This window comes from Talpa europaea (genome assembly GCF_964194135.1).
Source record: "Talpa europaea genome assembly, chromosome: 9".
NCBI lineage: Eukaryota > Metazoa > Chordata > Mammalia > Eulipotyphla > Talpidae > Talpa > Talpa europaea.
In genome coordinates, this window is record NC_140076.1 from 85,242,115 (window position 1) to 85,386,293 (window position 144,179).

General features: G+C 44.4%; 3 protein-coding genes across 4 annotated transcripts in view; 2 read left to right on the plus strand and 1 right to left on the minus strand.

Annotated features, from left to right (window-relative positions):
• Positions 1-3,998: 3,998 nt before the first annotated feature.
• On the plus strand, positions 3,999-55,696 carry ADRA1B (adrenoceptor alpha 1B; the record flags this gene model as incomplete). Its single annotated transcript, XM_084241932.1, has 2 exons — positions 3,999-5,079; positions 55,089-55,696. Exons 1-2 carry the CDS (start codon positions 4,131-4,133, stop codon positions 55,694-55,696), a joined length of 1,557 nt encoding a protein of 518 aa, XP_084098058.1. The 5' UTR covers positions 3,999-4,130.
• A 22,379-nt stretch (positions 55,697-78,075) lies between these two features.
• On the plus strand, positions 78,076-119,016 carry TTC1 (tetratricopeptide repeat domain 1; the record flags this gene model as incomplete). Its single annotated transcript, XM_084243076.1, has 7 exons — positions 78,076-78,411; positions 97,758-97,818; positions 99,350-99,462; positions 103,564-103,600; positions 110,742-110,890; positions 113,184-113,238; positions 118,883-119,016. The coding sequence occupies 7 exons, from the start codon at positions 78,076-78,078 to the stop codon at positions 119,014-119,016; spliced, it is 885 nt and encodes a 294-aa protein (XP_084099202.1).
• A 19,828-nt stretch (positions 119,017-138,844) lies between these two features.
• Positions 138,845-144,179, minus strand: part of PWWP2A (PWWP domain containing 2A) — a gene marked incomplete at its 5' end in the record, with an annotated part of 24,048 nt that continues 18,713 nt past the window's right edge. The window contains one exon of one of the 2 annotated variants that reach the window (XM_084241799.1): positions 138,845-140,619. In XM_084241799.1, the coding sequence (XP_084097925.1) occupies positions 138,936-140,619 (1,684 nt within the window). In that variant the 3' untranslated portion in view covers positions 138,845-138,935. Of the gene's footprint in view, positions 140,663-144,179 lie in introns of both variants that reach the window. The other variant, XM_084241798.1, reaches the window with a different exon arrangement.

A 144,179-nucleotide genomic window follows, 5' to 3' on the forward strand; every position in this document is an offset into this window, starting at 1 on the left:
TTGCCGCTGTTTTCTGTGATTATGTAGACAGGGCCTCTGTAAATTCAATAGGGGTATTGCTGGCTGTTCAATAGCTGGTGAAATTAATGCCCAGGGAAGCAGGAAATAGGCCACCACAACCAAAATGTAGACTAAGAATTTGCTCTTCATCCTGTCCCACCTCTTCATTCCCCACATCTCTGCCTTTGTGCTAATTGCCAGCTTTCTGCCAGCTTACTAGCATTCCCTTGCTAGTATTCTCTCCATTTCTCCTTGGAATACAGCAGTGAAGAAGCCCCATCATCCTAGACTTGAAGATACGTGGGGATGGTGGGGACCGAGTCTCCAGCACCCTACTCCCACCACCCCTGTACATGGTATGTGGGAAAGGGAGTAAGGAGTTACCCTCAGACAATTCCTTATCCAATAAGGGAGGTTGACCACCTGGAACTAGAAGGCCTCAAAAGACCATCAGGCCCAGACCCTATTTCCAGGGATTAAGGGGGGACCCAGAACCAAGGACAGTCTCTTTTCTCCATAAGGACTTTGGCAGAGGGCTTCCCAGGCCAGCCCAGCCTCCCCCCACTGTGTAAGTCCTGAGTGGCTGTCAAGCTGGCTTCCCTCTGGGGCAGGAGAAGAAGCACAGCTCTGTAAGGCAGGGAAGTGGGGTTTGGTGACCATCATCCCCTCTGCCCTGACACTGCCTCCCATGTGGGAAGATGTACAAGTGAGGGTTCTCATAGTTCATGAATAGCTGAATCTCTACAAAAACGTGAGTCTTTGATTTTAAAACTTTCAAAACAACATAAGCCAGTTTAATTGAAGCAGAAAAAAATCTGTTTTCAGGGCTGCCTCTTCTACAGGTTTCTTAATCCCAGAGAACACACTGAAAATGTGGATTTTGTGCATTTGGAAATTGTGTACTCTGGTGGGATAAGATTAAAGCCTTAGATAGGTGTATGATAATTACCTGCACCCTCCAAAAATATGCAAAAATAGAAAGAGGTTAAGAACCTACCTGTATGAGGAACCCAATTGCAAATCACACTAAGTGACTTCCTGGTCCCCACGCTGAATAACAGTGGGCTGAGGGTTTTGCTTTCCAACCTCCAGCTATCTCTGCACACTGCTCTGCCACGTGTCTACTAACCATCTGACCTCAGGAATGTACTAACTGTCTCCATCACAGTTTTCTCATCATCAAAGGAAAATGCTTATGGCTCTCTTAAAGGACTGTTGTAAAGCATAAAAGAAAAAGAATAAGCGTCTGGCTATCAGTAGAAGCTCAATAAATGTGAGTTTCCTCCCAGGACTTAATAGCTCAGGTCCCAACATTTACTGCTTAGAAGACAGCTCCACCTCTAACAGTCAACCCACCCCCCTACCTCGAATATAAATTGATACCATCACTATGAAAATAGTACAGAGGTTGCTCAAAAAATTAAGAATAGAATGACCATCTGGTCCAACAATCCCACTCCTTGGTATCTATCCAAAATAGGATCTCAAAGAGATACCTACCATTCCACATTCATTGCGACATTATCATTCACCATAGCCAAACATGAAAACAACCTAAGTGTCCATCAATGAAAGAGTAAATAAAGATACATTATATATGTTATATATACACATGAAATATTATTCAGTCATGAGAAAGGGTATCGTGCCATTTGCAGCAATTAAACTCATGAAGCTAATTGAAATAAGTCAGACAGAGAAAGACAAAAACTATATAGTATCACTTATATGTGGGCTCTAAAAGAGCCATACTCATAGAAACGTATTTGAGGGGCCTCCGTGGTGGCACAGGGATTAAGGACAGCGCTATTAAGCTATCCACAGTCACTGCAGCACAAGTTCCATCCCCAGCCAGGGAGGTGACCCACATGGCACAGCACACCTCTCCTGTCTCACCCGCTGCTCCCCTCAGCAGTGTATTTCAATAGATCTGCCTGTTCTGCTCTCTACTCTGTCTCAATGAATCCATTCACCCCCGCACTTCCACCCCAGTTCTTATATGCATAAATAAATAAATCTTTAAAAAAAGAAACATATTTGAGCGGTGGTGACCAGGCCCTGGGCTGCAGGCAGCAGGGGTCAGATGTGGGCCAAAGGGGACAAATTTCCAGTTACAAGATGAATACGTTCTGGGGTATTAATGTACAGCATGGTGACTGTAGTTAATAATATAGAATACATACTCGAAGGTTGCTGCTGGTAGATCGTAAATGCAATCACCACGAAAGAAAAGGTAATTGTGTGACATGACAGAGGCATTAGCTAAGGCTGTGGTAATCATTCTGCAATATAGAAAAGTGATTAGTTAATACACTGCATACCTTCAACTTCTGCAATGTTATATGTCAATTGTATCTCAATAAATCTGGAAAAAAAAATCCAGCCCCAACTTTGTTCCCAGGGGGGAAATGTGCCACAAGAGCTAAGTGTCCAACTTTAGCTCAGAGTTGGACCCAGAGTTGGGCTCAGTTCCCAGCTTCCTCTCCTTGATGACTGTGAGGACTTGGGCAAAGAGTTCACTTCACTCTACCTCGGTGTCCCATGCACAAAATGGGAATGATGATAACAGTCTTTCTCTCATAGGGTGATGAGATAATGCAAAAAGTGCTCAGCACACTGTCTGGGACATACCCATGTTGGCCATCTGTTAACTAGCATAAGGACTTCTCTCTGCTTCCTCTAGCCCCATTATACTGTGCTTCCTAAGTCCCATTCACCCACCACTGGGAGTGTGTCCCTACAGCTGAATGTCCAACATGGATATCAGGCAAAAGGGAGAAGAATCAACAGATAATCCAGATTCCCCAAGCCCCTTCCCCAGCTGCTTAAAGGTCTCGTTCCCCAGCCCCAGATGGCCCCAGACCTGTCCCTCATCTCTTTCATGACTTGACTCACCTTACCCACTCCCCAAGCACCCATTTAAAACGTCCAAACCACCCACCCCACCCCCATGCGCACACATACACACCCCCCCATTCATTCTACTTCTCCTCTTTGCTTTATTTTCTCCGTAGCACCAGTTTCCACAGGACACACCTCATAATTTGCTTACTTCTCTGTTTATTGTCTGTCTCCTCCATAGAAGTTAGGCTCTGAAGGGCAGCGGTTCTTGTCCATATTTCCCTTAATCTCGATGCCCTCAGCACTTAGAACCGAGGCTGGGGGAGGCAGGGGTACTCAGTGAACAAGTGAGTGAGTGAATGAATGAGTGAGTGTCTGAATCTGTAAATGACTGAGTGAATGAGTAAATGACGCCTCCGAGTTTTCTTATGAAACCAGAGGTTCACAGGGAGGTAAAGGATGTGTGTTGCTCTCAGATCTCACCTGCCTCAACTTGGACTTCTTCCTCTTGTAGGTGCCAGGCAAGTTGCCTCTCCCCCTAAATCTGGGGGCTCACTCCAGCAGTCCCTGCGCATCAGAGGTAAGTACCTCCAGACCCCACTTTTGAAACTGGAGAGCAAATAGGAGGGAAATTCCTCCCAGCGGGACACCTGGGCTGGGGGGCCGGGTGATCTCCATGCCCAGTTCGCTCTGCTCCCTCCCACCCGAGCTTCCAGGCTTGCCCACGGGGTCGCGCGGTGGGGGGATGCGCGGCGGGCCAGGGTGGCGGCGTCGGGGCTGCGGGTGCCTTGGCTGGACCCGCATTGCCCCCTAGTGCCGCGCGGAGTCAGGGCGCCGGGCTCCCCCGCCTGATGTCACCGCCGAGCAGTCAGCCCAGAGGCGGCTCATTGAAAGCAGACCCTCCTCGGCGCTGCTGGGCGGAGGCGCCTTTGGCCGCAGACCCGCTGCGGGGCCGGGCGAGCTGGGCGCCCCTGCCCTGCGCCCCTGCGCCCCGGCGCCCGGCGCCCTCGCCAGCCCGGCCAGCGCGCCTGACGTGGACCATTAAACTTGGAGCTGCCGCCTCGTCCCCTCTCTCCTCCTCCTCCCTCTGACAGGCGAGCCGGCAAGCGGCTCGGTGGAGACAGGAGACGTGCTGCCGGGCTGGGCGGCCCGCGGAGATGACTTCTGGCCCGGAAGGCGCTTCGGGAAAGCCGACCACGGGGGCAGCAAAGTTTCGGGGCAGCTGAGGAGCCTTGGCCGCAGCCCTTCCAGCCCAATCACCCCCCTGGCTATGGAGGGCGGACTCTAAGATGAATCCCGACCTGGACCCCGGCCACAACACATCAGCACCTGCCCACTGGGGAGAATTGAAAGATGCCAACTTCACTGGCCCCAACCAGACCTCGAGCAACTCGTCGCTGCCCCAACTGGACATCACCAGGGCCATCTCCGTGGGCCTGGTGCTGGGCGCCTTCATCCTCTTTGCCATCGTGGGCAACATCCTAGTCATCCTGTCTGTGGCCTGCAACCGGCACCTGCGGACGCCCACCAACTACTTCATCGTCAACCTGGCCATCGCCGACCTGCTGCTGAGCTTCACTGTGCTGCCTTTCTCCGCTACCCTGGAGGTGCTGGGCTACTGGGTGCTGGGGCGGATCTTCTGTGACATCTGGGCTGCCGTGGACGTCCTCTGCTGCACAGCCTCCATCCTGAGCCTGTGCGCCATCTCCATCGATCGCTACATTGGGGTGCGCTACTCCCTGCAGTATCCCACGCTGGTAACCCGCAGGAAGGCCATCTTAGCGCTCCTCAGTGTCTGGGTCTTGTCCACGGTCATCTCCATCGGGCCCCTTCTGGGGTGGAAGGAGCCAGCACCCAATGATGACAAGGAATGCGGGGTCACCGAAGAACCCTTCTACGCCCTCTTCTCTTCCCTGGGCTCCTTCTACATCCCGCTGGCCGTCATTCTGGTCATGTACTGCCGCGTCTACGTCGTGGCCAAGAGGACCACCAAGAACCTGGAGGCCGGAGTCATGAAGGAGATGTCCAACTCCAAGGAGCTGACCCTGAGGATCCACTCCAAGAACTTTCATGAGGACACGCTCAGCAGTACCAAGGCCAAGGGCCACAACCCCAGGAGTTCCATAGCTGTCAAACTTTTTAAGTTCTCCAGGGAGAAGAAAGCAGCCAAGACATTGGGCATTGTGGTTGGTATGTTCATCTTATGCTGGCTACCCTTCTTCATCGCGCTGCCACTGGGTAAGTCGGGGAACCGTGGCGGGGGGAGACAACCGGGCATTTTTGGATCTCGGGTTTCCTGATGAGCTTGCTGTAAAGTTGTTTTGTTTGGGTTTTGGTTTTTTGGTTTTGGTTTGTTTTTTTTTTTTTTTTTAATCAGTCGTGTGTGTTTGGAGATTGGAGAATATTGTTTGCTCTGCAAAGGCTTTGCAGATTGAGCAGCTGGCTAAGCACCAACTCAGGTGTTAGTGGAACATGCTAAGATACTAGTCCCTGGAAATAGAACCACTGGAGGAAAATCTGGGATGTGGAATGACTCACTCAACAGCCTGGGTTTAATAATTAAAAAGGACACTGGACTTGAACATCACACGGCGTAATTTCAGTAGTAACGATGTGCTGGCTGAGGCAGCGTCACTAATGCAGCATACAAAATAGTTTGTAGTTACCGCAGACGCGGCATTTGGGCAGCAGGCAGGCAGCTTTCATTCAGCATTTCCAGGGCGCTTGCAGAGAGCCGCGCTTCTCAAGGGCTTTGCAGAGGCGGCCTCCTCCCGCTCCCCTCTCCTTCCTCCTCCTGCTCCTCCACCCTCCACACACACCTCTCTCATCCCCAGTCACCATCTCAACACACTCCCTCAGGATCAGCTAACAGGAGCATTTTCCAGCCGCCTAGCCTGACCAGTCTTTAACTTAGCTGAAGCTTGGAATTGGAAAGCAAAGGAAGATGACCAGAGGGTCACACCTCAGCTTTCACCCCTAAATGTTCCTGACTTGTGATTTCTTGGATGCCCAGGTTTAAATTATAATTGTCCCTCACTTCAGCTGCCAGACACGGGTCCTGCTAAGATGGAATTGAGCCCTTCCTCGCCTATAAAAATGTGTTACTCTTCTTTTGTCTGGGGGGCCAGCTGAGTTGTTCAAAAGGCTAGCCGATTTCTTCTAAAGACGGAGCCGAGGTCTGGTTAAGAGGTTGCCCTAGGAGAGGGGACAGTGACACGTTGTCCACATGGCTTGGGAGCCCCAGGACCCTCTGAAAGTCACTGTCCTGATTGGATTTCTTTTCCTCCCCCTGGGGACACTACAGAAGATGAATGGAGGGAGGCCCTCCTGATGCCGCCGTGTGCCATGATGTCAGAGGGTACCAGATGTACATGCCGGGGAACACATCCTCCTGCAGCCATACCAGCGGCTCCGTTAGAGCCGACCAGAGCCCAGACCCTCAAATAGCAAGCATTCAGAGAACACGTTGCTGCCAAGAGAAAGGAGCAAGTGGAAAGAAAGCAAGTCCTGATGCCAGGACTTTTCCTTCTAAAGAGATAAAGCCTACTCGCCGTGGTCTTCTCTAAGTCAGGCTTTCGAGCTAATCTCTTTTAGAAATTTTGGCAGCATATTCAGTGGGAAGGGTTTGAAGTTCTGCCTCTAGAAGGGACCAATGCCACTGCAGAGAAGCCTTCTCTTCTTTCTCAAAGTCTCAGGGTCCCTTGTCAAGCTTGTTGTACTAAAGAGGGTGGCAGGTCACCCTCATGCAAAAATCATGGTCATCCATGGAAGGGATTTGACCACTTAGCCAAGTGATCTTGGGCAAGTGACCATTCCTCTGGGAGCCTCAGTGTCTTCATTTGCAAAATAGAGCTAAGTACTATGTGGCCTGTGGGATTTGCTCTAATGCATGAAAGCGACTTGATACAGTACCTGGTGCACAGTGGCATGAAAGTCAGTTCTTACTACTATAAACCAAACCCCAATAACCCTCGCTATAACTGGGCATTTTCTCCTTCTCTGCCAGCCCCACACCTGTTACCCAAGCTCTCAGGAGAACTAGATCTTTCTCCTTGCGTCTGCATCTGTCCCTGAGCCCATGGAGGCTATGACCAGAGCCTGCATCCTCAGGGAGAGGTGCCCAGTAGGGTGCCAGAGGGTTCAAAGAAAGGTGGGAAGGTGCAGGCTTTCACCCCAGGGGGTGCAAGAAACAGTTCCAGATAGGTGAGGGGGCCATGCCATGTGGCGATGGAGAGAGCAGGGCTCTGGGGTATGTTAGGGTTAGGATTAAGGTGAGGGGCCACAGGGATCTTATTTGAGCTTCACCTTCAATTGCTGTTGCCCTTGACTTGTTGCTTTCCCTGTGTGGGCTTCAGATCTCACTTCCAGAGAACAGGGTTGGACTAGATCAAGGGCTCTCAACCTATAACAAAGAACAGGACCAATCAGAAACATGCAACTTCTTAGGCCTGACAGGGAATCTGCTGAGTCTCTGGCATCCACATACTTAACCAGCCCACCAGGCATTTCCAAAGGGGTTTTCCACAGACTAGACTTTGGGAGCACTGGCCAGAGGATCTCTGAGTGACCTATAAGCTCCAGCCTCCTGGATGCCAAGGTTTTAAATGCACCAAACCTTTTAGCCATTCCCCAGCCACACAGCAAAATGACCTTGCCCCTCTAACATCTCAGGTCCCTAACTTCCACCCCATAGAAAGTGACACTCCTGTCACCCCGCTGTTCTCCATGCTTGTGAAAACTTTCTGACCATCTATGCTGATCTCCCAGGGTGCTTTTCCGGGCTGACTCCACCACTCCCTCTCCACTGGGAACCTGGGCTTGGTAGCTAAGGAACACAGCCTCTGGGCCTGGGGGTTTAGGATGGACTCAAAGGCCTCAAACTGTGAGGGTACTTCATTAACATGTCCCTAAAAATTTAGGAAGAGCATCCAAGCAAAACAGTTGTGAGTTTCTACTTCCTCTGAGTTCAAATAACACCCAATAAAAGTGACTGGGTGTAGGACTCCTTTGGCATCTGAAGAAGATTCCAACTGGTACATTTTCTATGAAAGCTTTTTCACTCATAGGAGCAAAAGCAGATCTGCAGGTAGAAGTGTTTTCCAACTGGCAATAGGCGTCAGGTGCCTGGATGGCAGGACACTTCCAGAGCTGTGTTTGTCTTCTCCGTGGAAGAGAAGGGTTGGAGTCCTCCTGGGAAGGAAGGAAAATAGCCTTGCCCCCTACGGGATCCATATCAGGGGCCTATCTGTTTTCCTCCCTCCCTTATTTTTATTTTTGGGAGCAGGGTTGGGCTGCCTGCAGAGCTGCCTGCTGCGTCCTTCCCACCTGTGACCCCTCCTTCCTCCTCCCTACCCTTGCCCTGTGGCCTCAGACCAAGTTGGGCCAGGGAGCAGATGGAGCTAGATGGACTCCACTAAACAAAGACCTCTTTATTGGACCCCTGGAATCCAGCTATGGAGGGACAGGAAGTAAGTGGGATATGGTATTGCTGCGGGTCTACTCAATGGGCCACGTGCAAGATGGCCAAGCAGGCTCCAGCTGCCAAGGGTTATAATGAAGGCCAGCTCCTGCCCGCCTGGGGAAGGCCTGCTCAGGGTCTCCAGAAGTGTCTGGGCTGTTGAGGGATATGCATTGCCTAGGGGGGACAATGCGAGGACAGGAAGTAAGTGCTGGGCAGCTAACTGGTGGCTGGGCTCAGGGAGTTATTTAGAAAACACTGGAACCTTGCCTTGCTCCAAATCTTTCTTCTGTCTTTTTAAATGCTGAAAGGACCAGGAAGCCATTATTGAACTAACTGCTTTCCCCTCCAAGTAAGTGAAGGTCGATTTTCAAGAATAATCGGGCTCTCCTTAGTACAGGCACCAAAGAGGAGCCCCTCTCTCTTCCCATTTGCTCCTCCCATCCCCTCATTCAAATTGGGGCTGATGCATCCCCACTGCCCACCAGAGCAGAGGGAAAGCAGGGGTCTCATAGAGGACACAGGACAGAACGGCCCCCACAAACACGCACACTTACTCACCCTCCAGCTATGAGGATCCCAGACAGAGGGTTGAGGTGCTCACAGGGAAAGCAATTGACAGAAGGGGAAAATTTTACACAGAGAATCAGGGCATCCTTCCTGGAAGTGGGGAGTCCTACTGAAGGAACATATATCCAACCATGTATGGAATCATTAATAAAGGCTTCCTAAAGCACCTACTATGTGCTGGGCACTGTACTACTCACTGGACTATTGAGCTAGAAATAAACACAGCCCCTGCCACAGAAGGCTGACAGCCTCATCGTCGTGAGATCGTGTTATTATACAGTACAAACTAAGAGCCCACATTCAATAGGCCCCCTGCAGACATTGCCTCCTATTCCTCACAGCTACCCTGACAGGAAAGAACCATGGTCCATCTCTGCAGACTGTACTGAAGCTCAGAGAGGTTAGACTTCTTGTTGTAGGTCACACAGCAGTGATAGAGCCAAGAGTTGAAACCACCTCTGTCAGAACAAGCACATGCCTGCTCCATGGCACACACAGGATGTCTGGCCTTCCGCTCTCTTGTCCCAACTTGCTTTCATAGCCAGTGTTCTCCAGGAACCCCAGATTATTGTTCTTCTGCCATAAAACCCTGCCTTTTTTCTACCCACACCCCCATGTAAACCCTGAAAAATGACTCACTCAGAAAATGTCAGAGGAAGGTAATATACTCTCTCTAGCTTGGAGCTAGATTTTCTCCATGCCCTGCGCACTGGAGGCTGGGAGTTTCTCAAGGTGGGGCATCAGGTTGTCCATCAAAGGAAAAAGTGGGGTCTGGCCCTTCATGGAGGGCCCTGGCTCCACATCTTTAATCATTTAATTAAGCATGCATTCATTCACTAGTTGATATTTCATTTATTAGATGTTACTATGTCAAGGCATTGTGCTAAAGATACATTGGCCAAAAAAACGGTGATGTTATGTGTTCTCAGAGAACTTATTTCTAGTGGGAAACACAATCATTTGAAAAGCAGGTGCATATATAAATAAATATGAATGCAAATTGTGATAAGTGACTTGGAAAAAATAGGATGAGATGCTATTAGAAGAATATAACAGGAATCAATATAGCTGGGGGTCCCTGCAAACCAGGTTCCCCTTGTTTGAAGCTATTTCAGTAAAGGGGGCAGGTGGAAGAAGAGGTTTGGAAAGAAGAGAGGACACCCTTGACAGTCCCGAGGCAACAGCTGGTGGGGTGCAAATGAAGGCTGGAGAATTGAGGGGAGACAGGTGCCATTCGAGGCTGGTGGTGTGGGCAGATGCCAAGCCATGTAGGGACTTTTAAGCCACATGCAGGACTTGAGATTTTATCTTACGTAGCATTGGCCCCCACTGAAGCAGAAGAGAGATACTATCTGAATTATGTTTAAAATTTGACTCAGGCCACCACATGGAGCATAGACAGGGGCAGGGCAGGCTGCAATCCCTGTGGGAACCACTGGTGACTTAGATCAGGCCATGAAGGTGGTGGGATGTGGACAGACTCAAGGACACGGGCATGGGTTGGTTATGATGTAAGAGAGTTCGTCAGAAGTAGAGATGTATCTAGAAAAATGCTGAGGGTTCTGGGTAATGCAGGTACCATTTGCTGAGATGGGGACAGTGGGGGTGAGGGTCAAAACATATGACCTGTCATGGTCCAAAGTACTCCTCAAACCCCTTCATCAGGCTCCTAAGAAACCATGTAGAAATGATCTGCCAGACACTCTTATGAGTTGAATATATAAAATGTTCCAAAGCCAGGAGCCACCACCAATAGCAAACCTAGCTGCTCATCAGAAACATCTGGAAGGGGTAGGGAAAGATTGTTACCCCACCCCCAACTAATCAGAATCTGAGAATCTCAATTTTTAACAAGTTCTCTAAGAGATTCCTAGGCAGTGAACACAGTACCACCACTGCCATGCCCAGGAGCCCCTGCAGCAAACACCCCTGGAGAGCCAAGGAAAGAGGTATTCCCAATCCTGCCCAGGCTCTTGGCTAATCCACGTGGAGTTGAATTCTTTTGACTAGTGCTTCCCTGGAGAAAGGGGGAGAATGAGGTCTGGGAGGGCAATTTCCTCACATAACAAGACCACTCAACATTGAGCATTATATTGTTCCTAATTCTCGCAGTCTCTCTGCAGAGCAAGTGTTTGTAGAGTTCAGAGAGGGTAGGTAACTTACACAAAGTCACCCAGCTAGTAAATGGTAGCATCTACCAGACTCAATTTGCACTCAATGAGCATTCAATATATGACTCCTCTTGTTACTACAGTGCTTCCGAGCATTTCCCTGGTTCTGGTGCCTGTGGGGGATAAAAATTTGTACTGGCTTTTGACAAAAAAAGAAAAAAAATTAGGAAAATTATGTGTTTTTCCAAATGTATTCAATATAAATGGATGTCATTTTATTCTAAAAACCATGTTCTTTCTATTTTGGGGCACTGAGAGAGTGTTTCTTTTATGGAACAATGATAATAAGCGATGGTGATAGCATGTTTGTGTGTGTGTATGTGCGTGTGCGCGCGCGCGTGTGTGTGTGTGTGTGTGTGTGAGAGAGAGATATCCTACTTGGTAAAATAAGTACTTAGCAACCCTATGTTTGTCCTTCCCCCAGATATGTTTTTTTAATTTTATTGTGAGTCCCCTAAAGTCTTGGAATAATGGCAGACACTGTGGTGGTCACACCCAGTAAATATCTGTGGCAGAAAGCAAAGAGGGAAGGGGGATGAAGACAGAAGGGGAAAGAGGGAGGGTCATGCTTGTCAGGTATAAGGGATGGAGATAACATGTCCTGCTGGATGAAACAGGCCCCGAACTTCCTTGGGTGCATGTTTGCTGCACAGCCTCCAGACAGGCCTGTTAGATCTGTAACGCAGAGATGCCTTTACATGAGTGTGTATGTGGCTCATAAAAATAACTGATGGCACTGGCTGCCCTGGGAAATTGCTTCCTCCCACATCTGCAGGATGTTTCTGCAGGCCTGGCGCTCCTGACCAAGTCTGATAATCATAATACTAATAGCTACCGTTTATGAGCAGGTGCCAGTTTCAGGGTGCTATGCCAGCCAGCGTGGGCTCTATGCCTTCTCTCAGCCACTCCTCTGTAAAGGGTTATGTCATCCCCACTTAACAGATGAGGAAACTGAAGTTCAGAAAGGTTGAGTGATTTGCCTTGGGTGGCTCAGCAGATTAGTGACAGACAAGAATTCATATCTGGACAGTCAGATAATGCTGAAGTGTTCATCACTGGGCCTCAAGGGTGTGGTACTCTGACCCCAATTTAAGGAAGCCCAGGAAGGAACTGGGGAGACCAGAGTCCATTCTGAAAAGGAGGGAAGGAAGGGTAATAGATCATGATCATTCAACAGCAGAGAGGTAAAACAGAAAGAATAGAAAAATAATTGCCTTTCCTGTGGCAAGCTAAGTCAGAATTTCTCTTTCATTACGGATACTTTAGTTTTCTTTTCAGAGTTCGAGAGACTTTTTTTACAGTCCATTCCCCATCTGCTTACATTTGTGTGAGTGGTCCATACCATACCGTCCTGTCTCGTCACCGATCAGCCTCATCCCACCTCTTGATGTCCCAGAGCTGGATGAATTGGCGTCAGAGAGTATGTCCTAGAAGCTGTTTTCCACCCTACATTAATTCTAACTAGTGATAATCAAGCTAACCAGAATAGAAAGACTACAGACCTCATCAGTATATTCAGCAGATCCCAAATAAAATGCATCTTAACTCAATTCTTAGCCCCAATCCCACCACCCACATCAGCGGAGATAAGACAGAGAGAAGTTGGAAGCAAAATAGACTGTCATCCTGACCAATTGCTGTTCACAGATCTCACTTGTGAACATTGTCCAGAGTTATCTGATCATGAGGAAACATGACCCAGAGTCTTGAGGGTCTGTGAAGTGAGGAGCCCAGAGGCTGAGTAAGCTTCCTCCACCCACAGCCAAACCATCTAATACAGCTCGCTAACATGCTTGTGATCACCCATGTCACTCTGTCCTCTCCAAACCTGGACCTTCTTGTAAGCAAGTAGGTCCTCTCTGCCCCCACAAAATTAAGCAAATGAGTTCAGGAGAAAATCAGGAGCCAACTCTAACTCAGATGGCATTAGTGCCCATTCCCCCAATACACCTTGAATTTTCCCTCCCTGGTGCCTTTGCTCCTACTGTTCCCTCTGGCAGGATGCTCTTCCTGTTCCCTCTAAATAAATTGCTGCATGCCGGTGAACCCAGTTTTGCTAACTTCTCTCTTGTGACATCGTTCCTAATTCCCACCCGCTTCCTGGCAGCGATGGCTCACTTTGTACCTCGTTTGTGATGCTGGTCACATTTGTCCACAGGCTTCAGGACTGATCTGCACACTGCCGGCTGTGCTCGACTCCCCTGAAGTCCTCCATGTCCAGAGTGTTCCTAGTCACCCCAGTAGGAATGGCAATTGCAACTGTAATGTGGGCAGTGTGAGCCAGACTCCACTACCATGGCTGCCTCCCAATAGCCCTCACAGAGGGAGCAGCCTCTGCCTGCTTTATACATGAGGGAATGAGACCGGGACAACCACAAGCACCGTGAGAGGAGATTGTCCCGACTTCTCTTGTAAAACCATAATTCCAGCCTGGGCCTGGTCTTGGGGCCCAGGTCAATAGGTGAGGGCCTGGAAACACCAGGGAGGAGACTTCTTCATTCTTTTTTTTTTTTAAGATTTATTTATTTATGCACACAAGAACTGGGGTACAGGCCAAATGTGCACGAGGGTGAAAAGATTCACCAGAGACAGAGTGGGGAGCAGAACAGGCAGATCTACTAAAATACACTGCTGAGGGGAGCAGCAGGCGAGATAGGAGAGGTCTGCTGCGCCATGTGGGTTGCTCTCCGGACAGCTGGGGATCAAATTCATGCTGCAGAGGCTGTGGACAGCTTCACAGTGCTGTGCTCAACCCCTTGCACCACCAGGAAAGCCCCATTCTTTATTTAAAAGTTGCCATTCCACCCGCCCCTGGGGGAAGCCTGTCTGTTGTCAGTCAGCCCTCATTTTCCCTCACCTTACCAGCCCTCCTGACCTTCCTCTCACCTCTGAGAAGGATATGGTCGGGGCTGGTCCCCACAGACAGCACCTGATTTAGACCTTTTGAAAGGGCCAAGGTATTAAGAGAGAACCCTCCTCCACCTCAAAGTGTAATTCTAAATTAAAATTCACATGCAGGACCCTAAAATATGTGGAAGATCACTCCCTTTCTGATTCATCTCATGGAATCGACTTTGATTTATTAAATATCAAATTATTTACAAAAAATGTGGAGGTGCCTTGTTAATGCTTTAGAGGCAGGCTGGTCAGCTTGTTGGGTGACACAGTGCTGATGTGCATGATGTACACAATGTTTGGGGACATTGTGTGGTACTGCCTGTGGGGACCACTGCCGTCTGTGAGGTTTTCACTGACTGGAACGTCATACTGTGTTGCATCTTATTCTCAAGAGTGTCCTTCTGAATGGCAGTGTGCCTCCTCATTTTAACCCCCCAAATAGGAGTGCCCCTAGGGAAGCACCCAACTTGCGTCCTGTTGCCAAGGAGCCAGAGGCAGGGTGGGGGGTAGAGAATCAGACCCCCACCACCTCAGCAGTCCAGAGGAAGTTAAGAAGGAGAGATTGAAGTAGGCGTCAGCCTAGGGAGGAAAGATGCATCTCCACCTGTGTGTTTCGGTGAGAAGCAGGAGTTACTGTAAATGTTGACTTTGATTGCTTAATTCTTCGTTGAGTTGATGTACCCTGGTGACACAGCAAGTGACTGAGCTGGGGTCTGGCCCTATGGCTTGTTGATAGTACATGCTTAGGAAATAAGGGAGTGACAGAACAGATCGACTTCAGCGTAGGACAAATGGTGACACCCTCAGTGGTAAGTGTCTCCAGAATGGAGAGGACACCAAAAGCAGGGTGGACTGAAATAGGATCCTGAAGTGCAGAAAAAAGTCTTAAGGACTTGTGAGATCAGAATAACTGTAGAGGAGGAGGCCTTTACCCAGCCCTCACCTCTCCTGGCATGACATAGCCTGAGCCAGCCCAGATACAGTCCTCACTGGTAGCCTTGTGTTCCTAAAACTGCTGACAGCACTCTCTTGCCCACACCCTTCAGCAGTACATCTGAGTTCCTTTGAACACCCAGGTACCCTTCTGATGTGAACCCCCAGAGAGTGCTATAAAAGTTGCACCAATGAACAGTTCAGGCCAAAATGTTCAGAAACAGAATGTTCTAGCACTCGCAAGCAGACCATTCCTCACTGAACCCCTTTTAGCTTTTTCCAGGGGTATCTGCCCGCAGCGTCTTATTCCCCCCAAGCTTTTTCTTTCTCCCGCTGGGATGCATTTGGGGTTTGGCTTTGCACACTTTGTGAAATTCTTTAAAATAGAGTTTCCTGCCAGGCTAGCATGCGTCGCTTAGAGGCTGAGCTCAGCACCCTGGCAGTGCCCCAGAAGGAGGTTAAAACCGGACCAAGGGCAACCAGGGCTCGCTGTCATTTGCAGGCCTAGGCCTCAGGGCTCACACACCAGCATAGGGCCGGGCAGGGATCCAGGGAGGCAGCTGGTGGGGGAGGAGGTTCCACCAACTGGAACAACAACCAAAAAAAATGACATCTTCGATTCATATATTCAGGCCATAAATCGCCCCGTGGCATCAAGAGAAAGGGCCCCTTTCCTGCTTCCTGGTACACCCTCACAGCATCCATTTGTGACTTTTTTCTCCCTTACCCTTCAGAATTTACCTTAACACTGGGTTCTCAGGCTCTCCTGTTCTGTGTACCCCTTCGTGACTCCTCTTCTCACAATAGACACACAAGAGACAGAGGATTTCAAAGAAAACCAATTATTCTGAAATGGTTATTCTTGTGTTGAAAAAACAAATTTATCACAGACTTAAAAAATGTTCTTTATTAACATATTAAATAAACAAGGTCTAGCAGCAAGTCAAATAAATAACTACTATGGTTTTGAAATAATGACAAGTAGAAATATTTCAAGATATCTGCAACAAATGTAATATGATACCATAAATCTAATTTCCCTCGTTGACAAATCCTGCTAATATGACTGGCTTGCTGCCTACCTTCCCGTTCAAGGAAATGCTAACTTTCAGCTAAGGGCTAGTCTTTTTATTTTTTTTAAAGATTTATTTATTTATGCATACAGGTGCTGGGGTACAGGCCAGAGATGGGGGGTGGTGAGAGGATCCACCAGAGACAGTGCGGGGAACAGAACAGGCAGACTGACTGAAATACACTGCTGAGGGGAGCAGCGGGGGAGTCAGGAGAGATCTGCTGCGCCATATGGGTAGCTCCCTGACCGGCTGGGGATCGAACTCGTGCTACAGAGGCTGTGGATTGCTTCATAGTGTGGTGTTTAATCCCTTGTGCCACCAGGGAGGCCCAAGAGCTAGTATTTTTAAACATTACTTTCTCTCATCCAAGTTCATGGACCCCATAACCCCAGAAAAAGAATCCAGCTTCACAACACCCTAAAGATGTACTGCAGGACGCGAGGTTCTCAACACTTGCTTCTGACAGCTCAGTTTTTTTAACACAGGGAACTCAGGAAATAACATTGAGCCTCATAACTATTTTACAAGGTGATTTAGAGCAATTTTAATCAACTGATTTCTTTTAAAACTGTAAATTTTTATTTAAATCAAAAAGAAGAGGAAAAGCCATAAAAAATTTCCTCTACCCTCACCAGACCCATGTCCACTTCCATCTCACATCCAGATGCTATCCACTTGAAAGCATAGACATATGCACGTGTGTGTGTGTGTGTGTGTGTGTGCTGTGTTGTTCCTACCCTGTTTATTTTTACAGATGTTATCATTTCATAAACACTGCAGTGACTGTTACATTTCACACTCAGCAGCCTTGGGCATCGGTCTGTGTCACTTGGATATAGTTCTACTGTCAAAATCTACAGAGTTACTACCTTCCTTTCCTTGACTCCATCGTAATCTATTTGATGGAGTAACCTGTTTTACTTACCAATTTCTCAGTTGATTGACATTTAGATTATTTTTGGTCTTTTACTACTATAAACTATCTGCAGTAAATTCTCTTGTGTGTACATCTGTGCCCACATATTCATGATAAAATTGGAATCATTGGGGCACAGAGTATTTGGTATTTTAGGTTTAACCTGATTATGTTTACTTTTACTAAATAAGGGATTAAAATTTAAGAAAATGTAAAGTGTTAAAACAAATGTGTTAGACCTGTATCTACTCACCTGTCCTTAGGAGGTTTGCTGGTAGTATTTAAGTTAAAAAAGGAAGTCATAGAATAATATGTAATCCTGTTTCTAAAAGCTATTAACTTAGTCACCTTAGGGGGTAAAAACAAGAGTGAAGAAGAGTAGATTATTAACTTTTTTCATATACCTCTATTATTGCACATGTTTCAATGAGCAAATGTTCTATTTGTTATTAAGAAAATGTGACAGAATAACATTGAGTTTCAATAGAATTTTAATAGGGACACATATTTTTAGATGATTTCAGAAGGGAAAAAATGGTCAAGCAAGAAAAGATTATTGTCCTTAAGTCATTTTTAGCTGATTTTGAAATAATATAAGTGTATAAGTGTATGACATACTTAATATACACTAAAAGGATGTGAAAATAAATTAAATAGGGGCCTCCTGGTGGCACAAGGGGTTAAGACGCAGCACTATAAAACTGGTTCCCCAGCCAGCCAGGGAGTTGACCCACATGGCGCAGCAGCAGACCTTACCTGTGTCGCCTGCTGCTCCCCTCAGCAGTGTATTTCAGTACATCTGCCTGTTCTGCTCCCCACTTTGTCTCTGGTGAATCCTCTTACCCCTTGCATCTCTGGCCTGTACCCCAGCTCTTGTATACATAAGTAAATAAATCATTTTTTAAAAAGAAAATAAATATGTATATGTATAATATAAATATTAATTGTATATCGTGTTTGTGTATATGATCTTATATAAGACATATTTACATTATGTCAAGTACATTAAGTAGATGTAAACAGAGATCCTGCTATGTGATCACCAGCTCTAGAAATTACTCAGGCCCCTTTTTCAAGCTGGGTGCAACCCAGTTCAAAACATGTTATCAGACTTTTTATTTTTTTTGTTTGTTTTTACATTTTTTTGTCAAAATGACAACAATTTTTTCTCTCTTGGTAGCAAAAGATAATTTTTTTCACTTTTTTTGTGTGTAGAAGAACTGGGGTGTAGGCCAGAGGTGCAGGGGGTGAGAGGATTCAGTAGAGACAGGATGGGGAGCAGAACAGGTGGATGCACTGAAATACACTGCTGTGGGGAGCAGAGGGCTGAGGGGAGCATCTGGCAAGACAGGGTTAGCTCCCTGGCTGGGAATTGAACTCAGGCTGTCACAGTGATAGTGCTGAGACTTAATCCCTAGGCCACAAAGGAAGCCTGCAAAAGATTATTTAAACAGTGAGATACAAAGAAGAAAAGAAAAATCAACCATAATCGTTTCCTTACATCATCATGTTTAATATTTTCCTATAGAACTTTCCAGAATATTTTGTATGTGACTGTGTGCTCATATGCCTGTATACCATGTTTGTATGTTTCTGTGTATGTACACAAGTTGAATTACTAAGTGCTTTTTATAATACGCATCAAGCATGAATTTCTTGTCATCTCAACCAATCTAACTTGTCTCATTTTTTAATTTTTCACGTCTTTTTAATGCATTCTGTTCAATACAGTGGCATGATGTGTTTCATCAGTCCACTTACAACAAGCCACATATGTAAACACACCCCAGGAATCACATTCACAAGACTCCAAAGTAAGGTGAAAACAATGTCCCTCTCACTTGGGGGCCCCCAACCATCCAATTCCCATCTGTGGAGGCAGCTACTATTACCAGTTTTTTGCACCTCCTTTCAGAGATGTTCTACACGTACAAAAATATGTCTATAGGTTCTTTTTCAAATGGAAATAACATCCTCTACATGCTAGTGTGTGCCTTGCTTTTTTCCAGTGAATAACGAATCCTAGAGATCTTTCTACTTCAGTATAAATACAGTCATGCTTCCCTTAGTGATATTTCAGTCAGAGAGGGACCACCTGGCCAGGGTGGCCCCAATAGTATACCATCTAGCGCAGGTGTCTAGTAGGTGACACCATCGAGGTTTGTGTAATGACACTCTATGGCATGCACACAACCCTACTGCCCAGTGACACATTTCTCAGAATGTTTCCCCTTGGTCAAACATCTCCTTGAGCGACCTCATTCTTTCCAGTATTAACATAGTACTGCACTGTGCTTCTTTCAGATAGACTTCTATAGAAGCATTTAGGGTGTTTCAGTGTTTCTGTTATTAGAAATAATTCTGTAGTGAATATTCTTATGCAGACTTCACTGTCTTCCACATTATCTGCAAGAAAAATCTGGAAAGCAAATACATTTTTTGATTTTGGTAAATATTGGCAAATCATAGCAGTTCACCCATTTTCATTTCCATAATTGGCATTTGAGAGTGCCTGGCAGTGTGTTTTCAAACTTTGTGATCTTGGCCAACTAGCTAGATGAATTTCGTGAATTAAGTTAAGCATCTTTTTTATCTATTTAAGACAATCCATGGTGGGGGGAGGGGAAGGGGAAACCCTGGTGGCCTAGTGATTAAGTCTCAGCACTACCAAGGCAAAGACCCACCACGACAGCCTGAGTTCCATCCTCTGCCAGGGAGCTAACTCACATGGTGCAGCAGACCTCACCTGTCTCACCCGCTGCTCCCCTCAGCAGTGTATTTCAATATATCTGCCTCTTCTGCTCTCCACTCTGTCTCTGGGGAATCCTCTCACTGCCCCCACCCGCCCCCCCGCACCTCTCGCTTGCACCCCAGCCCTTCTACTAAAAAATAAATAAAATCTTTTTTTAAAAAAATAAGATAATCCATCCCCTCTTGAAGTACATTTGTTTTGAATTTTCAGCTGTGTCAAATATTATTTTCCTTTAAGATCTTTTTGCCCTTGAGGGTTTCCTTAGGATAAGGCCCACACTGAATAACTAGCAGGAAAGGTAGATCCTGAGAAAGTCCTCTGAGAGGAGGGTAGCAATTTCACTTCCACTGTGTTTAAACATAGCTGAAGAATCCACTTTTTATACTGATAGTTTCTTATTGCCTGGAGGCCAGAAGTTCCGTGCATCTGCATGACAACCCAGCTTCCCCTCAGAGGTGATAAGATGGCTTGAAAGCTTCAAATCCTTCGAACTAATTTGGTGTCAGCTTCCCAGAGTTCAAGCCGCCCTCTTGGAATGCAACACCCCATCATCAGGGGAGCCAGAGCAAGCAGCAGTCTTGGAATGTGTGTATTTTACCCAGGATCTGAGAACAAAAAGCAGTCACCCACAGTGTGTAAACGGATTTGATCTTTCACATGGCTGCCCAACCCACCACAGTCCACATCAGTGGTTCGAGACTCCAGGGCTGACATCCAGATTTAAAATAATAACAAGATAAAAGAAAATGCTGCCTTCCCCACCACACCAAATCCCCCACCCACCCCACCCCATCCCCACACACACACTACAGCAGGAAATGATTTGGAGACTCTCAGAGGATGAGCTAGGGAGGAAAGATTCCTCTGGGCATCTGAATGTGCCCCACCCCCACTGATGTGGGCTCTGTGGATCTAGAAGGCTCTCTGAACAATCTATATATTTTTTAAGATTATGCATACAAGAACTGGGTTATGGCCAAAGGTATGGGGGGTGGGGTGAGAGGATTCACCAAAGACAGAGTGGGGAACAGAACAGGCGGATTGACTGAATATACTGCTGAGGGGAGCAGTAGGTGAGTTAGGAGAGGTCTGCTGTGCCATGTGGGTTTCTCCCTGGCCAGGGGATTGAACTCATGCTGCAGTGGCTGCAGTGAGCTTCATAGGTTGCGTCTTAACCCCTTGCGCCACCAGGGAGGCCCTGAACAATCTGTATTTAGACAAAAGCATGGCAAACGCACCACATTTTACTTGCAAAATTCAGACTGGCTCTGGAAGATGCCAGCCTCCCAAATTAAAAGTTGAATTGAGCACCTCTCAAGAAGCAAAGTTGGTCTGTTGAACAGATTCCACAGGGGATGAAGGCTGCTCGAGAGGCAATCTGTGGGCCCTGCTTGGTCAAGGGTGTAATTTAATCGTGACCTTGAATGACTGGTCTGAATGGAGAGGGTTATTTTGAGACCGTACTATATCTAGAGGTGTTGGAACCAGCGTTCTGGACATAGTAGGGACAGGGTGAACTTTGTCCCACTATCTCAGGAGTAAGAAATCAAGGAGATGCTTACTTAGCAAGGGGCTGGGGTCAGTCAGAGAGTCTTAGAACCTGACCAGGAAAGCCTTTCCTGCCACTTATCCCTGCCACTGCCTTCCTACACTCCCTCCCCATCAAGGAGGGCCACCCCCTCCCCCCCTCTACCACCAGACATCCTTGAATCCTCATGACTCCGGTTTGAGTGCAGCTTAGAGGACTAGAAAAAACACAGATATTGAAATCAGACAGCTCCAGGTCTGGAGTCCTGGCTCCACAATACATCTCTCTAAGCCTCAGTTAATTCATCTATAAAATGCAGCTGAAAGCATCCACCTCATAGGATTAAAGCTAGAAATAAATAAGAAAAGGGATAAGAACTTGGCTGGGTGCTGTACACCAGTAAACAGTGCCCACTTTGGAGAACATATGTAATAAGGACCTGTTGATATTATCAACTTGTATGACAAATTCTATGAATTGGCTGTGTCTTTGGGGAAACAGAATTGGGATCAGTTCCCTTTCATTAAAATTCTGGGGAATCCCTCTGTTAAAAAAGATGAAAAAAGTTAAAGACTAAATAATGGTGTTTGGTGTGATGGTCACGTACTCAGGAAATAGCAGAAACTTTTATAATTCTACTCATATTTCTTTTTAAAGTTGTTTTGATATTTAATTATGAGATGTCTCAGTCATTCCAAAAAGTACAACAAATAATTTGAGACACCCATGAGTCCTCCACCCAGATACAACAAATGTTGCTGAATCTGCTACACACTTTCTTTTCTCTAAGAAGTAAAACGTTACAAATACATCTGAAAGGCCCCACTCCACTACTCCCTTTGTTATAGAGCAACCCCGATATTAAACGGGTTCCTGGCTGTGGGTCCTCACCCGAGCGCTTTAAAGAGACTTATGAATACTCTACTACAGACACACACAAAAGGGTTAATAAAAGGTTTATTTACAAGAGAAAAAGAAAATAAGGAAAAGGTACAACTCAGGGAGAAAATAGGGAAATAAAGTCTTTAATGCGTCCTACCCGATCCGACGACCTGGAAACCCAAAGTCACTCTCAGAGCTGACCGGACGCTGCAAGCTGGCCGAGAGCCCAAAATGGAGAGCGAGAGAGAGCCCCCCAAAGCCCACGTGTCTGCCTTTTGTATCCACCTGGCTGCTTAACCCCACCCTCAGGTCCCAGCCACCTTCCCTTTGGTGGTGATGGGATTTGGAGTTCCCAGTGTCTTTGGCTTTGACCTGGGGTGGGAGTGGAGTCCACAAAGCCTACATGGAATTTGCTTTGGGACATCCTTTTCCCCCTAACACCTTCACTTCTCTCTTCCCAGGCTACCACCAGCATTTGGTGGTTGAGCAGCCTTGCTTTTCTCCACCTTCTTAAGAGTGTACACTTACTGGGCTCTCCCATGCATTCAAATTGAGGTGCCTGCCCCTTCCCAAGAATGTGAGGGGCAGAGAAAGGGGAGAGCTAGAGAAAAGAAACCCTGGGGTTTATACCAGGGCTCTGGGGATAACGTTTTCATTCACTAAAAAAAGGAATTGGGAACACAAAGGGTGTGGGGCAGGGAGTTTGGGGGACCTTGTTGGAGGGAAGGTGAAGTTCTTGATTTTAATCCCCACATCACTATCACTTTGTTCTTAAATAAAGAAGTCTGGGACACAGAAAAAAAAAAAAAAAAAGAGTGTACACTTACTTAATCAGGAAGAGGGAGGCCAAAACTGAGGTTCTGGGTTACATCAGTCCTGAATGTGATTTCTGCTCCCACTACTTAAGTAGCTGGGTGGCCTTTGGCAAAATGTTCAACTTCTCTGTTTCTTCTCTAGTCTTCCCTAAAATAAGGACAAATAATACCTGTATCACTGGGTTGTTGTGAGGAATAATAACATTGTTCATGAAAAGCAAGCATTCTCAAATAAGGCTGATTAGACCCCCCAAGAGACATTTAACAATGTCAGGAGTGATTTTATATTGTCACAGCAGAGGTGTCTAGTGAAGAGGCCCAGCATACAGTAAACAATCCTACATTGCACAGGACAACCCCCCACAATAGAGAATTATCTGGCACAGGACATCAATGGTACCAAAGTCAAGAAACTAGAATAAATAGCAGGCTCAGTAAGCATTTGTTCAATAAGCATAATAATAAATTATCATTATTACTATTATTATTTTGGTAAGATATTATCCAAGCCACTTTCACTTACATTATCTCACTAGTACCCAGTCATTTTCCTTCTTGGAAAAAAGAATGGTAGCCCTGTTCCTACTGCATGTCTTAGGATATCTACCCCCACTGGTGAAGTCAAGGTGATAAATTTATTTAAAATATAACATTTCATGCAAATGATTAATTGGAAGTTGTTACTCAGATTCCCAACTCTCCCTTGCTCTCTATGAAGAGCAAATTGCATCAGCAATTTCAGCCACAAAACTGGTTCATTTAAACCACAAATATCTCTACCAGGTCCAGGGACTGGCAAGGCAAAAATAAATGAGGTGCCCCAATTAAGCAAATGTTTTTGGCCCCTGTTTGCAACAACTGGCTCCCTAACGCTCAAGAAACCACGGAAGTGAGATAGAAAATGGGGGAGGGACAAGAGAGGTCGGAGCTCTGCTTCTCTTTTTTCTTTCAAAATAGTCACGGGAATTTTCTGCCCAGGGCAGGGAGCCACCAGTGTATTTGTGGGAGTGAAGCTACCATGAGTGACCACATCCAGCGGGTCTCCAAGGAGGTCCCAGCCAGGAGCATTCACATTGCCCAGGAACTTGTCAGCAATGACAAATTTTTGTTCCCACCCCAGAACTATACTATATCATAAGTGGGGTGCAATCAGGCAATCTGTGTTCTTCCAAGCTCTCTCCTGGTGGCTCTGGTGCACACTCACACATGAGAACCACCATCCTAATAAGACCAGCCCTCACTTCCCAGTGACTCTATTCTCTGTCGTATATGGGCCTTATGTGGCTCCCAACATCACTTCAAGCAGCAGACGGGCTGCTACTGACTCACTTCCTTGGGCTGCATGCTTGATACATATCCTTAACTTTCACAACAAGAAAGCAAGGAGATTCAGTCATGCATCCCTTAATGATGTTTCTGTCCATGGCAGACCACTTAGCTCCCCGTAGGCTGTACCATCCAGCCCAGGTGTGTCATGGGCTCTGCCATCCAGGCCTGTGTAATTACGACATTGCACAAGGAAACATTTCTCAGAACATGACTCTATCATTATGTGACACACCACTATACGCTTATCCCCTTTTTCCAAATGAGAAAATCACAGCTGAGAGAGCTTAAGCAGCTTGCCCAGGATCATACCTACAGGAAAGGTCTAGAACCAGGATCTGAATCTCCATCAGCCAGCCGCCAAATCCTATCCTCTTAATGATGACATCACACTGCCCATTGATGCAGAAGAGAGAACACAAACAGATCAGCCCTGACAGGGTCAAGCTGTGAACCCTGTCAGGTTCAGTGCCCCCTGCCACCTGTCCCGGGGTTCACCTGCCCATAGGTAATCCTGCCCCCTAGAGGCCAAGGCTCCCCCACTGCAGTGGTCTCCTGGCATTTGGATGTGCTGGTATTTCAAATTCCCTCTCCCTCTGGGAGCTGTATGACTTTGAAACTGATGCAGTCTCTCTGTACTACTATTTCTCCTGTTCAAATTAGTTACAGTGATACTTGTGTCAAGGTGGTTAATAGAATTAAGTGGGGTAATGTGAATATATCTAGCCCCCTGGCTGGCATGTAGTAGAAACTAATCAACTCTTGTTTTTTTCTCATCTTCCTCTACACACCTACTATCAAAACTGCTCAACTCAGGATTGATTCTTTTGTAGTCTCACTTATGGGCCAATTAGCTAATATGATGAGTTAATCCTCACTAAGGATTAATGACTCGCTGTGTTTGTCTCCAAATTGCTATTTGCATTTCATCAAGGGGCTCTTAGTCCTCAAAATTGTGCAGCTAGAAAATGGTTAGTGGTGGAAATATTAGGGAATAAGAAAGGCCAATGGGGAGTCTTTCCCCATCCTGCACGTCATTCCAGTCAAACCCCAATGGACAGGGAATCCCAGAGAAATGAAAAATGAGAGGAGAAAGGGAAATAGTCTTCAAGGTTGCACCTGGCTTTGAAGAGAACAAATAAACTATAGGCATCTGAATAGGAGGTAGAACGATGTAAAAAAGAAGTGAAATTAAAGACTAACAAGTCATTTGCTAACATTTAATACAATTGCTTGGGATCTGTGAGGTTATTGTAATAAAGCTTCATTAAAAAGTAGTTATAATGACTAATAAGACCCTAATTAAATTAGCTTTCACTGGGCAATGTGCTGGTGAGGTCCTAATTAGATTATCTGCTGCCATTGGCCTGGCCTGAAACAGAAGAAGATTCTGTGATGTTCCGTGATGCCTGGAAAGCCGGTTCTGGTCTCAGGCAGGAAATGCTAAGAGGCTGTGAAGTGGGGGTCAGCCCAACCTCGAGCATCTCAGCTCTGCAGAAATCCCGGAGTGTGGCTTGCGTGAAACCCTTCAAAGCTCCCTTGCCCGTAGGAGGCAGTTTTAAAGATGAAACAGTCATTTAAAAAGGGAAACTCTAAGAATTCCATTTTACAGAAGAGGAAATAGAAGTGCTTCCCATTCCTCTGCCCTTCCTCTACCCTGGCCTGGAATAAACCCAGAATTCCGCTGCTAGTGTGGGTTTTCATTTGGGAAGATAGAGGGAAACAAAAGTGCTGTTGTCCCAGAGGCTCCTGTCTTTGAACTGTGTGTGTGTGTGTGTGTATCTGTGTGCCTGTCTACCCATGTCTATCTGTGTGTATCTCTGTGTGTCTGTATGTGTTTTCTGTACGTGTATTACTGTGTGTGTGCATATATGTGCCCATGTCTGTGTGTCTCTCCATGTGTCTCTGTTCTGTGAGTGTGTGTGCATGTATGTGTGTGTGCATGCATGTGTGTTAAACATTATTCAGTCCCAGGTAATTTGCTGACCCTTCACTGTGTGGTCTCTCCCCAAAGCTGTCTGCATTTCAACCACAGTGGTGCCATGATCCTGCTCAATTGCCCATGGGGTGACTTCAGCATCCTGCACATGGTGTAAACTCTTTTCACAATTGAGCTCCAGCCTTTCTTGTCTTCAAGAATGAGCTTTGTGCTCAACAAACAGGAGCCCTAGCCCTGCCCTCATAGCTCTGCAAACTTGGACAGATTCCTTAATCTCTGTTTCCACTTTCTGCCTGTAAAGTAGAGATGACATTTTACTTATCTGGGTGGACTATTGGAGAATTAAATGCCAATAAAGCAGATAAGCCTCTTGTCAGTGGGCTATTACCCCTCCAGCCACACAGGAGTACTCTCTCCCAAAACACTGGCTCACACTTGTCCTGACCTTTGCACATGCTGTTCCCTCTGCCCCAGCCCCTCTTCTCTACTTCATGAATTCTTCCCTCTCAAATGTCACTTCCATCTGCATTCTTCCACAAGAGCCCAGGCTGTGCCACTCCTCTCCTGCGCTGTCTCTCCCCTCCCCACTGCTCACACCAGGCTGGAATGGGTTTCTGACGTCCACCTCCCCCAAAAGGCTGGGTCTCACCTGCACAGCCTGGCATACAGCAAAGCTGGAGAGTGAATAAAATCTTATCACAGCAACCATGAGGAGGAACAAGATTGGTTCCAGAGTCGCTTCTGTTCCTATCCCCAAAACTGAGTAGAAGTAAATTCTGTACAAACACACACACACACACACACACACACACACACACACACATGCCCCAAGATATTAGCAGTAATGACATGTAGAGGGGGCTTGTATTTTATGTCCTCCTCAGGCTTCTCTGGGGTGAACATGTATTGCTCTTACGGGGGGGAAAAGACAATGTTTAAAGCAAGCAAGCTGAAAGCAGAGAGGAGATTGATGAAGTGTCAGTTTTCCAAATTCATTCCTAGAAAAGTTGGGACTTACCTCAATTTCTATTTGATGCAAAACTCTGATTGGTGGCTTTAATGTCTGTGAATACTTCATGATGTTTGTGACAAGAAATCACTTGGAGCTGCCTCGTACAGACCAGAAGCCAGGGTACTTTCCTAGTGCGGTCATATGTCACCGATGGATGGGGACACCTGAGAAAGAAATGTGTTGTTCGGCGACTGCATGGTTGTGCAGCACCCTGGGGTGCAATCACACAGACCTGGGTGGTATAGACGACTTCACATCGAGGCTGGAGGGTGCCTATTGTAACCACCATGGTATGGGTGGTCCCTTCCTGACCCAAGTGCTACTAAGTGGTGTGTGACTACATCTTTGTAGGCTGTGAGTTTTTGTAAGCAGGAGAGAATGAGCTCCATGTTTCTCATGCAATAGTCACTGGCTCCATGAGGTGAATCAAATCTAGGCTCATTAAAATTAAATGAAATTCACTTCCTCTGTCACAGAAGTCACGTGACAAGTGTTCACTAGTCCTACCTGGCAACCCTGGACTAGTGTGGTGTGCACCCTGGACAGGGCAGATCTGGGACAGCATCACAGGAAGTTCAAGGGGACAGAGCTGTCTTTCAGCTTACTGCAAACATGGTTGATGATGTCTCAAGAGAATCAGCACCTCCATTTGCCACATGAATATGTTCTTTCTTGTTCAAAAATTTGTATTCATGGCCATATAAGATGAGGCAGTGCCCCTGGAAAACTGCTTGGCAAATCCTCAAAAATGTATACAGTGGGTTGCCTTTGATCCTCTTGTTCCCACTCCTGGTACCTGCAGAAGAGAAGTAAAGACATATTCTTACACAAAAACTTGTACACAAATGTCCACAAGGACATTCCTCACAATAGCCAAACAGTGGAAATAACCCAGAGGGCCCCTGGCTGAGAAAACAGATGAGCAAAATGTTATATATGTATGTACATATACATATATATATACATACATATATATGCATACATACAATGGAATATTATACAGCAAGATGAAATGGATGTGCTCATACATGTAACAGCATGGATGAATCTTAGAAAATATATGCAAATACTCTTGTAGGGTTCCATGTGTGAAATACCCAGAATAGGCAGATCCACAGAGAAAGGAAGTAAATTAGCAATTTCCAGAGATTGAGGATGATGAAAATGTTCTGGAATTAGATTGTGGTGATGGGTACCACTCTATATACAAAAGCCACTAACTATACACTTTAAAGGGGTGAATGTTTGTGACAAGTGATATCTCAATAAAGCTGTTGAGATGACCTAAATGTCCATTTATAGGCAGGTGAGAAAATACACCATGATAACATCCATACTGTAGACCTTGATGCAACAGTTCAAAAGGGTGAATTAACTCTCTGTGCTTATTAAGAGATATCTTCAAGACAAATTGTCAAAGGGATAAAATAAGCAATTTTCAGAGAATTGCATATAGTATGAAATGTGACATAGAAATATAGAAATATCAAATATTCCATTTTCCATGAAGGTATAACTAAAATACATAGAGAAAAAGAAATCGTAAAAGGCTGTCCACCCAAAAGATAGTCATCGCTACCTCTGAAGGAAGAGTATAGAATTAGGGTTGATATTTCAAAGGCATATTCTTCATTTTTTCAAAGAAAAGGTTACTACACCATGATTAACAATTAATTTTAAAGCTGTCTTTATTAAAAGCATTAACTGTAGGAAGTAAAATGACCTACAATAAAAAGCAAGTTTCAAAGAAATAAACTAAATATAATCAGATATTTTGTTTGTTATAATATTCTCCTAGGGAAACAAACTTACTACTAAACTTTGCCTACCCCACACTCTCTAGGGCTGAAAATACCCACACAGGGCAGCTTCCTCTGGCTTCCCTGCCAAAAGAGCTCCAGAACTAAAAGTCCTTAACTCCCAGGCTCCAACCTGATTAAAAGTATTAGTGGGATGACTTCCTCTCTGTGTCACCTGTCACCACCGCTCACAAGCCTGATCTCTCTAGGGAAGGTTTTGAAATGCCTTTATGCTTCCTATTCTAGCCTGCGCCTCTGCCCAGATCACTGAGGACATTGTGCAACCTACTTCGGGCCATTTTTTCCCCAGAGGTCAGGGAGAGGAAGAGATTTGCTTTTCATTTTATTTTTCCCCATTTTCCCCCAATCTTTCCATCCCCAGATCACAAGACCAAAAGGATAAAATTTTTTTTAAAAGACCATAATGAAGCACTTTCTCATTATGTAGCTAAAATTCAACAATGCTGTCCTTGCTATCAGCGTGTCATTGGCCGGTGGCTGCCTGGCTGCCCTCATTGACACTTACTCTGATTCTTTCTCTCTCGGAATCTCACTGCCCAATTTTATTTTTCTGGGTTCTCTCTTCCTTTCAAGTCAATAGCTCTTCATCATTGAATAAGTCTCTTTTCCCACATTTATTTACATGGGAATCTTGCAGAGACCACTATTACCTTTTAAAACTTCTTAAAAGCAAACAGATCTTATTCCCTTTGGAATGTCTCAGGAAGATTTTATTTTTTTTAAAGAACGCTTCAAAAGATGCCAATTCACTCTGAATGCCCCATTTGTATAATAGACTGCCCCGGCAGTCCACTTTCTCACAGGCCACCATCTCCTGGCCTGACTGCCATACTCCTCTCTTTCATTTCTTACATGTCTGACCATTGCAGTGTCCTGCAGGCTGCTCATTCTTCTAGATACAAATTCCATCTGCTGGGTCCTTTTAAGAATGATCGAAGCAGCACCAGGTCTCAGGTAACTAGTCAGTAATTGTAGCTAACACTTAGCCAAGGAAACATGAGAATCATGTTGGAAAACCTGGCCTCTACATGCCATGTTGCAGTTTTGTCCAAGGGCCCCTGTTGGAAGATGCTTGCTTGTTCCTAATAAATGAACCAGAGGCCTCCTTTGTGTGTGTGATGACAGCATCTTACCATTAGCCCCCAAGGAGCACAGCTGCTATTATTTTTTGTTTGTTTTTCTTTTTTTTAATTTTATATATTTTTTACATCATTTTTCATTTTTGCACAATGTATGCATTTTCATCTTGGTTATAATCCCCATACAATTCCCACCCCCCTTGTTTTGATCCTACTCCCTCCTCTCCCCCACCCTGTAGTGTGTCTCTGGTTTATAGTTGCTTGTTGATTTTGGTTTTTACTTTATTATAGTTAGTCTTTTTCCTGGTCCCTTATTTAGGTTTTCTAAATTCCTGCTATGAGTGAGACCATCTGGTATTTTTCTTTTTCTTTCTGTCTTATTTAGCTAAGCATGATCCCTTCCAGCTTCATCCATGTTGCTGCAAATTGCATGTGTTTATCTTTTTTGAATGCTGAGTAATATTCCATGGTGTATATGGACCACATCTTCTTGATCCAGTCATCTGTTTTTGGGCATCTGGGTTGTTTCCAAAGCTCAGCTATTGTAAATAGTGCTGCTATAAACATAGGGGGGCAGGTGCTCTTTGGAATTGATGTTTCTGTGTCCTTTGGGTAAATACCTAGGAGTGGAATTGCTGGATCATATGGAAGCTCCATCTGTAGCTGGTTAAGGAATCTTCACAGAGCTTTCCATAGTGGTTGGACCAGTTTGCACTCCCACCAGCAGTGCAAGAGAGTTCCTTTTTCTCCACACCCTCACCAATATTTGTTGTTGCTAGTTTTTTTTAATATGTGCCATTCTCACTGGTGTAAGCTGGTATCTCATTGTAGTTTTGATTTGCATTTCCCTGATGTTGAACATTTTTTCATATGCCTGTTGGCCATTTGCATTTCCTATTTGGAGAAGTTTCTTTGTAGCTCTTCTGCCCATTTTTTGAGTGGATTATTTACTTTGTTTTTGTTGAGTCTCATCAGCTCTTTGTAGATTTTTGACAAATACTGATGAAATTCATATGGACCCACCAAAAACGCTGAGTAGCCAAAGTTCTCCTGAAAAAAAAAAAAAAGAAAAGAATGGATGTATCACACTCCCAGACTTCAGACAATACTACAAAGCCATAATAATCAAAACTGCATGATATTGGAACAAGAACAGACACTCGGACCAATGGAACTAAATAGAAAATCCAGAAATAAACCCACAGATTTATGGTCAGCTAATCTTTGACAAAGGAGCAAAGAATATGCAATGGAACAAAGAAAGTTTGTTCAATAAATGGTGCTGGGAAAACTGAGTTGCTACATGCAAAAGAATGAAGCTTGACTACTACATCACACCTTGCAGAAAAACCAACTCAAAATGGATTAAAGAACTAAACATAAGATCTGAAACCATAAAATATATAGAAGGAAATATAGGCGAAACACTACATGACATACACCTCAGTAACATCTTTAAAGACACATCACCCAAAGCAGTGATAGTGAAGGCAAAGATAAACAGCTGGGGGCCTCCCTGGTAGCACAGTGGGTTGAGCACAGCACTGTGAAGCTGTCCACAGCCTCTGCAGCACTGGTTCGATTCCTGGCTGGCCAGGGAGATTCCCACATGGCAAGACAGACCTCTCCTGTCTTACCGGCTGTTCCCCTCAGCAGTGTACTTCAGTCCTCTGCCTGTTCTTCCTGTTCTGCTCCCTGCTCTGTCTCTGGTGAATTCTCTCACCCTGCCATGCCTCTGGACTGTACCCCAGTGCTTGTATAAATAAAAAAAAAAATTCTTACTTTAAAAAAAGATGAACAGCTGGGACTACATCAAATTAAAGAGCTTCTATACAGCAAAAGAGACAGTAACCAAAACAAAGAGACACCCCACTGATTGGTAGAAAATTTTTGCAAACAACGCTAATAATGAAGGACTGATCACAAAAATCTATTTGAACCATGCTCCAGGCATCACGCTAAGTGCAGCCTTTACAGGAGTCCTGACAGTGGCAGGAGAGGCTTGTGATTAGCCTAATTTTGTAGATATGGACATGGAAGTTCAGGGATTGAGAGGCTTAGAAACACCACCCAGATAGATACCTAGTAAGTGCCAACTATGTGTGGGAAACTCTTCTGGACACTGCAGACACAAGAGTGAATAAGATGGGCAAAGCCTCCACTTTCACAAAGGTTCTAGTCTCGGGGGGTAGACATGATCAAATAGTACATGCATAAATGGATAACATGACATCAGGCATTGTAAGGCTTCAGAGGAAGTAAAAAAAGTTGTTGTCCTGCAGAGGAGTGAGGAAGAGCAAGAAAGCACAAGAAGGTTGAGAGGGAATGGCCCTTTATGGTCAAGGGCTGAAAAGTGAGCAACTGGGAGGAGCCGCCATGCAGGGACTCGGGGAGAAGGCTTTCAGGCAGCCAGAAGAGCATGTTCAAGGGCCCTAGTGTAGGAATGTGTTTGGCATGGTCGGACAGGGAAATGGAGAAATGGCAGGCAGAACACTGGAGGGAAGAGAAAGACGGAAGAGAGATGACAGATGATGCCAGGTGGAAAGAGAGAGAGTAAGGAGTTTAGAGTTCTAAATACACTAGAAGGACACTGGCTGGAGGGAGGGCATGGAGAAGGAAATCTTACCACTGGCCTTGCATTTTTTAAAGAACTGTGTAGGAAAACAGAGGATGGCCCAGAGAATAGGAATCAGCTACATGCGCTTGTCATAGGAAGAATGGAGACAGGGAGGCCCCTCAGGAGGCTGTGAAGTGGTCCAGGAGGGAGGTGAGTGTGGCCTGGAATCACCCTCTGTTCTTACATGAAATAATCAAGGCCATTCATGGAAGATGTGAGCTAGAACTGACAAAGAATCACCCACCTTCCCACCCACCTTCCTTAAGAAGTTGACATGAGACCATCAGGTTTCATCCCAGCCCATACTGATGATGTACCAAGTATGCACTGCTAATTTCTCCTTAAACTGTTTCTTTTTTTTTAAGATTTATTTATTTTTATACAAGAGCTGGGGTACAGGCCAGAGGTGCGAGAGGGTGAGAGGATTCACCAGAGACAGAGCGGGGAACAGAACAGGCAGAAGACCGAAATACACTGCTGAGGGGAGCAGCGGGCACAACAGGAGAGGTCTGCTGGGCCATGTGGGAATCTCCCTGGCTGGCTGGGAATCAAACCCATGCTGCAGAGGCTGCAAACAGCTTCACAGTGCTGCGCTCAACCTGCTACACCACCAGGGAAGCCCCTTAAACTGTTTCTTAAAGGTTAACATGCATCCTAAAAAGTGCACAATCATAAATTCAGGTCCCTATCAATTTTCACATCCCTCTAAGTGCACCCAGAATTAGAAAGAAAAAATTGTCCACACCACCCTTACTGAAGTACCCCAGAGCCCTTCCGGTCAGTCTCTGCATTCCAAATGTGTTTTGCCAGAATAACACTCTGTAAATCAATGTTCTCCATCTTGCTTAACCCATGACCCTGTTTTCTAAACTGCAATTAGAGATTCTCTTCTACCACCAGCCAAGAAGTTCACATCTTATATTCTGTGATGTGGATTATGAAAATAGAGGGATTTGTTCATAAGAAATCATAATGTAACATGGAATATGCTGTTTTTAAACTTGACATAAATTTCCCACTCCCAGATTCTGTTACAACCCCTCTTAAGCCTCACATGGCACAAATTAGAAAGATGCAAGTTGCCTTCATCTACAAGAGCCTGGAAAGCGAATGGCCAGAGACTAGGAATAGGCTACATGAGTTTGTCACTTGGAATGAAGACATGATTTCAGGACTTCATTCAGGGCACAAGGCACTGGCAGAGGACTTCTGTTTTCTGAGCACTTACTATGTCCCCAGCACTCAGCTGGGTGTTTTATAGTTCGTTGTCTTATTTAATCTCTATAACCCTTTGGGGATGGTAGGATTCTCTCCTTGTACAAATAAGAAAGCCAGGACTCAGAAAGGTAAAATAATTGGTCCAAGTTCTCCAGGCTTATAAGTGACAAGAGCTGAGCTTTGAAGCAGTTCTGCCTGCCCCATAGCCCATGCCTATTTCATTCAATCAGAGCAGCCCCACTCATGCTTTACTACCTTTGATCTTTAGTAAATAAATTGAAAGTGTTGGTCTCAACACTCCATTGCTGCAGTAACTTCCGTTCCTTCTAATGGTTTTGTTTTTACCATCTTTCAAATTAATGGTGAAGCTATTCATAAATGAAATGGAGAACCTGGCTATAACTTTGTTTCTTTCCAGAAATCAGGGGCTCTTTAAGCCTAATGAAGTTTAGAGCGTGCTGTAAATCCAGGAAAGAAATGAATGAGAACAATTTACATTTCCCAACCCAGAGTCTGGCCAAGCAGGGGACACGGAAGCCACATGGCGTCAACATATCATGCATTATTGAGAAAGGAGCCAGCAATTAACAAAGCCATCTAGATTAGGCACGTTAACACCTCTGGGCAAGCAAATCATGTTGTCTGGTTTTCAAGAAGCTCTTCCCTGCTCACGCTATCCCTGGGTTTTTTGGCTTTGCGTCATGAAGGGAATTGATTTGATCAATTACATTGCTGCTACCTAATTAGTAAGCATGGCCACACTTGCCCATCAGTTTCACAGAGATTAAACTTGGGATCCTGACTGCAGACCAATTTTCATAGCTGAAAGTCGCTGTGCCTTTCATCCTCAATCCATACCAAGTCCCCCAGAGTTAATCATAACAAGACTTTGGGCCTGAGCCAGAGGCAGGTTTTCAGAGTCCAGAGAGCTGGGCCTCCAGTGTCCTCCTGCATTGCAACACTGGTTATTTTGTAAAGCCCCCAAGCTAAGAACCCCTGCTTTTCCGCATGTGCCAGGCACACCCTTCACATAGCAGTGCCTTTTTATTAAAGTAACATTGCATTTTAACAGGTGCGCCTCATTGAGCATCAACACGTGTCTTCATTTCACCCCTGAGAGTCCATTTTTGCCCTTCACCATACTGTTGTCTCCTTTGTTCTGATTTACCTCCCTCACCCCCACTTCCCTTGTGGTAACCACTAATTGATCTTACAGTCGAAAAGTTTATTTTATTTCATGTAGTTCATCTGTTTGTTTTCTCTATAGACCACATATGAGTGAAATCATCTGGTATTTGTTTTCTCTGTCTGGCTTATTTCACTAAGCATATTCCTTCTAGGTCCATCCATGTTGTAAATGGCAGGATTTCATCATTTTATAGCTGAATGATATTCCATTGGGTATATATACCATATCTTCTTTATCCAATCAGTAGTTGATGAGCACTTAGGTTGTTTCCAGCTCTTGGCTGTTGTGAACAGTGCTGTAATAATCATGGAGGTCCATGTACCTTTTTGAATTAGTGCTTTTGTATTTTCAAATAAATACTTAGAAATGGGATAACTGGATCATGTGGGATTTCTGTCTTTTAACTTGTTAAGAAGTCTGCCTACTGCTTTCCTTAATGGCTGCACCAACATATATTCCCAGCACGGTACAGCCTCCCTTCTCTCCATATCTTCTCCAACACTTGTTGTTTCTGATCTTTTGGATACTAGCCACTCTTGCATGTGCAAGGTCTTATCTTGGTGCTGTTTTGATTGGCATTTCTCTAATAACAAGAGATGATGAACATCTGTTCTTGTGCCTCTTGTCCATCTGTATGTCTTGACTTGTCCTCACTTCTCATTTGAGTTTCCCAGCATGTTGAGAAGGAAAAAATATATAAGTTTCATTTTACATGAGGGAAGGAACCTCACAGAAATGATTACCACAGTCAAAGTAGTTCTCAACTAAGATGAGTCATCCTTTTTTTAAAAAATAGTAACTTTTATTGGGTTGGTTTGTCTGTTGCAAGAAGTTATACTTGCTCCTTAGAGAAACTTAAAAGATATAAAAAAATATAAAGAAGATAATTAAAAACCATCCCTGAAACATTGGTTGGTACATATTTACTCAGCAGCTTATCAATGGGATGGTATCAGAATATTATTTTGTAAACTGGTGTTTGTCTTTTGGTGTATCATGAACATTTTCCCAGTCACATTTACTTTTATCTTTAATGGTTGAGTTGTAAAGGCCATTAAACCAATTACATGACATGCACTGTTTGGAGTTGTTTCCAATTTTTAGTTATGATAACTAATGTGCCAATAAAACCCTCGGGTATAAATAACAGCAGCCAACACTTATTGAGTATCTTTGTCACAGGCACTGTGCTGTTTTACCTAGTTTAGGTAATTTTTAACCCTTCCAGAAAACGCATGGATAAATGATATTGCCTCCATTTTACAGATGAGGAAACTAAGGCCACGACAGGATGTAGGTCCAGAGCAGCAGGTTTTACCACTACGGTAAACTCTTATAATGATAATTTCAGAATCGCTAAATACATAAAATTGTAAAGCCTGAGTCCTCTTGCCCAGTTGCCCTCCAGAAAGCAGATGACAATCTCTATTTCCACCACCAGGCCATGACTGCCCAATCACTTACCCCATGGCCAAATCTTATTGTTCATGAGAGAAATGAAGTCCAGACTTCTGTTGGCCAGTTTATGCTCTTGAGAGCTTGCAGCCCCAGATCCTTATCAAAACATTGATTTCCTTTAACTCAATGGTTCTTATCCTTCTTTTTGTCCCTTTGAGAGTCTGATGGAAGCTAGGAAGTAGTCACACAGAAAACACATGTGTGTACATCAAATAACTTTATTTTTCAGGGGCTCATCAATAGTATTAAGGATGCCTATGTTTGTAGAGGATTGATAGATCAACAATGCTAAAACAAAAAACCAAAGCAGAGCCAATAAACCCAGCCAGATGCCGGTTTGACCAGGTTATTCTTTTTAATAGTCATGTAGTATAAGGAACCAGAGAGGAAGGGGCTGGAATAAAATGTCCAGACACTATAATGATGAAGACCCATGTCCAGGGAGAGGGTATGTCCAGGTCAAGACTCTCTCCTGAGGTTGCATGGACCTTTGCCAAACCAGCAACACCTCAGCAGCCTGGGAAGAGCAAGACTATGCCCTCCTGCCAAATGTACCTCTACACATACTGGTATTTTTCATTATCTTCCCTCTAGTCTTGCACACTATAGGTTTTCAAAACCTCATTTTAAATCTGTTAGACCTCCACCAACTTTTCCCATCCCCCTGCTGTCACAAGCTGTGGATTGGAACAAGGTGGAAGGTAAATATGGGGTCCAGATCCTCACCTGTTCCTCTGTGGTGCACAGACATATTTTGGGGGGAGCCCTCCTTGGGATGTGCTTCTGGGAACAATGGGGCTGTTTTTCATAATGATCCATTGAGCTTTGGTCACATTTCCAGAATTGAGAGTGGAAAATCTGGTCCCAACCTGCAAGGAAGGAGGTGGACAGGGGAATTAGCATGCTGAAGTGATTGCTCTTTGGGGTGACCCAGCAGAGAAGTTAGCTCCATCTGGATGGACAGTCTTAGCTGCCAGACTGCCATAGAACACACACCAAGAATAGAGGCAACACCTGAGCTGGATCCTGGCCATGCTGCCATCCACAGTCACCTCTGGGGTCTCATTTTGCACCAGGCCACCACAGCCTTGCCAAAAATATGAGGAACAGAGGGGATGGGAAAAGAGGATATTTTGCCTTTTATTGCTTGTATTTGGGGCATTGTCCATCTGAGAATGATGGAAGAATTTGAGAGTTAAATATCCCTTCTCCCTCCACTTCCGTGGGGCCTCAAAACTGACTTTCATAATGTGGCAAGAAATGGCAGACAGGTGACTTTTCAATTCTAAATTCTTATAGTTCCTCCTGGATTGGTCTGGGAAGATGAGTTGCCTCAAAACTAGTAGAGTCACACCCACACATGACTCTTGTTTCCTCCTGTGCCCTGAGCTCCCTGTGGAAATGGGCCCACTTTCTGAAATGTCCTTTTCATCCGTGGCTTCTGGGGAACCTGCTCACAAGGTTAAAACAGCAGAGGCAGGGAAAGCAGGTTGTAGTGTGATGGACATGTCATAGTGCTGTGACTCAGAGTAAATGCCTTCTCTTCTAAACCTCAGTTTCAACATCTGTAAAATGGGAACATTGCTACATCGCCCCCATAGAACTGTTGTGGGTAGTGAGTGAGGCCCTGCATGTTCAGGACTGTGTATAGATAGCACTTGCCATCTGGAAGCTCTCAAGAGACAAAACTGCTCTTGTGGTGTGGCTGTTACTCTTGTTGAACCCCAGTCGCCACCAAGTTCCCTTTTCCCTTTGGAAGCATCGTGAACACTGAGCCCCTCTCTAAGGGTCATGAGTCACCACACTCACCCTGCTTCCTGGTTTCAGGACACCGTGAAGGAAGTGAGGGCTTCTCTCTCTAGCACTACACAATCTTCTAGGTTAGCTGCTTTCCAAAACATTGCTGTCCCCTGCCATGGCCCCTTTACCCACAGAGGGGACATAGTCCCCTGCCTTCTAGCTCCTTCCAGTTCTCAATATAGGTAACCATGGAACCATTTTTGCAGGGAAGTTCTCTGAAAGCAGCAAATTCAAATAATACCTTCTTTCTCAACCTGTCACCCACATGCATCTCTCCATCCCCATGTGTAACTACACCTCCTGGCTTAACTTCCTTCTGGGCACCTCCACACTGAATATTCCAGGGAAATAACAAGTCTCTGGCCTATGAGTCACAGGAAGGATAGCTGAAAGGCCAGTCACTCTGGATTAAGGCTTGGAATTGAATAATTGAATCCTGTCCTCACCTCTGTGTAATCCTGAGCAAGCTCCTCAATTGCTCTAAAATAGGCTTTTTTCATCCATAAAGTATGCGTAATCACTGATTCACCCCATAGGCTTGTGGGGATTGAATATAGTAACAGGCAGACTATCTCTGCTCCCCCAGTCAGGGTTAATCTCCTGGGTAAAATGTTCACACCTAATGTTCAAGAAACACTGCTATAAGGCAAACAGAGCTTGGGGACCTCCCACCACCAGAGATCATCCCAACTCCTACATCAACCCAGAAAGGAACCTTCATTACACAGACAGAGGCGCAGCAAAGTGTATTTAAAAAAAAAAGAGAGAGAGAGAGCGATTCTTTGAGGCAAGGAACTGTCTTTGGGAAAACGTCTGCATCAAAGCCTGGAGGTGAAGGGTGAAACCTATCTTCCCATCACCAGTCCTCACTCTTCCCTGCCCCCTCACAAGGCTGACATCAGAGATGCCAGAGACACTATAAAAAAGAATAGGGTGCTCTTGGAGTCAGCTGAAAAGAGAGGGCCTGAGACGGCGGTCAGGAGAGGAGGCAGTCCAGTGGTAAGTTGGTGCTCCTGAGGCATGGTGGGGGCAATTTTTCTCTCTTGGATTTGTTGCCTGGATCTGGTACAAGCAGAGCAGACTATCAAGGGGCAGGGAACCCAAGAAGCAGGAGAGATAGGAAGGAATTTAGCCCCCGCCCACTCCAGGAATCCAAAGACTCCAAGGGCAGGCTGTGGACTTCCCAGGGTTATGAAAAAGGGACACTCAAAATGACCTTATGTAGCTTTCATGGGGTAGGAAGTCCCCAGCTGACATCCAGGTTGCATATATGTAAACAGCTCAGGCAGTAATATTGAACACCTCTGGTCCTGTCTGGAATTCTCACATCACCATAGGTAGTCCAACCAGCTCTCTGTTCTGCGGGTTGTCTCTGAACTAAGCATCAAATTGTCGTTCAGGTACTTCCACCTAGAAAGTTTGCTAGCAATGAGAAAGGGCAGAGTTTCAGGGTATTTTATGTGTGGATCAAAACTGAGAGGTAGGAAAAAGCCCCACTTTGATAAAAATCCTGACTGTCATCTTCCACCTCAAAGACTCTGCATTTCCTGATATCGCAGCAGGATCCCAGCAGTGTGCAGACTTTTGGGATAGAAAAAAGCAGGAGAGGTGCTGGTGGGGAGACTAGATTCCCCAGGAGTCTCAGGCTGGTGTTACACATGGAAAACTCTGGGGCTACATGCGGCAAGGAAGGCTTGACCCTGGCTCTGCCCCTCAGGGAGGAGCAAGATGGGACCAGACAGTGGACACGAGATGTCCAGGGTCCCAGGCTCAAACTGAACCATATAAACTAGTTTGGATCTAGGGGAAGGCTTTGATTACCACCAAGAAAAGGAGAGAACAGAGGCATGAGTCAGACAGGGCAGGGATCAGCAAACGGTTGCTAAGAAAATGATGAAAGGGATTGCACGGAGCCTAATGGCCTAAGTGGCCCAATCTCAGCTTTTCACCCTCTGATTCTCCAAGGCCAGTAATTGTCCCTGTTCTCCCATGGAGCCTTTCATCCGAAGGCACCAGCCTCTCAGCCGACTGATTGTATCATCAGTTAGCACAGAAGGAAGAACCAAGTGTTGAGCAGTCTGTTTATTCTAGGCTCCGGCTGGAGGGGTATTGTACCTTCTCCCCTAATTTCCATTCCACCTCTATAATAGGGTAAACACAATGCTTAGAATCCAAGAGAGAGGGGGTGTAGTAGCTAATACAACACCCTCATTTCATCCTTGAAGAAATTGGGGCCCAGAAAAATGGTGTTCCAGTCTATGAACTACTAGTCCTCTTTTTCTCCTTCTCTCACTCTCTCGCTCTCTCGCTCTCACACACACACACTCTCTCTCTCTCTCTCTCATTACAAAGGCAATATTTGTTCTTTGCAAAAACCATTGAAAATCTTCCCTTAAACTGATCCTCCTGAGATAACTACTATAGTTTGATTTATATTCACCCAGATTTCTTTTTCTCTGAACAAACTAACACTTTTTTTTTTCCAAAATCAGATCACACTAAGCATCCATTCCTGAAATTTGATCTTTTTTCTGCTTTATTTTGTCCTGGCATCCTTCCATGCAGAGTTAGCTAAATCTGTTAGTTCCTATCTATTAAAATCCAGTTTTAATAGATGGAAGGGGTTTCATTGTGATACTGCTTCATGGTTTATTTCACAACCTCCTAAGGTTGGAAATGTAGGTTATTTCCCATTTTGGGACAACATTACTGTAGCTCCTTGTTCTTTTATCTTTTCTCTCTTAGAAGAGTACTTCTGTAGGATAACTTCCTGAATGTGGCAAACTTAGAACAAAGCACTTAGTACTTAGCAGAGTACTTCTTGAATGGGGAGTACATAGATCAGAAGCTAAGCTCATGTTGCCTTTATCAGTTAATGCCAATTTTCCACACAAAATTTACAGTCTCACCCAGAGTATAAGAAAATAATGTTTCCCCACACCTTTCCCAAATTGAGCCCCTTCCAAGGTCTTCAACCATCTTCTAGACTGATAGAATGAAAGTATTTTGCTGCCTTTTAGTTTGCATTTTTTCTTTTGTAAAGCAGTTTTGTTTTGCTTCATTAATTATTTGACTGTCTGTGTACTTAGTCTTATTATTTGCTAATCCAGATGATGTGCTCTGTTTTCCATGGAGTTGTTTTACTGGTTTGAAAGTGAGAATTATGTATTAGAAATGTTATTCCTCTTTTTTTTTTTCTTGTCCAGACCTTTGATTTTATTTTTTTTTTATAGAGGCATGTTTTATTTATTTATTTATTTGTTTGTTTGTTTATACATGCACTGCGTACAGTCAGAAGCGTGGGAGGGTGAGAGATTTCACCAGAGCCAGAGGGAGAGCAGAGCAGGCAGAAGGACCGAAGTACACAGCTGAGGGGAGCAGCGGGCGGCAGGAGAGGTCTGCGCACCATGTGGGACCCTCCTCCAGTGGCCGGGGAGCAGCCGGGGATCGAACTGGCGCCTCAGAAGCCATGGGCAGCTTCGCAACCCAGCGCTCAACCGCTGCGCCACCGGGGAGGCCCAGACCTTTGATTTTAATGCAAACTTAGATGCTTATGCTTAGCAACAGAAGATATATTTAGGCTTCGTCAAGTTTTCTTTTTTTTTTTAATTTATTTATTTATTTAAATTTTATTTTTATATTCCCCATACAATTACAACTCCCTTATTTTGACCCCAACCCCTCCTATCCCCGCCCCCCAGCCCACATAGAGTGTTTCTGGTTCATAGTTGTTTGTTGATTTTGATATTTTCTTTCTCATAGTTATTCTTTTTCCTGGTCCCTTATTTAAGTTTCTAGATTCCTGCTATGAGTGAGACCATCCGGTATTTTTCTTTTTCTTTTTGGCTTATTTCGCTGAGCATGATCCCTTCCAGCTTCATCCATGTTGCTGCAAATTGCATGTGTTTATCTTTTTTGAATGCTGAGTAATATTCCATGGTGTATATGTACCACATCTTCTTGATCCAGTCATCTGTTTTTGGGCATCTGGGTTGTTTCCAAAGCTCAGCTATTGTAAATAGTGCTGCTATAAACATAGGGGTGCAGGTGCTCTTTGGAATTGATGTTTCTGTGTCCTTTGGGTAAATACCTAGGAGTGGAATTGCTGGATCATATGGAATCTCTATGTTTAGTAGGTCAAGAAATCTCCACACAGCTCTCCATAGTGGTTGGACCAGTTTGCACTCCCACCAACAGTGCAGGAGAGTTCCTTTTTCTCCACGACCTCGCCAACATTTGTTGTTGCTAGTTTTTTTAATATGTGCCATTCTCACTGGTGTAAGATGGTATCTCATGGTAGTTTTGATTTACATTTCCCTGATTACAAGTGATGTTGAACAAAATGTTATTCCTCTTGATGCCGTTTGAATTAGAAATATTTTTCTAATTTCTTCTTTTAAAACATTGAAAAACATCAAAGTTTGCAACATTATTGAAGTGTCTAGGCAAACTTATCAGTTCTTGACGGATCCTGAACTCCTGTCACACTTAAAAAGATCTCTACTATTTCAAAATTATAAAATTCATAATAATAAAACTATTCACATCTATCCTCTTCTAATATTGTAATCATTTTTATACTTAAAATCTTGGATCGACCTGGTTTTATTTTGACATAAGAAATGAAGCAGGGATCCAGTTTTATCCGTTTCTACATAGTCAGCCTATTGTTCCAAAACTGCTTATAGAATAGTCTATTGTTTTCCCACATTGAAATGGTCTATAAAATTCTCATGGCTAAACAATTTAATCTCATTGATCTAGTTGCTTTTTCTTGTACTTCTTGCCCTGGGATATTTTTAAATTACTGTGAGTTTGTGGTAGGTTTTATGATAGGTTATCTGTGGGGATGGGTTTATCTGTTTTTCCCTATTCCCACCCCCAACCTTTCTCTTTATTTTAATTGGCCTGTCTAAATTTTCTCATGATTGTTCTTCCAGATTCCATATTCTTCCATATAATTAGTTTGGGATCATGTAGGTTCCCCCCTTCCAAAAATAAAAATCCCTCCAGTTGGTATTTTAATGGGGTCTTGGATTTACAGATGAATTTGGGGAGAGCTGAAGTTATGTTGGATAGACTTCCTGTAGTAAAACAAGCTATGCCTCTCCGTTTATACATGTCTTCTTTTTATGGCCCTTTATAGTTTTATGGCTTCCTGCACAGGGCCCCACCGATACAGTTTCTGAAAATTCTACAGGGAAATTGCTATTTCTGTGAGGTCAAAGCAAGGGACACACTCCTTTTGACATCAAAGATGGACCCATATGTGCTGTGGAAACCACCCATCCCATTTTCCCACCTTTGGGCTTATGCTGGGAAGTGGCACCCCTCCTGGGAGTGGGTACTTGATGGCCCAGCTGCATGCCCGGCCCGCACTGTGGATGCTCGCAGGCCCCACGGCCACAGAGCCTTGGTCCTGACCCCAAAGGCAGCAGCATGTCCCTCAGTGTGGTGCTGTTTTAACCCACCTGCTGTGGACTCTGTCTTATGGAAAATGAAGAAAAGCCCTGAGTGGTCAGGAAGGCGATGGGAACACAACTGGGTGTTGACAGGTAGCTAGCATTTAAATAAAGACGAAAGCAGCACAGTACAAGCAAGGGAGTCACTGGGTCGCTGTTTAATCAGCACCTACACTGACCTCACCGTGGGCCAGGCATGCGCAGAGGGGACTGCGTGTGGTCACACAGTCACTGCAAGCCTGGCTCTGGGTTAGATGCTACAGAAGCCAAGGCGGGTGAGATTAGCCTCAGGGAACTTGTAAATAAGGGACAGACTCTTAAATAAATAAGTCTAACAGCTGTTAGGCTAGAAATCTGTGGAGAGACTAGCAGGAGGTGACCTGACACCTCCTGGGAACCCATGATGGGATTCAGTGGGCCTGCCAGCCCCAAGATGATCTGGTGCTATTGTCAGACTAAGAACCACCAAGGCAGAGGGACCAAAATACTACCTAGATCCTTGTGTTCTGACATCAAGATCAACATTAAAATAAGTAAGCATACCTACCCTTCTCCATCCCCCCACTCCCTGGTCAGAAGTGTTCTGAGTTCAGAGGTGAAACTGCCAGGCTTGGGGCCATCAAATAGCTGTCTGGTTTCGGGACAGTTCCAGACACTCTCAGACTCGATTTCCACATCTGTCCATTGAGAATTACAGAGGCCAGCCCTCTTACCTGCCCCTCATTGGATGCAATTAGGTAAGGTGTGAGGATCTCAGCTCTGCTCTCAGTCCTTCGGTTCATTCTTCCTGCTTTCACATGTCAGAGGAAGCCACGCATGATGGGCTGTGCTTATGAGAAGCAGGAACTTGTGCCTGGCCTGGAAAGGAGGGGAGAGGATTGGGGATCTCAGGCCAACGGACAGCATGCATGCAGGGAAGGGAGCCAGCCATGGCCAGGCATGTTGGGAAGAATCAGACCATCACAGCCAAGTTGAGCAGGTCTTCAATTCCAGCACAAGCAGTTTGAACTTTATCCTATAAACTGTCGGAGCCTCTGGAGGTTTGGGGCAAGCAAGTCAATCCCATGGTGAGGTGGCTCTCAGCCCAGCCTTTGCTCATCTGTGAATCCCAAAATACCCAGAAAAACAATCTTAAAAATAAAATTGTACTGTGGGCTAAAAAAGGCTTCTTACCTCTGGATCTTGTTAAAAAGTAAATTCTGATTCTCTGGATCCCTGAGATTCTGCATTTCTAACACGTACTCCAATGACGTCATGCCATACATCTGGGAACCTCTGAGCAGCCAGTTGGGGGCTAGCAGATTTCGGTTGTGTTATTTCTATTAGTATTAGTTTTCATGTAACATACATGGACTGAGGGCAGGTCACGTGTCAGGTACTGTGCTAGGCCCTGGGGAAAGAAAGAGAAAAGAACAGACAACAACTGTCTTTTCTAGAAGTTCACTGCTAATCAGAGGAGATGAGGCATAGCCTTAAGCGGCTGTAATTCAAGGTAGAAAGTGATACATGCCATGTTTTAGGTTCAGATAAAGAGCTTTGACAATACAGCAGAGGGATTGTCCCCAGTTGAGAGAAAAGTGCCTGGTGCTCAAGGAAATTAATAGAAGCTTCTTTCTCTTATTATTTAACAATGAGGAAGAACCTGTGCTGCAGAGTTGAATGTTAATCCTAGCTCTGCCAATTTATTAGACTTGTGAGTTTGTTAATCTCCTAGACCTTGGTTTCCTCATCTGTAAAATGAGATACAGTAGTGGGAGGGCAGCTGGGGGCATGGCTTGAGCCAAGGTTTGTGAACTTATTCCCTAGTAATTCGTTCCTAGTTCTCGTTCCTAGTTCATTGGAAACAGTGGCTCTGCTGATTATCACTGTTTTGAGCATTTGCTTTGAAACTCAATATGGGACTGTTGGCCCCAAATATATTTGTGGGACAATTTTATGATTTCAATCCAGGGTTAAGTGGCAAAGGAAAATGGAAAAACCTCAAAGGGAATTTCCAAATTGAAAGGAAACCTCCTTTACAAAGCTGGTGCTGAAAGAATTAGCAACTATTTCAATTTTTCAAGTTCTTATTGTGCCAGGCTGTTTCAGCTGGGGAGACAGGGCTTGGCCCTAGGTGTAGGCAAATGTTCCTAACAAGACGCACACGGGAAAGGAGTCCCCTCTACTGACAAGCTGATCAAAACAGTTTTCCCACCTTCCAACTCCCTGCAGGTCATTGACTGATGTTTATGAAAAATGTTACATCATTTATATTCTGAGAGTCCCTGTCTGGGCCCAGGGAGATGTTGCCCTCTGACCCCTCAAGAACCCCAACCCAATCCCTGATGCTTTAAGTGTTGCTGCCTCCCTGCAATCTCCGAGCCCACTTACTGGTCTTTCCTTCAACCAGTTTAATGAAGGCCTATGGATATAGGAATTCATGAGGAATTAAACGAGCCCTTCTTTCTGTCCCACAGTTAGGGGTGAAGGGCAGGAGGGCACATCAGGAGCTAACAGTGGAGGCTACAAGGTTTAATAAGAGCTCTCATTTCAAAGCTCTCTCACTTTGCCCAAATCTGGGCCCTGCCACCTGCCGGTCAAACTTAACGTGTCCTAGTCTGAAAGTAGGGAGAACCCCACTCAGCTCAGAGAGCTGTTATGGGGGTTCAATGAAATAGATCATAAGAAAGTTGGCTGACATAACAATGACCTAATAAACAAGGTATCTTTGGGGGAGTTATTTTCTTAATAATATTCATTGGCTTTTGCCCAATTACTAAAGTCATTCATGTTTATGGAGAATATTCTGGAAAACACCGAAAAGCACAGACAAGGGAAATTCACCCCTCATTCTACCACCTGAGGATAAACACCATTGATGTTTCCTTATTTCCTTCCCTGGGCTACCTTCCAGCCCTCTGTGCACATCAGCAGAGGTGCCTTGTTCCCCAAGAGCTGTGTTATTGGAGAGATGAGAGCTTCTGCCAGAGGCTGCCTGGGTCTAATCCTAACACTGTCACCTCCAGCGATGCCCCTCTGCTCCCTTGAGTGTCTGTAACCCCCAGCAGGCTCAGGCAGGCTGGACCAGGGAGTGGGAATGGCGCGCCCTAGAGTTGTGCAGGAGGCTGTCCCAGGATGAGTGATGGCAGAGGAGTAACTGGATAAGGATGGTTCCATATTGGCCCTGTGGCTGGCCCAGAACAAGAGCTTCAACTTATGAAATAGTGGGGACTAGCACACAGACACCAGTGATTTTGGTTTTGTTTCTATATTTTTCTTTACTGAGGTAATATTGCTTGACAGTGCTATTTGTGAGCTAGGAGTGTAGTTTCACACTTCCCTAGATGAAAGTTTCTACACCATGCCCACCATCAAAGCACCCACATCCTTCACCCTAGGCCATTGGGCCCCATCCCCCTTTGCTCCTCTTCCCACCTTCCCTCCCACTCTAATAGCCTCAATTCTGCAGTCATATCTCTGGGGTTTGTTTTGGTTCAGTTTTGTCACTTTCTTTGTATGTTTGTTTCTCTGTATTCCAAATATGAGTGAAGTCATCAAGTATTTGTCTTTCTCCTTCTGGGTTATTTCACTTAGCACCATCCCCTCCATTTCCATCCATCGTGTCACAGTAGCAAGAGTTCACCTTTTTTATAACTGAGTAGTGTTCCATTGTGTATACAAAACACATTTTCTTTATCTGCTGCTCTGTCCATAGGCATGTAGGTTGTTTCCAAAGCTTGGCTATTGTCAACAGTGCTGCAGTGAACATAGGAGTGCATATATCCCTTAGAATTAGTGATTTTGGGGCCTCCCCGGTGGCACAGCGGTTGAGCCTTGGGCTGTGAAGCTGCCCACAGCCTCTGCAGCACCGGTTTGATCCCCAGCTGCCTGGTGAGGGTCCCACATGGCGCGCAGACCTCTCCTGCCGCCCGCTGCTCCCCTCAGCAGTGTACTTCGTCAGTCTGCCTGTTCTGTTCCCCACTCTGGCTCTGGTGAATCCTCTCACCCTCCTGCGCTTCTGACTGTACCCAGTGCTTGTATAAATAAATAAATCTTTTTTTAAAAATCACATTTGGAAAAAAAAATTAGTGATTTTGTATTCTTCGATGCCTGTGGTTTTGGAGGGGTAAGGGAGAGGGGTGGGTCCCAGAGGATCGAGACCTTGTTTCCACTGTCAGATTTGTCCACAGGCATCTTAAGAGTGATGTCCAGTCAAGAAATGGTTCTCCCTGGGTTGATCCTGCTCAACACTGGCATTCATCCTTGTGCATCATGATCCCTCTACCTGGCACTCCTTGAGGGACAGACAGGTACCAGAGACATGGGTAGAAACTGCTGCTCACCCTCCATCCCTCCTGGTCAAGCTCCATTGGCTACCAGGTGCCCAACCAAGCACACAGCTTCCAGCCCTTCCATACAGGCTGCCTTATTTGATCTGTTTCAACAGCCTCTTAAGAGGCTGCCAAGAGTATCCAAGAGATCCAGGGGTCTTAGGCCTGGATTCCACCCCCCGCCACCTGCTGAGCATATACCACCGACTAATGACTTTTGATCAAGAGCAGACTGCACCTTGGTTTACTGCTCTTTGCAGATCAGAGGTTGTGGCCGCCCCATGAGGAGCAAGTCTATCAGCACCGTCTTCCAACATCATGTGCTCCCTGGTATCTCCATATCATATTTTTTAGCAATTAAGTATTTTTTGACTAAGGTGCTTATCATGTTTTTCTAAACATAGTGTTATTGCACATTTAATAGACAACATTAGTGTGGAAACATAATTTTTACCTGCACTGGGAAACTAAAAAATTCCTATAAATAGCTCTGACATAGTAGCTGCCTGATTGTGGTGGCCTGGGCTCCACAACAATGGCTCCCAGTGTGCCCGTCCTATGAGGGCCTCTATAGAGAGTCTGGGTGTGGAGCAGGACCATCAGGTTTGGGTAAAGTACACTCTACAGAAAGGATCCCGGTCATTAAGTGACATGACTAAGTCTTCTTGCTGGAATTCACCACGGGGTTGGGTGAAGGCAGGTAGCCTGACATGACAACAACAGGCAACATCCGAGGCATGTACTCGGTCCATCGGACAGTCGCTGAACAAATACTTATGAGCACCTATACGGGTTAGGGCGTGCTCGTGAGAAAGGTGTTCCCTGTCCCTCGTCTTCTGACCCTTTAGATACCTCTCTATTCAGGACCAGCAAGCTTTCCACGCCCCTCACCCTGCTCATCTCCCCTTGGGCAAAGGAGAGAGCAGGCCTCAGGGCCCCACTGTCAGAGCCATCCAGAGGTACTCAGACCTTACTTTTCTCTATCAGGACGTTCTATTTATAGCCAATATGAGGTCTTAAAATAGAAAGCTTCCTTTTAAAAAAAATTTAGTTGAGATACCAAAAGTGAGTTGATTTCCAGAAAAGCACTAAGTTACTTTGTGGTCAGATGGTAAAATAATGGGGACGTAGGAAGCATTAGTCATGAGATGGAGGTGAAGGGGAGTGGCAGTCAACCCCTTGGGGACTGCAGACCCCTTCAGCCCATCATGGCTGTCAGGGATCCTCCCTGAGAAAACATGTGGCTGCCGCATACAATTTCAACAGGTTCAAGAAACACCTGGAGTCCATCGTTGGGCCCATGCTGGAAAGAGCAGTAAGCTGAGACTGGGAGCACCGGGGATCTCACCTTCTCCCTCTTCCCCATCTTTGTTGCAGCAAGACCTGCTGGAACAGCAGCGCTCCAGGAGCAACAGGAGAATCTGAGGAGTCAAAATAGCTGCGCTTGTGAGAGGGGTTGACATGCCAGGCACATACCTCACCTGAGCGCCTATCAACCAGAGAACTGCCACCATTCCCATTTTCCAGGAGCTCAGATGGCTTCTCCAAGCTCATGCAGCTGGGAAGGCACGATCAGGATTCGAACCAGGCCGCAGAGCAGGTCCCTAACTTCTAAACTCCCTGCCTAGATAAACATTTATGGAATCAAACAAATGACAATCTAACAGGGTCTGGCAGTCACTCTGTCCTTCACAAGCTGCGCAACCTTGAGCTTCTCCTAAGGAAGGTGGTTTCCCAGTCCTGGCAGAGCAGCCCTAGAGTGTGAGGTCACATCCTGAGCAAGAGCAGTGGAGCCAGGCAGGGGGACACGGACTGGGAGTTAGTGGCCTCTTCAGAAATCTCTGCTCAGCCGCAACTTCCTGCAGAAAGCGCATGCCTTCTAGGAACCACATTTTTTCTGGCAGCTCAGTCCTGCCCCCCAAGGTCTGTTTGGGTGCCTAGAGAAAGAGATCACAGTCCCCAATCTTCCTTCATTCCAAAGAGGCTCAGCACCTTCTCTAATTAACTGCCGTTTCTTGGCTCCCATCAGAGCAGGGAGTGTAGCAAACAGGGCCCTGCTGTGCTGCTGGACACTGGTGGGTAGAGAGAGTCCAAATATGTGAGGAATCCCAGCTGGCCCAGGTTGGGTCCCTGACCTACACTGCCCCCCGGTGGTGGGTCTGGAGAAGCAGGTATGCTCTTGAAGTCTGGACAAAGTTTCTAACCTCTGGCTTCAGGGAGACTGAATTTCAAGGCTCTAGAGGGCCCAGATCAAACCACTCAACTGAAGGGGAGAAACTAAGGCCCAGAAAAGGAAAGCAACTTGACCAAAACGATACAGCAGGCTTTCAAACATAGATCTGTGTTCAGAATTTCAACCCTATCAGTGATTTACAAGAATAATGATGATTATTTGGTTAATTGGTATTAATGCCAATTGGGACATGCACCTGGTATACAACGTGCCAAGAAGGTTTGTACAGATTTTATCTTGCTTGATTTCATGGTAATCCAGAGGTACACTACTCTTATTAGGTTGATGGGGAAACTGAGGCCAAGGCAGGGTGGTTTGCCCAAGGTCACATGGCTGCAAGTGAGATAGACAGGATTTATGTCCAAGAGACTGATTCTAACAGAAAGGGACTTTCTGCCACTAGTCACCGAGGGTCTGCACAGGGTGGATCAGCCTAGCTGGGGTCCTCAGGACAAAATAAAGTAGGATGCAAACTAGCAAGAGGGTAGCAGCACCAGCTTCCAGACACGCAAGGATTACACTGCACCAACCCAAAGCAGTGGAGGGGGGAAATATCACAGTTCAAAAGGGAGCTGAGCTGGTGTCCATGCTCCAGTGTGGAAATGAATCAGTGAGTCCTCCTGGGGGGCATGTATGCTCCGAGGCACCCAAACATGCATAAAGCAAAGTGCAGGAGGCTTTTCACTTCTGCAGCTCACAACAACCAAAAATTGGAAATCACCCATGTGGCTAGCACCAGGAAAGGATTAAATAGACCACTCTATGTCCAGATGGTAGGATACAGTGTCGCGAAGGGGTCAAGGTTTTATATACCCGCACCTCAGATATATCCCACCCTCTAGACCCCATAATAAAGTGAAACTGCCATAGGGAAAGTCACACGAATTGTTTGGTTTTCCAGTGCATATAAAGTTATGTCTACACTATACTGTGGTCTATTAAGTGTAGTAGAAGAGGCAGATTAAATGTGATGCGGAGCAGGAAAACAACACCAATAGAACTTGCAGGATGCAAGGATGCCACACATCTTCAATTTTTAAAAACACAGTATCTGAGAAGGACAACATATATATTCTAGGTGTATATACTGTATATTCTACATGAAAAATGCAATCTGGGGCACGGTTTGTGTATGACTCCATTAAAAAAAATCTAAAAGAAAAGGATTAAAAACAAAATTGTTAACTTTGGTCCCTCTTCTTGAAGAGGATTTTCACTATATTTTATGGATTATTTTGGTTCTGATGAGCATGAGCTATTAGCATCAGTGCTGCTGTATGTCCTTTCAGGGAGCCCATCTCGGGCTGCATCCAGGTGAGTGATGTGCTACCTCCTTTACAGTGGGCTTGGCCAGCACAATTACAAGTTTGTTTTCAGCAAGCATGCCCATGGGCTTCCCCATGGGGCCCTTCAGACTGAGTGGCCAAAACAAGGTCATCCCTGTGGACAGAGACAAGTCTCCAGGACATAGGCACCATTTGCATTTCAGCTGGACCTTCCTGGCATTTTCATCCAAAGGACTGCCCATAAGGGAAGCACAAACCTCAAATGCAGCCCTGTCACAAATCTGACCACCACGCGGCACACTCATGCTGCTCTCCTGTCACAAACCACAGTTGGTCACCCATTCCCACATGGCCCCAGAGTTGAGCAAAGGCCATGTACTTAGAGTTAGCACTTATTTCCTCTTTCCAAATTTAACTCCTCTCTGGCTAGTCCTACTCCTGAAGCCCAGCCACCAGCACTGGGTTGCCAAACAGAGAAGGAGGAAGCTCCCAGGACAACAGGGTTCTCCTCAAATAACCAAGAAGATGAAGTGTGCGGTCAAACCTAGGAATTCTTAAGGCAGCTGTGCCACCACATGTGGGATAGTCAGCCATTCTCTGGGTGTCAGTGTCTCCACCTGAAAATTAAGGAGGCTGGACTTTGTGATTGTGAAAATCCCTCCCATGCAGACAGCATCCTAGAAGCTCTTGTTCTTCCTTCAACTAGAGGACCCAAACAACCAGGTCCTTGGAAAGCTCACAGTCTAACAGAAGAGAGAAAACAGGAATAGCAAAATGACTGTACTGCAGAAGTGCCAGGGTTCAGGACATGATTTGAAGTCACAAAATGTTCTGTATCATATTATCCCATTTTTTTTAAACATTTATTTATTTATTTATACAAGCACTGGGTATAGTTAGAAGCGCGGGAGGGTGAGAGAATTCACCAGAGCCAGAGCAGGGAGCAGAAGAGGCAGACTGATGAAGTACACTGCTGAGGGGAGCAGCGGGCGGCAGGAAAGGTCTTTATGCCATGTGGGACCCTTGTCTGCGACCGGGGATCAAACCAGCAATGCAGAGGCTGCGGGCAGCTTTGCAGCCTGGTGCTCAACCGCTGCGCCACCAGGGGAGGCCCCATATTATCCCATTTTTAAAAGTGTAAAATGTGTAGATAAATCAGAAAAAAGGGGTCTGAAAGTATATGCATCCAATTGTGACTCCTCAGCATTGTGAATCTGTGTGCTTTTTAAATATATTTTTACTTTTTAATGTTTTCTCACTTTCCACAAAGGGAATTATTAATAGCATTTAAAAAAACATATTTTGTATTCAACCATATATTGTCTAACATGTTTTGTGACTTGGGCAGGTCACTGAGCCTCTCTAGGTCTCAGTTGCCTTACATTTAAAATAGAAAAAAATTTTTGAGGTAACATTGGTTTACAACACTCTAAATGATTCAGAGGTACAGGGTCAAACCTCTTCAGGTACACTTTACCATATCACACCCACTACTAAGGCCCCCATAATCCTCTACCATAGTTTATTGTGCCCCCTCCACACTTTGCTCTCTATCCTTCCTTTCCCCCTCCCACTCTGGTAGCCTCAATTCTATAGTCAGATTTCTAGGTTTTGCTGTTGATTAGTTTTATCTGACCCTTTGTTTTGTTTCTCTATATTTCACATATAAGTGAAACCATTTGCTATCTCTCTTTCTCCTTCCTATTTATTTTACTTAGCATTTTCTCACCCAGTTCCATCCATGTTGTCACATATGGCAAAAGTTTATCTTTTATAGTTGCATAGTATTCCATTGTGTATATAGCCCATATCTTTTTCATCCATCTGTCATTGGGTGCTTAGGTTTTTCCATTACTTGACTATTGTAAGTAGTGTTGCAGAGAACAAAGGAGTGCTTATTTCCCTTTGAATTAGTGTTTTTCCATTCTTTGGTAAATACCTAGAAGTGGGACTGCTGAATCATATGGCAAGTCTATTTTTAATATTTTGAGAAACCTCCATATAGCTTTCCAGATGGTCTAGACCAATCTACATTCCCCCAATAGTGTGCGAGGATTTTTTTTCTAAAACAAATAGTTTTTAACTTCATATTAGCTTAAAATGGTTTTGGACTGAAAATTCTGAGGGATGAGGCAATCAAGTTTCTTGATACATAACACCTCATGACCCATTGGTCTCTGCCAGGCCTCTCTCATATTATTGATGCACATCCTTTTATTCCCAGGCCCCACTCCCATTGCCATCTGTCTCCACCCTCAGACAACTCTTCTATATTTGACATGTATGTGAAAGTGTTTTGGAAAATGTACATACATGGTTGTTTGGTCTGCTGCTTAAATAGTGTTATGTTATAAATCTCATTCTCGTTCCTATTTTTTTTCATGATTTATTTAAGATCTTTTCACATTGCTATGAGGACATGTTGTCCAAGCCTCTAAATGCTACATAATCTCCATTCAGTGCCTGTAACCCACTCTGCCTCTCCATGATCCCCAGTAAGAGACACCTAGGTTTTCTCCAAATCCCTGACACTATAACACTGCCCTGAGCATGCTCACATATGTCTCCTTATAGACCTGGGTGAAAATTGTTTGACCTGTACCCTGAAGCAGAATCCCTGGGCCAGGCAAAGTGTGTAAGTTGAATTGGACCAAGGGATGCAATCTTCTCCAGAATGTCTGCCTACACTTGGCACTACCTAACCTTCTCTTTTTTGCCAGTGTAACAGAGATATTTCTCTGTGCCTTTCATTTCATCTATTTCACTGCCTAGTTAGTATTTTTGAGCATCTTGTCGTATGCTCATCATCCCTCCCACCCCACCCCCATTTCCTGTTTGGTAAATTGCCTTTTCCTTTTCTTTCCCCAGACTTCCAGTCTTTTTCTTGTTGATTTGCAGGAGCTCCACACATATTCTAAAAGCCAGTCTCCTGGCTATCTTAGACATTGAAAACATCTCTTCTGGCTCTTATCTCCTGGTTTATCTTTTTGAATTGTTGTCATTTTTCTTCACCTCTAGGTCAAGAAAAGTCCTTTACATTGTCTCCTTTTACTTTTCAAGTTTACCTTCCTCATGTCTTTAATAATCTCATATTTACCACAGAAATAATCGGCGTCTTCTTCCTGGCGTTTGGGGACGGATAAAATAATACAGACAAAGCGCCCAGCGCAGTGACTAACCCAAAAGAGGCGTGCACTCGTAGGTGACGACTGCTATCACTTGGGTAGAAAGTGGTGAGCGTTGCCCCAGGAAATCTATACAGGCTCTCAGATCCTGTTCAGATGGTGCAGGGAAAGTTACAGGTTGGCCCTAAACATGAATGCAGGGGTCCTTCCTGTCGAGCAGAAAGGCGAGCGAGCCTGGGCAAAGGCCCGGTGGCCAGAAAGGCTTCAGTGGTCCTTGTTAAGGCGGAGCAGCCGGGAGAGGTTTGACTACTCACAAACTGCTGTCTGTCTTTCTGCCCGTGCCCACCCCACCCCACCCCACCCCTGCCCCCCTGCAGGCTCCCTGTTCTCCACCCTGAAGCCCCCCGACGCCGTGTTCAAGGTGGTGTTCTGGCTGGGTTACTTCAACAGCTGCCTCAACCCCATCATCTACCCGTGCTCCAGCAAGGAGTTCAAGCGCGCCTTCCTGCGCATCCTGGGGTGCCAGTGCCGCGGCCGCAGGCGCCGTCGCCGCCGGCGCCGCCTGGGGGGCTGCGCCTACACCTACCGGCCGTGGACGCGCGGCGGCTCGCTGGAGCGCTCGCAGTCGCGCAAGGACTCGCTGGACGACAACGGCAGCTGCATGAGCGGCAGCCAGCGGACCCTGCCCTCCGCCTCGCCCAGCCCGGGCTACCTGGGCCGCGGGGCGCCGCCGCCGGTCGAGCTGTGCGCCTTCCCGGAGTGGAGAGCGCCCGGCGCGCTCCTGAGCCTGCCCGCGCCCGAGCCCCCCGGCCGGCGCGGCCGCCACGACTCGGGCCCGCTCTTCACCTTCCAGCTCCTGGCCGACCCCGAGAGCCCGGGCACCGACGGCGGCGCCGGCCACGGGGACTGCGAGGCGGCGGCCGACGTGGCCAACGGGCAGCCGGGCTTCAAAAGCAACATGCCCCTGGCGCCCGGGCACTTGTAGGGCCCCCAGCGCGCCGGCCTGACCCGGGGAGGAAATCCACGTGGGGGGAGGGCGGGAGGGGCGCGGCGGCGCCCGCGGGGCGCGGGCCTCGAGGGATGGGGGGCGGGGGGCGGGGAGAGGGGCAGCTGCTTTTCTGGCAGGGGCATGGGTGCCAGGTACAGCGCAGAGAGCTGGGCCGAGCATGCTGAGAGCCTGGGGCACCCGCCCGGCCGGGGTTTCCGTCTCTCTCTCTGTACATAGCTACACGAGTTCCTCTGTACTTGTATTTAACCGTGGGTACACGTGCGTGTGTCTGTGCGGTGTACGTGTGTGCTGCATGTGCGCGTGTGTGGGCAGAGCGAGTGCGCGTCCGGGGGGCCGTGGGCGGGCTTGGTCCCGGGACTTCGGACCTCTCCAGCTCCTCCAGAGACTTCTCTAACCGGTGGCACTTTGGGCGGGGCTGGAAACCGAATCGGACATTAAAGGTCACTTCTCCTGTGCGGCTTGTAGTCATTTGTGAACTGAGCGGGAGGTGGATCTTGCGCTGCCTTCTCTTTCCACTTCAGCAGTTTCTCTTCGCAGTAGTCCTGCTGGACCCCCATTTCTGACTTGGCTTTTACTGCCCTCCAGGGCTGAACAAATCTTATCCAGGGGCTGAAAGTAATCTAGACTTGTGTAAATCCTGCTTGACTGTCACTGACCCAACTGCCAGAGGCTAAGGCAGTGTCTGGCCTGACCCAGACCTCCTAGGACCCCAATCTTAACTGAGACTTCAGGCCTCAAAGGGGCCTGTCACCTGAGAGAGGGTGGGACTGGGGGGGGGGAGGGGCAGCAGGTGAAGGAAATTGGACCTCTACATCTCTAGGCCAAATGGCTCCATTGTTTGCAGGTGTCCAGGGGACCTGAAAAAGAAATGCAGACTGCAGAATGTTGTGGATAAGATACGGATCCATGCGTCTATGCAGCACACATGGGCACGAGAAGTCCCCTAAGCTCTGCCAACTGGTCAGCCTGCTGGGAAAGCAGCACTGAGGAAAAGCTCGCAGACAGGTGCCACATACCTGGGAGAAGGTAACATCTGATCCAGTCTCAGTCCAGCTGCCTTTTTATTATGTAACCTGAAAAGGTATACCCCATTTCACCTCTTCCTCTTGTTAGGTTCCCATCTCTGTTATGACAGGATTGATTCTAAAGTCATTTCTGCCTTTAAAAACCTATTTGCTCAAAGAATAAATAATGGGGAACAAGACAGGGAGCATTTTTCTTCCCTGAAATTCAAAACAAAGTATGAGAGGACCACCCCTACCTCTAGCCTTTTCTAGTTTTGCTTTTTCTAAGTTGAGCTTCATAATTTTACAAATGGCAAGAGTACCTCCCAATAATATTAGTACATCAGTCAATTATTCTTGGTCATTTATTCTATAGGTGACTGAAATAGAAAATGCTAAAGAGGGGAAGGACAGTTATCCATATAGCTGAATGGAGTGTGGGTATCAGGTACAGCTGGATCCAGGAACTTAAACAATATTGTCAACTCATTCACAGGCTCTCACTCTTTTATGTAGTTCCCATCTTTTTAGCGCTCCTTATTGCTTATCTCTTTTATGTATGTCTTTGTTCCCTTTCTGCAAATAGCTTTCTCACAACTTTCTTACAACCTGAATCTCCCTCCCCTTCAGAAATGAAAATTATATTTCCCAGCAATTTTAAAGAAAAAAAAAATATCCTGGGAAGCTAGAGGTTTTACATTGTTGATCCCTGTGGGGCTCATAAAAACTATAGATGCTCCTTCTGAAAAAATATACACTCAAAAACTTATGTCATTTTCATGCAATTTGAAGGGGCTCAACCATACTTAAGATCCCATGAATTAAGCATCATCACTTCAGAATTATCTAGGTCATCTTACAAGGTAAGAAGACTGAGGTAAAGGACATGACCAAGTCACACTGAACTAGGACATTTCAGGCAGGTCTGCTGCCTCCCCACCCACAACATTTTGTATTCCTTTTGGCTATGTCTTGGAGTTGAGTACCTCTTCAACAGGGACCAGGGCTCTTCTTGCCCCTCAAGAGAGAGGGAGTCCTAGGAAAAGAGCACCTGGACCTAATTCCCAAGAGAAAAGAAAGTTCAGGGCAGCCCTTTGAAAACATCAGCAACACAAATCTCTCATATCAGCCTTACAGACTCTGAGAGAAGCACAGCCCGAGAGCTGTGGCACCCTAAGGCTCCCCAGAATGAGGTTTGGAAATATCTGGTCTGGCACAGGTGCCTGGGGTTGCAGTCAACAGGGCCATGGCTCCATGAGACCTTGAGCTCTTCCCTGCCTCTTGTGGTCCATTTCCCCATCTATCAACAGTCCATTTCCCCATCTATCAACAGAAGTGCAAAGGGCTCAATGAGGTGGGGTAGTGTAAAAAACGAGCCATGAATCACCAGGCAGATGCAGTCATAATTTGGCCCTCAGCTACATGAGACCACAGGCACCAGTGGCATTTCCTGAGCTGCTCAGCTCAGATGACCTCACACATCACTGGTGTTTGGAGATCACCCAAGCGGCACAGGGAGCCAGTGGCAGCCTCCAGCCTCTTTCCAAAAGAAAGATTGGCCAAGTGGTAGCTAATATGCCCAGAGGATACTGGGCTGCAAAGTTTCCTCAATACCCCTTGGGTAAACAAGTTCTCTCCCATCTGACTGGGCCACTAATAGCAAAGCAGCCCTGCTTTATCCTCTCCAACCCTCTAGAACCTGCTGGGTCAAACAGGTCATCGAACTGAAAGGAAAAATGAAATTGAATCAAATTTGTAGAATGTCACTGGAATAGTGTCAAGGGAATCCTGGATGCTTCAGGGTGGTGTGCTCTGTGATGGGGAGTTGGAGGGGATCACAGCTGCCTGGGGAATGCATCTGCATTCAAGTCCCAGCTCTGCCACCTGAACCAGGTACCTGGCCTCTGGGAGACGCACTGCCTTGCATGTCAATAGAGGATATGGTGATCCAGCCACACTGATTGAGAGGAGACAAAATGTGGAAGAACTTGGCCAATTAGCCCCATTTTTATTCCCTGGAGTGGCTTCGATACCCACACTTGTCAACATCCCTGCATCAGCTCCTTTAAGAATCCGCTGAAAGTAGAGAAAAACGAATGGAACAGCCCAAATTCTACCAACCATTCCTCCCCCACAAATCTCTCAATGGACACAAGGAACCCAGGTTATAAACTTCCCAGCAGATCTGACTTCCTGGACGCAGAAGTGGCCTATCCAGAATGTGCGCACACAGGGGTGGAAGGTAAAAGCCACATCAGGGACTCTACCTGGGGACAGGCAGCATGTCAGAGGGAAACTTGTTTGTTGTGACAGGATCCCGTGGCCACCTTCCTCACTTAGGATGTAAAAGAAGACCCCGAGCCAAGCAGAGGCTCCCTACCTTGGGGGCACGGAGGTGATGGTTGATGGACCTTTGGAAGAAAGGTGATGGGTTGCAAAGGCCTGAGCATCCCTCCTTCAGTGAGGAACAGGGCTCAGCCTGGCTGCTGTCGCCAAGAGGTCCCCACTGGACACCAAAAAGTAGAGCAGCACCACTGCTCAGTGGAGATCCACGGTTGTCCCCTGCCTGACCGGGCAGCAGAGGTGGATCATTATTTAGTCAGGCTGAGGCTGAGGAGAAGGGGTCTGTTCACCTGGCAGAATTTGCATCTTTCCATGTTTTTTCCCATCTTGTACTGGACCTGCCTTCTGAAACTGAGGGGCCAAGAATTTGACACTCTTGGGGATAGAAGCTTCTCCTAAAAAAACCTTCCCCTGAGCAAGAGGTGGCTCACACAGGGCTGACTAGGTGAGGGTCAGGGTTATGTGAGCTAGGTTCCTGAAGTTTGGGTGTTGGGAGGTAAGGAGAGGTCTCAGAGGCACTCTCTGCTCCCCTGCCCTCTCCAGCCTTCCTTCCTCCTCTCTGACTCACACCTCAGGCCTTTTGCACGTACTGCCTCCTCTACCTGGAGTCCCTTCCACACATGCCTTCCTCCCTTCCATCTTTGAGAGCCCCTTCTCATGTCTTTTTTAACTCTGACCTTCCCACCAGGACAGCCTTCTTGAGCCTCACCTTCCCACACTCTCAGAGCATCTAGCACAAATGATCACGCTCTTTCTTATTTTTTATTTTTTTTTTCCTTTTTTTAAAATCAAAGTGACACAGCACTCTAACATGGTGTAAGTTTCAGGTGTGGAAATCATTGGAAATCAACATGTGTCTACACTATATCAGGTTTACCCATGAAAGTCCAGTTCTGTCCTTCACCATACGTTGTCCCTTTGTTCCCATTTATCCATCCCCCTCCCTTAATTTTTTTTAAGATTTATTTTATTTATTTATGCATACAAGAGCTGGGGTGCAGGCCAGAGGTGTGGGAAGTGAGAGGATTCACCATAGACAGAGTGGGGAGCAGAACAAGTAGATTAACTGAAACACACTGCTGAGGGGAGCAGCAGGTGAGGCAGGAGAGGTCTCCTAAGCTATGTGGGTAGCTCCCTGGCTGGGGATCAAACTCCTGCTGCAGTGGCGGGAGATAGCTAGATAGTGCTGAGACTTAACCACTTGCGCCACCAGGGAGGCCCCCTTCCCTTATTTTTAAGCACTTCCTTTACTCAGCTCCAACCGTACTGATCTCTCCTCAGCACAGAAACTTCTCCATTCACCATCCTCTCAGGATAGAGCCCCCTACCCCGTCAGTCCTTGGATTTTCTCTTCAGCCCACTCCTGTCTCCCCAAGGTGACAAATACCCAATTATGTCATCAGCCCAGGCCTTTCATCACATCTCAACCTCAACACCCCAATAATTTCCTGGTTTTCACACCCAGTCCCAATAAATGCACCACCATACACCTGATTGCATAAACCCAGACCCCACAGTCTCCTGGGCTTTTCTCCACCTCAGACTCCATGTCAGTCATCAAAAGTGATTGTTGCAAAATGTATCCTCATTTGAAAAATACATCCAGAATCATCCATTTCTCACCATCACCACCCTCTCCATCTAGCATTATCCCCTGGCCTCCAAGCAACCTCCCAGCTCCCACCTCAGAAAACTGCATTAACCATGCATTGTACAAAAATGAAGAATGATGTAAAATATATGTAAAATAAAATAAAATAAAATAAAATAAAACTGCACTAACAACTGCATCCCCAGCTACAAGGATGTCCCTTTAAATGTGAAAGGACCCTCACCCTGCTCAAATACTCCAGCGATTCCTGGCACAAAGCAATACAACTCCAAGCAATGACCCAGCCCTTCCCCCACTTCCCCTACTTCCACTCTCCCTCCTCCCCTACCCCCTACACACACACACACACACACACACACACACTGTGCTCCAGCCACTAGTGTCCATTGAGGACACACCAGGGACCTCTCTTCTGAGGGTCTTTCTCGGTTGTTCCCTATTTATTCTGCATATTTGCCATATTCACCCCTTTGTCACCTCCTCAGAGAAGACTTCCTTGATCACTCATCTGTCACTCTGTAGCTCCTACCTGACTTTCCCATTTTGATGGCACTTTATCATACAACATCTGATGTACACTCTTATTCATGGGCTGTCTCCTCCACTTGAATGTGGCTCCACCCCAGCAAGAACTTGATCTGTCATATTTCCTTTTGACCCATCACATTTCCTCTTGATCTCCAGATCAGAAAACAGTAGGCACTCATGCAAAATTTGATGAATGAATGAATGTGATCTTAGTGACCACTCACTGGCCAGACCCAAGTAGTGGTGTGCTAAGCTGTGTGCCCAAATGTAAACATCCCTTCCCAACCTGCATTCAGCAACATCACATGGGTAACTTAAAACCTGCAGTCACGGGACTGCACCACCAGAATTACCAAGCACTATTAATCAGGGCTCTGAGTTTTCTCTCTTTGGGAGCCATTCCCCAGCCCAGGAGTGGGTCTCAGAAAAGACTAGAAGTCACCTCTGATACCCTTCTTCCTTAAAGGACTCTTGGAATGCAGGTGGTGATATCACTGGATACTGGCGACAGAAATCTGGTCCTGGGTTGAAAACAGGACCTTTTGCTTGAAACAAAGCCAAGTGTTGGCACCATGACACCTGAGGGGAAGATTTCCATCTGGCTGGGTCGCACCTTTGAGGAGGTTGAGACATGGCTCTGGGGACACAGGAGCTCAAGAAGCACCAGGAACTTTAGCTGCTTTATTCCATGGCTTTTCTCTCCTGCAACCTGCAGACGAGGGTGAAAATGCAAGTGATGGCAGAAAAGGAATGCACAGGAATTCCCAGAAATGTTTGGGGAAACTTCTTAAGAGGGGCTGGAATTTGATAGGTGGAGACCATTGAACTGAAACTGATTATTCCTATTCATATGCCCCAACTGGCACCTCTGGCTGGTGGAAGTAAGGTCATTCAAATTTGGAAGGAAATGGGTTCTCAGAAGCTAATCTGTATTTGAGCTGCCAATTTTGAGTACCAAGAGTTATGTCAGTTCTCAAACTCTAAGAATAGAGGAATCACTCAGGGGTTTACTAAAAATAAGGACTCTCATCTACCACCTCTCCCAGTCTCTCACTGATATAGTGGGGGAGGCAAGGCCCAGCAATCTTCATTTTTTTAGTGTTCAGCTTTTCATTGAACTTGTTGCAAAAAAGATTTGTCAGGAAAACCAAAGCCGGGCCTCCCTGGTGGCACAAGGGGTTAAGTGTCAACACTTATGAAGCTATCCACAGCCACTGCAGCATGAGTTCAATCCCCAGCCAGGGAGCTACCCACATGGCACAGACCTCTCCTGTCTCACCTGCTGCTCCCCTCAGCAGTGTATTTCAGTAGAGCTGCCTGTTCTGCTCCCCACTCTGTCTCTAGTGAATCCTTTCACCCCTTCCCCCACACCTCTGGCCTGTACCCCAGTTCTTGTATGCATACATAAATAAATCTTTTTTAAAAATTAAAAAGAAAACCAAGGCCCATGTTATTGTCAGTCTCCTCAGATTCTTCTTTCATTGTTTCTACTTTCATCTCAGCCCAAGCAGCCGCAGAAGCAGGGGCAGGACTACCTGATGGGGCAGGTCAACCAACCCCTACAATGTAGGTGAGACTCCTAGTGCTGACCTGGCCAGGACCTTTGCAAACAAGCCAGGTCAGAAAGGTTCAGCATTTACCTTGCTGCTTTAATGAGGACATTGCTCTTATCCTCTGTACCAGTCACCTCACTCTCAGGCAAGATGAAGGCCCTGTCGATGCCAGATAGCTGAGACTCAAGTCATGGCCTCTGGCTGCAGATGGGTGTGCGTCACCTGTTGAAGAGGCCCTCCTCTCAGTGTTTAGATTCTTCAGAACAGAGAACCTTGCGGGAAGCTGAAGAAAGAAGAGCAATCTGGATTTTTAGCAAATGTTCCTGGCGTCCACAGACTTTGAGAAGCACTGCTATGGCTGTGGGGTGCATCCGGGCAGGAAAAGGACCAGCTCGCCTTCAGGGCCTACTGCTTCTAGGATCTACTTCACTGCACAGTTGAAAAAAGACCTCATTCCCGGGCCTCCCCGGTGGCGCAGCGGTTGAGCGCTGGGTTGCGAAGCTGCCCGCGGCCTCTGCGGCGCCGGTTCGATCCCCGGCTGCTCCCCGGCCACCGGAGGAGGGTCCCACATGGCGCGCAGACCTCTCCTGCCGCCCGCTGCTCCCCTCAGCAGTGTACTTCGGTCCTTCTGCCTGCTCTGCTCCCCGCTCTGGCTCTGGTGAATTCTCTCACCCTCCCGCGCTTCTGACTGTACCCAGTGCATGTATAAACAAAAAACAAACAAACAAACCAGCAAACAAATAAATAAAGCATGCCTCTATAAAAAAATAATAATAAAAAAAAAAAAAGACCTCATTCCCCATTCCCATCCCTGCCTGTTCCCAAGAGTGATGCATCCAGCTACACTTCAGCCTGCCCTCCTTCCACCTGAGCCCAGTGGATATCCAGACAATAGTCTCTCATCTGACCCTTAGACCTTGCACCCCTGCCTCCAGCTAGGAAGATGCCAGGCCTGGGAACGAAAGGGCAGTGTTTTAAGCTTGAGGAACCTGTTTCCAGAAATTAAACAGCAGTTGTTTTCATGCCTCTTAAATCACACCAAACGATTCAATTTCCCCTTGGCAGGCTCATAAATATTTGAGGTTGGGTTTCTGAGTTTTCTGCCAGGAGCCCTGATCACAGGATTGAGGCCAAGGCTCAGTGCACTCCCAGGTGTGCTGGGCTCACAGGTACTGGGCCAGCACCACTGTGTGTCCAGTGGCTGCCAGCGAGAGGCCTCCCAGGGTACCAGGCATCCTTCCGCCCTACGTGCAGAGACTGGGAAACAGCTCTCTAGACACTGCAGTGGCCGAGGCCTCTCCACATCCCCTTCCCCTGAGCAGGTGTGAGGGTGCATTGATGCAGGACCCGAGCGCCACCTGCTGTCCATGGTGCAGAAGCAAAGCCCGTGCAGAGGAACAAAGATGCTAAGCAGTTTGGAGGAAGCTGCCTTACCCACTTCTTCGCTCCCTAAAACATTATTGCAGAATGTAGGGCCTGTGTATGTTTTTCTGAAAGAGAAATGAGTCTTATAATATTTTGTGATCTGTGGGCTGTGCCAGACTATGTTCAAACCCTTCCCATGCCCTTACATGGATATCACTGGTCTGTACTAGGCTGAATAGTGATCTCCCGTTATGCCCATATCCTGATCCCCAGAACCAGTGAATGTCTTGTTATATGGGAAAAGGGACTTGGTGGAAATCACTGAGTGAAAGACCTTGAGATGAGATGACCCCAGGCAGTGTAATCACATGGGTCACTATATAATAAGAGGGCACATGAGACATGAGAGACAGCCGGAGGGTGATGTGACAGCAGAAGCAAGAAACACAGAAAGATAGCTGAAGATGATGTGCTGGTGGTATTGAGGATGCAGGGTGGGGTGGGGCATGAGCCAAGGGTGTGGGTAGCCTCTGAAGCTGGGAAGTGGGAGACAGATCCTGCCCAGAGCTTCCAGAAGAAACAGCTAACATCTTGACTTCAGCCCAAGGGAAGTGATTTCAGAGGCCCCACCTCCAGAAATGTAGGAGAATAGATTTGTGTTGTTTCCACTAAGATCGTGATGATGTGTTTATACTACATAGCACTACACAAAGTAGGAAATGAATACACATCCTAGTAGGCCTCAGATCCTAAAAGAGGCAAGTGACCCCCATACTCATCTGAGGTTCTCTTCCTCTCCCCAGTAGGAGACAAGTCAAAGAGACAGAAAACACAACGAACACGAAGGAAGTGGATTTACTCACCTCTCCCCTCTGCTAGAGTCCTTTTCCTGGGAAGCTTTGGGACTAGTGAGGATGATCAGATTCAGATTGCCGATTTCTACCTAGCCCAGGTAGAAATGCGGTAGAGATGTACGGAGGCTGCACAAAGCCGTGGATAAAATGGGGCATCTCCTGGAGCACCGGCTTTCCTGGATGAGACAAAGTTGAAAACACTTTTCATATAAGACACCTATAGCCATTTGTATTGTGCTCCCCAGATGTTTGGGGTTATACAGCCACCCTCCTCTGCCACCAGTGATATCTTGGGGAGAAAAACAGGTGACATTAAACAAGCCACGGAGGTGCAGTAGATATACCTCAAGAGCGTGGAGGTCATCAGCAAAGTGAGATGAGAACAGCTGACAAGACACTGAAAAGGTGGAATCACAACCTGGAAGGATCTGGAAAGGCAGAAAACAAGGGAAGGGAAGACATTCCCTGAGGGAGAGGCTGCAGATCTAGCTGGCTGGCCACTGTGTCCATGGGAAAAGTGGGGCAGGATAGCCAGGTTTCCAGAGGCCTCCAAAGATAACCTGTTGAGAGTGCAGGCAGATATCTAAGCTTTTTTTTTTTTTCTTACATCAAGAGGACATTAGAAATAAATGATCTCTGGGGCCTCCCTGGTGGCACAAGGGGTTAAGCACTGCACTATGAAGCAAACCACAGCCTCTGCAGCATGAGTTCCATCCCTGGCCGGCCAGGGAGAAACCCACATGGTGCAGCAAACCTCTCCTGTCTTGGCCCTTGCTCCCCTCAGCAGTGTATTTTTGGTCAGTCTGCCTGTTCTGCTCCCCACTCTGTCTCTGGTGAATCCTCTCACCCTCTGCACCTCTGTCCTATACCCCAGCTCTTCTATGCATAAATATATAAATCTTTAAAAAAAAAAAAAAGAAATGATTTCTGGATTTCTGGTCATTTCTATATGATTCCATCACAGAAACTTTCCACTAGGAAAGGCATGGACAGACAAGACAAAGAGCATCTCAGCACCTCCCAAATCCCACCTTATCCTCCACAAGTTAGAGAAAACAAAACTAATTCAGTGCTTTCATCCCTGGAAGTATCTTCCTACCTAAGAGCATAGAAAACATTTCCAGGGTTTCTGGATGCTCTCTAAATAGATGCTTTGAGCACCCCAGGATTTTAGCATTGACAACAGGATTAAGTGACAAAGTAGCCATGTAGCTTGAGGGGGTGGGGGACTACACATAGGATGTGCTAAACAAACCAGGATTCATTTGCTAGAAAATTCACTGAGTTCACTCCTGCCCTGTCTGGATGGCCAGTCTACATGGGGAAATTTTTGAAAATCCACTTTTTCCTAACACACACCTAACTGCAATGTACCTGTTTAGTCAGAGGCAACAAAACGTTGATTAGCACCGCAGGATTTTATTTCTTTTTTTTTAAGATTTATTTATTTATGTATACAAGAACTGGAGTACAGACCAGAGATGTGGGGGGTGAGAGCATTCGCCAGAGACAGAGTGGGGAGCAGAACAGGCAGATTGACTAAAATACACTGCTAAGGGGAGCAGCGGGCAAGTCAGGAGAGGTCTGCTAAGCCATGTGGGTGAGCTCCCTGGCCAGGGATCGAACTCATGAGGCAGTGGCTGTGGATAGCTTCATGGGTTGCCTCTTAACACCTTGTGCCACCAGAGAGGCCCGGGGTTTTATCTCTTATTCTAATTCTGTGCGTGCTAGGGGACATCCTCTCATACATGTATCTTCTCCCCTTAAAAACAAAGTCAAAAATCTAGGTGGTCAAAATGTGTCTCAAATCAAAGTTTTGTACAACTCCCTAGCAGAACCCAGCCAGAATGGAACCCTCCTAAATTGAACTCCACTCTGAGGATAGTGCTGTTTACAAACTTGGATGCAATGGGCCGTTGGGAGCTGGCTCTGGTCTGAGGAAGGAAACTGGGAGCTGAGGGGTAGAGGAACCACACCCTGGTACCATTCGTGTGTGTCTGTGCAGTCAGCTCCTGGACACAGGAGAGGGGAGACACAGTCTGAACTAACCTGGGGGAGTCATTTACTCTGAGTAAGAAGCCTCCACCTAGAAAACAGACCCCAATCTGTGTGTGGGGTCCTCTGCCTTGAAATCAGGGGAAAGGTGTGTGGAAAGTAAACAGTTGGTGCCATTTCTCGTTTTCCCTTTGGCTCACATCAGACAATAATGAATTTCTTTTCTTACTAAGTTCTGGTGGTGAGTGATTAATTCATTTTTACTATGGAGGCAGGAGGTGCTGGCATTAGAATATACTGGAAATAATTCAAGTTAGGCTAGCCAAGCCAGTTATGGGTACCCCCCACCATAGCTGAAATTCTGAAACCAAATAATGCCTAATGTGGGCTTGCTCATGGTGCACAGACAATTGTTCAATTATCTTGATTTTCCGCCATTTACCCAGTTTCCATAAAAGTTGTCTGGTTCTGAAAAATCACAAAAGAAAACTAAAGATAGAACAAGTACATGGAATAAAGAGAAGCTCTCCTGAATTTTCTTGAAGAACGTTCATTCTGCTTTGCCAGTGGATATGGGCACTGCTGGGTGATTTATCTGTTTCAGTGCATTTTTACTTGTAGAAAATCAACTCGTCCTCTTCCTCACTAAACAAAATCTAAAAGCCAACATTTGATAGATCTTGGGGGAGAATGTAGGCAAGCAATTTCATATAGTACTCATGAGAATAGAAGTGAATAAATCTCTGGGGCCTCCCTGGTGGCACAAGGGGTTAAGTCGCAGCACTATGAAGCTATTGGCAGCCTCTGCAGCACGACTTGGATCCCTGGCCAAGGAGCTAACCCACATGGTGCAGCAGCCCTTTCGGTCTCACCTGCTGCTCCCCTCAAGGTGTATTTCAGTAGATCTGCCTGTTCTGCTCCCCACTCTGTCTCTGGTGAATCCTCTCACCACCCCCACCCTCACCTCTGGCCTGTACCCCAGCTCTTATATGCATAAATAAATAAATCTTTAAAAAAAATAAGAAGTGAATAAACCTCTTGGGGCAGGGCTACTCCTTGAGCCAAGGAATAGCAAAAGCTTATTGGTAAGAGGAAGAAGGGGGAAATATAGAGGTTAAGTACAATGTAAAACTTCAGTAAATTGTACGATTCCTGTGCTTAAATAGTTAAGTCAGTGCATCATTCACTTCCTGCTGTTTCCAAAATACCACAGGCTGGGTTGCTTAAACAACAGGAATTAATATTCTCATAGTTCTGAAGGCTAGAAGTCCAGGGTCAACATGTTGGTTGCCTTGGTTGGTTTCCTCCTTGAGGGCTGACTATTCACTGTGCCCCCATGTTTCTTTTGGATAGAATTGTGAATGGAATTCTTTTCTTTTTTTTTTTTTTTTTAAGATTTATTTATTTATTTATTTATTTATTTATTTATACAAGCACTGGGTACAGTCAGAAGCGCGGGAGGGTGAGAGAATTCACCAGAGCCAGAGCGGGAAGCAGAACAGGCAGAAGGACCGAAATACACTGCTGAGGGGAGCAGCGGGCGGCAGGAGAGGTCTGCGCGCCATGCGGGACCCTCCTCCAGTGGCCGGGAAGCAACTGGGGATCAAACTGGTGCTGCAGAGGCCGCGGGCAGCTTTGCAACCCAGCGCTCAACCACTGCACCACCAGGGAGGCCCTGGAATTATTTTCTTAATTTCTTTTTCTTCTCCATTATTTTGTCTCTTCTATAAGGACACTAGTCCCACTGGATTTGGGCCTCACCCTATGACCTCATCTTACTTTTATTGTCTCCTTGTGAATTCTCTGTCAAAATACAGTCACACTGGGAGTCAGGGTTTCAACACAGAATTTTGAGAGGGATACAGCTGAGCCTATATAAGAGTGAGAGCCTATATATGAAAATCTGCTGGAAGGGCACACAGCAAACTGTGTTTGCTTTGGGGGAATAGTGGTAGGACTCCCAGTTAGTCCCATTCTGCTATCTCAAATTTCAATTTTTCAATTGTATAATCTTTCACTTCCTTGGTTAGATTAATTCCATGGTATTTGATTCTTTTTGATGCAATTGTGAATGGAATTATTTCTCAATTTCTCTTTCTTCTCTGTTATTTATAGACTAAAATGCTACAGATTTTTGTAGTTGGTTTTGTAACCTGCCACTTGGCTATATTCACTACTGCTTCTAAATAGCGCCTGGATAAAATCTGTAGGGTTTTCTATATATAGTCTCATATCATCTGCAAATAATGATGGTTTCATTTCTTCTTTTCCAATCTAGATTCCCTTTATTTCCTCTACATCAAATTTTTAAATTGTGTTCTTTAAAAGGATGATGATAAAAGGATATAATGTACAACTCCAGAGTCCCAACCAGCCTGACTGTGGAGAGCCGGGTGGCTCACTCTCCAGCACACGGCGCAGGACGCCCAGCTGGGCAGGCACTAGCATCCCAGCAGCTCCCATCCATCATTGCCAGGAGCAGGGTGAGCCTTCTGGTGTGCCCTTTGCACATGGCTGACACGCCTACATGCCCACAGACTCACTTCTGATGGCAGAAGGCCCATCAGAGTGGTCACCTGAGCAGGGGAGTCTCAAGGTCCTACCCAGCCCCCAAACCACTCTACCCGCTTCTCATCCCACATTTTCCTATGAAGTCAGCATGATTGACAAAAATAACATCTCCCAGGGCTTATGCAAGAAACTTGAGGAATAAATGAGAAGTTGCCTAAGCCCCTTGAATTAATATAAACCTCCTAGTTGCCTCCATGTCTGTGGTGGGTGGTTCACCACTAGTTATTAGGTGTTCTGTCCTTGTCAGCATTTTCATAAACACTTCCCTTCTGTGAGCCATGATGAGCATTTAATCAAGGCTGAGTTGGAGGCCTGTACCCTGGGGGCTGAGGCAGGTCATGAGACTGTATGGAAGGAGGTTGGTGGGAGGGGGTTGCACTGTGGACCAGTGTGGTGGACAGCACATTGCATGGTTGTGACAGAGACAGCTGCCTTTTATGAGTCCTTGGTGTCCAATAATCCTGTCCCTAAAAGTTTGGGTGGTGTCCTTGAATATGGGAGGTTTAGGGGAGCTCAGGCACCCAGCCAGGAAAGGTGTATGTCCAGCCAGGAAAGGTGTGTGTCCATCAGGGAGGGAATTTTGTGTCCATCAGGGGCTGCATGTAACAAGTAACAGTGACCTGAATATGTCAGATGTTTGTTTCTTTCATGTGAGGTGTTAGCAGGTAAGAGGTCCATTCTGTGAGGTTAGACAGTGTCCCTCCTAGGGTCTGCCTGCCCCATCCTTCTAAATTGGCCATAGCACCAGGAGGAAGAAATGGACCAGGCAAAGGCACATAACAACTGCCTCAGCTCCCTCTTGAGATTTCCATGAACTTCTATCTTTGTGCTTCTGTTCTGCCACATGGCCACTGTCTTCTGCAAGATATTTTAAAGCACAGTATAGTGATTCCAGAGATGGTAAAACATTGATTATGCTCATTCATCACTACTTCAAAATAATGGTAGTTATTACACCTTCCATATTTAATGTGTTAATAATTTAGGTGCAGCAGACCTCTCCTGTCTCACCTGCTGCTCCCCTCAGCAGTGTATTTCAGTAGATCTGCCTGTTATGCTCCCCACTCTGGAGAATCCTCTGGAGAATCCTCCACTCCCCACCCCCACACCTCTGTCCTATATCCCAGTTCTTCTATGCAAATAAATAAATGATTTATATATGCACTTATATATTTAATTTCACAGGTATATCTATCACAAAAATATGTTTTTTTAATATTTCACTGATGATATACATTATAATCTATTTTCTTTATAATTCTACATCTTTCATTTTGGCAATTAAAAATAGATTTCTGAGAAAAGGTCTAGCAAAATGCCTGAGCCCATGGAATAGGAGAAACAAAGAATTCCTGAGCCATGGAATCTCTTCACTATAAATGATACTCTGCCACAAGTTGTTGCAATAATCCATGAGCAATTCCCTCCAGCTCTGCATGTCCTCTGCCTTCTCTTCTATAAAATGGGAATCACACTTGCCTTGTCTAGCTCAGAGCTGCTAAGAGAATCAAAGTAATCCAGATGCACACACACTTGCAGAGCTGACATCTGTCAGTGACACAGACACAGTTTCAGAAGTCAGAGGAGGGGTCAATGGCTCACTCTAGACCTATTTCCCAGAGACGACGATGTTTCTCTAGCTCCCTTTTCTAGAGCCAGATTGGACTGAATGAGGATAAACTTCAATAAAGGGGAAAAATGCACCATAAGTGCACTTGGTTGCAACTCCTTAAGAACTCTGGAAGAGAAAATGAGAATTCTCCAATGGGTCTTACAGCTCCAATATCTGACACTCTTTGAAAGTTTGAGTTAATAAACTATGCTTTAAAAGACTTCACAGACCAGCCAGCCATTGCTTCTGCAATCTCTAAACACAGGGATAATTGGACAAATAATAGGGTAGTCAGGAAAGTTGGTTTGTTTCCTTCATAATCTGTGCCATTAAAATATCTGTGAATACTTATTAAATCTTTATTTAGCCAAGAAATCCAGAAGGGTGGCCATAATTAATGTTTTAAATAACAAGATAGAGATTTACAAATATCTTATTTGTTAGATGAGACTAAAGGGAGGGCTGGAGTAGTGTTTGGAGTGTTACTGAAGACTCTCGCAGATGCAAACCTCAGACACAGGGGCCTGTGCAGTAGTCAGCTTAGCCACACCAGACGGTGGCTAAACAAGTTGGTATTTCAATCAGTTCCCCCCAGGATTTATGGAAATACCCTGGGAGGTATATGTTGGAGAGGATATTTGGTTGCACAATAGAAGCTGCCACTTTTTTCTGGTTACATGAGAATTTCAGACTGATGCTGGAGTCTTCACTATATATAAAATCTGATTTAAAGTTAGGCTTGGGGGAAAGCTTTATAAAATTCAAAAAGATAAAGAGAAGTCTACTTTTGTGTTTAAAAAAATCCAACAAGTGGTGAAAATGGGGTTGGGGGACAAGCACAAGGGAATATGGTGATGGACTATGGGTGCTTGGATGGTGGGAGAACTATAGTGACCATACCTGAGGGGAGAAATCATATATTGTCCAAAAATTTAATTAAGGGAGTTAAGCAGACAATGCTTGGTATGAAACTGAAGAAAAATTGGAATAAATAAATAAAAATAGATTCCAACAGAAAAAAACCATTTTCTTATCTTGGGACTCATAAAAGATCATTCATTCATTTGTTGACAAGTATTTCTTGACCACCTACTATTTTCAAAGAACTGTGCCACACACAGAGGACACAAGTGATGTGGCTTCTGCCCTCAGGAACTGAAAAGGCTAATGTTGATAACATTATAATCTTAAAAAAATTAAAGACTATGTACTAAGTATTACACATATGCCAACTCACTTACACTTACCTATTCCCAATAGCCCTAAAAGGGAAATATTGTTATGACTCCATGTGACATAGGGAATCTGAAGTTAATTAAGGTTAAGGACCTTGTCCAAATTTACAGGACTAGTCAGGGGCTAAATCTTGATCAGTCTGATTCCCCAATTCCTGCACTATGAAGTTATCTGCATCCTCTGCAGCACAGCTTCGATCCCCGGCCAGCCAGGGAGCTACCCACATGGTGCAGCAGACCTCTCCAGTCTCACCCATTGCTCCCCTCAGCAGTGTATTTCAGTCAATCTGCCTGTTCTGTTCCCCACTCTGTCTCTGGTGAATCCTCTCACACCCCACACATCTGGCCTCTACCCCAGTTCTTGTATGCATAAATAAATAAATCCTTAAAAACAGAAGAAGAGGTCAGAGAGTTAGGTAGAGAGCAGATCGCATGGATCTGATGGATCATGGCATGGAATTTTTAGATTTTATTCTAATCAGAGTGAGAAATCAATGAAAATTCATGAAGATGTATACAGGATTCATGTTTTCAAAAAAATGGGGCTGGTTACCGCATGGTGAAGCAATTACAAGGAACAAGAATAAAGGTAAGAAAGCCAGGGTTATTAGGATTACAGCTGAGCCTTGAAGGAGAAGGGGTTAGGACTGTCGACACCCTTGCACACTCTAAAATCCATATATAACTTTGACTCCGCCAAAACTACTACAGTTGTCCCTGGGTATCTGAGGGGGTTTGATCCCAGGACACCCCACTCATACCTAAATCCTCAGATGCTTATATCTGTTATAGTTGGCCCTCCATACCTATGGGTTTTGTATTCAAGTATTCAACCAATCAACAACCGAGGTTGGATGAATCCACAAATTTGGAACCTGTGGACATGAAGGGACATATATATTTATGGGAAAAGTTCATGTATAAGGAGACCTGTGTGCTTCAAACCCACGTTATTCAAAGGTCAACTGTGCCTACAATTACGAGGCCATGCCCTGGCACAGATAAGTTTTCTATGAATGTTAGCTGTTCTAGAAAGTCTAAGCCTATCGTATCTATAGCCAACACTAGCTTCATGGGGCTATTAAACATTTGATAAGTGGCTGATGCAACCAAGGATTTAAATCTCATTTTATTTCATTTTAATTAAATCAAATTTCAATTTAAAAACTAATGAATGACTCAGTCTTGGGCAAATATATTTGAACAAACTTGGGTATGTGAATCTACTTTTTGTTCTGTAAATATTTGAATTCTAAATACAACAACAAAGGGATTTATTTAACAAATCAGGAAAAAATGAAGAGTTACTGAGGCCAATAATGGCCTTTATCTCAACCAGTGCCGGGTCTAGTGTCTTTCAGTCCTGCACACAAAAAGTTAAAATGGCGTCTTCCTGCCACTGAGGACACAGAGCTCTTCTCCCAAACAATAGGCAGCATGTCTAAGATGGCATCTTCCTGCCACTGTGGACAGGTGGCAGCCAGACTATAGGCCAGGTTTCGACTCATGAAGACACCAGAAGACACAACAGGAAATGCTCCATAAGCTGCCGGGATGCCCCAGCACAGCACCAGACAGGTGACCCTTAAAACAGCAGCTACAGTGGTCAAATGACCCAATAAAAGGCCACACTTACACATCTCAGTAAGACAGCTGGCTCCGTGTCTTTGTCTTCTCTGCCAGGCGGCAACAGCTGCAAAATTGGGAACAGTTTCAGTCACTTGGCTACTTACAAAGCCTCCAACCTCTTCTTCTCTGAGATTGGCTGCTGAAAGCCCACAACAGCCTTCTGGAAGATCGGCATGGTGGGGTCCCAAATCCGCTGACCCTCATACTGAATCCCCAAACTCTCACTGACAAAGACCCCATCCGCCCCTTCTGCAGTACCTCACATTACTTATCAGTTGCTCCACCCCAGAATGTAATACTTTCTAGCATTTTTCCTGGGGCTATCTATACTTACCAGCAACCCCCTCCAGGGGGCACCACCTGTAATAGTCTTTTGGCTTCAGCCACCCATTACGTGAGAGACCTACTCTTGCATCCTCCATCACTTCCAACTCACTTCTCCCTAGTCCCTTTCCTGTTCCCAGCACAGGGCTGACTACAGACTGAGTGGGTAATTCCTTACTGATTGAGGGGTATGCAGAGTACACCAGGAAGCCACCTGGCTGCTCCCTTAGAAAGAAGCGTAGAGAGAAGGTGGTTCCTTTGCTACTCTCCTATGTATTGCTGGACCCACTACAGGGCCTGGTTGGATGCCAAGAATTAGAATTCATTCATTATTCATTCATCATAGCAGTTTCCATTCTTTCAATGAACGTAGGTTCCCTTTGGGCAAAATAAGTGCTGTATCCTCCCTCTCCCACCCCCCACTACCCTGTGAGTTCTGGGGCGGGGGGGGGGCGTGGGGTTGGGTAAGTAGGAACAGTGTCTTATGAGGTTTATGGTACCCAGCTGTTGGCACATGGCCTGTCACATTATTGCTGGCCCTAACACTTACTAAGTACTATGTGCCAAGCCCTGTGCTCTTTGTCTTCTAGATTATATAAAAAAGCCAACAACCTTTAAAACAGAGGTACCATTGTCACCTATCCCAGTTTTTTACATTTGAAGTAAATTTATATGCTAATGCTTAGAAGCATTAAATAATTTGCCCCAAAGTCACACATCTAGTCACATGGCAAAGCCAGAATTAGAATTCAAGTGGTCAAATAATTTACCTAAAGCATTTTCCACAGCTGCAGCACCTAACTAAGCACATAGCCAATAAGTTAGCTACTGAAATTATTGGCAGCTGGTAAAGAAAGCTGAAATTTTAGTTCAAGTTTATTATTTGTTGTGGGGCAAATCTGCAGGTGGGTAAGTGGGGGAAGGGATGTAGCTGTTCTATCTCTGTGTGATGCTGCCTTTATTGCCTCAGCTTCTAAGGTCAGGTGTGCCCACTTACGTATGCCCTCATCATACTCCAGGTGTCCACAGTCAGGCATATGTGCCCTGCGCCCACATTCTCAAGCGCATCCTGCATTCAAGGCTGCAGGGGCTACAGAGGCTACCGGAGTAAAATCCTGACTATGTCACTTACCCTACAAATACACATCCTGAAAAAATCCTTTCCAGATATCTCTGCAATAGGTGCTACTAATTACAGAAAACTAATCCTCTGCTGTTATTGCTGGTAACCTGTCTACCTTAAAGGTTGTCTTGATTCTGTTTACCCAGCACAATGCCAGGGGTCTAATAAACATTCAGTAAACATTTCTTGAACAAATATATAAGGCAGCAGTTCGCTTTTAGTTCCAAGACCCCTTTATACACTCTTTAATATTATTAGGATCAAAAAAAGCCTTTAGAAGGATTATACCCATATTCACTGTATTGGAAATCAGAACTGAATGAAAATTATTTCTTAGGTCATTGAAGCTAGCAATACACACATTATATACAAACACAAGCAATCATTTTATAAATAATAACTGTATCTCCCAAAATAAATATAGTGAGAAGAGTGGCATTGTTTTACATTTTTGCAATGCTTTGGCTAAATAGAAGACAGCTGGATTTTCATTGCACCTTCTGCATTCAAGCCATTGCGCTATCACATGACAAATAACCTTTGGAAAACACTGTGCAGTCGGAAGAAGAGTCTGGGAAAAGCAAATAACAACTCAGTATTATGAAAACTGCTTTGATAGCGAAGTGAATTCTTAGAAATGCACATTGAGATCCATGAAAGGGAAAATTTATTTCTGCTAGAGGTTTATGCTTCAGGATTCCTCTATCTGTTGCTAACATAAGCGATTAGAGTGAAGGAGGAAAAACCAACACCCAGAATTCAGCCTTTCGCTACCCGTTTTTCCCCAAGTCCGCAAACTAAAGCGGACTGCAGCCGTATTCGAAGATGGCAACCTTCATTCATATTCCGTACAATGGCGTCACACGGCGACGTCCTCCCTCCTGAGGATTTCACTACATTTCCCAGGATGCTTTGCCAACAGCGACGCCATTGGTCTGCGCCGACGGAAGTGCACTTGGCTGGGCGGAAACAGAGGCTTCCAGCACCTGGGAAGGTGAGGACGCGAGGGGGCTGTGAAGCTGTAAGTAAGCTACCTGGGTCTGTCCTCTTTTCGGTGAGGGACGCAACTAGGGTACAATTCTTGGGAGTGGGGTGTCATCTCCTTAACCCTGGAGTCGCAGACGACTTCGAGCGGGGAGAAACAAAACACTACTCTGAAGGTGAAGTCTCCGTATTAAGGTCTTGCCATTTTTTAATTTTCTGGGACGGAATTGGGGCGAATTTGGACTTTTGTCGCCACACAGGGGTCGTTGACGTAGCTGCGACCAGAAGGCCGGGGCTGCCAACGCCTGACTCAGCGGCTACGACAGTATTTCTCAGTTAGCTGCACAGTGGAATCACCTGAAGTGACTTTTTAAAAATACAGATACCCTGGCCCGACGCCAGACCTGTAAATCAGAACCTGGAGGATTAAAAGCGTCCCAGTGTTTTGTTGGGCCGCCAGGGTTGACGAACACTCCGTAGTGCTTGGTTCTGAACCCCCACTGGCATCCTGGTTAGGGTCACCTGCGCCATACCCACTAAAACCATTGGGCCCTACCGCACGCAGCTGGGGGAAGTTGAGCACTCTTGGCACGGATTGCAGCTCGAGCTCCACTAGAAACTTCTTGAGTTTCTATGGCTGTGCTGGAAAGACAGGCCGGTAGTTGCTTATCATGACCTGACTATTCATTCTAAACAAAGATGAGGACCTTGCCAGTGTTCTAGCTAGCGTCTAACTTATTTTTCGCTGTCTTGACAAAACGAAAATGCAAGCGGTGGGAGGTGGAAGAGTCACATTAAAATCGCTTTTGTTGCTTATAAGTCTGAAAATGACTTTTAGCATTATTTATGGGCTTAACCTGATTTTTTAAATAGTGAATTACAAGGAAGTTAGAGTGTATTTTGGGTTTTGATGCAAAGGTTTGTTTAGGTGTGATAGGCAGAACTTTTTAAGATTTATTTATGCATACAAGAACTGGATTCGAGGCCAGAGTTGGGGGAGGGGGTGTTAAGAGAATTCACCAGGGACAGAGTGGGGAGCAGAACAGGCGGATCTACTGAAATACACTGCTGAGGAGAGCAGCGGGCAGACAGGAGAGGTCTGCTGCGCCATGTGGGTCAGCTCCCTGACTGGGGATGGCGCTCATGCTGCAATAGCTTCATAGCACTGAGACTTAACCCCTGCGCCACCAGGGAGACACCCTAGAACTTTTTTTTTTAACATAAGAGCCAGTGCCTTTTGTGACAGTAGGGATGAAACTTGAAGTGATGGTGTGAAGTGAAATAAGTCAGAAAGGAAAAGAAAGTTACCTGATGGTTGCACTCGTTTGTGGAACAAATGACTGGCAAAACACAAAAATATAACAAAAATAACTCTTTGGCTTGTAAGAAATACGGTGGTTATGGGGGTTATAATATGATATGTAGTGGCACTGGAGCTTTGGTGGAAGGTGAGGGAGCCATGTGCACATAATTGAGGTATGAAGTGTACTTCCAAAATTATAGTTTTGTAAACAAATAGCAAATCAATAAAAATTTGACTTAGTAAACAAACATTGAGTTCTATTGCCTAACATGTTTCCTCTTTTCGCAGAGCTTCAGCTTCACCTCCCTCACTCATTCAGCATGGGGGAGAAGTCGGAGAACTGTAGTGTTCCAGAAGATCTTTTCAATGGTTTGAAAGTTACAGATCCCCAGGAAGCAGCATGTGCTCGCCCTGTGTTTTCTAATCCCAAAGATGACCATTCTCAGAGCCAGCTGTGGGAGGCTGCTGAAGCCCATCCCCACGAAGACCAGGAAGAAGAGGAGTGCTTTCACGCCTGCAGGTCCTCGTTTGAGGAGGACGAAGAGCCAGGAGTGGACAAGGCTGAGAACAAACCCGATGATGATGTGACTCCCTCCGAACCGGATGAAGAATACCTAATGGAACTGGAAAAAAACATGCCAGATGAAGAGAAACAGGTAAATATTTTCTTTATGTTACATGATCTGCCATGTGAACTGCATCATAAACCACTTCATCTGTGGTGAGGGGTTACTTGCCCATCTGTGTCCATAGCACTTTTAGTAGTGATGGATCTAAGATAAATCCATGGTGTGATAGGGAAACATGGAGTGTGTCTGCTTAGTAAGGAAATTTCCATTTATCTGTGAAGCTTGGGTTCTTGTGTGATTATTTGATAACACGTGTGTGTGTATATCCCTTTTAGCTTATTTTCTATGACCTTATCTATGCTTGATTGGTGTGATGGACTGATGGACTTTTTTTTTTTTTTTTTTTTTGGTCAGACTTAAGAATTATGGTATGCTGCCTTTTTATGTTAATTGGTTGTTAATCAAAAGCTATGGTTTAAGTGTCCTGGTGGTTTGGATACAGAGGGCAGTGGCCAGGACCTGTATCTCTTACATAGTGTTTTCGAGGACTGGAACTGTATAGTGGCAGCTATCATTTGTTAAGCACCTGTATTGTGCCAGCCACTGAGCTTAAAATATTTTTGTTTTCATTCAATCTTTACAAATTAATCTTCACAACATGGGATATTTATGTTAACATTCCCCATAGATAACAAAACTGACAATGGTAAAGTAACTTGCCCAAGAGCACACATCTAATAAATGGCAGAGCTAATCTTCAAACTCCTATCTCTTTGATTCCAAAGCCAAAGTACAAGGTAGAATTTAGTAATGAAACAGCTATCTTGCTACCAAGCAGAGACACTAATACTGAAGAGTAAACAGTAAATAGATTGTGATAGCTTGGTAATGGCCGAGATGTTACGTATGCAGTAGCACCATGGGAAGGAGGAACTCCTCTTTGTCACTCCTTGATCACTTTCATTATCAGATCTATTGATTTTAACATTCATGCATTAGCTGTTATGCTAGCATGTGCCACAAGAAGAGGGGCATAAATGGCAGAAATGAACCAAGTTCATGAACCAAACTCCGCAGAAATGACATGGAAAATTAAATCCAGTACTATCTGATAACATTAGGGAAGTGATTTTCCAGGAAATGAGGGTTTTTTTTTTTTTTTCAGCTTTCATATCGTCTCTGTAGGCTTTTTAGAAACATTGATTAAACATCCTACAATGTTAGCAGTGCATTTCTGACACCTTAATATATTTAGCCCTGATATCATAGTGAATTTTCTGCAGTGCCATTGATTCGACACTTGAGTGATTTGACTAAAAGTATTGCATACTTTGCTTCCCTTTCTTCCCAATTTAGGAAAACATTTTTGTAAATTCTGCCCAAGAAATTACATTTCAAGTTATACAAACATTTGAAATAGTCATTTTTATTGTGTATAAATTGCATTTTTTTTAAATAGCATAATAGTTTTAAACTTCCTTTTAAACATTGAGATATGATGTACAGAGTGAAACTAAATTCTAATGTGTCCTGTTCAGTGAGTTCTGACAACTGTGTACACCTGTGCACTCACACTCCTGTCAAGATACAAAGCATTTCCTCATGCCAAAAACTCCCTTTGTGTGCTTCATCACTTATTCCTTCTCTCCCAACCCATTCACCCAGGGAACCACTGCTCTGATTCCTAGCCCATTAGTTTTTGTAGTTGTTGTTCCAGACCTTCATATAATTATAATCACCTTAAATATATAAACAATGAAATGCAGCCACTTATAGCAAAATGGGGGGAGTTTGGTATAGTAAAGCAAACCAGAATGAGAAAAACAAATACTGGACATTTACATAGTGGATACAAAAACTAAGGGACAGGGCCTCCCTCGTAGCTTAGGGGCTAAGTCTCAGCACTGTCACCTTGATGGCCCACCGCAGCGGTCTGAGTTCATTCCCTGGCCAGGGAGCTGACCCGCATATGGCACAGCAGATCTCTCCTATCTTACCCACTGCTCCCCCTTAACAGTGTATTTTAGTAAATCTACCTGCTCTGCTCCCCCACTCTGTCTCTGGTGAATCCTCTCATCCTTTGCACCTCTGGCCTACACCCCAGTTCTCCACAAAAAATAAATAAAATCTCAGAATCTTGACCTAGTAAAGGAGAAGATTATTTAAAGGGAAAGCAAACAAATAATTGAAGGTTTTTACTTTCAATCATGATATTTTCTAAGGTGAATTTTGATAACTCTAAAGCAAAAAAAAAAGTTATGAAATTCTCACACACAAAAATTCAACTCGGGGACCTCCCTGTAATGCAAGGGGTCAAGATGCAACCTATGAATCTGTCTGAAGCCTTGTACCATGAGTTTGATCCCCAGCCAGGAAGCTACCCAAATGGCATAGCAGACCACTCCTGGTTCGCCCACTGCTCCCCTCAGCAGTGTATATCAGTCAATCTGCCTGTTCTGTTCCCTACTCTGTCTCTGATGAATCCTCTCACCCCCACACCTCTGGCCTGTACCCCAGTTCTTGTATACATAAATAAATCTTTAAAAAAAGAAGAAAAATTAATCTATGGATTTAAACTATGTATATTTTACATTTGTTGGTTATTTCCTATAAGAGCAAAGTTACCTAGTTATTTGTTCCAATTTTTAGCCTGGGTGCTTTGTATAAAATATACAGTCAGATGTCAGCTCAGGAACTGAACAGCACTTATTTCTAAATAACCATAAGAAAGATAAACACCTTAGGAGTGGTCTGGTAACATATATGTGAGGAAATGTGAAACTATTCCTCACATTACAGTGTACTATCATGTACAGTGTTTAAGCCAGTGTTACCTCAATAAAGAAAAAAAAAGAATTACTTTTTGCTCAGAAGGTTAGAAATTTGTCATTAAAAAATAATAACAAAAATTCAAACCTTTCTTGAAGATTTTGTGCAACAAAAAGAAGAGAGGGGCTCTAATTGACTTACCATTTTTAATTTGTATAGAATTTACTTTGAATTGATACTATCAGCTGCCAAAATGTGTCAAGTGGCTGGTATCTTTAAAGGCTTTAAAATCTATAACTTTTTTAAAGACTTCTCTGGCATATGTACTCACTTCTTCCAAGATTTTTTTTTTAATGATTTATTTGTTTATTCATATAAGAACTGGAATGTAAGCCAGTGTGCAGGGAGTGAGAGGATTCACCAGAGAGACTAGGGAGCAGAACAGGCAGATGTACTGAAATATATTGCTGAGGGGAGGGAGCAGTGTACAAGACAGGAGGGGTCTGTTGCACCATGTGGGTCAGCTTCCTGGCTGGCCAGGAATTGAACTTGTGTTGTCGTGGCTGCCAGTAGCTTGATAAAGCTGTCTTTAACCCCTGCGTCACCAAGGATGCCCCTTCTAAGATATTACAGATCCGAAGCACCCCCCCACCCCATTTTTCTAGGTAGATAGAGCAATATGCTATATATAGAATAGATTCATGGACTAGAATAGAATTTTGGAAGTAGATGCAAGTTGAGTTAGTCTGTGATATTACCACTGGTGTTAATGTTATTTTGCAAGTTCTAATTAATGCAGTAAGTCAAGAAAAAGTAAAAGATAAAACTAATACCTTATGTTTTAAGTTATATCTAGAAAATCTAAGAGAGTCTACTAGATGACTATTAAAATTAATACAACCTTTAATAAGATGGCTGACTATGGAATAAAGTACAAAAATCAATGAAAGCAACAACAGTTTAGAAAATACAGTCCAGAGAAGGTCTTATTCATGAGAGTGGCACAAATGATGAAATACCTAATAATTAATTTAACATGAAATGTGCAATATCTGAATGAACAAAATTGTATAATTCTACTAAAGAACTTAAAACTCGAAGAGACCAACATTTACATTTATGGAATTCTAGTTAATTTAAGTATATAAATTGTTCTTCCTTAATTAAGATTCTAATTTTATATAATTCCAAGTTGAATTCTGATAGTGTTCTGGGGCATCTTCATTTGAGTTTTCTTTTATGGTTAAGATATGGTTGCTGGGGGCTGAAAAGGTGTTTAAACACTTTTGGTGATTTTATATTTTGTATATCAGTCTGTAGATTTTCATAACATACTTAATTTGAAAATGTCTGACAGCTCATAGAAATAACTTGCAACAGTGGTAGCCACTGTTGTTTTATAGAAATGGAAGCCACGGCTTCCCCAAGGAAACAACCTATGAGAGTACAGACTGCCTGTAGCTAATTGTGGCACTACTCTCTTGGCTGTTTTGATAAATATCTTTCTGAGATTGTTATCAGGAACAGCAAAACAAGTGAAGAAATGTCTCTTCACTGCGCGTAATAGTTTGGTTTTATTAGTCATTGGGAACAAGATGTCTTTAAGCTTGAGTCTTTTAAAATAGACAAAGTTCAGCACAACACAAACTACAAAAAAAAAAGGTGAAAGACTTTTTAAGTCTCACCAATATTCTTCAAATGCCAGTTAAAACATCTAATTAGATGAGAATAATTATCTGATGTTGACAATAAGAGAGAGGGTACTAATATTGAAGATTTAAATTGCTACATGGGGCCTCCCCTGGTGGCGCAGCAGTTGAGTGCTGGGTTGCGAAGCTGCCCCACAGCCTCTGCAGCACCTGCAAGAGGGTCCCACAAGGCGCTCAGACCTGTCCTGCCGCCCGCTGCTCCCCTCAGCAGTGTATTTTGTTGGTCTGCCTGTTCTGTTCCCTGCTCTGGCTCTGGTGAATTCTCTCACCCTCCTGCGCTTCTGACTGTACCCAGTGCTTGTATAAATAAATAAATAAACAAACAAACAAATAAATAAATAAATAAATCTTTTTTGAAAATAAAATAAATTGCTACATGGTTTTTAATGGGATAGAGGCATTAAATTTTTATGTGAACATTCCTTTATACCAATAGAAACTTCTGCAAAGATGGGAATGTCCTGTATCTGCATAGTTCAGTACAATGACTTTTAGCCGTGGGCCACTACTTTTTAGAAATGGTCATTTGCCTGTTGAGCCCTAAAACTGTTGTTAGTATAACTGAGAAAGTGAAGTTTCTCATTTTTAATTTTAGTTGATTTAACTCATCACATGTGACTAACGAGTACCATACTGAACAGCACAGCTTTGAGTCTGATTCTCTTCTGGCCATTTATTTTAAATGAAGTTATTATCAGCCTGTAGCAATGTGTATATAAAGATGTATTGCAGCAGCATCCTTAATTTTGGAAAACTGGAAATGTTGACCAAGGGGTATTACATTATGATTTGGGGCGGGGGCCATGTTTATGCAGTAGTATACACTGCAGTTATTAAAAGAGATCAGTCTTAGGTATTAACTTAGAAAGATGCCTATGATATTAACGTTAAATGAGTTAGGTATGATAATATGATTTATAAAACACATGTGTTTGTTTAGTTCTTGGCACAGAATTCCTAAAACCCTTGGGAATTCACAAGTGCCTAGAGATAATGGGGCCATTTGTTATTTGTTACAAGCTTCCTTTAGCCACACCTGAGTTGATAATGAGGTGACATTTAGAAAGTCTCTAAAGGTGAGGTGGTCTGTATTTGGAACCTCTTTTAAAATTATAAAATTTTAAAAGAATGGGTTTCGAGGAGCTTCCAGGTTGTTGAACACATGGAGGTAGTAGGAAGCCAGCAAACCCAGAGGGCATGGAAATCAGTGGTCTACCCACATACCTTGCCTAGCGCAATCCTTGTATCTATCTGACTGTTGTAATCCTTCTAGAATAAACTGATAATCTATTGTGTCAACTGTTTTACTGAGTCTGTGAACCACTCTAGCAAATTAATTGCACCTAAGAAGAGTGTTGGAAGGGCCTCCAATTTATAGCCCATGGGTCAAAAACAGGTGACAATGTGGACATGCAGTTGGCATCTGAAGTGGAGGTGGAAGAGGCCAATCTTAAGGGATTAAACCCTTAACCTATGGATCTGAGGCTGTCTTCATGTACATCAGTAATATCAGAATTGAATTAACTTGTAGGACACCCATCTGGTCTTTGAGTCAGAGCTGGCATTGGTTGGTGTTAGAGAAACTCCCACACATCTGGTCAAGGAAGTGTTCAGTGCAAGAATTGAGATTAGAGGACACACAGGGGCTGTTTTCCCTTTGTAGCATGTTTTGGAACTGTGCATACTTTTTTTAAGTTAACCTATGTGAAAATATGTTGGCACATAAAGTTTGGAAGGATATGCAGCAAATTATGAAAAGTGAGTAGCTTTGAGGGGTATACTTTTGGGGAATTTATATTTAACACAGTTTTGTAATATTTGCTTTTTTACAGTATGCATGTGTTAAATTTTATAATCAACAAAAATGTTACTCCATTTTGAGAATATAAATATGTAAGAATTCTTTACAACTAAACTGGACTTTTTACATTAAATGTTTCTCTAAACAGAATCAAATTACTGTAGCAAAAGTCTGTTATTCAAGCTGACTTGACTTGCCCTGTGGCTGGAAAGATAATCCAGACTTGAATGGTGTCCCAATTCTAGCAGAAGTCATAAGGCAGGAGTAATGGAGGAGGAGGAAAGCAAGAACACTTATGGAAAGCCATGTGTGTATGCCCGTGTGCCTGCACTCAGCAAATCCTGTTTGTGAAAACTTGAATTGTGGATGAGACTACCCAGAGAAATGGGATTTTAGCTAACAGTTAAGATGTACTAGATCTGTGAAGCAAGTGATTCCCAACGGCTTGGCTGAGGCAGATCTGACAGCAGATGAGAATTATTGCTACAATAATATAACATACGGCAATACTATGATACAGAAACGCTTATAGTAGTTGAATCTGTAGGATTTGCCTTATGGTGGCTATAAGATCTTTTATGGGCTTCTTGTCACAGTAGAGCTCTTAGACCTTATGTATAAGTTCCCTGGGTAATTCCCTGGGCACACACTGAAGTTTGAGGAACATTTTTCGGGGGTTTGCACATAGTCTTTCTTTATGAGTGTGGCCTTTGAATAAATCAAGTATGGTTATCTCTCCCAGGCGGGCCAGTAATTGGTCTTAGAAGTTAGAGAGTTTATTTCATAACTGTTTGCATGTCTTCCACATTCTGGGCATTGAGATCCTAAGGGAAACAGTGGGGAACAAGACAGAGAGGACTTCTCTTCTCTCTCAGGTATATTCTAGTTGGGAGATACGCAAAAAAAGGGTAAGTTGAAGTGATGTGGGGTGGGGATTGGCAGGATGACAAGGACTGCTTTTGATTGACTGGTCAGGAAAGATCTCTGTGGAGCTGACTTAGAGGGAGAAAGGAGTCAAATGTGTGCCCGTCCGAGCAAAAATGTTCCATACAAAGGAGTTATGTAGTATAGGACCCTAAGGTTAGCTATAAGCTGGTGTGTTCTTGGCACAGGAGTAGAAGGGCAAGTAGCTGGGACTTGATGATTGAGGAGTTGCTGAGGGTCTGATTATGGAACACTTCATGAGCCACGGTAAAAAATGTGAAGTTCCAAGTGCAGTAAAAAACAGATGGGTGCCTCCCCAGTGGCACAGCGGTTGAGCGCTGGGCTGTGAAGCTGCCTGTAGCCTCTGCAGCACCAGTTTGATCCCCGGCGGCTAGTGAGGGTCCCACATGGCACAGCAGACCTCTCCTGTCTCGCCCGCTGCTCCCCTCAGCAGTGTACTTGGTCCTTCTGCCTGTTCTGCTCGCTCTGGCTCTGGTGAATTCTTTCATCCTCCTGCTCTTCTGACTGTACCCAGTGCTTGTATAAATAAATAAATCTTTAAAAAAAAAAAAAAAAAAACAGATGGGGCTTCCCTGGTGGTGCAAGGGGTTAAGCACCGCACTATGTAGCAATCCGCAGCCACTGCAGCACAAGTTCGATCCCAGCCCGCCAGGGAGCGACCAACATGGTGCAGCAGACCTCTCCTGTCTCTCCCGCTGCTCCCCTCAGCTGTGTATTTCAATTAGTCTGCCTGTTTGTTCTGTCCCCCACTCTGTCTCTGGTGAATTTTTTCACCTCCCCACCCCTCGCCCCCGCCCCGGCATCTCTGGCCTGTACCCCAGCTCAAATCTTTAGGGAAAAAAAAAATAAGAAACAGACGGACAATTTTAAGCCAGGAGTAATGGAGCACAGATAGTGAAAGTTACTCTTTATTGTATTTTCTGGTGGTTGTGCACAGGATAAAGGGGTTGGGGAACAGTACCAAGTGGAATGTTGAGACCACTTAAGCAAAGATGACAGTGTCTTGAACTGTGGATCAAGTGATAAAAAGAAGTGAATGATTTTAGGATATGTTTTGGAGGTAAAGTTGGCAAGACATTCTGGTGGAAATAGTTGGGCTGGATTGAGAAATTTGCATGTTTCCTTCAATTCTTGGATGGGCTGTGGTACCCTTTAGAATATGGAGAAGATAGAGGAACTTCAAGTTCGTCAGGACCCTTGTGACTTCATTCTTGCTTGTGAAAAAGCTAGCAAATGAAAATTTTTTTATTTAGAAGCAAAATCAGATTGTCATTTTAATGTGCTTGCTCCTTGGTATTCATTTACAAATAGATACATAGATCTAGTTAAGTGCAAGATACAAAAGACTATTGCTTGGTGAGCATTGACTCAGCACATGGTATCAGGGATTTTAAAGCATTTCCTTAGGCTTCCCTTTAAGGCCACTTCCCTTTTAACAAGGAACCATTATTTAAGTATTGATTTAGAACAGGAGTTCAAATTCAGTTCTTTACTTGCTCTCTTGTCCCCTGCCCACCCCCCACCCTCACCCCCCTTTACTTAATCCTTTTGATTTCAGTGCCTCTGGCATTTCTTTGCGTTGTCTTCATAGTCTTAGGATGTTCTCACAATGGACATGTCTACAGGGAACAGTGAGTTGCTTCCTGAAAGTTTTCTGTGACTTTGCTATAGTGGCCTATATTATGTTAACCTCATGAGAAGACCCCTTCTGGTGTGTTGTTTCCCTTTTCTTTTCTAAAGGGCATCTTTCTGAACTAAGGTGTCTGTGTATTTCATGGAGTTTACCAGTATAGGGTTTAATGAATGCTGCTGATTTGTGATTAAGTAAAATCCTAGAATTTAAAAACTGGAAAGACCTTAGATTTCTGATCCTGAGTTTAAACCAGGGAAAACAAGTTCTTTACTCCAGAACATTTGGAAGTTAGTGGACTATTAGGTTATTTGCTGATAGAAAAATTAGTGACATTCAACATTTCCTCTATTTATTGAGGAAGATCACTGTGTAGATCAGTGGTTCTCAAACTTCATTGAGCCTAAGAATCACAGGAAACTTAACTAACCAAGCAAAGCCTTGAAAGGTGTCTGATACTGTTACAGGGCACCCCCGATATAAAACAGGTTGCCTGAGCACTGTTTACAGTAGCTAAGCTTTGGAAATAACCCAAATGCCCAAAAATAGATGACTGGATCAAGAAGATGTGGTACATATATACCATGGAATATTACTCAGCATTCAAAAAAGATAAACACATGCAATTTGCAGCAACATGGATGGCGCTGGAAGGGATCATGCTCAGCGAAATAAGCCAAAAAGAAAAAGAAAAATACCGGATGGTCTCACTCATAGCAGGAATCTAGAAAACTTAAATAAGGGACCAGGAAAATGAATATAAGAAAGTGAAAATCAAAATCAACAAAAAACTATGAACCAGAGACACTTTTAGGGGGGCGGGGGTGGGAGGGGAGGGATTGGGGTCAGAATGGGGGGGCTGCAATTGTATGGGGAATATAACAATAAAATTTATAAAAAGAAAAAAAAAAGAAAACAGGTTGCCTGACTGTGGGTCCTCACCCACGCGCTTAAACAGGACTTATTAATACTCAACTGCAGGCACACACAAAAGGCTAATAAAAGGTTTATTTACAAGGGAAGGGAAAATGAGGAAATGTACAAATCAGGAAGAAAAGAGGGAGATAGAGTCTTAAATACATCCTACGTTCCACCGCCCTGGAATCCCAAATGGCACTCTGAGAGCTGGCAGTGAGCCAAGAGCCATGAAGCCAAGAGAGCCCCCAAGGCCCACATGTCTGGTTTTATACCCAACCTGGCTGCTTAACTCCACCCTCAGGTCCCAGCAACCCTCCCTTTGGTGGTGATGGGATTTGTAGTTCCCAGTGTCTTGATGACTTTGGTCTGGACTGGGGGTGGAGTCCACAAAGCCTGTATGGAATTAGCTCAGGACATCATTTCCCCCTAACAATACCACAGACCTATACCATAGGTGGCACTTGGAAGTTGCTGTGTTGACAGGCATCCCAGGTAAATTTGATGTCACGAGAACTGCAGCCACATTTTGGGAAACAAAACCAGGTGGACACAGGTGATGAAGGTTCTAGGTCTGGCCTAATCTAACCAGTGTACTGACTGCTACTAATCTCAGAAAAATGGCTTAGTAATAGCATATTTTCTCTTACTTGCATCTGTGCTCAAGATTATTATCTGTGCTCAAGATTATTATCTAAAGATTACTAGGCAGAATTAAGTAGTACCAAAAATTAAGTAGTACCAAAATAATATTTATTTCCATTAAATTGAATTTGGGAAAATAGAATGTCCTGAGTTAAGAAAGGAGGAAGTAATCCAGTATCTCCAAGATTAATTCCTTACAGAACAGTCATCTTTCCTCAGAAGGAATAGGACCTATTGAATCAGGTTCTGACTACAGCTAAAATGCAGAGATTCTCCCTCATAGGGCTTCTATAAGTATATCCTACAAATAACAATGATGTGTAAAACCAATGGTGTCTGATTTCAGAGAAAACAAAAGGAAGCTTTTGTATCTTAATAATGAAGAATTTCCTTTAGAGTAATTTGTAGGACTAGTATCCCGGCTATTTTGTTGTGTAGTTTGCTTATTCTGCCTTGATAAAACTAAAGTGGAAATTTCTACAACATGTACCTCCATTTTCTAGCCCTTTAGCAGGTATGTGAGGTTTTTTTACCTTCCTTTTTACAGTTGATCTCTGGATATTATGCTTGAATTAAAAGTTTATGCTTATTTTGTATCACCTCACCAAACTGCAGGGGGAGGCAGAGAGCTGCTGATAGATTTACAACATGAAATCCACTTACTGGTGTCCACCAGCCTCTGGGTTTTCTCTGTTACATATAAAATATGCTCACTGCAGGATTATTTAAATAGGAGAATATTTTTTAAATGTATTTAATGCAAATTTTTATTATTTAAAATGATAATAGGGATATACATTTCATTTATTATTTAAAATGATAGTAGGGATATACACTGACCTAAAGTAAAAGGATTGTTTTTAGCTAGATACTGCATGGACAGGGTCTCTGATGGGGAGTGGTTTTGTCAGATTATCATTTTTACATCATTAGGTTAGCTTTTATCATTTAAAACCTAACTTAATTTATAGTAGCATTATTTATCAAAACAAAGAATCTTTCAGACTCATTGGCTCACTATTCAGAGATTTGAGTGGTGATGAAATTTTAAATTATTTGGAGAGTTCATTCGTTTAGAAGCATAGAAACATGCTGTTGAGTGGTTTTGTGATACATTTCAGAGTTCTTTTAGAGAAAGTGCAGTTCCCCACGTCATGCGAAATTCTTTTACCCTATGACCTACGAAAGCCATCCCCTGGGAATTAGAACAAAATAGAAGATCCCAACATCCCTGTATTTACAAGGGCAAAGAATAGACTTAAACACTTGTAAATTAAATTGGTCCATCTGTAAAGAATCCAATTTGCTAATTTAGTGATAAATGGCCTTGGACTAACTACAGAAGAACAGCCTAAGACCTGTAGTACAAGTCCCTGATTCAGTGAAGAAGAGGGTTTTTTGTTTTGTTTTGTTTTGTTTTTTAAGATTTATTTATATATGCATGCAAGAGCTGGGGTACAGGCCAGAGATGCGGGGGTGGGGGGGATTGAGAGGATTCACCAGAGAGAGCAGGGAACAGAACAGGCAGACTGACTGAAATACACTGCTGAGGGGAGCAGCAGGCGAGACAGGAGAGACCCGCTGCACCGTGTGGGTTGCTCCCTGGCTGGCTGGGGATCGAACTCGTGCAACAGAGGCTGCAGATTGCTTCATAGTGCAGTGCTTAACACCTTGCACCACCAGAGAGGCCCGGAAGAGGTTTATTTTTAACATAGGTCTCAAAATAAGCATAGTTCAGATCCCTGGGACACCATGGCATGCTCTAGAGCAGTGTCGTCCTTTTCCAGACCCCTAATTCTTGGTTGCAAGGAAATTACAAATGACTTTTTCTTTAGCACTACAGGCACATAAACTTGTGTTTCCTCGCTTTTTACTCAGGTTCTTCTTCCTGCATTATCATCATCATATACCTTTTTTGTCTCCAGTAATAGTTCTTGTTTTGAAACCTATTTTGTCTGATATTATAATAGATAGTGCTGTAGACTGAATATTTTTCATCCCCCCAAAGATTATATATTAGAAGATGTCTTCTACATCTATTGAAGTCAACATAGTCCTGTGACTATAAAAGTTTAGACAAATCAGCTCTAGTTCTGTCATTTAACTTGCTGTAAAGGTGGGCTAATGATAGCACTTCTCTCATGAAGTTGTTTCAAGTATTAAATGACTAGCACATAAAATCTATCGTCATTAAGGCAAAATTCAACATGAGCGTAGATGGCAACATGCTTAGAGGTCTGGGACTCGGATCACTTCAGAGTCTTTTTTGTTTTGTGTTTTTTTATCTTTTAAAAAAAATTATTTTTATTTATACAAGAACTGGGGTATAGGCCAGAGGCGTGGGAGGGTGAGAGAATTCACTAGCGACACAGTGGGGAGCAGAACAGGCAGACAGACCGAGGACACTGCTGAGGGGAGCAGCGGGCGAGGCAGGAGAGGTCTGCCACGCCATGTGGGTTTCTCCCTGGCAGGCCAGGATTCAAACCCACACTGCAGAGACTGCAGGCAGCCTCACAGCGCAGCACTCAACCTGCTGTACCACCTGGGAGGCCTTCAGAGTCATTTTTGGGCTTCTATCTAAAATGTATCAAGGTGTCAAGCATGAACCTTGCAGTTTTTTGGAGGTAGGTAAACCTCAATTAGCCATTGATGATTGTTCAAGTGAATTTATAAGAAACAAATTGTTTGGCTGGGGATATGGAATTGGGGTATGACAGAAAAGGAATTGCATATTTGAAAGGAACACCTGGAAAGCTTCTTTGGATCTGGCAGTTCTCTTTCTTACTTAACCTGAGTATTAGTTATATGAATGTAGATTTTTACAGCAATGTTTTGTGTATATCTTTCCATGTGTATTTCTAGTTCTGTCACCATCTGATAGTTGGGTACTGAAATAGCTAACAGTTGACGCGTGACTATTTCTTTTTGAATTCTGTCAGTTTTGCTTTCTGTATTGTATAACTCTGTTAGGTACATACACATTTATAACTGATTTTCCAAATTTATTGACCCTTTTATCATCATGATATATCTCCCTTTTTTGCCTCCAACAATATTTGTTGTTTTGAAGCCTGTGTTGTCTGATATTACAATAGAGATTGCTGTAGACTAAATATTTTTCATCATCCCAATGTTTATATATTGAAAACAAAAGAAAGAAAACCAAATCCCAGTGTAATGGTATTAAGAGATGAAACCTTTGGGAAGTGGTGAGGTCATGAGGTCATAAATTGGGTTATACTACCCTAATAAAAGACCACAGAGAACACCCTTGGCCACTCTGCCTTGTGTGGTTATAGTGAGAAGACCCCTATAAACCAGGAGCAGTTTCTTGCCAGACAGAATCTGCTGGCACTGAGATCTTGGACTTCCAGCTTCAGAACTGTGAGAAATCTTTGTTGGCTATAAGCTACTCCATGATGTTCTTGTAATAGGAACTCAAGCAGACGAAGTCCTCTCTTCTTTCTCATCGTTACTATTTCAATGGTATGTATATTTTGTCCTTTTACTTTCATTCTTTGTCTCTTTATTGATTTGAGGAGTGTGAACATAATCTCGGACCACTGAACTGATCACTGAGCTGTGCAGAGACATTTGCTGTCTATAAGATGCAGTAAAGTTTCTACCTGCTGTGGGTGATGCTGAATGGAGTTCGGAGTGTATTCCAGGTTCAGGCAGTTTTCAGCTATGCCCAGCTAGTCTGTCATGCCTGGCATCTGCTCAGCATGTGCACACAGCTTCCTTTTAAGACAGGAATGCGTGAGGAGCTTATCCAGTGCCTCTGAGTATCTCTTCTTAGGTCTCCCTGTTACATTTCTGTCTATTCCATGGGTCCCTTCCTTGTTTGCCCCATAGGGACTGCAGCTACAGGCTGTAGAAATCCTGACCTTCCCCCTTGGCTTGCCGCTCAGCTGGGCACTTACACACTGACAACACCGCCAGGTAGGGATTATTCCACTCTTTGCTCCATATCAAGTCGGCCTCCTCCCATGGTGAAACTCTGGCTGTTCAGCAAGGTTGCACATGCCAGTGGTAGAACCACCACGTCAGGATGGGAGGAAGAGGAAGCAGTCCCCAGCAGTACACCACAGATTTCTTTGTTGTATCTTGAAGTCCTTTTTTGTGTTACTTTGTTACAAGCTTCTAGCCAAGTTCCAGGACACTGGAAGAGTTTTTGATCATTTTTTTCGGTTTTATAATTGCTTTTTTTTCTTTTTTATGATTTATTTATAATTGCTTTTAAATTAGAGGATTTGGCTGCCTCTTCACTTTGTCACATCAGACGTTATGCCTAGTAACAAGTTTTGAATTGATATTTTACACATTCACATATTAAAATTAAGTCAAAAAAGATGAGGGGAAAAAGCCTTAGCAAAGGGGGAAAAAGCCTTACAGAAACAAATTAATGTAACTATCTCAAATTGATCTCATAGAGAAAATAACTCCAGAAACTTCAGTCACAGCACTATGACTAAGTAGGAGATATTCTAAAATTGGAAAGAACAGCAGTGAAATTGTGAATTTTACATAGGCCAACTGTTGGTAGTGATGATCACATGATAATTTTGAAACTTTTTATATATTATAAGGTACAGAAAATGAGTCAATACTGATACATTGTTGTTACTGGGGACTATGAGTTTTCACTGTGGGGGGACAAGGAAGGAGGAGATGAGGAGTCCTCATTTGTTTGTAGTCTTTGACTCATGGGATTTTTGTGTTTTTCTTTTTTTAAGATTTATTTATTTATGCATACAAGAGCTGGGGTACAGGCCAGAGATGCAGGGGGGTTGGGGGAGGGTGAGAGGACTCACCAGAGACAGAGTGGGGAACAGAACAGGCAGACTGATGAAATACACTGCTGAGGGGAGCAGCAGGCGAGTCAGGAGAGGTCTGCTGCACCATGTGGGTTTCTCCCTTGCCAACCGCCAGGGTTCAAACTTGTGCTGCAGAGGCTGTGGATTGCTTCATAGTGTGGTACTTAACCCCTTGTGCCACCAGGGAGGCCCTGTTTTTTTCTTTTTTAAGATGCATTTTCTGGGCTTCTTCAATGAAAGGGCCTAAAAGCAGTGTCAGTGTAGTAATAGACACCTATTAGATCTTTGTTGCTAAATACACTCCCCACTAAAAGGCTCAGCACTTCTTGGAGAAATGACTGACTGCAGAGTGCTGCATCTGGAGCATAATGTTCACATGTAGCAAAGTCCCCCCTTAGAAGGACAGACCCAGGCCTAGGCAGTCCTGGAAGTGGGCGAGGGAGACTTGGGCAGAAATCCTAACCTAAAAGCATGACCTCAGAGCGCCCTATGGGAGGAATTGGGGGGCCAGAGGAGGACTTGCCAGAGGCACCTCTTGCCCAGGTCCAGTAGCCGTACAGCGTGGCTGTACAGTCTTCCACAGCCCATGAAACTGCTGAAGTGGTAACATCCCAAACTTTTGCCAATGCTTTTATTGTCTTTGCAATATTAAATACACACACAAAACTGTGAGTGATAATTGAATTCCCAGATTAGAGACAGTACATTATATATAGTCTATATTCAAAGGAGGATCATATGGGAAAGTGAAAGATGGCCTGGGGGGAGATATCATTTCTGCTAGACTTGGAACGCTAAGCAGAGACAATTTGGTTTGGGCAGGTGCAAGGAAGATGTGGAAGAGAAACGACACTCCAGCGTGGGGATATAAGCAAAAAGAGTGGAATGAAGAATAAGCACAGTGAGTTTTGAGAGACAATAATGACTTGTGCTGGTAGTAACTAAAGGAGATAAGATTGACTAGGTTGGAATAGAAGTATAAAGAAGAGATTTCTGAATCTTGATTTTTCTTACCTGTAAAATGAGTAAATGCCTCCATGCCCATCTCTCAGAACTGTCTTGAAAAGCAAACGAACTAATGAATGTGACAGGGGTATTAAGCAGTGAAATGCTATAATGCTATAGGTTGTATTGCACTTCGAATACCAGACTGAAAAGTTTGCAGTCACAGTAATAACCATATGAATAAACTGCAGGCGTCATCTGAATGGGATTTTCCTTGACTGACAGTTCCTGTGATTTTCCGATGTAAAATGATGTCACTCTCCCCCCACCCCCCAAGTGATGGGGAGGAGTGCTGAGTAAAGAGCCCTGGAAGTGGGCGAGGGAGACAACATTTCTTAAGATGGTTCCCATTCTTAGAGGAATAGCGTTTTAGAGCAGAAGTGAGGCCTTGCTGGAATGTGTTTAGAGGCTCTGTGGGGTGTGGTGAGGACTCCAAACCACTTGAGACCAGAACCCAGAAAGATGTGGGCCTGATGATGGTGCCAAACCTCACTCAGCCAGCTCACTGCATGTGAAGGCTCAGCGCTGAGTGTGCTAAGTGAGATTTCTGCATTGCACATCTGCCCTTGCATTCCTGAAACATGACAGTCTGCCTGCCCGTTCCTGTGGGGAAAGAGTATGAAGCAGCCAGATGAACCCTAGTCCTTGCACTGCCGCGATGAAATTTGTCTGTTGGCACAGCTGGAGATAGTGCATACTTGGCAGAGTGCTATTTTTAGCTGTTTCCAAGGAGATGTTTAGCATGATATTGATAATTGCATTAATCCTCAATCTACACAATCTGTGGAAGCAGGCACACTTTTCCAGTGTTTCCTGCTTACTGGGCCACTAAGCTGTGATTTATCAGCCAAAAAAATAAGATGCCTTCCTTAGAGTAATTGGCCTCAGAAATGTGTTCTGGAGCCCTTCTTTGCCTGTGTCCTCTTCTAGTTAGACACAGTGGGCTGCTTTCCTCTGGCTGGCTGCTCGTGCTGGCCCTTATGAGTAGTTCCTTCTGGGTATACCTTGGATCTGGGCTTTGCCCTTTGGGATCTTTTACCAAAGAATGATTCGGCTCTTAACACACGTGTGTGTACACAAGCTATTCACGAGCCTGATCTGGCAGTCTGAGTGATTCATTTGTGTTCATAGAACATTCCTGACAAGTTAGCACTGGAGGACAAACTTGAGCTTGAAATTAGAGTTAAAAGCAGAAGAAACTGAAAGTTTTAAAGAAGAGTTCATTAAACTCTAGTAACTTGAGTTGCCTATCTTAAAATTTGTTTGTAAATAAGTTTTAATCAGTCTTGTTATAGGGTTGTCTTAGCTTCCAGCATCTAATCTTACCCTTCCTGTTTGGAGTCATTCTCCCATTGAGCGCTCAGTATTATTGAGTATACCTGTCGTCCCTCATTCCATCCTCTGATAGACAAGGTGTGTTACCTACACTTGACCTGTTGGATGACTCTGACCAAGACTTTGACTCTGGATGGGAGCAAAGAAATTAGGATTCCTTTGTAGTCCTTGCAACCCTGTCCTGGCCAGAATGTTCCATGAAGGACATTGACTTCTTTCTTGCTTCCTAACAGCTCTGCCTTGAGTCCACCCTCTCATTGATTCCTTGAGCCCCCAATACCTTTCCAGTAAATCTGTCCCCTTAAAATTTTTCATCTGAGGGGCCTCCCTGGTGGCGCAGGTGGTTGAGCGCAGCACTGTGAAGCTGTCTGCAGCCTCTGCAGTGCTGGTTCGATCTTTGATCCCTGCCGGCCTCAGAGCAACCCACGTGGTAAGCAGACCTCTCCTGTCTCGCCCACTGCTCCCCTCAGCAGTGTATTTCGTCAGTCTGCCTGTTCTGTTCCCCACTCTGTCTCTGGTGAATCTTCTCACCCTCCCGCACATCTGGCCTGTACCCCCGTTCTTGTATAAATAAATCTTAAAAAAAAAAAATTCATCTGAGACAGAAATCCTGTCTACTACAATAGAGCACTCTGATCCAGCACCTCCCTCCTGGGTAGTAAGGCCACATACCCACGTCTTGAGTCCCATCACATTAATTGCATTTTTCTGTGTTCCTTAGAATAACTCTTCAGATATGCTGTATCTTAAAATGAATCTGCTGTATATGCTGTACATCTGGTACACAGTAGATAGTATAGGAATTAGATTGTGTCTATTTGCCACAGCTCTGTTTCATTGAGAGCATGTTAATAAGACATTTGGAATGTCCCATGGCCTCAGCTGTGTATTTCCAAGTCTTCTCTGAAGACAGTATATTTTTACTTTGGTTTGTAATCTCAAGATTACCAACTGTTGAGGCCCCACATTTCTCGTATATATGGAATACTCCACTTTTTTCCTCCCTTTGAAGTTTTTATTTAGTAAAAAACTTCAAGAATAAAGGAAGAGATATTTGAAGATTCTGTAGTTTTTTGTTGTTATTTTTAAGGCACTATCAGAAAGTGGCAGGTAGACGCTGCCAGAGCTGCTTGTGTACTTACTGTTTTGCTCAGAAACCTGGGCCTTACACAAGTCAGCTTTGCTCTGCAGAGTAGTGTTCACTCTGCCTTTGAGTTTGACAAGCGGTTTGGCCTTCTGTGAGTCTGTGTGTGTGAGAACAATCTAAGAAAAAAGAGATTTATATATCTGGGTTTCTTCACATTTCCCGGTTGGCCTGCTAGCAGTGGGCTGCACTGACTTGCAGGCGAAGCCTAACGCCTATCATGCACCTTCCTCATGCAAGCCATAGTTGTAGCTAATTAGCGCTCATATTTTTGAGCCCTTATTTACTAGTCACTGGATTACACATTCATTATCATATTAATACATAAAACTATTAAAGCCTCGTTTTTATTAGCTGAGGAAACTAAGGCTCAAAAAGATTTAGAAATTGTCCAGAATCATGCAATTAACAAGTAATAAATGCAGAATTTGGATTTGGATTTACAATGATCTGTATACCAGTGAGTATGTTGTTTAGTTTCATTTTGAGTAAAGAGAAATTAAATGATGCAAAGGAGAAACAAGAAGCCTAGTTTTATGTTTTGAACACTAAATGTGCAGTTGACCAAGTGGGTATGTGTTTTTCTATATCTCTTTGAGATTTAGATAAAATGGACTCAGTTCTCAAAAATTAAGTTCCTGTCTATTAAATGGCTAATGTGTAAAGAAAACTGACAACAAAAACATTGTGTGACATGTGATTCTCTTATCTCTTTCAGAAAAGAAGAGAGGAGAGCACTAGACTAAAGGAGGCAGGGAATGAACAGTTCAAGAAAGGAGGTAAGACCAAGACACGGCCTAGAAATAGGGCTGCAGAATTGATGCTACTAGTAAGGATGGGAACAAGGGACAGGGATCCAGGAGTCTAGACTAAAGGACTCTGGGTGCTTTAGTGTGGTGACATACATCTGAAGCAGTGGGAACCTGTTCCCCTACAGTGTTGTTAACCATTGTTACCTCAGTAAAAGGAAGGAGGGAAGGTGATAGGAGCTATTTTAGCGCTGATGTCTGGTCATCGTTAACTGCTCATTCTTTTTCAAGTCTGAAAGAAACACCAGAGAACTTTTGCAAACAACCAATAAACTGTTAGCAATGCAGTCTTACCTCCCGATACTTTGAAATGTTGTTTGTGACCAGGTTCCAGTGGTTCTCAGATGACAGTGACCAATTAACTACTGTCATGACACAGGCACGGGCTGGATTTTTCTTTTCTGCAATCCACTATCTTTAAATTAGGAGGAAAAATTTCCCAGCAATTGCTTTGGAAACTCCAGCCTTGACTGTTCAAGACCTTTTGCTCTGTTGCGGTACAGGGTTCCCGCTCTTCCCGGCAGCAGTGCGCTCACAGACCAGCAATTTCAGGCTCGTCTGGGGAGGGATTTTGTTTGTAATTTGGGTTGCTCTTTTGTGTGCTATTTTGGGGGGATGACTTAAGAAGAAGATGTTTTTCATGACTCTGCATTTCCAAAACTGATTTAGCAATAGGTTGAGTTCACACTGGTAATTTCAGGAATGTGTTTGATCTTCAAATAGCCTTCTATCATGACTTAAACAGTATATGCTTTAGAAATCAGAAGTGACAACATCTTTCCCCTAGTTATTTTTAGGTTAATTTTTTTTTTCCCACTTGGTATTCTGTTTATTGTAAGACATTGTGATTTCCCAAGGATGGTTCAGAAAAAATATGGAACACTTCACAAATTTGCGTGTCGTATTTGCTGATCTTCTCTGTATCGTTCCAATATGTGCTTCCAAAGTGAGCACTTAGGTTAAATTTTTTTGTTCTGATATCCTGGTTTAGTTATCACTTTTTTTCTAAGAGAAGTGACTAATTTTCCTAATTTTGAAGTAACTAATAACTAAGTTTCCTAATTTTGAAGATAAATCTCTTTGTGTTTTGGTGTTAAATATTTCAAACCTGAGAAAGAAGTGAATAGACAATTTTTTCTTAGTGCCCTGAACTTTTTATGTAGCAATGAGTATATCAATTTTTTATCATCTTTCTTTAAGACCTTTAGTCAACTATTGATTTTTACACTGTTGCTTTTACATAGGATTTTTTTCTCATTCCAGACCAGATTATTAGAATGAACTGAATTCCTAATTTTAGTCTACTTCATTTGTCCAGTTCCCTAATCCCTAAACTCCTTCAAAATCCCTTAGTTAATTGATAAGTCAAATGAGAGCTGAACATCCAGAGCATTCTACTTGAAACCTTTGTCCTGTGAATGGGAAGTATACCTCCTGAGACCCTATGGAGTAGAGTAGTATTGGGAATAAAATCATATGAACTTTGGTCTTTTATCCTCAGATTATATAGAAGCTGAGAGTTCTTACAGTCAAGCCCTTCAGATGTGCCCATCCTGTTTCCAAAAAGACAGGTCTATTCTGTTCTCAAATAGAGGTGCCGCAAGGATGAAACAGGTATGTTTGCCTTTTGTTTTTAAGAAGCCTGTGAACTTGCAGTGTTTTCATAGGGTAGCTTCTCTCCCAAAACAAGCACAGGGGTTTAAAGTTGCATCTCCCTTTTCCTGCGCGTGTATTTCCCTGATATAAAGGGCACAGGAAGGATAGAAAGAGATTTTGAGAAACAAAACTCAGATTACTGTTACCATTTCCCATTTTAATGGCTGAGGAACACTTTAGAGAAGACTGGCAATTTCCACCAAACTAGGGCAGGTTAATGAAGTGAAGGACCAGGTAGTGCATGTCCTAGAATAGCTACTGCTGCTTATTTTAGGCCTCTGGAATTCTAGATAAAGACTCTAAGGGACAAGATAACACTCATGAAAACACTGGGCTTAAAGACACTTAGTCCTAAGATTCTGATTTTCCTGTTGAAAGTGCAGACACAGGGAGAAGTGTGCAACAGGTGGGGTGAGAGGTGCCCTTAAATGCAAAATCGGTGCTGGGGAAAGTTCTAAAGCGTTTTGTATTTCCAGAGAATTAAGAGCCCGACATAGCAGGGTGATTGAGGAATCGATAACAGCGCAGTATTTGTTTTATACCAAGTGGGTATTAGAAGTTAGATTTGTTGCTGATTTGTCTGATACTCCTGTTCACAACATAGTAAATCTTGCTGTATTGAAATGGTGAGTTTTTTGAAAAAACAAACCACTTGTTTAAATTAACTTTGGCCACTATAGCCAAGGCACAAGGCATGGGTTATTTCACATACCTGTACGCAGCCATGAGGCAGGCTCAAGATTGAGTGAAGTGGTGGTTGGTTGGTGTATCAGACATCCCTGTCACTTTTGTTTTTTTTTGTTTTTTTTTTTTTTTTATAGAGGCATGCTTTATTTATTTGTCTGCTGGTTTGTTTGTTCGTTTTGTTCATACATGCACTGGGTACAGTCAGAAGCACGGGAGGGTGAGAGAATTCACCAGAGCCAGAGCGGGGAGCAGAGCAGGCAGAAGGACCGAAGTACACTGCTGAGGGGAGCAGCGGGCGGCAGGAGAGGTCTGCACGCCATGTGGGACCCTCCTCTGGTGGCCGGGGAGCAGCCGGGGATCGAACCGGCACCGCAGAGGCCGCGCGCAGTTTCGCAACCCAGCGCTCAACCGCTGCGCCACCGGGGAGGCCCCCTGTCACTTTTGTTTTGATGTTGCCTCAAATTCTCCAGTTCCTCTACTGAGAGTCACTGTGGATGACCAGATTGGATTTTTGTTTTTTGTTTTTATTTTAAGGGCCGGGGTTGGAGCAGGCATGCTTGAATCCTTGGGTATGCAGAAAACTTTTCAAACCCAAACTTGTATATTTTATTATTGGATTCAATCTCCAGGGTGAAGAATTTTTAGTGATTTATATGACACAGGAAAAGATAATTCTAGCATATACAAACACATTTTGTTAGGTAAAATGAAGCAACTTTTTTTAGATTACATAAAACTATTCATTAATTCATTACCACCTATTAGAATCCACACCTAATTGTTTTTAAATGTTGCTGGAAAATTCTGATCTTTTAGCATTGGCTTCTCAGAGACATCTTGCCACTCTTCAGATTGGAAATTTTCAGTGTGAAATGGAATGAGGGATTCCTTCAGTGTCAGAGAAAATGTGCCAAGTTCATTGGAGCTGGGGATTTGAAATTCTTGCTTTCCGCAATTTCCACTTTATTGTTACTGGGTTAAGATTGGACCAGCATAATTGACTAGTTCCTGAGTTAGAAAATGTGTGCTCTAACTTGTCTTTTGTCTGTCACATCTGAGGAGAACTGGAAAGAGAGTTGCCTTGTGACCATTCCCTGTACAAAAGATGGGTTTGTTAGTGGGTTATTTATTTATTTATTTATTTATTTATTTATTTATTTATTTATGCATACAAGAACTGGGGTATAGGCCAGAGGTGTGGGGGGTGAAAGGATTCACCAGAGACAGAGTCAGGAATAGAACAGGCAGATTGACTGAAATACACTGCTGAGGGGAGCAGTGGACAAGTCAGGAGAGGTCTGCTGTGCCATGTGGGTAGCTTCCTGGCCGGGAATTGAACTCATGCTTCAGTGGCTGTGGATAGCTTCATACATTGCATCTTAACCCCTTGCGCCACCAGGGAGGCTCTGTTAGTGGGTGTTTTTGTTTTGTTTTAAGTTGCACTCTTGATATTCTAAGAAAGATTCTCATATGAGAGATCTGAAAACTTCCAGATTTAATGCACTGAAGTGTCTTATGAAACATATTCTGAGTTTTTCACAGAAGGTATGGTTAACTACTTTAAGAATTTCTAAAAGACAAGTTTGCAGGCTTAGCACCCCTGACTGGATTCACTGGCCAGGCTTTCCATTTCACATCTGGAGCCAGAAAAAGGCAAACGGGTGTGAAGATAAGAGTTTGAGGCTTATCCTGAGAATAAGGGTTTTTTTTTTAAACTGCTTTTGTGTATTATGTACACTGTTTTACATATGTGTGTGTATATATTCAAATTATGAAAGAATGGTTAATGAGTTTTGGCTTCTTTACACCATCACTTTAGAGACTGTCCCTCTAAGCACAGATAACCTGAGTCCCCTGAAGTGTTAGTCAACTATAAGCCTCACACAAAGTATTCCATGATAAAACTTCAATTCCTTAGTCTAAAGCGGTCATTTGATGAGAATAAGATGAACTGCATCTCAATAACAACTACAAGGGACACTAAGAAAACCACCACACAGTGGTACACTTAAGTTGTAAAGACTTACTCCTATTTCAGAAAATTTAAAATATGAAGTTGTGGATCTTAGATTTACAGAAATCTGATGGTTAAAGGAAACTGACAATACAAAATCACACAGATTTCTTTACCGCAGGAATTCTTGGAGCTTTTAGTGTGCAAATTGCTATGCTGGACATTGACAGAGATAAAGAATAGTGTTTCCCAGGTGACTCTGGAACCTTTGTTGTTTAGTGTGGGTGAAATACACATGACATCAACTTGACCTTTTTAACCATTTTAAAGTATACAATTCAGTGGCATTAAATTATGTTCACAGCCATCACCATCCTTAGCTGGTTCCAGAACTTTGCCATCACTCCAAGAGGAAATGCTGGAACTACTCCACATACCAGCATTGTTTTTACTCAATCCCAAAATACAGTTTGCCTAAATTGCTTTAAAGCATTATGAAGAATATTTAGTATTTGGGCCTCCCTGGTGGTTCAGGTGGTTGAGCGCAGCACTGTGAAGCTGTCCGCAGCCTCTGTGGTGCCGGTTCGAATCCTGCTGGCCACGGAGATACCCACATGGCGAGGCAGACCTCTCCTGTCTCACCCGCTGCTCCCCTCAGCAGTGTATTTTGGTCAGTCTGCCTATTATGTTCACCGCTCTGTCTCTGGTGAATCCTCTCACCCTCCCGCCCGGTTCTTGTATAAAAATAAATAAATCTTTAAAAAGAAAAAAAGAATAGTATTTTTTACAGTTGGTATTAAGGAAGAATTAAACTTATTCTTTGAACTAAGTTTTCTGGAATATTGCAGAAACTAATTTGGAGAAAATAGACATTTTTAGAGCTAGAGGGGTTAAATAGGTTAGAGTCCAATCTGGAACTAGAATCCAGTTCTTTCAACATCTTTCCATTACACCATGCTTCAAGAGTCAGCAAATTAAATTAGTTCAATATAGGACCTCCCTGGTGGTGCAAGGGGTTAAGCACCACACTATGAAGCAATCCGCAGCCTCTGCAGCATGATTTCGATCCCCAGCCGGCCAGGGAGCAACCCACATGGCTCAGCAGACCTCTCCTGTCTTGCCCACTGCTCCCCTAAGCAGTGTATTTCAGTCAGTCTGCCTATTCTGTTCCCCACTCTGTCTCTGGTGAATTTTCTCGCCCTCCCATATCAATGGACTGTGCCCCAGCTCTTGTATGTATAAATAAATAAATCTTAAAAAAAAAAAAAATTAGTTCAATATATTTGGTGACTTCTTTTGTATTTCTGCTTCGCCAATGGGTAAAGTAAGGTTTCAGCTTATGTCATTAGATTTTTGGGCCATTAAGATAAATCATGTTAATGTTCTATACATGTTGATGTTGTGTTTTTATCTTTCAGGACAAGAAAGAGATGGCCATCAGTGACTGCAGCAAAGGTACAGCTTTTTGGTCTTGTTTACATGTTAAGATATAAAAGCAGTCTCAGCTCTTTGGACAGACACAGACGCTCTGTCCAGGTGTGCACTTGTGCATGTGTGCCCTTAGAGTTGCTGTCCAGTACTTGTTTTAGCGTAAGCATGCATTTGGAAGAATAGTTCGGCTCCCCTATCCTGTGGTAGTAAATATGTAATGAAAAATTCAAAACTCCCTTGGTAACAGAAACTCATGGGACATGATTTAATTTCTAGAGTGTCCAAATGCCTTTCTTGTTGAGATTCAAATTGAAGATCTTCACTTCTCATAGAGCACCTATATCTGTGTTTGGATGGGAGGGCAGGGAGTGTAGGTGGCGTAGCTGTGGTGAGGGGCAGATTCTTTTAGGGAATTGGTAGACTCTTCAGATGTAATTGTTGTCCTAAACCTACTCATATCACTTTTTTTCTTTTTTTTTTTTCCAATTGAAGTAATGTTGCATTATAACATTATATAAGTTCATTGTTGAGAATCAACAGGAGTGTGTATTACATTACGTTCAGCACTTAAAAAAGTTCAAATCTAACCTTCACCATACTGTTGTCCCCTTTGTCTGGATTTACCACCTGCTTCCCCTTTGCCATCATTTTAATTACCTTCAAGGTTCTGCACAGTGAATCTAGCCTTTGCTATACATATTTGCTCATCCTGTGTCTGAGTTCCACTGAGGTCTTTTCATGCCACCAACTTAGACACCCAGACTAGACTCTGTCATCTTTGTTTTTGCATAGAACTGGGGTCTGGGCCAGAGGTGTGGGCAGTGAGAGCATCACCAGAGACAGAATGGGGAGCAGAACAGGCAGATTTACTGAAATACACTACTGAGGGGAGCAGCAGGTAAGACAGGAGAGGTCTGCTGCGCCATATGTGGGTCAGCTCCCTGGCCTGCGATTGAGACTTAACCCCTAAGTCACCAAGGAGGCCCCTACTGTTTTTGTCAACAAAATTCTTCATAGAGCAGACGGTTGTCTTTCTAAACAGCTTTGTGTGGAGACTCAAATGATCACATTTCCTTGCATTTCTTCCTTTCTAAGAGATTTTTCTAGCTAATTACTTCTTTAGGTGATTTGTATGTGTGTATTTCCCTTCCTTGTGTAATATTTTCTCTGGGAGAATCAGAATTGGAAAGAACCTTACTTGTTATCCTACTCATACTAAACTTGAATTCTATTCTTTTTTTTTTTTTTCCATTGTCACTGTCTTGGCTTTCTTTTATTTATACTTGGTATTTCTTTATGTAGCAAAATGAAAGAAACAGTTACTGCATTTGAATCTAGCAGACTAAATCTAATTCTGAATGTACTGTTTTGTTTGGAAGAAGGTGTTTAACCTTCCTCTGTATGAGTTTGTGTGGATATGAAGAGTTTGAATTAGGAACAAGCTGCTGATTTTCAGAGTCCTCTCTCTGTGACCAAGTGGTGAAAAAGTATCAGTGAGCTTGATTAGCAAACAGTTAATTTCTTTCTAGAGCCCTAAAAGTGAGCACCTAACAAGAAAATGAGAGTGAGCAGGTCTTCTCCAACCAAAGTGTTTTCCAGATTTATTTTTGCATTTGGTTAAACCAATATTCATGTGTTTATGCACCGTCATGTGAGCTTCATACATCGTACCCATAGGTAAGAGATACTCAACTGCTGAGGTCTGGCACCCCTTCTCCCAACACATGCACTCTCGGTTCATAAACCTTTTTTGCAGAGGACTTAACATCTTATTTCTGAGATCTTAATAGTAAAGGCTTATTTCTTTCTCTTTATATGACTTGGAAAACAATCACATGTGCAATACCTTGGTTTTTACAGAAATAGTCATGGGAAAATTCCTTCTCTTCAATACATATTTGCATTATCAGAAGCTATTCACTAGTTTGAAAGGTGGCCCATTCTGGATTAACATGTAAATTAGGGCATTCTTTGTCTTTAAAAGATGTATAGCAAGTCATTGAAGTGTTTTTCTTTTTTTTTTTTCTTTTTTTTTAAGATTTATTTATTTTACTTATACAAGCACTGGGTACAGTCAGAAGCGCGGGAGGGTGAGAGAATTTACCAGAGCCAGAGCAGGGAGCAGAACAGGCAGAAGGACCGAAGTACACTGCTGAGGGGAGCAGCGGGCTGCAGGAGAGGTCTGCACGCCATGTGGGATCCTCACCTGGAGGCCGGGGATCGAACCGGTTTTGCAGAGGCTGTGGGCAGCTTCGCAACTGGGTGCTCAACCACCGTGCCACTGGGGAGGCCCCACTGAAGTGTTTCTCCTGTGGTTACTGTGTTGTCATTTGGCGTATTTTAAGAGAATGTGCTATATGGGACCAAGGTGTGGTTGACAGAGAACATGTAAAGTTGAAATATTAAGAGTTTTGGATTCTTTCAGAAAACCTCGTGAGCCAGTGTCCCCGTCCTGCTATGTACCATCTATCTCTTTGGTCCTCTTCTGTTGCGTTTGCCATACCACACTGATAATGGGAGTCATGGAGCAGGCTACATAATGTAGGATGCTGCTGAAAGAGCAAGATCCTGGCCTTTTTATTCTTAGCATAATCACACAGCATCAGTTGTGTGGGGAAGGAAAATGTGCTCTGTCATCTCTAGTATCTGGGGTCTTGAGTCTGCCCCCCAGGCACTTCTCATCTGCTTTATGACTCGGTATTGAGATTGAAATCAAGCTGTAGATCTTCAGCGATGGTTTCAGTCTTATCAAGGCATTCCACTGTTCAGCTTCTGGGGTTCCTTGTCATACGTCAGTTAACACCCGTGCCCCTCGGCCCCCCCAGGCATTCCTTGTCATACCTTGTGATGCATACCCTTCCCAGGGTCATCAAACTTTCTGCTCTTGATTGATTTGAAAGACACCTTGACCAAGTAGTTCTGACCTGGTATAGGAATGCAAAACTAGGTGGCAAAAATGGTGGCTGAACAGGCCATTTAGCAGACCCACACTTTTTTTTTGGTACTGATTTTTTTTAATATAATTTATTTATACATATTTTACATCATTGTTCATTTTTGTACAATGTTTGCTTTCCCCTCTCTGGTGTAGTCCCCAAAGAATTCCCACCACCAATTCACCCATGCACCATCACCATAGTCCCTTGTGCTCTTCCCTGCCCCCCCATTCTGATCCCTCTCCTTCCCTACCTCTGCAGAATGTCTCTGATTTATAGTTGCCTGCCAATTTTTTTGCTGCTGCTGCTGCTGCTGCTGTTTTTTTACCTGATCCCTTATTTGGTTCTACAGTATTCCTCCTATAAATGAAACCATGCAATAGTTTTCTTTTTCCTTCTGACTTATTTCACTGAGCATAATCCCTTTAGCTCCTTCCATGTTGCTATGAATGGCATTAGTTTATTCTTTGGATTACTGAATAGTATCCCATTGTGTGTATGTACCACATCTTCTTGATCCAGTCATCTATTTCTGAGCATTTGGGTTGTTTCCATATCTCACCTATTATAAATAGTGCTGCAGTAAACATAGGGGTGTATGTATCCTTTTGAATTAATGTTTTTGTGTCCTTTGGGTATATTCCTAGGAGTGGAATTGCTGAGTAATATGGAAACTCCATCTTTAGCAGATTGAGGAATCTCCATAGTGGTTGGACCAGTTTGCATTCCCACCAGCAGTGTAGGAGAGTTCCTTTTTTCCCACGTCCTTGCCAACATTTGTTGTTGCTAGATTATTTAATATGTGCCATGCTCACTGGTGTAAGGTGGTACGTCATTGTGGTTTTGATTTGCATTTCCCTGATTATAAGGGAATTTGAACATTTTTTCATATACCTGTTGTCCATTTGCATTTCCTCTTTGGAGAAGTGTCTTTTTAGCTCTTCTGCCCAATTTTTGACTGGATGGTTTGTTGAGTTGTGTGAGTTCTTTGTAGATTTTTGTGATCAGTCCCATACCAGTGTGTGGAATGCAAAAATTTTCTCCCAATCACTTGGCGTCCCTTTGTTTTGGTTAATGTCTCTTTTGGTGTACGGAAGCTTTTTAGTTTGGTGTAATCCCAGCTGTTTATCTCTTCCTTCACTTTCTTTGGGGGATGAGTCTGTAAAGATGTTATGAAGATGTATGTCATACAGTATTTTACTTGTATTTTCTTCTATATATTTTATGGTTTCAGCAGAGAATTGTCTCTACTGCTGTGTCTTCTCCCATTCCCTCCTCATCCCATAGCCATTAGGCTTCTGTTTCATCTGAGCTACTGAAACCTATCTATAAAGATTACCAACAGCTTCTTACTCAGTACAGTAGTGTTTCTCTGTCCTCACCTTACTTGACCTCTGCAAAGCATTTACTATGGTGTGTCATTTTTTGTTTTTTTTTTTCCTGTTTCATTGACTTTTTAGCCATTCTGCAGGCTTGTTAACCTTACCATCTGGAAATCTCTAGATTTTAGTCTTACACAGGGCCTTTTTTTTTTCCCCCCTATTTTTTTCTCTGTGTGATCTCATCCAGTTCTGAAAAATGTCATCTCTGTGTTACATTTTGAATCTTCAGCTCTCCTCGCATTCCATGTGAACTGGACCTCTCTTTCTTGGATGTCTGTTAGGCACTCCAAATTTAAAGTGACTGGAACAAACTGCGCCCGCGCGCGTGCACACACACACACCACCCCCACCCCCCACCCCCTTGCAGTTAGGAGTTACCATTTCTGATTAAGGGGCATTACCTTCTATTCACTTGCTTCAACTAAAACCTCTGTAGTCATTCCTGATTGTTTTCTTTCTTTCATTGGACATAGCTTGACTAATTAGCAAGTCTTATGGGTTCTAATTCAAGGATTTGCAATAAACCTGGCCTCTTTCCCTCTCTGCATCTACCAGCATTGGCAACATCATCTCTCTCGCCAGGCCACTACACAGGCTTCCCAGCTCTCATGCTAACCTCCTTCTACTACAGCCAAAGGATGCCTAAAATTGTAAATCAGATTATGTCTTAGACTGCTTAAAACCATCCCAGTGGCTTCTCATCACACTTGGGGAAATGTCCAACTCCTTTCCCTGACCAACAAGCTTCCGGAATCTGGTCTTGATACTGGGCAGCAAGGGGCACTAAAACGCCACGGACACTACCCAAATAACTTATCAGTCACTCTCTGAGTTCTTCACCCATGCACAAAATTCCAAGACTGCTCAGGCTCAGAGAACAACATGGGATTTATTTAACAAACCAGGGGAAAACAAAGATTTACTGAGTCCCAAAATGGCCATTTACCTCATCCAAAGCAGTGTCCTATGTTTCCAAGTCCTAAACAGAAAGCATCTAAGGTCATGTCTTCCCGCCACTGAGAACACAGAGCTCCTCCCCCAAACAATAGGCCCTGTGCCCAAGAGGGCATCTTCCTGCCACTGTGGCAAGTGGCAGCCAGAGTTATAGGCCAGGTTCCAACTCATGAAGACAACAGAAGACACAGCAGGAAATGTTCCCGGAGCTGCTGAGATGCCCCAGCACAGCACCAGACAAGCAACACTCCAAACAGCAGCTGCAGTGGCTGAACGACCTGACAAACGGCCACACTCACGCAGCCCAGCTTCGGGTCTTCGCCTTCTCTGCCAGGCTGTAACAGCAGCAAAACCAGGAACAGTTCAATTGCTTGGCTACTTGCAAAGCTTCTGAAGTTTTCCTCTCTGAGGTTGGCTGTTGGAGGCCTCTCCACGTTCAGAGGCCCACAACAGTCTTCTAGAAGATCGGCACGGTGGGGCTGAAATTGCTGACCCCAAAAAACACTGAATCCCGAATGCTGAATAAATCCGAGACTGCTTCTGCAGTCCCTTATATTTCTTATCAGTTGTTCCACCCCAAAATGTGATACTTTTTAGCATTTTTCATGAAGCTAGCTATCCTCACCAGCACCCACCTTGAGGAGGCACTACCAGTCTTTGGCTTCAGCCACTGGTTACAGGCTTTGTCTATATCTTCAGCTTCATCTCTTCCTGGTACATACCTCCTTAGCTTCTCCAGTGGCTGGAGAATCTCCTTTAAAGAGTCCTTCTTCATAGTCTCTGATCTTCTCTGAAGTTACCTTATTCCCCCTTCACTTGAATTCACATTACCTTGTTTTATTTTTCTCTATCGCCCTATGATCATCTGAAATGATTTACCTGTATGCTCTTGTTTCTAGACTAGCATAAAACCTCATGAGTACAAAGACCTGGTCTGTCCTTTTACCAGTTTACTCCAGAGATATGTTAGGTAGTTCTAGTAAGTAAAAATAAATATTGAAAACTTGAATGCTTGAAAGTCAAGGCTATATTATGTGAAGAGGAAAAAAATGTTCTAGAGCCATGACATGGCCTTCTAACAGAAAAAGACACAACTCAGAGGGAAATAGAAGGATCCCATGTACTTGAGCCAAAACACAGACAAAGGACGATTAGAAGGGCAGTCACTGCTGAATAAAGGAAAGGATAGTTTGTATCAGTAATCTATAGCTGGAACAGTTTTTTAAAGGAACACAAAGGTTTGACTAAAAGGTCACCTGAGTAATCTTGATATGACCTTAGTTGTTGGCCCTAGGAAAAAGAGAATGATGGTAGAATTTGCCTTTAAGTTCTTTTCCCTCAGATCTTTCATTTGTACCTTCAAATGCTCTCTCTTTTTTTCACTGTGACTCCGAGCCCTGTGTTTTGGCTTATTCTCAAGTGGTGAAGGACATGTAGGTAAAAACCAGGACTTGAGCTATAGACGTAGGTCTGGCCACAAGCCAGATACAGCCTCCTACCAGCATTTTTAGAACCTGTGAGCTGAAAATGGTTTTTTACATTTTTAAATAGTTGGAACTAAAATCAAAAGTATTTCATGGCAGATGAAAATTATGTGAAATTCACATTTCTGTGTCCATAAATGCATGTTCGAACACAGCCAGCCTTATTGCTTTTGCACTGAATGCTTCATGCTGCAGCAGCAGAGGTCAGTGACGACAGAGACGGTTTGTTTAGTGAGGCCTGAAGTCTTCACTATGTGTCCTCTACAGAAAGCGTTTTCATCTCAGATACAGGTGCAGACAAATCTATTCCTTTTAGACCCTTGCAGTATGATTAACACAAAAACTTGATAGAGCTGGAGTTTTCGGCCCTTTTTATTCATGGTAACTATTATTTCTTCTCTTTTCACAGCCATCCAGTTGAATCCCACCTATATCAGGGCAATATTGAGGAGAGCAGAGTTGTACGAGAAAACTGACAAGCTAGATGAAGCCCTGGAAGACTATAAATTCATATTAGAAAAAGATCCGTCAGTTCATCAAGCAAGAGAAGCTTGTATGGTAAAACCAGATTTTTTTCCTGCCTGGTGAATCTTAAATAATCTCTCAGGACATGACTACATTCCATTTCTTTTTTTTTTTTTTTTTTTTTTAAGATTTATTTATTTATGCATACAAGAACTGAGGTGTAGACCAGAGGTGCAGGGGGTGAGAAGATTCACCAGAGAGAGTAGGGAGCAGAACAGGCAGATCTACTGAAATACACTGCTGAGGTGAGCAGCAGGCGAGACAGGAGTGGTCTGCTGCACCATGTGGGTTCCTCCCTGGTGGGGAATCGAACTTGTGCTGCAGTGGCTGGTGATAGCTTTATAGTGCTATGTCTTTAACCCCTGTGCCACCAGGGAGAACCTTCATTCCATTTCTGTGTTTTTGAGGAGCAGATATATGGGTAGTAGAACTTTTTTCCTTTTCAGCATTGCAAAAAAAATAAAAAGGTCTTAGAGGAATAAACGTTAGAAAAGAGGAAACAAGTGTCCCTGAAACCCAAATGTCACATATGTTTAAAATTCAGTCTTATGTACAAATGTTGCATTTAAAAAATTTTAAGAGATGCAAACTTAAGATGGTTTTATTTTGTGAGCCTTGGGGTCTCCCCACTGGGCCTATAGTGCTTTAGGGGCTGTGCCCTACAGGGTTGGGAATCTACACATCTACCCACCCACCATGCCATTGGGGCTGAAATGTAATAGTAAACGCCTCTCATTCCATGGTGCCACCACACCCAGATGCTACCAGCTACCTGGTGCCCCTCCACTGGCTCTGGCCTGAGATACCCATGGGGTAGCTGTGGCCGAGAACCTCTCTCTTCAGGGCTCCTCAGTTGCACTTAGGAGGTAGCCTGATGAGCAGTAGAATTTTGAAGTGATGGCCATAGGCCAGCTGTGACCATGTACCATTTAATATTATTTGTAAAAGTGGCCCCTGTAAACCTTTCATCTTTAGGGTTGACATAAACTTTATTTCATTGCTGGCTTGGGGAAATCCTGTCCACCACAGTTTAGTCCAGAGTGAATCTTAGCATTATAGCAAAAGAAATTGGGCTTCTCTGTGCATCCTTTCCCTTATTTGACCACCAAGTTCCTATTTATTGTCACATGCCCAGCTCATTTTCAGTTGATTACATCCTAAAATAACCTCATCTTTCTTAAAATGACTCTTATTCTGGTCTTTGGCAGCTATAAATCCTTTTGCTAGATGTCATAATTATTTTTATCTCAATTATAAATTCAGTGTTGCTGGCTCCCCCCCCCTTTAAAAATATTTCTAGATTTGTGCTTGTACCTTTATCACCACTCTTTGATTCTCTAATGCACAGAGCAAGAGATAAAGTACATGCTACAAAGTGGTTGTGTCTTTGTCGTTACCACTCTAAAGGAATGTAAGGCTAGTTCAAGAAATACTGACTGTTAATTAAGCAAGTGTCTTCGCTGCCAGGCTTTTCAGTCTTGGAGATTGGGTGGGGGTAGTCTGCCAGGAACCCCAGACTGCAGCAGTGATTGCAGACTAGCCCACAGGAGAGGAAAGCTTAAGCCATTTGTTTTTTAATTGCAGCCAAGGACCAACATTTAAAATGCTAAGCACCCTACAATGCACATGCAACCCCGCTCCAAAATACCAGCGCTGGGCCTCCCTGGTGGCGCAACAGTTAAGACGCAACCTATGAAGCTCACCACAGCCACTGCAGCACGACTTTGATCCCAGCCAGGGACTAGACCACATAGCGCAGCAGAGCTCTCCTGTTTCACCTGCTGCTCCCCTGAGCAGTATATTTCAGTTAGTCTGCCTGTTCTTCTCCCCACTCTGTCTCTGATGAATCCTCTCACCCCCCGCACGTCTGGCCTGTACCCCCGTTCCGTTCTTGTATGCATAAATAAATCTTTAAAAAAAAAAATACCAGCGGTGCCAAGTTTGAAAAACCCTGAGCTGGATGATTAGTTACGGGCATCCAATACGGTTCTGATCCTTTTCTCAAGAAACTAGAATATATTAAAAAAAAGACTTCAAGTTAAAAAGTTGAAACTGTAAATATCACCCAGAATCCCACTATAAACATCTGCCGTGTATCCTTTCAGACAGTTTTCTGTATGTGCTAGTCACATTTTTATTGCTCTTCTCCCTAGGCCAAACTATAGCCATGACCAAACTGACTACTGTGTTTGTGTGACGCCCACATATCCTTGGTTTCTCATTATTTACAGAGTCACAGATAGAGGCCTCACCTGATGGCACTTTAAATGTTTCTCCAAGTCAAAAACAAACATTTCACCAACTCTTTCTTCTCTTCTCCCCTCAGAGATTACCTAAGCAAATTGAAGAACGGAATGAAAGACTCAAGGAAGAGATGTTGGGTACGTCTGCTTTCCTCACTCTCCCTTGACCATCAGTAGCCAGGGGCTTTCAGTATTTTGCTTACGGGAGGGGGCTCCGGGGTGCTCAGGAGTCAGAAACAGCTTTGGGCCCTTTGTTGTAGGCAGCCATACCCAGGTGCTTACTGACCTGTTAGCCCTTTCAGACTAGGAAAAGAGCCGCGCGGTTTAGAGAGGATATCTGCCTTTCAAAAACCAAACGTCCATTTTGTTCTTACTGGGAAGATTTCCTGCCTTCAAGAATTTAAATGTAGTTTGACTCCTACCCTGGTTGGCTGGGTTAATGGTCTCTTCCAGATTTGAGTTTGTACCTTTATCACCACTGTTTGATTCTCTCTAATGCACAGAGCGCAGCTGGGAGCTGGGAGGCAGTGAGTGTAAACTTGGAGGCCAGATGGTGATGCTAACATAGGTCTGTGGACAAGCTTGGGTTACAAAGAGAAAAGAGGCAGTAGCCCTCCTGCAATTCTGTGACTATGCAAGTGTGTGTCTTCGCCAACCTTCTCCCTTTGCAAAGCAGCAACAGCAGCCCTTCTGCCCACCTGTGCCTGTACATGTGTGTCTCTTCACCAACTTTCTTCCTTTGCAAAGCACTGGCAGCTCTCCTCCCAAGGCTGCCCGCCTGTGATTGTGCAGGCCTCTCTTTTAGCAAACCTGTCCCTCTGAGGGCAGTTCTTTCTGCCCGCTTGTGTCTGTGCAAGTGTCCTTTACTCTCCTCTCCTTTTTTTAAAATAAACCTGCCTTTTTGGATATTTAAAAAAAAAATTAGAAAAGAATGTGGGCTAAAAATCTTTGTCATCATCATTTGCAAATTGTTTTATACTGCTTCCTGGCCAAGCCAGGAGATTGCAAACAAATGGAATTGCTGCAAATCTCTGTGTGTCTGTGGTGTGGTTCTTCCCTGATCTCCTGTCTTCTCGGTTTATTGAAGTGTGAGAGAGAAGATAAACTCATCTACTTTCTCACAGAGCCTTCAAGGCAGCTTCCAAGGCATCTGGGGCCATCAGCCTGGCAGACTCATCCTTCTAGTAGCTAGAGGTTGGTATTTGCTGTTAGGTTTTGCTGTCGGACTTCTGCTCCAGATTTCACTCACCAGCTGCCAAACCAAGTTCTCTGCTGGGGTGGGTTCTCAAAACATGGTGCCTTGACCAGCACTTCTTGAGAATTTATCCTGACAGCACATTTTCAGGTCCTGCCCAAACCATCTGAGCCCCTTTAGGTAACTGGTACACATTAGAGTTCACTGACTGACTGGCAAGTGGTAGGGAGGTGTAGAGGCAACTGGGGGACCCTGAGCCAGTATGGGGTTCAAAACCTCTGCTCTGAGTGGACCTCTGAACAGAAGCAGGCATGTCACTGATTCTTCTCTTCACTTCTCATGCTTTAGCTGCCGCAGAGAAAAAGCTGGAAGTACACTCGTGCAGGTGGCTGCTTGCACCTGTGAGCCATCGTTGCCAAACTTTATTTCTGGTGTTGCGTCGGCTCCCTGTGTTGTCCCTCTCCGCCAGGTGGGCAGGTCCTAGGGTTGGAGTCCTCACAGGATTGTGCTAAGCTGGGTTTCTACCATTCCTTGAGATGTTGCTGCTCCTGTCTCACCCAAGGGCTGCTGGGTGCTGGTCCTGACCTGGAGACCTACAGCCATGATCACTTATTCCCTGACAGAACCAGTAGCGTGGGCAGGGCCCTGCCCCATGGTCCTGCATCCCCTTCACTGCACCTGCTGCCATCCCTGCCCATCCCAGCACTTGGTCACACACATGGGGGCCATGGTGGTCATCAGTCCAGGCTCATGTCTTTCTACCTCTCGGAACACAGCTCTGGCGTCGTAACCCTGAAGTTACTCTGTTCTTTACCGGCCACTAGCAGCCTGATGAGCCCACGTCTGAGCTGAATTAAGAACACCATCGTCTATGAATTAAGACACCACATTCAAAAGCCAAATGTGGAGCTCAAGCTACCTTGCTGGTTGTCGTTGTGAGGATTTGAGCATGCTTTGGGCACTCCCTGTGTGCCCCGCGCTCTGTTCTGTGCGTCGTAACCAAGCTAGACTTGGCTCCCTCTCTGGGATGACAAGAAATACTCTGAATCATTACTGTCTCTTAAAACCGCTGAGCCACGCTTGTGAGTGTGGGGAGCCTGACTTTTTTACATGCTCCTCTTCATCCAGCCGGCTGGTCCTCATTATGGCTCACGGCCACCCCCAGTGTCTCTAAACCAAGTCCTTGTCGTCATCCCTCCACAAGGAATGTCATTCGTAGGTTTTAGTGCCCCACTTTGAGTTTCATTCCTCATTGCTGCACCCCATGTTTCTCTCAAGAGCCACCTACTTTTCTGAGCTCTTGGGCTAGTCCAGCCCCCATTTGCATCCAAGTGCAAATAGAAGCATTTGAATTAAGCATTACTCTGACTTCTCTACTCTGTCCCTCTTGCTCCAAGGAAAGCTTGCGTTAGCTGCCCAGCTGTGTTCCTGCCTCCCAATGGGGTGAATTCTCTCGAAACATTGCTTGACACAGAAGTTAGTATTTGTCAGAATTTTGCCCATCAACAAGCTTGGCACACTTGTGTCTGAGCACACAGATGGGACTGTTGTCGGCCATGGGATCTAGTCTAGCAGAGGATGTCCAAACAAGGACATGTTGATGTATTTATTGACAAGACTGGATTTGCTACAGGTGGAGATAAGGCAACCTCACAGTTAATGCGCGAAGGGGAAGCCCCAATGTTGGCAGCCAGGAGAGAGCCAGGCTAGCTCGGCAGCCTCCTTCCTTGGCACAGGGAAGCTGTGTTAGTCTCTGCACAGCAGCGACACTGCACAGCAGCGGGAAGGCCCGTGAGTGTGTGGCTGTGTGTGAGACTGTGAGCGGCCATTTAGGAGCATGGTCTCCACTGAAGGTGCTTCTCTGCCATTTCCCAGCAGTGTATTTTGAGACACCAGGACCTTGACGTCCACACTGTTCCTTTATGCTCCTGCCACCCCTCTCTGGATTCAGAACCTCTTTCCCCAGCACCTCGACAGTCCCATGTTTGTTCCATGACAGATGGCCTTTCGCCCATAGTGTTGCACACTCTGCCAGACCGCTGCAGCACTCCTCTTCTGGTTCTTTCTTCGCCACGGGACTGCTAACCCTGAAAGCTCAGGTCTCACACCCTCAGTGGGCTCCCGCCGCCATGCCCAGCTCCTAGAGCTGGACAGGAGAGGCCTCCCACCTGGCTCTCTGCTCCACCCTGGCCTGCCCGTCTCCATTTGTTCCAGCATCTCAGTGCACCACCCGCTCCCACCATCACAGATGGTTGCGGTCCTGCCCCTCCTCTCTTGCTTGCTTCCAGCACAGTCTTTGCACAGAAGGTCTGCCTCCCCCTGCCCCAGCTGGAGGAATCGTCCTGACAGTCACAGTATTTTATAGTTGAGCTTCACGTGGACTGGCATCTGTGTGTGTGTCCTGCCTCCCCATCTTGTCTGAGCTTACTGGGTACATCTCTGCAGCCCCACCACACTCATCAGGCTGCCATACGCCTGTTGTATTGGTTCAACATGTTGGTCAAATCCTTGCAAGTCAGGAACCTCAGCTCTCCTCTGACGTGGCCGTAGTGAATTACAGGTCTTTATTTAGATGCTTCACAACCACCGTGTCACGCAGCAGGCAGAGCCTCCCCAGTGCTGTTCTGCAGGGGACAGTCATGAATGGTTGTGGAACGTCATCACTGCAGAGCTACATCACTAGAAGGAAGAGGAAGGCATGCGTAACCGTATGTTTTAGGTGGGGTCCTGGCAGAAACAAGCCAAGATTGGACTTGAAGTGCAAGAAATGTATTGGGGGAAAGAACTGCAAAGAGAAATGGACACTGGGCGGGGTGAAGGGGAGCTGGGGCTCTAATCCTGTAGAGGAGAGAGGGATGGCGGGTAGGAAAAGTCTTTCTTTTCCTCCATGCAGGGGCTCCCCACTGGGTCCCTGGGGCACAGAGCTGCCCATTGAGCCCCTGCCCGTACCTGCCCTGTCCCTCCCTATGTTGAGTGGGAGCAGCCCTGCTCTGGAGACGCCCAAGTGGCATGGTGGCCTCTGCATCGCCTCTGCCAAGGGAAAAGGTCAGGGTCCTTGTGGCAGCAGGGCCTTCAGCAGAGGGAGGGTGGGAAGGACCCAGCTTTTTCCCTGTGGCTGTGTTTACATACTACCCGGCTTTGCTACTGTCAGCTTGGACCTCCTCTCTGGTTCTGGCACCTTCCTCACCCTGGTGGTCCTCCCCTGGCTCGCTGGCTGCTCCGTGTCTGTTTCCCCAGCCTCACAACAGACCAAATAAAATGTGCAGTCTGCACTTCAGATGCTGACCTGACGTGGAGAGGGACCTGTGGTGAAGGCTCCTCGGGGAGGAGCACACCCTCTCCCCAAGTGAGGCTCTTTCTCCACTTGCTCCTTGCCAGCAAGAGCCGGGGCATGTCTGCCAGTGATGTGCTGCTGGCTTGCTCTAAGTGCTTGTCTCCTCCTCAGCCCCAGAGCAGCAGGTTCTGGGTAACTTCTGCTTTCCAGAACACCCTGTCTTGTCTTCGTTTGCCATACCCCTCCCCTTTCATCCGCCTCCCGAGCTCGGCTCCAGGCCTTGGTGCTAACTTGTGTGTGGGAGCAGGCCTGTGCAGGGAGTTCCCACACCAGCACTGAGCCGGTGGCTCCAGATTAAGTTTGGGAACTTGCCTGGAGGAAAGTCAGCCTGGGCCCTGGAGTCTCAGACATGGTGAGTGGCTGGGACTGAATCTGCGACTGACTCCAAAAGTTCCCTCCATGAGTTCTTAGGAGAAACCTGAGCGTTTAAGGGCCAGGCATCTTTGGATGTCTTCACCTGGGCTTTATGTCAAGGAGAGAGAGCCTGTACCTCTGATGATGAGGCGTTTCTTTCCCTTTTACCCCCATTCTCATCTCCTTTGGAAGCAGATCGGCAAGAAAAATTTAAGCAGTTAGGAAGGGCTGAGTTTTCATTCACAGCAAGATTTTCCGAAACACTCAAGAATCAAATACTCTATCCCATTGCTCTGTGGACCCCTGTAAGTCTCTCACACGTCCTGAAGTCCAGTGCCGGACACACAGACTCCGGGGCCCTCCTGCGTGCAGACGCCTGAAGACCTGCGGTTATACCACCGTCTCTCTCGGCTGTGGCTCAGGCAGAAGCTCCCCAGGACTTCAGGGCATCTCCTGGAACTGTTCTGAGGAAACTGACCGAGGTGGATGGCACATGCAGAAGAGCGAGAGCTGCCACTTCCGAGCGAGGCTGGGTTCTGTGTGGAGGCTCAGCCTTCGCGAAGAAAAGCAGGAGGCTTTTGAGTTGGATCCAGGCTGAGGAGAAATGTGCCGACAACTTGGATTAGCAGGGGCTGCCTGGGTTCAGAGAGAGCAGTGGGAAGAATCTCTGCCCTCGGGGCAGGTGTCTGGGCCACCACGCACCCCAAGCCTGTGCCCCTTGGGAGGCACCTGCGAAGGGGACATGGGCGAATAGTGTCATCGTTTGAAAAGCAGGCATTTCCTGAACAGCAGACAGATGCTCTCTTTATTTTGTAGTCAGTAGTAAGACAAGATGAGTCACTGTCTCCCCACTTCTTTCACTCCCCATGTTGATCAGAGTTTCTGCTTTTACATTACAGGCAAACTGAAAGATCTCGGGAACTTGGTTCTCCGACCTTTTGGACTCTCCACAGAAAATTTCCAGATCAAACAGGATTCCTCTACTGGCTCCTACTCCATCAATTTTGTTCAAAATCCAAACAACAACAGATAACAAAGATAACAGTACATGAAAGGCTGGCTGGAAGTTGTGTGCTGCTCGCCATTGGCATAGGCACAGGCCCTGCAAAACTTCACTGTAGACGCATCTTATCTCAGACAGGCTGCCCTGCGCCGGGCGCTGCCCATTCTCCCATCCCCTCATGTATCCTGAGCAGGGTCGGCCGCACCTCCTGGTGTCAGGAGCCTCTTGTGATTTTATTTCAAGGTGGTGTCTGCGCTATTACCCCGGTTCTGTCCCTGGGGTCTGTCCGGGCTGACCTCCCAGAGGCAGCAGCAACACAAGCCCTGTTTGTATCCCCTGGACCCAGCAGACCTGTGGGCTGGGGAGATTCTGATGCACCTCCTGCCCACTGCCCCCTCCGAGTCACCCACCGCCAGGCTGCCTGCCGCCTGACTCCTGTGTGGTAATAAACGCTTTCTCTGCTGGTCTGAGCTGGGTGAATTTTGTCCCTCAAAACAGAGCAACAGGCTTCCCTGACTTGGGAGCTGGGCCAGTTCCAGCTCCACAAATCTGCCCAGTCTTAATTGAGGATTTTGAAGAGGTGCCCTTAGCCCCTCATCCTAGAATCCCAACACCCCACCCCTCATGCACCTTAAATGCCACCTCCATCATCTAAAGTTAGACTCACTTCACTCGAGAATGGCAGCTTGTGACAAGATCATATGCTTGGAGACCATGGGATGTGGGTTTTTTCCTAGAGATAGTTGATGCTGGTGAAACACTTTCTGGGGATGTGGTTTGCATGTCAAAGCGACCTGCCAGCTTCCCTTGGCAGCGGCAGAAGCGACGCCCACCTGCAGTGTGTGTGGTGGGGTGCTTTGCCAAGCCTGCCTCCCAGGTTAAGATGGAACTCAGCGTGCAGTTTACTAGGGGACAGGGAGGTTAATTTTGCTCTGCTGTCTTCTGCATGTCATTTTCCCAAAAAGGTTGTGAAACCTCACACGAGCTGTGTGTGCACCTGCTTCGGAAGCACAGCCAGCACAGTGTGGGGCTCAGCTTCACATCTTTTGATCAAAGGAGTCTTTCACACTGACAAGATTTGAGGAGCTTTGGTGTCTTTGGATTATATCTATTGGTATAAAACATGTTAGAAAATCAGTATTTCTTAAATACTTAATCTCTCAAAATGAATACATTTCATGTTAATATGTTTAGAAAAATATCTTCTGTGTTGGTGATATTGTTTTACATTTTTGCAAATCTCTTTAATGTGCAACTTGATAGAAGACCGCTAGATTCTCAGGCCTGCTTCTGTCCTCAGTTCATCAGGAGGATGGCACACCCTCATCTTTGGAAAATTGTGCGTGCTCATGATGGAATGACCATAAAAGCAGAGCCCCCTTAGCATTGCTATGAAAAGTTTGACTTCAGGGACACCTGAAAGGGTCTCAGGAACCTGGGGATCCTCAAAGTACCCTTCGAGAACTGCTTCGCCAAGGCTGAGAAGAAAGGTCAGGACTGAGATCCCTGCAAGGTTGTTTCTGCTTTCAGAGAAAAAGAATTGTTTGCATGGTAACAGGCTAAGACACCAGCATCCCTGCAGGATGGCGCGGTCTTGCTGCTTAGGCCTCCACCTCCGATCCCCCCTCCACCACACAACCCCCTCAGGATACACACGGGGCTGGTGGCAGGTGCGTCTCAGGTGGCACAGTGTGCATCTGGAGGAGAGGAAGGGATCCGAGGTGAGGGTTTGCTTAAGCCAGGGAGTTCTTACCTACACCGTTACCTGAGTCCAAAGTCCAGGAAGACACGTGAATTCAGACCTTTTAAAAATGTCTGAGTCTGACAGTAAAAAAATCTTGAAAGGGTTCAAAGAAGTTCGGGAAGTATACGGGAAGAAGGGAATTAAAAATTGAAATAATGATTTTCTAGCGTTTTATACCTGTCTTTGTGTCCTGTAGCTCAAATAGGTGATTTTAAAGTTCTGTGAGCCTTCCCCTCAAAGTATACACAATTTACTTGGAAGGGAATCATGCAGTGACATTGTATATGCTCTCATTCTAGTGGTACTGCTGTGGATCAAAATACTTTTGCACCTCCTAGAATTTCTTCGAAGACTCAAACATTTTAAAAATACCATATCCTCTGGTCTGCAAGTAGGCCCTGAGCTCCGAGAAGGTAAGGGCTCCACTTAACACACCAGCACCTACTGGTTGCTATGAAGGACAATGCACAGGTGGGCCAGTCTCAGCTTCCAGGCCCTTCTCTTGGTACCTGTCCCTGGCTACTAACCACTGTTATCCTCCCCGTAGATGCTAAGACACAGCCCATGATTCAGTGGTGCCTGCTGTTGGAATGGGGGGTGGGGGACAGTGTGGTTTCCCCCTTCAGGCCACACTGACCCAGAACTTCCTGCACCTCCTCCAGAAGGGCCTGGCTCCTCTCCTTCAGCCAGCTGCACCTCTGCCAGGCGGCTTTCTAGGCATTAGATCCAGTAATTGGGCCATAAAGCTTGTAGCCACTTGTGGAATCAACTGTAGCCCCTCGAGCCACCGTGTAACCTCAGATGCCGAGACTTTGAGGCCTGTAAGCCGGGCTGGGTTTTAATCTTTGTATCACAGTAATGGCGAGCACTGGCCTTGAGACTTCAGAAGTCCCCAGCTTGTCCAGGAGCTGTGGCCTCCCAGACCCTCCCAACCCACGTTGCCCTCAGTCTGCTCTGCATTTGTCTCCAGGCTGCATCTTCACAGCCTCCCCAGCGGCACACAAGACCCTTCGCCCCCAGAATCAGGATGGTCCCCACGAAAGTGCTCGCTCATGTGCTAGGACTCCCGTGCAGACAGTGGACCAATCACTTCCTTCTCGTGTCAGGGACTGGACCTGTGGTGAGATGCTGTTCTTAGACCTCCTTCGACCCCCTTCCAGGCGCTCCAGGGTGCCCGTGCACCTCCCTATCCTCACAAGCAGTTTGGGTTTTATTTCCTTTTGCACTTCACCCCCTCCCCCAACCCCTGCCGCACACACACCCCCAAAAAAAATGCCACATCGTATCACCTTACAAATCACTGCTCCCAGGAACAGACTGCCAGGTGTGAGGTGGGGCAGCCTGGGGAGACAAGGCCTCAGACACACTTGAGTCAGAGGCAAGACTGACTGCTCAGGCAAGGGTCAAGCGGTGGCGTGTTTCTGAAGGCGGGGGTGGCTGGGGAGAGGTGGTGGCCCTGGTGTAATTCCTGGGGTGGCTCAGTCCACGGCTACAGCTGTTTGAGGCCACACAGCACTTCAGCTCCACTCCAGCCTGTTTGAGGACCTGGTGCAGGTGGGAGACGTAGTCCTGACGAGGGGACGCACTTGTCAGCAAAGCTTTCACAAGAGGGAAGGCCGGGCCTCCCCGGTGGCGCAGCGGGTTGAGCACAGCCTCTTCAGTGCGGGTTTGATTCCGGGCGGGCCAGGGAGATTCCCACATGGCGCGGCAGACCTCTACTGTCTCCCTCGCTGCTCCCCCCAGCAGTGCTTTGTCTGTCTGCCTGTTCTGCTCCCCACTCTCTCTGCTGAGTCCCCTCACCCTCCCTTGCCTCTGGCCTGTACCCCCCAGCTCTTATATAAATAAAAAATAAATCTTTGAAAAAACAAGGGAAGGCTGAGAAAGGACCAGAGGATGTGAGGCAGCGGAGTGAGGTCATGGTGCCCCGCTCACCCGAGAAAGATTGGAGAGGGCCCAGCAACTCCAGGGCAGGGTACAGGTCAGAGACACCACGTGGGCAGAAATCGGTTGGCAGCCCTGCCCCTGATCGTGGCTGGCTGTACCCGGAGAGAGGATCCAGGTGGGAGGGAAGCCTCCCTAAGCCTCCCATCTTCCTGGGATTTGTGTCCCCTCCCCATTTCCTGCTGTTACCCAACCTGCCCTCCCCTCCTGTGGTGCTTACCCAACCCCTGCCCTTAGCCAGCTCCTTTCAGGGGGGCTCCTCTGCGCCTACGCACACGTCAGCCCTCCCATCACCTGCGTGTGCTTTCAAACAGGAGGTGGGTGCACATTCCACCACAGGGGCAGGACATCTGTTCCTGGGGGCGGCCGAGTAAGAGCTGCAGAGAGAGGTGGTCATCTCCAGTCACCCCTGCTGTGTGAAGAGCCACCCTGAGCCCACACTGTTAATGAGAAATGGATCCCCCAGCAGAGCTGGAGGTGCAGATACCTGGAAGGATGTGGGGGGCCGTCAGAGACCCCAGCGGCAACTTATGAAAATGGGTCATGGTGCTCTCCCTCCCGTGTGCAGGCGCCCACCGCATCCTCCTGGCCCAAGCTGGTAAGCGCCCACAGGAAGGGCGGGCACACGGGTGCTCATTTATACACTCCACTTTTGCCAATTTCAGTCCATAAAAGGAAAATAGGACACCCTGAGCGCCATCACCCCAAAGTCTGATCAGCCAGAACTGGAAACGTGACCCCCTACCTTCTTTTTCCTTTCACCCAAGAGGAGACTGGAAGCCCACATTTCCCCCTTAGCTAAAGCATGGCAGGGTTTGTGGCCCCACCACCAAGGCAACCCACGGCCAACAATTTGGGGTGATTCAGTCCAAGCTGGACACTAGTTCCAGCTTAAAAACCACCCAAGCCCAGATGGGCTCCCTGTGAGGTCAGGGCTTGCTTCTAGACCTTGGGGTGTCATCAAACATGTGAAGGGAACCAACCCAAAGACTCCTCAGGAAACCCTGTTCCAAAAGGGAGAAGCAGTTCCCGGAGCCTCACTGCTCCCCAGTGGGGTGTTGTGCCAGACTCATGTCCACACCAGACACCCTGTGGTCTCACCCCAGCAGCCACCCTGGGCTGTTGAGCACTCAGGTGCCCCCAAATCCCCCGAGAGAGCAAGCACATCGGAAACCCACAAAGGCAAAACTCCAAGACAGGCTACAAGTTTGCTGGGCTCTGCAGTTCTTGAATTGCGCAGGAGGATTTTCTTAGGACAGTTGGCAAATGCTGCTGACAGCTTTGCGTCGGGGAGTTAACTGAAGGAAAGCTGCTTGTGGCTAGGGCCATGTTGCTTGGATTGGATTCTGCCACTGGTGGTGACCTGAGCCCAGGAATGGTGGCTTCCGCGTGTACTGCCCAAGCCATTCCAGCTGGCGGCCCCTTGTGTGGGCCCCCAGAAGCTGCAACTCCATTCCCAAGAGCCCACCCAGCACTGTCCTCTGCAGGTTGCTGCTTGGGCTTCTCTGCGGGCAGCTCCCCTGTGCTCAGTGTGCATCGTTTGCATCACAGGTTTGAGCCGTCCACTCGGCATGCATGTGAGCTGGGCACTGAGCGTCAGAAGAAACCAGAAACGGAGAATATTCCACTCGAGGAAAAGCATTCCCTGATGTCTCCCGTGTTTCTGGTCTTGCCTGAGGGGAGACTGCAAAGCTGGTGAGTAGGACACTTGCTCTCCGTACATGGTCTGTGAGGGCAGCGTGATCTTGTCAGGGAAGTCACTGACAGAATTTAGAATCACGTCTCCCACCTTAACACTCAAAGCAGGTTACTTGTATAGTAGCATCTTCCTAGATCACCCCACTTCACTTTCCCTCCTTATATGAGAAGTTTGCTTCTACCAAGGAAGGACAGAGGGTTGACCCTACAAGTGCTGTGAACTGAGGAGCACTTCCTGCTCGGGCACAGTGCTCCTGAGCTGCCTTCTCTGTCCTCCAAGGTACCTTACCTTCTTGATAGCAGAGCTGTTGTTAAGCCCTGAAATTTCATTCTGGATAACCAAAGATGTGGCAGGATACTAATTACTAGAGAAAACTGCTTAAAAAATGTATACCTTGAAGAAAGCACTGAGGGCAGATCTATCACTGGAAGGAAACATGAACTATCAGGTGTAAAGGCAGGAAGAAAGCTTGCCTTGACTTGACCTGCAGCTTCTGCAAGAGTGGTTCCCATGCAGCTTTCCCAGATCAGGAGCCATGGCTTGTGTCCCTCCCGATTTTTTCTAGTTCCATGTTAATTTATTATTTTTTAAAGATTTTTACTTATTTTTGCATAGAACTGGGGTGTAAGCCAGAGGTGCAGGGGGTTGGTGAGAGGATTCACCAGAGACAGAGTGGGGAGCAGAACAGTCGCATCTACTGACATATACTGCTGAGGGCAGCAGCGGGCGAGACAGGCGAGGCCTGCTGCGCCATATGTGGGTTAGCTCCCTGACTGGGGATCGAACTGAGGCCACAGAGGGCCATATGGTCGTAGTCTGAGACTTAACCCGTAGGCCACCAGGGAGGGCCCCTCCATTTTCATTTAAGGGGAAAAATATATTGACAAGGTGTCTCCCTGGTGGCCTGGGGGTTAAGCCTCAGCACTAAGCAGCTATTGGCAGCCACTGCAGCATGAGCTCGATCCCCTGCCAGAGAGCTAACCCAAAGGGCGCAGCAGACCTCTCCTGTCTCCCCCACTGCTCCGTCAGCAGTGTATTTCAGTAGATCCGCCTCTTCTGCTTCCCACTGTCTCTGGTGAATCCTGTCACCACCATCCCCACCCCCCAACACCTTTGACCTAGCCCCAGTTCTTATATGAATAAATGAAAAAAAAAAACCTTAAAAAAAATATTGACGAGCCAAAGTACAGTGGCCTCTTTTTTCCCCTCATTATTATTAGGTAAATTGAAATGAAAATTTGAGCTGAAACTCCATTTAAACTAGGGAACAACAGGCAGCCTTCAAACAAATTGCTTTACTTAAATGGGAGTAAAAAAAGACGTTGACCCAAGTTTCTGGGTAAGTCCTGAAAAACTTCAACTGTCTGGGAGGTTTGAAGGACTAATTTTTTTCCTGACAACCGAGTGTTTCTGGTCAAGCACTGGACCGCACACTGGAGTGGTGGGCTTTTCCAGAAGCAAGAATTTATCCGTAAGGGCAGAACTCCTTAAAAGCAAATAAAAACCCCAGCAGCAGATGTTTAACTGCATTCAACTCTGAAAGGCAGATGATTCGTTTGTGCCCAGGGTTCTAACAGCCCCCTCCTCTGTCCTTGGTCACAAAAAGGTCTCACGAGGCACCTTCCCTCCCACCAACAGCGGTTCAAAGCTTGTTTCTGGTCCCTGAAATACAGCCTGTGGGGGAACTTTAACCTTTAAAAGGATAACCTTTAAAACCTAACTCCTAAAAAAAGGTTAAGTAACTAAATTAAAAAAAATCAAGACTTTATTGGATAAATGTTACACAACATTCTTTAACATTACGTCTCAGCAGACTTCAAATGAGAATCCATTTTTGTCATTCAAGTCTACAAAATGAAATAGGCTGTGAAGATTTGTAATGCAGACAGGTCACATGGAGCAAAGCTTAAATATTAAGCAACTAAAGCAATGAAGTCAGATAGCCACATGGTATGTCTGGATTTTAAATACCAAGTTTCTTTTTAAAGTGAGAACTGGTTTGTGAAAGAACAGCTGAATATCTTTGATGAGAAAAAAATATGTTGATGCTTAAAACCTGATTTCTCCCGATTCTTTTGCCTTCAATTACTTTGCCCTCACTTCCACCTCTCTACACAAAGAACTCTAGCGCTGACGACACCGTCCGCCACAGCCTGGGAGTTTCCTGGTGCTCAAGTGAGCCTGAAAGGTACTGCTGGTGTTCGATCTGTCTGAAAGAACAAGATCCCTGGGGTGGAGAGCGGCGCTACTGTAGTCAGGGGTCTCTGCTCATTCAGATTTGCTCAAATGTATAATGACTTCATAAGGAAGTTTCCAAAAACAATTTTTTAATGCAGTCAAAACTGGATTTCTTGCAGTGTGGTCAGGATTGGCTCGATAGAAACCTAACTACTTCTACTGTCCTCTTGAGTCGGAAAACCAATCCTACCTGTAGCCAGGTACAGTAAATGTTTGAAAACTCCCACCCAGAACCTTCTGCCAGTTCTGAATGTGGGGGTTAAGTCATTCTATACCTATATAGTAAGATTATGAAGTCTGAACACCTGAGCCAAAAGCTCAGTTAATTTTTTGGCATTTTTTTTCCTTTTTTGTATTAATATGGGTTATCTTTCTGGTTTAAAAAATAAATCAGTATTGCCACTAAAAAACTTCAGTTTATTAAAAGTATGGCATCTTCAAATATAAAATGCCCTAGAAATGTAGTACTAACAGGTCCATCTGGTTTTGTCAATGTTTTCGCTACTTTAAAAAAGAGAAATTAAGGTTTTTCATACAGTGTACTTTCCAAAGACGAGAAAAGCATCATGGGTCTGTTCCTGCTGCTTGTTCCCCAGAGTCAAGTCCCACCTGAACCCTGTGAGAATTTCCTGCATTGAGGAGGGGCTCTCTATGAGAGGTCCACACCAAATTGAGACACCGTCACCTTTTCTGAACTGGATAAAATCAGGAAGGAGGGAGAATTAAGAATCTTTTTAGCTCAAGAGGATAACTAGCTCTTAGAGTGTGTATTTCCACTCCAAGATTCACACTAGCCTATCTGCTTTGAGTCAGAATTTGAAAGATAATGTAGTTATGAAAATGTGCACAAAAATGTTTTAAATACTGGTGGCAAATAAATACCTCTTAATATGTCCTAACAAGCAAAATAGTCTAGATAATACAGCCCTGCTTTATAAAAGAAAACATCCAAATTTCCTTGGGGGTGGGGTGGGGTGGAGGTTGGGGAGCGCTTTACCATCCTTTGATTAGGATGTTACGTGATCTTCTATTTCCACAGGCACCTGAGGGAAACATGGGCCTCAGCATGTGACTATTGCTGTTTCGTAGGAGCCACTGTAGAAATACCTCTGCTCACATCTCAACTGATTAGACATAAACCTTGGAGAAAGCACAGAGTTTTAGTATGAAAAATAATTCAACATTTCTGCCATCATCCCTTGGCCTTTTAGGCCTATCCAAACTACTGACAGCAACTTCTTTTGAACATGAGTTGTATGTCTTCACACGTAAAATTCGAGTGAGTTCTCTGTGTATTTCATTATCACTTTTCCTCATTTTGTGCATAAGTTATTGCAAGTTTTATTCTTAAAAAATAGTCCCCTCATAGCTTTTCTTCCATTTAATCCAGCACAATTTGCAAGTGCCCCTGTAGAGAATATTGGTTTTAACCACTGCCTCAACATTTACTTCTTAGTGCAGCTTTAAAACTGTGAGTCGCCAAATTGCATTCAGTCCTGACGCTCTGGTGCTGTCTGTCATGTGGTGCAGGTCCATGAAAACCGAGCAGCCTGCTAATGTCTTTGTGCTGAAATATAGTAAAGAAAAGGAAAAAAATGTAGTTAAGTACAAGTAATGACATGAGAAAATTGTCCTTGTTAAAGTCCTACATATATTGTGAGATCACACCTGATTTTCTTTTAAATCTGTAAACTTGTGACCATTGTTTTTTTTGAGAACTGCGTACTGCCACTCTTCACCCGCAGAGGTATTTGTGTTCTTTCTGAAGTTCACCTGACCCAAGTCCAACACAAATAAAATGGTTGTCACCTTCTGTCTTCACTTGAGTGTATTCTTTAAAATGCTCATTTATGAATCTCTGCCTAACACACGGGGGATTCTGTCTTTCCGCTCTGCTGCTGTTACCCAGGGAGCAATGTTCAAGGTGAGGTACCTCCTCGGCAGCCCTCTGCCTGCACAGCTACCTCCAGGCTTAAGCAGCCAACTATATGCAAAAGCAGGCAACATAAAAGTCAGAGTCTACATATGTGCAAATGAGGGAGAGGCCTCCCCGGAGTACACACAGCGCATCAGGACGCATATGCAGAGAGCTGTCCTGCTCCGGGAAGACACTCGTGTTCAGGGCTTAGAAAGTGTCCCGCCACACCAGCAAACCTCATGGAGCAGAGGCGCTCTGCACAAGCATTCATAAAACGCACGGCTTACAGCAATGCCTGCACGTGACAGGACCAGGATGTTCAACATCACCAACCTCCCTTAATACCAAGAAGCGGTTAAGACTCCCCACCAAAAACCTCAACAGTCCTCGTGCCTCTCAAACTAGGAGCCGAAAGTCCTAGCGAGAGCTGGAATTCCAAATGATCTGTGAAGACTATAGTCAAATGTATTTTTTAACAAAAGATACTGTAGTCAGTAGAATAAAATACAAAATGCAGAAAACAAGAAAACCCACCCCCATCCTTCCCAATATTTAACTTCCAACCACCATAAAGTAGGTGTGGCACCTCATGTCAGTGTCACACTGTGTGGCACACTCTGGTCACTTCTGCATCGAGGCCTGTGGATAAACCACACAGGCCCTCATTTCACCACCCTTCTTACTCGAGCAATAAAAAATGGCCTCGAGCCACAAATACAGCACACGACAGAATGAAAAGGAATGTGGTCCTTGTTCTGAAGCAACAATATTTAACACTGACATTGTTGATATTTTCTAAAACTAAGATAGGAAACTAATAATTGTGATACTAATAAACTTAAAACTCACAGGACTTTATAAAGAAACTCTGCCTACTTTGTAAGTTAAAAGAAGGTGAACGATCAAGCCCATGTACAATTCCATTCCCTTCTACTAACTCAATGCCTGGCCCGAGTGAGGTCCATTCAAGTTAGCAGGAAAGCCATGGATCGAGGCAGATCTTATTCCTATGAGAAGGGCAGAAAACCAAAAAACACTATTCCTTCAAGAGTTCATAGCGACAACCTCTACACAGGTACAGTCCAAAATATCCCAGCCTCACTCTAATCCAAAATGTGCCATCCTGACCCAGCTGCAAAATCCAGGTCATACACATCAACACGACCCAAGCACAGCTCTCCACCCAGTGCAAACACCATGGGGTGAAATAGCTTAAATTTGAAGAAAAAGATCTTAAGTTCAAAAACAGCACAACAGAAATCCCCAAACACTTCCTGCTACATACAAACCCTTTAGGCATTATACACGGTTTTAAAGAACTAGGTTACAACTACGTAACAGCATTATCTTTTGCCACCCTCTTGAGTTCTGACTTGCCTTATATGTAAATGACAATGGTTCGAGGTAAATTCACTGAGGATAGTATCTGTATATGGGCGTCGAGAAATAATGCTGAAGGAATGCATATAGTAGTGAAAAAGAAAGAGCGAGACAGCAAAGACAAAGAAACCCATTGCTCGGCTTTCCGTGGTTGCTGTTTGACACAACTCCACTGTGACCACCCGATTTCTACCACCCTAGGGAGAGATGCAATTCATGGAAGCTCAGAGAAGGCTGGCTCTCCTTCAGCAGAGAAGTTGAAAAGTTTTCTTCACTCATTAAAACTATCACTTACATGAACTACACCCAACTACCAGAGTCAATGAAAACTAAGGAAAAAGAAGGAATGAACTCTTTCAAGTCTAGCCTAATCTACTTTGGAAATGAGCAAGTGATGACATGATGCCCTTCTTCTCTGTGTGGCAGGGCTTAACAGACAGACCTGCCCGTTTCACTGTTAACTTCAATGCTCCCAGTCTGAATCCACAGTGGTCTGTCAGACACTGTAAGGGAGCAGCAGGACTCGTGATGTAATAGCTGCCATTTGTTGAGACCTATGGTAGAAAAAACCAAGTTAACAAAAAGAGCAGTCATTTCTTTTCCTTTTAATCCATTTTACAAAAAAAAATTTAAAAATCAGACCAAAATTCAGTTGAATTTTCATAATGAATTCATTCAAGATAATTTGCTGGCTTCACAAAATGGGAAGCTTTGGCACTGAAGACTTGAGGTGTGCGCACGCCAGCCTTGGCCAGCAGAGGGCACTCTCTCACCCGTCAATTCAGCAGCAAAAGCCTCAGGGGCACATCGAGACGCCCTTCAATGCAAAGGGAAAATCGCATTCTGACAAAAGAATCTGTACTAGTCTCATGCTAGCTGGGCACTGGAGTAGCCCCGATCATCTCAGCATTCATGAAGAGCTGAAGTCAACACCCCGATGCTCAATTCATTGCTGAGCTCCGAGACCCTGCTCTGCTGAATGACCAAAAACTGCCAAGTCACTGTCCCCTTTCATGCAAAGACAACCTGAGCATGCTCAGTAGCTTCCTGTGAGGTGAGGGCTGCTTGGTATCAGTTTGACCAGATAAGATTCCTCACTTGTGTTCGCTACAGGCTTCAAATACTAAGCATAATTTGAGAGATTGCTATTTTAAGCCTTCTTTTGTAAAACCGCTGTTTATTTGCTTACTTCCCTATAAAGTGTAAACAATTCATCAACCACATCAATATAGTCAATGCTGGGATCAGTGATTTAAAGAATGTTCAGTTCTAAAGTAATTCCTTTTTAAAAAGCGAAGTTAAATCAGAAGCAGTAGCGTCTAAATAAAACTTTAGCACAGACTACACTGAACTATAAACATAATTCTGAATTTTAACTGAGAAAACAACTTTCTTAAGTGAGGTTTAATAATGGGCTATTTATATCCTTTTGTTCATAAGAAAACTTAAACATACTATTCAAGTATATTTAAAAGACTATACTATTAACTAAACCCCACATCAATCATAAGAAAATAAAAGTGCACTCTGAATGCAGCAAAGGACTCTTTTGAACCTCTCCCTCCGTAAGTAAAACATGTTGGGTTTCAACAGTCATTCTCAAAAATCTCCTTTTAGGTACTAATCAAGAGGAAAGTCAAGAAGCTGCTTTGAATGACCATCTCCAGCCCCCCTGAAATGCCTTGTGAAAAAGACATCGACATGCCATTCCACGCTCCTAAGAGCCTGGCTCGAGTCTCCTGGGCTAATGTTTTAAAGGAGTGGCTCCTCGATGCTTTTAGGGGCTTGAGGTTTTCTTTAGAAATTAACTACACATAACAGAATGCACCAATAAGAACCAAGATGCCCTGAGGAAGGGTAGCAGTTCCACTGGAGAGCTGTGGTCCTTGACAGAGACATAAAGAGCAACTCAGACCAGGGCAATTAAGCAAAGCCGAGGACAAACTAGGGTTAAGATTATAAACAGGTACCGAACACTCAGCTGCAATCCTAATGTCGTGCCGTATGAGGCAACATGAACGAGCAGGAGGGACATCAGGCCTCTTACAACACAGCCACACTGGTTTTCTAGCCTCTGTGCCATTTTTCTAAAGTTATTTTTCTAGGGTTTTAGATACACTGCGCAGTTCTTTCAGCATTCCTGGACTCACCATATGTGCCACTCCCACCAAGAGTCCCTTCTAAAACACTACACAGATGTGCAAGCAACAGCATCTCAAAAGGGAGTCATGAGTAAAGATGTCCACCTTCTGGGAGCCATGGCCATGACGCCTACAATCACGGCCTCAAAATGCGAAGTTATCTCTCCATAGATAGGGGAGAACAATCTCCTACTTAACCATGCCGATAAAAAGTAATGTTCAAATTAATATCCACTTTTTTACCACACAGCAAAACATTAAAATAAAATGTCAGGGTCCCGGGGAAAACACAGCATCTGCACATCTGCGAATTCACACTACTTTAAAGCTAACAAGTGTTGCTTTGTGGTTCAAGTACAAAGCTCTCCTAAGAGGACCTGGACCTCACCAAGTGCCACCAAGGACACCGCGCACGCTGCGAGCTCATGTACTTGCCACACTGTTCTGATAGGGAAGCAAGGCCCTTCTGCAACAAGTGGCAGTTAGTCCAGAACTATCTGAACCTGGATGACCACCCACTCACAAGCAGACCGTCACGCCTGTCAGGCCCTGTACTTAGAATGAAGGTAGAAATGGAAGTGGGACTCCAGAAACAGATGTGACACCAGGTGACTGGGGTAAAGCTGAAGTGCGGTTAATGCATTATCTCCCTTCATTACAAGCCCCTGAACTCCAACCACACTGCTCAGTTCCAGCTGTTTCTACATAGTTATAGACAACTGTACTAAGATTATTGGATTTTCAGGTGTTGGGGCCTCCCTGGAGGTGCAGTGATTAAAGACAGCGTTATCAAGCTATCGCCAGCCACTGCAGCACTCCAGCCGGCCAGGGAGCAACCCACATGGCGCAGACCCCTCCTGCCATGCCCGCTGCTCCCCTCAGCAGTGTATTTCAGTGGATCTGCCTGTTCTGCTCCCCACTCTCTTTGGTGAATCCTCTCGCTGCCCCCACTACACACACCTCTGGTTTACACCCCAGTTCTTGTATGCATAAATAAAATCTTAAAAAAAAAAAAAAGTTACTGTAACATTTTTTTCACTAATACTGAGTGTTTATATTGAAGATCAAAAGCTTCCAGAATGGGGGCCTCCCAGCTGGCGCAGCGGTTGAGCGCTGGGTTGCGAAGCTCCCCGCGGCCTCTGCGGCGCCGGTTCAATCCCCGGCTGCTCCCCAGCCACCGAGGAGGGTCCCACATGGCGCGCAGACCTCTCCTGCCGCCCGCTGCTCCCCTCAGCAGTGTACTTCGGTCCTTCTGCCTGCTCTGCTCCCGCTCTGGCTCTGGTGACTCACCCTCCCGCGCTTCTGACTATACCCAGTGCATGTATAAACAAACAAACAAATAAATAAACAAACATACATGCCTCTTTAAAAAAAAAAAAAGAAAGAAAACAGATATTTAAAAAAAAAAAAAAAAAAGCTTCCAGAATGAAAATTCTATGCCACACACGAAGCGACGGTTGTAGTAATGATAGCAAATATTTTATACAGGTCTTGTACAGCCACGTACTTTACAGCTATAAATATTCATTTAGATTCTCACAATTACCTTATGAGGAGATACTATTATTCTCATTTCACAGGTGATACTGAGGTCACCTGCCTTGTAAGTGGCAGATCCAAGTCAGGCTTTGAATCTAGGAAATCTGACTCAAGAGCCTATACTTTTAACCGTGTGCCTGAAAAGTGAAAGACAGTGATTCTTTGCTCATTAAAAGCTGGTACTGAGCACTACTGGCACAAAAATGTCAGTGAATGCTCCCACTCCCCCACATCATAGCCAAGTTCTAGGTCAGAAGTAGTCATTTCTGGGTCACAAAGTTATCTTAAATACTGTCTTTAAAAAAGTCCTTGCTAAAACTTGATAAGCACTTCTAGGTGAAAAGAGGCAAAGTGATCACATTTTGGATCACATCTTAGTTATGGAATATTTATTTGGTTTTTCTTCTAAATACTAACACTAGTGTAGAAAAATTGTAAGGGGTTTTAAATTATAATTGCTGGCTAAGACCAACTGCTAACATAATAAAAGTTTAACTGTGACATGATACAAAGAAAACTCCATATTTAAATAATGGCTGTTTTCAACTTTTTAATGTTGAAAATTCTTGCATTTTCCTTACAAAAATATCAGGCATTTCAAAAAAAAATATTTAATTCATGTTTAAAACAAGTTTTAAGACCAACTATTTCAAACTGGCCTGCTTTCACCATCAAAATGTTTTAAAACTGGTTTACAAACAAAAGGCGGCCCATGCTTAATTATGCAATATCCATACAGCCACCTAATAAGTTACTCAGTTGAGAAATGAAAAATCCTAATAACTTGAGTCCAGTGTTTCCTTTTCCTTTACACATCCCCCAACCAATCCCTATTTTGTGCCAGAATTACATGTCTCTAAAAACTCAAGCACAACAATTAGTTTTTTCAGGTTAGATCATTAAAATTTGATTCAATTCATCCCAAGCTGGATTTAAAGGCATGATATAAAAATGAACTCCAAAAAATTAATGCTGTATTTGCTACCAAAGTGTGCAACAGGTGACCTTGGAATTTTAAGTTACCTACCTGGCAAGAAATTTATTTTATTTAGTAAATTATTTCAGTAATTTTCACACTCATGAAATTGTTCAAAACAAAAACCAATAATATTTAATAGGGAAATGTAGTTACACTAATACATTAAAATTTTTACGGAGGGCAGCAGTTCTGCAAAGGGAGAGCACTAGCTCTGTGGACAACATGACTTCCTGTGAGGGCTGCGGCTGACTGATTAGGAGGGAGTCTAGGATCAGCTGCCAGGAGCAATTTCAATCCCTGTGCTTGACCAAGAAAAACACTCCTGAGACTCAATTTCCAGACACCTCCAAAAAATACCACCCCAAATTTAAAAGACTCCCATAGTGGTGGTGGGTAAAGGAACTTAACGTGAAGGAATGTGCATGAACGTAACGCCACAGAACTCCTCATCTAAAAATGGCTGAAATGGTAAATTTTGTTAGTTAGCAAAAAAAATTTACATCCCAAAACAAAACAAATTACAGTGCTCTAGAAAACAACTTCCACCGAGTCACCAAAAATATGTAAGGGGGAAAAACCTTGAGTCTCTAAATGTCTCTTACTTGAAGAAAGATGAAACGGGAGCTACTTCGCTTCTGATGTTATTATCAACTGTCCACGGTAGATTCCAAGGCAGCTTGGATGATAAAACTTATAAATCCTCTGTCACTGTGACTTAGAGCTTCCTATTTCCTTATTCAGAATAGAACCACAGAGTCTAATTGCTAAGGATTTCATTTTTTAATTCTCTTCACTGTGTTGAAGGAAGAAGTATACACAGGCTACAATACAGAATCTGAAGAACAGCTTAAGTTAGAACCAATAAAAGTACTTAATGCAACTTAACTGGCATATTTTCTCCTGGTAATTGAAATGGCACCAGCCTCTTGTTCTAATTTTCAATTCTCTGTATCAGGCATTTCAATAGGAGATTGTTTGAACCCACACCAAATTAACGTAATCCCTAAAGCAAACACTCAATTTGTCCCACCTTAGAAACAAGATCTTCATTCTCTGGCAAATTCCTAATCAGAGGCCATAACTGAACCCAAAGCAAAACATCTTGAATCACATTACCAACCTTTCTAGACATTTGCCAGCCTCAGTTCTGCTCAGTACTAACAAATCAACCATGCAGCACAAACCAGAGAAATTCACAGCCTAAAAGGGAAAAAACCTAACTTTAGATACCAATTATAAATTGCTGAAGGTATTTCCAATTCCCAATTCCATTATTCTACAAAGAAACTTAATTTTGAGCTTGTGTTCAACACAACCAAAACTTAAGCACAACCTGCTCAAAGAGGGAACTTATTTTTTTTTTGTACATTAGAAACTAGACCCACTAATGAAAACATTCATGTAGTTCATTCTAACAAGTTTCATATTCTCGGCCTACCGTCTGTCTCCCTATCTGTATTCCTGCTAATCTCCTTAGTACTGCTCTAAAGTAACACTTAGAGATCTTTCCCATCAAAACCACCAAGAGGGACCCACCATCAGGTCATGTTAAACAGGTAGCAGACCAGTTCCTCACTGATCCTGTAGGTCTCTGGTTGCATATCTAGAAATGAGAGTTGAATAGATGTTCCTTCCAAGGGAAAAGTCAGCTTTCTGGTCTGTGATTTCTAGAACACTAACAAAGCAATCATACTATCAAGCTTTAAATTTCTGAGAACTTCTATAGAGACATCTTTCAGTTTTTACAATTCTTACTTTACTTGGCTTCTCCCTTGTTAATCTGCTGTAGCCACTTCCCTTAGGTGACTGGAGATTTGGTTTAAGTCTAGTTTTCTCTCTGCAGGGAGAAAAATAGCCACTTTATTATCTCCAATGAAAGAGCAACTTTATTACTATTATACTGAAAATAGAAAAACAGCTACAATTATCCAATTCCTCTATCTAGCTTCTTAAGAACTATCTATTTGAAAAAAACGTGTAATAGCAGCTACCAGGTTTAGAACATACATTTTAAGGCTACAGAAATCCTTTAAACTTTGCCTCCTATTGAAACATCAGATGAAATATTGGAGACTGCCAAGTTAAGACTGAGGGAAAAGTGGCTTGAAAATAAGGTCACAGCTTTTGTGATCACACTTCCACCTTTTCCTCAAAGGAAAATTTTTGTGCTGAACAATCATGATTTCATTGTTTTTCTTTCCCCCCAACACTTCTGAAATCAATCAAATGATTTATGCCATAAGAGCACCTTTGCCAAGCATTTGATATTAGCAATTGCCAATCACAACCTCCTATGTTAAGGTAAAACTCACCTGTATCAATACATGATGCTTTGGAATTACTTATTCTAGATGACTGTGCTCTGCCTTGTTTAAATCTTCCTCAACTTTCAAAGGTATCTACATGAACAAATTCATTAACTAAAACAAATACTTGGAAAATGGAAAATCTTTTAGGATACTTCCTTAAAATGCCTGAAACACTGAACTCCAACCTGTAATCAAAGAACTTTTAAAATAGAGTGGTTTCTGTTTGCAGGAAAGAATTACGTTCTAGTCAAGAGAAACTTTTTTCCCAAATGTGTGTTTATTATAATCAAAAAGCATTGAGTTCCCCAGGAGAAATCCTACTTGCTTTTGCAGAAATTGGCACATAAATTATGGGAGTTCATGACCTTAATGAAGCTAACAGAATACTATTAATTTTCAATTTCCATTAGTCTTTTAATTCATAGTAACTAAAACATTTCAAGCTGTACTACTCAGAAAAAGTTGCTCTAAAGTTTTGTTTCCCAAAGTGTCAAACTGACATTACATCGTATTTGACAGGTTACAAAGAGTACAAAAGCAACTTTAAAAATCTTGGAATAAAGTTGCCTCCATAGGTAATCAGATACATTTCTCACCAACAATACAAAGCTAAAAATAGAAAATAAGTAATTATCCCAGGGGCAGATGAACCAAGTAGAAAAATAGTGAGCTAAATTTCTAGCCCCAGAAGCAACGATAACTAAGGCAGAGGACCAAATCCATGACACTGGTTACCCAAATGTTAATGAAGAACATGATGAAATAAAGGCTAAAAATGAAAAAATTTTATGACCCACACGTTTATGAGAAATTGGCGGGAGGAAGAAATCAAATCTAGAAGCACATCAGACCTCTGAACTACGAAACCTCATTTTAACACACTGATTATCACTTGTTATTTCAATTTTATAATTTTGCCTCTGCTCACATAATATATTCCCTAGTAGGGCAAATAGGAAAACGAAGGTGTGATGGTTCGCCTCCGCTACACATTATTACAAAGAATTCTCTACCATCTTGAAATTTTTCAAAGCTTTTTGAGAAACACACACAAATAATTTGGATTTAGTTGATTTTATTTACAGTTTTTGTTTTTTTACATTTCAGAGCATTACACAATTACATATTCTCATTTTCTGACCTGCAAACAGATACCTTAAATGGAATTTTTTTTTTTAATTATCAAATTAGGTACATCCAAAATGCAACAATTACACATATGACAATTCACAAAGTGTAATTTACTAGGACGTATCCTAAGAATTTAGGAACAGTCAGTCAGGAGAAATCTGACCAAGTTTAGCAATCACCTATTTACATATCCCAAAACAAAACTATCTAAACTCCCAAACCAGAAGTTTGAAAGTTTCCTTAAGTCCCCACTGGATGAAAGAGTAATGACGGGAACCTTGCCACCATGGACAGTCTGACTCCCAAACTCTGGCCTATTTCCCCAGCCTACAGCTGAGGAGCAAGCATTTCAGTTTGTCAAACACCTAATAATCAGCCTCTTGAGCCATTATGCACATAGAAAAGCTAAGTGTTCATTAATTAAAACAGTCCTTAAATATCCACATGATTCCCCCAGCTCACCAGCCCTTACTGCAATCTCAAATATGCAACCTATGTCACATAGTGACGGGCTATATTAAATATGTAAGGTGTGTGTGTGTGTGCACAAATATATACACACATACGTGTGTATGTTACATGTGCATGCACATACACACATCCACACAGTACTAGGTACAAATGGCAATTAACAGTCCCTGCAAAAATTCATTTTCAATTGAGGCTATGGCTCCTATGCCTTGGGATGATTTTAGATTTCAAAACTGAAAAATACTGCTAAAAATCTCATTTCCTTAAGACAAAATTTGATTGTTTTTTCAATTTAAACCTCTCAGTTAAAAATGGCTCTAAGGTCAGTGTATAAAAAGCAGCCAACTGAGTGCAAGTCCCGCTCCAGTATGGCCAAGCTGCTTTGCAGCAGTGACTCCTAACTAGACTAGAAAACCTGCGGCGCCTTTCCATGGTTCTTGCCTACCTTACTGTCCACGTTCACGTCTCAAACTGTGTCAACAGAGCCCGCACTTCAGGGGTCAGCTGCTGGGCAGCCTTAGCTGCCTCTGTGATAGCCTTGCGATACAGGCCCTTTCTCTTCTTATTAAAGCGTGACTGGAAGTTTTCTAAAAAGGGGGAGAGTTGCGAAAGAGCAAGGAAAGAGGTGGTTGGGGAGCCGAACCATGAAATACGGGCCTCCTGGCGGAGTAAAAGGCCGTTATCTTTCCGGCTCACAGTTATAGTAAGAATACGGGCTGGCCACCAAGGGAAGCCGTATATCTTGGCCCAAACAATGTCCCCTACACATATGGTCCTGCCATCTGGTGTGACACATTTAGAGACGTTTTTGGAAAAGACTTTCATTTTCAAGGAATTAGCGAGCTTTTGCTCTTCCTTTGAAGAGGCGGAAGTGGAAGGGGTGGAAGGTGCATGCATACTGCCAGGAGGAAAATCAAAGCTTTCAGAGGAACTACACTCAGAGCTGGAGGACTTCAAGCCATCCGTGCTATCAATGCTACACACTGAAGCACTGGAAGAGTCGGATTTCTTTTGATTAAGGGTCATGTAAACAGAGATATTGCTTTTGCTGCCCTTTTTGCCCAGTGTCTGTGGTTCATCCTGCTCATCAGGCACAAGCCCTTCATTGGTGTCCTGAACCTCACTGTTGGCCTCTTCCAGGCCTTTTGAGGGACTCTGATTTTCTGAAGGGGCCTCACCTGCTGAGCGGGTGGAAGAGCAGCGAGACTGGGGCTTGGGAGCCATCTTGCCACTCCGAATTTTCTCAAGTCCGGTCTTCAGAGAGGAGTCATTTTCTTCATTCCTGTACCTTTGTGGTTTTAAACGAACCCGGGGGGGAAGGGAACCTGAGCTCGGGTTCTGATAGCGACGTGTGAAATGGACTTTTGAATGTGCATTTTTGGATGTAGAGGTTTCACTTTGCTTCTTTTGTGCCTTTTCTTTGGCAATTTTCAACACTTCCCGAGCTTTCGCATGATCCATGTTCTTACTCTGAAGCACTTTCTTAGTACTTAACTGAGCTTTTGATGTATTTGCCTGAGCAGAAATTTTAACTACTCTACCTCTGCTGTGAGCAATATTTGAAACCTTAACCACAGCATTTCTTTTCTGGCTTTCATTTTGGTTTTTCCCGTCCACTTTATGGTCAGTTTTCAGTTTTTTGTTCACAGTAGTTACACTTTCATTTCTCCGTTTCTTATCTTCATATTTAGAAGAGTCACTTGCACCACTACCTTTTCTAATTTCTTTTTTTTCAGCAACAACACTATTTTTGCATTTGTCACACAGAACTTGCCTGGGTCGGAGTTTTATAGCATTCATTATTGAAGTAGGTTCTTCCCTGTACATCTTTCGTTTGGGTCGCTTAATCTTCCGAGGTGGTGGTTGAGGTATTGATTGGTTATAGGTGTCCCTGATAAACAAAGGGGGAGGATAAGGTGCTCCTTCATGGAAGAGAGGTGGTGGTTTGGAGGTCCACAGGCTTTCAGCCAAGCTGGGCTCAGGAGGCGGGACAGGAGAAGGATCATTGGGAACAGCACCATTCACTTCATGCTTGACCTCTGTCCCTTCTTGGAATGTATGACTTTGGAGCTGCATGGCTTCAGGTTTATCCTTATATTCCCTTTTGGGAAATACTGTCACAGGGATCCCATGGGGCCCAAACCTTTGAAAGAAATAGGGGAGGGGAGGAAAGATGACATTATTGTCTGTGATTCAACCTCTTAAAATACCAAAGCCCTTCATTTTTATTGGTACTACATTTTAGGTAAAATCAAATTATCAAATGGTTGCTCTAAGCAATGCCAGAATAGCTGGCCTTATTTAAAACAGACCTTTCCAGTTTTGAATTAGAAAGTTCAATTACTTTACTATTAAATGTCGTAACAGGTTGGCTGAACTATAGCCATGTCCAGTAAATGTTAACTGTAAATGTGTAACATATGTATCTTCCTGTTTACAGTAGCTTTCAAAAGCTTCACAAAACAAATTCAGCTTTTATTATCCCCCAAAATGGAAACAGCTAGAGCGTCAAAGACAGTTGGTTTCCTTTACTTTTGTATCCTATAGCCCCCTAAGCCCTTATCTGCCCCCCAAACACAAGACTATAAATTCAGATACTCAAATTATCTCAACAGTAGAGTTGTAACTTTTTTATAGCACACATTATTCACATTCCTATACAGTAAAACATTTGTGTGTGTGTACAAGCATGCATATACACATATATAAACACACTTTCACTAACTACTTAACCCTTATGTGATACAAAATTATTTTTTTCCCTACTGGTCTATTTCATTTGTCTCACGGCAGTCAGGCATATAAATGGATTTCAGAACTGCCTATGGGGCCTCCCCGGTGGCGCAGCGGTTGAGCGCTGGGTTGCGAAGCTGCCCGCGGCCTCTGTGGCGCCGGTTTGATCCCCGGCTGCTCCCCGGCCAGCGGAGGAGGGTCCCACATGGCGCGCAGACCTCTCCTGCCGCCCGCTGCTCCCCTCAGCAGTGTACTTCGGTCCTTCTGCCTGCTCTGCTCCCCACTCTGGCTCTGGTGAATTCTCTCACCCTCCCGCGCTTCTGACTGTACCCAGTGCATGTATAAACAAAACAAACAAACAAACAAACAAATAAATAAATAAAGCATGCCTCTATAAAAAAAAAATAAATAAAAAATAAAATGTAGTCCTTATTAAAAAAAAAAAAAAAAAAAAAAAAAGAACTGCCTATGGGTCAAGATCCAGCTTATAAAGCACTGGTACAAAACACAAACCTTTGTAATTCTCAGTTTCTAAAATGAGAGGTCAACTGCCTTTGTCACATAAACTTAGAATTAACTTGCTAACCATTATAAACCTTTAAGTTAAGCTGGCTATGTTCATTCAGTTGCCTTCGCTTAAAAATGAAATCTCTCTACAAATAACTTCATCATGTATCGGTTAACATTCACTATTTGATTCAAAAAGTGTCCAGCACAATACAAAATTTGAATCCTTTCAGGCAGAGGTACTTTGAATCCAGGTAGAGTCCCTGACATTTGATGCAAAAAAAATTGTTTTCTGGAGAATGAAAGTAGGTGATAAGATTCTCTAAAATGGGAAGAAATCTTGAGGTCAGGTTCTAGGGCTGCAGATACACCTAAATTCAAAGGTACAGGAAGAGCCAACACCCCCAGGAGATCTGGTTCTAACATCTAAACCTTAATCATTTTCTTCCTAAACTCATTTTTTAGCTAGGCCAACATAAACCAACAAGTGATTGCAACTATTTACAAACCACCAAAGAAGAGGATGCCTAGGATGGGCCAAGACTGGGTCTAGGGCAGTCCCCAGGAAGGTGCCCTCCACACTGTCAGTCCATGCAGAATGTGGCTTTCTGTCCCAGCATAGCACCTGAGCGCCTCCTGACTGGTGACTCGGTGGCCCTCCCAGCATGGCATCTTTTCTTCCACTAGGTGTTCAATAGTCATTTTTCATCATGACAGGAATAAAGCAGTGCTTTTTGTGTTTACTACAGAGGTACATAAAACAGTAACTTATCTAACAAAAAATTTTCTAATTCATTTTGCCCCAACTGCACCTTTCACTGATGTTTCCATAGGTAAACTAAGAACAAATCTTTTTTTTTTAAGCATATAAGAAGTGGGGTGTAGGCAAGAGGTACAGGGGTGAGAAGATTCACCAGAAAGAGGAGGAGCAGAACAGGAGGATTTACTGAAATAATAGTGCTAATGGGAGCAGTGGGTGCGAAACTCAGGCCGTAGTGGTGATAGTGCTGAGACTTAACCCCTAGGTCACCAGGGAGGCCAACAAATCTTTTTAGGAAAAACTAAACCATAATCATCGTATTCTGAGATGAAGTTTCACTGCTACCTTACCAACTTTCTATCAGCAGATGTTACTACTACTCTGAAGTTCAGTTTTTATAAATTTATGTAAAATGGGATAACAATTTCCTAAAGGATTCAGATGAGGATTAATAGGCCAACAAATGTTATCTTTCTTACCTAAAATTACATTTTTTAAATTTACTTCAATTAAGCAAGTTGACCTTATTTTCAACTAATAATTTACTAGAGTTTGGAATCCTTTCAATATCATTAATTTATAGTTCCAGCCTAAGGATGACCCAGCCAATTTGAAAACCTTATAGCAAATAAGTTGTGGAATCTGATTTCCTCTTAAAGTTTACTAAGAACATCGCTTTCAGATAGCAGTTGTTTCTTCTTCTTCCTTTACTTCTCTTCTTAAACACAAAATGCAAGCAGTATGTTAATACAAAGGCACTTAGCTATGCAATGTGAAGGGAAATTGCAAGCAGCAAAATGAAAACCAAAAAAGAGCAGCCAAACTGGAAACTGTTCATGACGGATGATCAATAAAAGCAGAAAAGTACTTTTACTAATAAAACTTCCTTAAAGGATCAGAAAGATGAATCCCTTTAAGAGAAAAAAAGAGCAAGTGTCCTACATCATCTCAACTATCACATCATGGCCTTAAAATTGATGACACTCAAGGGCAGTGTTTTCAAACTAAGGATGGAAACACAGCTTGAAATCAATTCAGAGGTTCACAACAATGACTAAAATAAAGAAACCAGAGAGTAAGTATGTAACCACAATGTATCTGTTTCATCTGTGTAGAAGGATCCAAAGCTAACATATACACTGGTAACTATGCTCAAAGCCAGGAACTTATGACACTGTGATCTTGATTAAAATATAAAGTAGCAATAAAACTATGGTCTCTTAAAAACCCTATCATCTAATTTCTCAAGCACCCTCTACTACACAATGCTGTGTTGTCAGAAAATTAGACACCCAAGCCCTGTCTTAAAATGCATCATCAGGCTCTCCTCAAATGGAACCCAGGATCAGAGTTCTGAGCAAGCCACTTTTGCTTTAGTTTTTTCTAAGGTGAAGATACTTACATGCCATGTGAATGTTCACCAAAGGGAGACCTCAGCAGAGGAAGACTTTTTAATTACGGGAAGACTGAGTAATGTCCCTTGCTTGAGCTTTTCCCCTAAATTTACAAATACCCTTTAGAGCTGAGTAATAAGGGCCTCCCTGGTGGCACAAGGGGTGAAGTCTCAGCACTATGAAGCTACCGGCACCCACTGGGGCATGAGTTCAATCCCTGGCCAGGGAGCTCACCTACATGGTGCAGCATGTAGGTGCACCTCTCCTGTTTGAACTGCTGCTCCCCTCAGCAGTGTGTTTCAGTCAAGC